The sequence below is a fragment of the Sinohyriopsis cumingii genome, unplaced genomic scaffold (genome assembly GCF_028554795.1).
Source record: "Sinohyriopsis cumingii isolate HCF-2022 unplaced genomic scaffold, ASM2855479v2 utg002132l, whole genome shotgun sequence".
NCBI lineage: Eukaryota > Metazoa > Mollusca > Bivalvia > Unionida > Unionidae > Sinohyriopsis > Sinohyriopsis cumingii.
This window is the reverse complement of record NW_028316136.1, coordinates 423,469-567,647: the sequence shown is the minus strand read 5'-3', so window position 1 is coordinate 567,647 and position 144,179 is coordinate 423,469. Positions and strand designations below refer to the sequence as shown.

General features: G+C 38.5%; 2 protein-coding genes across 3 annotated transcripts; one reads left to right on the top strand and one right to left on the bottom strand.

Moving 5' to 3' along the window:
- Positions 1-54,175: 54,175 nt before the first annotated feature.
- LOC149771072 (uncharacterized) lies at positions 54,176-56,895 on the bottom strand. 2 transcript variants are annotated; one of them, XM_089948869.1, is made up of 2 exons: positions 56,608-56,895; positions 54,176-55,758 (listed from the first exon to the last, which is right to left on the bottom strand). In XM_089948869.1, the coding sequence occupies exon 2, from the start codon at positions 55,739-55,741 to the stop codon at positions 54,380-54,382; it is 1,362 nt and encodes a 453-aa protein (XP_089804995.1). In that variant the 5' UTR covers positions 55,742-55,758; positions 56,608-56,895; the 3' UTR covers positions 54,176-54,379. The 2 variants fall into 2 exon arrangements, with proteins under 2 accessions (XP_089804995.1, XP_089804994.1); XM_089948868.1 differs by having other exon boundaries at positions 56,264-56,894.
- A 4,366-nt stretch (positions 56,896-61,261) lies between these two features.
- LOC149771071 (uncharacterized) lies at positions 61,262-142,095 on the top strand. The gene is made up of 5 exons (XM_089948866.1): positions 61,262-61,416; positions 62,566-62,768; positions 69,475-69,634; positions 72,560-72,630; positions 142,009-142,095. The coding sequence occupies exons 2-5, from the start codon at positions 62,584-62,586 to the stop codon at positions 142,019-142,021; spliced, it is 429 nt and encodes a 142-aa protein (XP_089804992.1). The 5' UTR covers positions 61,262-61,416; positions 62,566-62,583; the 3' UTR covers positions 142,022-142,095.
- The last annotated feature ends 2,084 nt before the right edge of the window (positions 142,096-144,179 follow it).

Sequence of the window (144,179 nt, the reverse complement as noted above, 5' to 3'; positions counted from 1 at the left end):
AGGTCATGAAGTCGTAGGCCTACATGCACATTGTCCATGTCCTTATATCCATCTGTAAGAGGTCATGAAGTCATAGGCCTACATGCACATTGTCCATGTCCTTATATCCATCTGTAAGAGGTCATGAAGTCATAGGCCTACATGCACATTGTCCATGTCCTTATATCCATCTGTAAGAGGTCATGAAGTCATAGGCCTACATGCACATTGTCCATGTCCTTATATCCATCTGTAAGAGGTCATGAAGTCGTAGGCCTACATGCACATTGTCCATGTCCTTATATCCATCTGTAAGAGGTCATGAAGTCGTAGGCCTACATGCACATTGTCCAAGTCCTTATATCCATCTGTAAGAGGTCATAAAGTCGTAGGCCTACATGCACATTGTCCATGTCCTTATATCCATCTGTAAGAGGTCATGAAGTCATAGGCCTACATGCACATTGTCCATGTCCTTATATCCATCTGTAAGAGGTCATGAAGTCATAGGCCTACATGCACATTGTCCATGTCCTTATATCCATCTGTAAGAGGTCATGAAGTCATAGGCCTACATGCACATTGTCCATGTCCTTATATCCATCTGTAAGAGGTCATGAAGTCATAGGCCTACATGCACATTGTCCATGTCCTTATATCCATCTGTAAGAGGTCATGAAGTCGTAGGCCTACATGCACATTGTCCAAGTCCTTATATCCATCTGTAAGAGGTCATGAAGTCATAGGCCTACATGCACATTGTCCAAGTCCTTATATCCATCTGTAAGAGGTCATGAAGTCGTAGGCCTACATGCACATTGTCCAAGTCCTTATATCCATCTGTAAGAGGTCATAAAGTCGTAGGCCTACATGCACATTGTCCATGTCCTTATATCCATCTGTAAGAGGTCATGAAGTCATAGGCCTACATGCACATTGTCCATGTCCTTATATCCATCTGTAAGAGGTCATGAAGTCATAGGCCTACATGCACATTGTCCATGTCCTTATATCCATCTGTAAGAGGTCATGAAGTCATAGGCCTACATGCACATTGTCCATGTCCTTATATCCATCTGTAAGAGGTCATGAAGTCATAGGCCTACATGCACATTGTCCATGTCCTTATATCCATCTGTAAGAGGTCATGAAGTCATAGGCCTACATGCACATTGTCCATGTCCTTATATCCATCTGTAAGAGGTCATGAAGTCATAGGCCTACATGCACATTGTCCATGTCCTTATATCCATCTGTAAGAGGTCATGAAGTCATAGGCCTACATGCACATTGTCCATGTCCTTATATCCATCTGTAAGAGGTCATGAAGTCATAGGCCTACATGCACATTGTCCATGTCCTTATATCCATCTGTAAGAGGTCATGAAGTCGTAGGCCTACATGCACATTGTCCAAGTCCTTATATCCATCTGTAAGAGGTCATGAAGTCATAGGCCTACATGCACATTGTCCATGTCCTTATATCCATCTGTAAGAGGTCAAGTCGTAGGCCTACATGCACATTGTCCATGTCCTTATATCCATCTGTAAGAGGTCAAGTCGTAGGCCTACATGCACATTGTCCAAGTCCTTATATCCATCTGTAAGAGGTCATAAAGTCGTAGGCCTACATGCACATTGTCCATGTCCTTATATCCATCTGTAAGAGGTCATAAAGTCATAGGCCTACATGCACATTGTCCATGTCCTTATATCCATCTGTAAGAGGTCATGAAGTCATAGGCCTACATGCACATTGTCCATGTCCTTATATCCATCTGTAAGAGGTCATGAAGTCGTAGGCCTACATGCACATTGTCCATGTCCTTATATCCATCTGTAAGAGGTCATGAAGTCATAGGCCTACATGCACATTGTCCAAGTCCTTATATCCATCTCTAAGAGGTCATGAAGTCGTAGGCCTACATGCACATTGTCCATGTCCTTATATCCATCTGTAAGAGGTCATAAAGTCATAGGCCTACATGCACATTGTCCAAGTCCTTATATCCATCTGTAAGAGGTCATGAAGTCGTAGGCCTACATGCACATTGTCCATGTCCTTATATCCATCTGTAAGAGGTCATGAAGTCATAGGCCTACATGCACATTGTCCATGTCCTTATATCCATCTGTAAGAGGTCATGAAGTCATAGGCCTACATGCACATTGTCCAAGTCCTTATATCCATCTGTAAGAGGTCATGAAGTCATAGGCCTACATGCACATTGTCCATGTCCTTATATCCATCTGTAAGAGGTCATGAAGTCATAGGCCTACATGCACATTGTCCATGTCCTTATATCCATCTGTAAGAGGTCATGAAGTCGTAGGCCTACATGCACATTGTCCAAGTCCTTATATCCATCTGTAAGAGGTCATAAAGTCATAGGCCTACATGCACATTGTCCATGTCCTTATATCCATCTGTAAGAGGTCATGAAGTCGTAGGCCTACATGCACATTGTCCATGTCCTTATATCCATCTGTAAGAGGTCATGAAGTCATAGGCCTACATGCACATTGTCCATGTCCTTATATCCATCTGTAAGAGGTCATGAAGTCGTAGGCCTACATGCACATTGTCCATGTCCTTATATCCATCTGTAAGAGGTCATGAAGTCATAGGCCTACATGCACATTGTCCATGTCCTTATATCCATCTGTAAGAGGTCATGAAGTCGTAGGCCTACATGCACATTGTCCATGTCCTTATATCCATCTGTAAGAGGTCATAAAGTCATAGGCCTACATGCACATTGTCCATGTCCTTATATCCATCTGTAAGAGGTCATAAAGTCATAGGCCTACATGCACATTGTCCATGTCCTTATATCCATCTGTAAGAGGTCATGAAGTCGTAGGCCTACATGCACATTGTCCATGTCCTTATATCCATCTGTAAGAGGTCATAAAGTCATAGGCCTACATGCACATTGTCCATGTCCTTATATCCATCTGTAAGAGGTCATGAAGTCGTAGGCCTACATGCACATTGTCCATGTCCTTATATCCATCTGTAAGAGGTCATAAAGTCATAGGCCTACATGCACATTGTCCATGTCCTTATATCCATCTGTAAGAGGTCATGAAGTCATAGGCCTACATGCACATTGTCCATGTCCTTATATCCATCTGTAAGAGGTCATAAAGTCATAGGCCTACATGCACATTGTCCATGTCCTTATATCCATCTGTAAGAGGTCATGAAGTCATAGGCCTACATGCACATTGTCCAAGTCCTTATATCCATCTGTAAGAGGTCATAAAGTCATAGGCCTACATGCACATTGTCCATGTCCTTATATCCATCTGTAAGAGGTCATGAAGTCATAGGCCTACATGCACATTGTCCAAGTCCTTATATCCATCTGTAAGAGGTCATAAAGTCATAGGCCTACATGCACATTGTCCATGTCCTTATATCCATCTGTAAGAGGTCATGAAGTCGTAGGCCTACATGCACATTGTCCATGTCCTTATATCCATCTGTAAGAGGTCATGAAGTCATAGGCCTACATGCACATTGTCCATGTCCTTATATCCATCTGTAAGAGGTCATGAAGTCGTAGGCCTACATGCACATTGTCCATGTCCTTATATCCATCTGTAAGAGGTCATAAAGTCATAGGCCTACATGCACATTGTCCATGTCCTTATATCCATCTGTAAGAGGTCATGAAGTCATAGGCCTACATGCACATTGTCCATGTCCTTATATCCATCTGTAAGAGGTCATGAAGTCATAGGCCTACATGCACAGTGTCCATGTCCTTATATCCATCTGTAAGAGGTCATAAAGTCGTAGGCCTACATGCACATTGTCCATGTCCTTATATCCATCTGTAAGAGGTCATGAAGTCATAGGCCTACATGCACATTGTCCATGTCCTTATATCCATCTGTAAGAGGTCATGAAGTCATAGGCCTACATGCACATTGTCCATGTCCTTATATCCATCTGTAAGAGGTCATGAAGTCATAGGCCTACATGCACATTGTCCATGTCCTTATATCCATCTGTAAGAGGTCATAAAGTCGTAGGCCTACATGCACATTGTCCATGTCCTTATATCCATCTGTAAGAGGTCATAAAGTCGTAGGCCTACATGCACATTGTCCATGTCCTTATATCCATCTGTAAGAGGTCATGAAGTCGTAGGCCTACATGCACATTGTCCATGTCCTTATATCCATCTGTAAGAGGTCATAAAGTCATAGGCCTACATGCACATTGTCCATGTCCTTATATCCATCTGTAAGAGGTCATGAAGTCGTAGGCCTACATGCACATTGTCCAAGTCCTTATATCCATCTGTAAGAGGTCATGAAGTCATAGGCCTACATGCACATTGTCCATGTCCTTATATCCATCTGTAAGAGGTCATAAAGTCGTAGGCCTACATGCACATTGTCCATGTCCTTATATCCATCTGTAAGAGGTCATGAAGTCATAGGCCTACATGCACATTGTCCATGTCCTTATATCCATCTGTAAGAGGTCATGAAGTCATAGGCCTACATGCACATTGTCCATGTCCTTATATCCATCTGTAAGAGGTCATGAAGTCGTAGGCCTACATGCACATTGTCCAAGTCCTTATATCCATCTGTAAGAGGTCATGAAGTCATAGGCCTACATGCACATTGTCCATGTCCTTATATCCATCTGTAAGAGGTCATGAAGTCATAGGCCTACATGCACATTGTCCATGTCCTTATATCCATCTGTAAGAGGTCATAAAGTCGTAGGCCTACATGCACATTGTCCATGTCCTTATATCCATCTGTAAGAGGTCATGAAGTCATAGGCCTAGATGCACATTGTCCATGTCCTTATATCCATCTGTAAGAGGTCATGAAGTCGTAGGCCTACATGCACATTGTCCAAGTCCTTATATCCATCTGTAAGAGGTCATGAAGTCATAGGCCTACATGCACATTGTCCATGTCCTTATATCCATCTGTAAGAGGTCATGAAGTCATAGGCCTACATGCACATTGTCCATGTCCTTATATCCATCTGTAAGAGGTCATAAAGTCGTAGGCCTACATGCACATTGTCCATGTCCTTATATCCATCTGTAAGAGGTCATGAAGTCATAGGCCTACATGCACATTGTCCATGTCCTTATATCCATCTGTAAGAGGTCATGAAGTCATAGGCCTACATGCACATTGTCCATGTCCTTATATCCATCTGTAAGAGGTCATGAAGTCGTAGGCCTACATGCACATTGTCCATGTCCTTATATCCATCTGTAAGAGGTCATGAAGTCATAGGCCTACATGCACATTGTCCATGTCCTTATATCCATCTGTAAGAGGTCATGAAGTCGTAGGCCTACATGCACATTGTCCATGTCCTTATATCCATCTGTAAGAGGTCATGAAGTCGTAGGCCTACATGCACATTGTCCATGTCCTTATATCCATCTGTAAGAGGTCATAAAGTCGTAGGCCTACATGCACATTGTCCATGTCCTTATATCCATCTGTAAGAGGTCATAAAGTCGTAGGCCTACATGCACATTGTCCATGTCCTTATATCCATCTGTAAGAGGTCATGAAGTCGTAGGCCTACATGCACATTGTCCAAGTCCTTATATCCATCTGTAAGAGGTCAAGTCGTAGGCCTACATGCACATTGTCCATGTCCTTATATCCGTCTGTAAGAGGTCATAAAGTCGTAGGCCTACATGCACATTGTCCATGTCCTTATATCCATCTGTAAGAGGTCATGAAGTCGTAGGCCTACATGCACATTGTCCATGTCCTTATATCCATCTGTAAGAGGTCATGAAGTCATAGGCCTACATGCACATTGTCCATGTCCTTATATCCATCTGTAAGAGGTCATGAAGTCATAGGCCTACATGCACATTGTCCATGTCCTTATATCCATCTGTAAGAGGTCATGAAGTCATAGGCCTACATGCACATTGTCCATGTCCTTATATCCATCTGTAAGAGGTCATGAAGTCATAGGCCTACATGCACATTGTCCATGTCCTTATATCCATCTGTAAGAGGTCATGAAGTCATAGGCCTACATGCACATTGTCCATGTCCTTATATCCATCTGTAAGAGGTCATGAAGTCATAGGCCTACATGCACATTGTCCATGTCCTTATATCCATCTGTAAGAGGTCATGAAGTCATAGGCCTACATGCACATTGTCCATGTCCTTGTATCCATCTGTAAGAGGTCATGAAGTCATAGGCCTACATGCACATTGTCCATGTCCTTATATCCATCTGTAAGAGGTCATGAAGTCATAGGCCTACATGCACATTGTCCATGTCCTTATATCCATCTGTAAGAGGTCATGAAGTCATAGGCCTACATGCACATTGTCCATGTCCTTATATCCATCTGTAAGAGGTCATGAAGTCATAGGCCTACATGCACATTGTCCAAGTCTTTATATCGATCTGTAAGAGGTCATAAAGTCGTAGGCCTACATGCACATTGTCCATGTCCTTATATCCATCTGTAAGAGGTCATGAAGTCATAGGCCTACATGCACATTGTCCAAGTCCTTATATCCATCTGTAAGAGGTCATGAAGTCGTAGGCCTACATGCACATTGTCCAAGTCCTTATATCCATCTGTAAGAGGTCATAAAGTCATAGGCCTACATGCACATTGTCCATGTCCTTATATCCATCTGTAAGAGGTCATGAAGTCATAGGCCTACATGCACATTGTCCATGTCCTTGTATCCATCTGTAAGAGGTCATGAAGTCATAGGCCTACATGCACATTGTCCATGTCCTTATATCCATCTGTAAGAGGTCATGAAGTCATAGGCCTACATGCACATTGTCCAAGTCTTTATATCGATCTGTAAGAGGTCATGAAGTCATAGGCCTACATGCACATTGTCCAAGTCCTTATATCCATCTGTAAGAGGTCATGAAGTCATAGGCCTACATGCACATTGTCCATGTCCTTGTATCCATCTGTAAGAGGTCATAAAGTCATAGGCCTACATGCACATTGTCCATGTCCTTATATCCATCTGTAAGAGGTCATGAAGTCATAGGCCTACATGCACATTGTCCAAGTCCTTGTATCCATCTGTAAGAGGTCATAAAGTCATAGGCCTACATGCACATTGTCCATGTCCTTATATCCATCTGTAAGAGGTCATGAAGTCATAGGCCTACATGCACATTGTCCATGTCCTTATATCCATCTGTAAGAGGTCATGAAGTCGTAGGCCTACATGCACATTGTCCAAGTCCTTATATCCATCTGTAAGAGGTCATGAAGTCATAGGCCTACATGCACATTGTCCAAGTCCTTATATCCATCTGTAAGAGGTCATGAAGTCATAGGCCTACATGCACATTGTCCATGTCCTTATATCCATCTGTAAGAGGTCATGAAGTCGTAGGCCTACATGCACATTGTCCAAGTCCTTATATCCATCTGTAAGAGGTCATGAAGTCATAGGCCTACATGCACATTGTCCATGTCCTTGTATCCATCTGTAAGAGGTCATGAAGTCATAGGCCTACATGCACATTGTCCATGTCCTTATATCCATCTGTAAGAGGTCATGAAGTCGTAGGCCTACATGCACATTGTCCAAGTCCTTATATCCATCTGTAAGAGGTCATAAAGTCATAGGCCTACGTGCACATTGTCCATGTCCTTATATCCATCTGTAAGAGGTCATGAAGTCGTAGGCCTACATGCACATTGTCCAAGTCCTTATATCCATCTGTAAGAGGTCATGAAGTCATAGGCCTACATGCACATTGTCCATGTCCTTATATCCATCTGTAAGAGGTCATGAAGTCGTAGGCCTACATGCACATTGTCCAAGTCCTTATATCCATCTGTAAGAGGTCATGAAGTCGTAGGCCTACATGCACATTGTCCATGTCCTTATATCCATCTGTAAGAGGTCAAGTCATAGGCCTACATGCACATTGTCCATGTCCTTATATCCATCTGTAAGAGGTCATGAAGTCATAGGCCTACATGCACATTGTCCATGTCCTTATATCCATCTGTAAGAGGTCATGAAGTCATAGGCCTACATGCACATTGTCCATGTCCTTATATCCATCTGTAAGAGGTCATGAAGTCATAGGCCTACATGCACATTGTCCATGTCCTTATATCCATCTGTAAGAGGTCATGAAGTCGTAGGCCTACATGCACATTGTCCATGTCCTTATATCCATCTGTAAGAGGTCATGAAGTCGTAGGCCTACATGCACATTGTCCATGTCCTTATATCCATCTGTAAGAGGTCAAGTCGTAGGCCTACATGCACATTGTCCATGTCCTTATATCCATCTGTAAGAGGTCATGAAGTCATAGGCCTACATGCACATTGTCCAAGTCTTTATATCCATCTGTAAGAGGTCATGAAGTCATAGGCCTACATGCACATTGTCCATGTCCTTATATCCATCTGTAAGACGTCATGAAGTCATAGGCCTACATGCACATTGTCCATGTCCTTATATCCATCTGTAAGAGGTCATGAAGTCATAGGCCTACATGCACATTGTCCAAGTCCTTATATCCATCAATGCTACCACTACAGTCATTTCTCCTGCGTTAAAAATGGCCTGTACCCTGGAATGATTTTATCACCAAATATTATGTATTGAAAAAACCACTAAATAAGCCCCATATAATTTGACTAACTTAGATAGCAAGTTTTCTAGAATTGTGGCTTCGACAAATGATGTGCCATCAAATATGGATGAAGACAAAAGTAGTAGAGAAACTTTGAAATAGTTATTTTTATTACATATGCAATTAACAGCATACAGAAAGCATCTGTCTGACATAGATTTCATTGCATTAGGCTGATATGCATACATTAGCCAGGTGAGTGATATCAAACCCACCTGGAATCTAGATAAGATAAGATAAGAATTCTTTATTTCAGACTACAAAGTCCATACCTCTAAAATAAAATGTAAATATAAATTAAAACATTGTAAATATAAAAGAACATATATATCATACATACAAGTATACAGATACATCTACAACTATTAATTGTGCCATGCATTGTTAAGAATGAAATTAAATGACACAATTAAATAGTAATTTGTTCCATCTACTAATAATATGAGAATTTAAATGAATGTCATAGTTCCAAAGAGATTTCAGTATACAGTTCTTACTATTAGATATTCTTGTCATCATTGAGAATACATACTTTCTCATTATTTCATCAAAACTGAATACATTATAATTTACAAACATGTTGGAGGCACTGTTCCACCTAGGAAGACCTATTAGAAAATGAAGACTATTATTATAACCAATAACTACTTTTTGTTTCATACATTCACTAAAGTTTGTCCACAGAGAGGCACAATACATAGTGCAGCAATAAGATTTGAATAATCTAATTTTGATATTCAATGAATAATTCTTGAATTTACGTAGAAGCATGTTTGTTCGAGTACACAAAAATCTGTAATGTCTCATCATATCTTCATTATCTGACCGATTGGATTTCAAAATATGACCCAAATACGTATAACTGTTGACATAGGTAAGAGCATTGCCGTTAAGATGTACAGGGAGAGGAGATGGTAATTTGAAAAAAGTTGGCTGAAAGACCATGCATACTGATTTTTTTGTGTTATAGATTATATCATTCTCAAATGCGTATTGTTCACATATCTTTAATAATTTCCTTAAACCTCTCATAGAAGGACTTATCAATGACATATCATGAGCAAAACTAAAATTGTTAAGAAACAACACATTTGGTTGCAGACGTAACCCCACATAACACTGACCGAGCTTACAATTTAACTATATATATATATATATATATATATATATATATATATATATATATATATATATATATATATATATATATATATATATGTATTAAATAACAAAGGGGACAGAATACCCCCTCCCTCACCCCATTGGTTACATGGAAAGCGCGGGATACTACACTTCCCCATCGCACACAATACAACTGTTTTCCATACCAGTTAACTAAAGTATGAACTATGTAGACAGGTATTTTAATGTCAATCAACTTTTTAAAGAGTGTCCAGTGATTGACCCTATCAAATGCCTTGCTAGCGTCTAAAAAACATGCAAACACTGGGCTGCCAGGTTCTACATAATAGCTGACAGTTTCCTTAAAAGCATATATGCATAAAATCTGTTGAATGCTGCTTTTTAAAACCGAACTGATTATCAGAGATTGTGACTTCACATCTTTGCAGTATGATGCATTCAAATATTTTTGAAATAATAGTCGCAAGACCTATAGGTCTTTAGTTATTTTTGTCTGCCAGGTTACCCATTTTGCTTTTTAATAGCAGTATAATGGTAACTTGTGAAATCATCTTGTACAAAGTTATGCACAAACATACAGTTAAATAAAATCATCAAAAGCACATGAAGTCTAGTATCTGAAAATTTAAAATGTTCCACATATAAAAAATCTGATCCTGGCATTCTTATTAATCAAGATTGAGATCCCACATTGTGTTGCGATCTGTAACGACCACCTCTTAGTAATATGACCATCCCACATTGTGTTGCGATCTGTAACGACCACCTCTTAGTAATATGACCATCCCACATTGTGTTGCGATCTGTAACGACCACCTCTTAGTAATATGACCATCCCACATTGTGTTGCGATCTGTAATGACCACCTCTTAGTAATATGACCATCCCACATTGTGTTGCGATCTGTAACGACCAGCTCTTAGTAATATGACCATCCACTCAGCTGATGTAGCAAAATTTTCAGGATGGCCACTGTAGTATCCATACTTACTGGCCCATGGAACATATTATGGTCATAATCTGATGTTGCACATATTGTCAAATCTTTTGGCTCACATGATTTCATAAGAGTTATTGCCCATTTTTACTTACAGCTGCTGTATATGACAATTTTATGAATGCTGATAGTCTTGCAATTTTTATTGGATTGCTTGAAAGCATATTTTGGTCATCATCAGAAGATATGCATACTGATGATTACTTTAAGGTATGCATACTGACCAGTAAGTACTTCAAGGTATGCATACTGACCAGTACTTTATGGTATGCATATTGACCAGTTTTTTAAGGTATACATATTGACCAGTACTTTAAGATATGCATATTGACCAGTACTTCAAGGTATGCATACTGACCAGTACTTTATGGTATGCATATTGACCAGTACTTTAAGATATGCATATTGACCAGTACTTCAAGGTATGCATACTGACCAGTACTTTATGGTATGCATATTGACCAGTACTTCAAGGTATGCATACTGACCAGTACTTTATGGTATGCATATTGACCAGTACTTTAAGGTATGCATACTGACCAGTACTTCACAGTATGCATACAGACATGTACTTTAAGGTATGCATATTGACCAATACTTCAAAATGTTTTTAGAAGAGTTATAAGCTCTACTGGTGACACAGATGAACATCTTCTGTGATGGTCTGTTGTACATTGTCCAATGTCCATTATCACAAGTTTGTTATCATTATTCTTCCTTAGCTTCAAGGAAGATTGGCATGAAACTTTTCAAATGCATTTATCCCATGATTAAGTTTGTCATTAGTGAAAACGGTGCTGCTTACACATGGGATACAGTTGCCAAAGCAGCCATCTTGAAAATCTTGTTATAGCCACACATCCTGAATGTCATATCAACGTTAAATTTTCACTACAATAGTTGCTCCTAAATGAAAATGGCGTTGATCGTGGCAGCCATATTGAAAATCTTGTAGCTTCTACTCCTGAAAGTCCTATCGATATTGGGTTTTCACCAGGAGACTTTCATCATTGGTTATGAAGGAAAATGGTTCCATGGGCCTAAAGGAAAATGGGCTTAAAGGAAGATGGTTCCATGGGCCTGAAGGAAAATGGTTCCATGGGCCTAAAGGAAAATGGTTCCATGGGCCTAGAGGAAAATGGTTCCATGGGCCTAAAGAAAAATGGTTCCATGGGCCTGAAGGAAAATGGTTCCATGGGCTTAAAGGAAAATGGTTCCATGGGCCTAAAGGAAAATGGTTCCATAGTCCTAAAGGAAAATGGTTTGATAGTCCTAAAGGAAAATGGTTCCATGGGCCTGAAGGAAAATGGTTCCCTGTGCCTGAAGGAAAATTGTTCCATGGGCCTAAAGAAAAATGGTTCCATGGGCCGAAATGGAAATGGTTCCATGGGCCTAAAGAAAAATGGTCCCGTGGGTTTAAAGGAAAATGGTTCCATGGACCTAAATAAAAATGGTTCCATGGGCCTAAAGGAAAATGGTTTCACTATGACAGTAAGTATGGATACTACAGTGGCCATCCTAAAAATCTTGCTACATCAGCTGAGTGGTTGGTCATATTACTAAGAGGGATTCATTAAAAGACTTATAATTAAGTCTAGAGGGTCCTAAATGAAAATAGTGTCAATTTGACACTTAACATGGGATTTTTGCTTCAAGACTTCAAGACATCATTAACATCGAGTTAGTTTTAAATGAAAATGGTGCCAATCTGACATCCAAAATGTCTACCAAAGTAGCCATCTTGAAAATATTATTGCTGCTCCTCATTGATGGAAAGTCGTAAATATTTGGCTTTAACTTTAAAAACAACCCAGCTTCTTATGTGTTCTAGTTGGTACTAAATATGACATCTAGTATGACCACCATGGCAGCCATCTTTGTGGTACTAAATGAAGGATGCCAATATGACATCTAGTACGACCACTATGGCAGCCATCTTTGTAGTACTAAATGAAGGGTGCCAATATGAAACCTAGTATGACCACTATGGAAGCCATCTTGAAAATCTTTAATTGTTACTCCTACACCATGTAGATGGAAAGTCATATCAACACAGGGTTTTCACCAGAAGATTAATTATGATATCTAGTTGGTCCTAAATGTAAATTATGCCAATATGGCTGCCACAATGAATGCATTAAAAACCTTGTCACTAATTCTCCAGAATGGATTGTCATATCAATATGTGGTTTCACCAAAAGCCTTTTTGATGGCATCCAGTTAATCCTATATGAAAATGGTGTCAGTCTTGCATTCAGTATGGCTGCATCAGTAGATAATTTCAATCTTTTATCGCTAATAATATTAAAGTTTGATTTCAGCAAGCAGCAGTTAAAAATATGAAAATGTCTTATCTTTAATTCTTGGAAATTCTTTTTGGAGAGTCAGTTTTCCTTAGAGGAATGCCTGCTTACTTACAGCTGGATATTGGACATAATTTTGTGAATGCAAACTTTGTACATATTATATTCATCATCAGAAGATATGCATGTTGTCCAATCATTGTACTCTGGTGTCCAATCATTGTACTCATGTGTCCAATCATTGTATTTATGTGTCCTATCACAGTATTTGGGTGTCTGATCATTGTACTCAGGTGTCCAATCATTGTATTCATGTGTCCTATCACTGTATTTGGGTGTCTGATCATGGTAATATGGTGTCCAGTCATTGTACTCAGGTTTCCAATCATTGTACTCATGTGTCCTATCACTGTATTTGGGTGTCTGATCATGGTAATTTGGTGTCCAATCATTGTACTCAGGTGTCCAATCATTGTACTCATGTGTCCTGTCACTGTATTTGGGTGTCTGATCATTGTACTTGGATGTCCTGTCACAGTATTTGGGTATCTGATCATTGTACTCTGGTGTCCAATCATTGTACTTAGGTGTCCTATTACAGTATTTGGGTGTCTGATCATTGTCCTCAGGTGTCCAATCATTGTACTTGGGAGGTGATTCTTCCATGGGATAGACACACCCTTAGCCTTTCTTGAAGATTTTGTTTACTCTAGCACTGTTAGACAACAAATGATTTGCAATCCAGTCATATTGCCATTGACTTTTTTCTAGTAGCTTTTAAGTTACTAGTTGTGCTCAACCACCTTCAGTTTTCATGTAATTTGCGTTATTATAAAATGTTCTATTACGACTTTAATAAATGTCCAAAATTAACTTGATTTTACTCAATACAATCATTTGTCTTTACTTGAAATTCCCCCCATATGTGGTTGCCATATTCAGGTAATATCATTTTTACAGATTTTAAATTCATTTATTTTCATTAAATATTAGTTTTGATCTTGCAGTTGCAGAAAGTTCTGAATTTTAATGCCAAAAGAATAGTGATTTATATGTGAAGACATTCATTCCAACATTCCCATCAGAGACATTCATTCCAACATTCCCATCAGAGATATTCATTCCAACATTCCCATCAGAGACATTCATTCCAACATTCCCATCAGAGACATAGCTATTGTCTTTTTGTTAAAAACTTTTGATACCAATCACAGTTTCATGGTATGAAGATAAACATTTTGTTCTAGAAAAAAGCCAAAGAATAAATCATTTTTATTCTACTGGTCAGCTACCAAAAGAACTTACATAATGCTTTTGCCTGCTTTGTCTGTCCCTCATCTATCATCTGCTGTCTGGTATACATTAGAAATTGTTTATGATCACAACTCTTCCAAAAATAGTTGGAAAGGAAGTCATGAAATTTGGCACAATTTCATCCTGAGGCCTAATTGGTCAAATATTAAATGGTGCCCCTTGGACATTAAAGATGGCTACCATGGAGGCCATCTCAATGTTCTTATACTCACTCTTCCTGAATGAATGGTCATATCAGCATGGGGTTGTCATACAAAAAAGCACTATTTATAGTTTGTAGCTGGTCCTATTTGAAAATGGTGCTGATCTGACTTCCATAATGGCTGCCATGGTGATGAACTTGAAAATTGTGTTAGTACATCTTATCTAGAACAGGTGTATTGACATTGCATTTTCATAATAACACTTCTTCACACAGGTATGAAAATGCTGCTTATCTAGCATGACATCTATGGGGGCCATTTTGAAAATCTTGTCATCACCATTTCTTTTGAACACCTGGTTATATTTACTTTTTATATCTACTGAAACACTTTTTGTAATATTTAGTTGATCTAAGGTGACAGTATTGCCAATCTGGCCATCAATATGACCACTCATCATCGGGTTCAAGGTTAAAGGTAATCATTAAGATTCCTGTAACGCACTTGTCTTTCAAACTTGTTAACTTAATATGTGTATAAGAAAATATGTTTTAACTAGTAGTTTGGAGTGTCAGAGTTTCATGGCAGTGGTTTCAATGATCAGCAGTTAAAAAGAATAAAAGAAACGAATTCCTACCAATTCTGTTGGGGTTATTTTCTGGCCAGTAGAACACCAGTCTTTTTAAAGGACATTTGTTTTTATGAATGTTTATTTAGCAGTAGCATTTGTCTCTCTCTCTCTCTCTCTCTCTCTCTCTCTCTCTATATATATATATATATATATATATATATATATATATATATATAGATAGATAGGTGTGTATGTGCACATAAACAAAGTGCACAAAGAGTCGATGAACATTTGGTTAAACCATGCAAGATTCTGTGAATGAAGGCTGAAAGATCACACAAATTAAACTTTTATTAGTTGAATAACACTGTGGCAAGGAAGATATTCACTTGCACTGTGTAAAATCAATTTGTATTGAAGAATTAGTTGAATAAATCTTTTTAATAACATATACCAACTAATTAGTAATGTATCTCTTATTGCAATAGAGTCCATGTAAACATTAGAAAGGGATGTCCTGCAGAAGCATTGGTATTTTGTAAGAAGTAGTGTACATGGAATATTTTATTAATGACACTCAGTCTGTAGTGTACATGAAAAAAATAAATCTGTTAATGACACTCAGTCTGTAGTGTACATGAAAAAAATAAATCTGTTAATGACACTCACTCTGTAGTGTACATGAAAAAAATAAATCTGTTAATGACACTCACTCTGTAGTGTACATGAAAAAAATAAATCTGTTAATGACACTCACTCTGTAGTGTACATGAAAAAAATAAATCTGTTAATGACACTCACTCTGTAGTGTACATGAAAAAAATAAATCTGTTAATGACACTCACTCTGTAGTGTACATGAAAAAAATGTTAATGGCACTAACTCTTTTTGTGTAGATAAATAAAATCTGTTAATTATACTCACTTTGTTTTCTATATAAAGTGATTTCCACTGCTATTCATTCTTCCTGTACATCAATATAACTTTGTGTACTTCAACTTTCATCCTTCAAAATCATTTTGGTTTTAAAATTAGCATGCCGTATTATGATGGATGTGTATGTTCCTCTAAATCCACATGAATTTGTTTGCCTTGTCACAAAATGTTGACTGTCTGTACATGTAGACTGCAAATTCTTCTTTCGTCAGAGCATACACGCTGTCAGTGACTTTATTGCAATGATTCCAACAGGCTTTTATCACTTAGACTATGGATGACTGAATTCATTACACTGGTAACAAGAATTTGTTCCTTTTCAAGATGTCTGCAAGTGCACATGTTCCATTACATTCCAGCCAAGTAGAGATCCTCTAATTTGTTATAAATTGTCACTTAGTTATGCTATCAAAATTGCATATATCTTTGCCATTGACTTGTAGCATCTGACCTTATAAAACAATATGCCCCCCAGCTGTAATATACATGAGGTGATGATACAAGGAAGAAATATGTCCCCCTAGCTGTTCTTGATTTGAAGTAATGATATAATGGAAATATATGCATATAATCAGCACATGTGATTATAGACTGCATAATCTGCTTAACTGTCAGAAGCAGCAGGGGGGGCGAATCGGACATTTTGTCCAATCGTTATTTTGCTTAATTATTACTTCTGCACTTAGCGGATCCGGTGTAGTCAGCGCTGGTAAAAAAAAAACGACGACGGTCCATCCTACACGACGGTGACGTCATTTGGTTTAATTAATACGTTCTGCACTCAGCGATCCCCAGCGTCGTCAGCGTCCGGTAAACACAGCGACGACCGCGTCGATGTCATTCCCCCCCTGCTGCTTACAATGATCTTACAAACAGAGTAACCACTAACTCCTCCTCTTGTAGATCAATTAGGTTATTTGACTGATCGGTAAGTCTAAAATTAATTCTCGTTAAAAACCGATTATGGCATCGCATATAGACCGGATTAATCGGGCTCTCAACGATTAAGAATCCGGGAGGGGCTGTTGGTGAAAATGAATAAAGGATATACCCCTGTTGAGCTTGATTTGATTGCTTGGTATCTACCTGGTAACTCCCTTCGATAACATCACACACTAGATTGATTGCTATCACCGATGCGATATTTACGTTGTATGGAGCAATATGCCTACCACCATCTCCGTTATCGTGTCTGAGGATAGTTGATGGACCAAGAAAATCATTAAGAGACTTTCTTAGTTTTGGCGCGTTGTATCCTGGAAACTTGAAATCGGGTAAATCGGCTTCTGTGATATTATACTCGGTTAGGAATTTTTGTTTATTACCATCGCTGCTATCGGATATTATTTTAACGATTCGTTCATTGATATATTCCATGTCTGATATAAGTTGATTTAACACCTCAACGTGTTTTCGTGCTTTTGTTTGCCGTAGCTGTTCTAGTTGCAATTGGTAATTATGATTAATCTCGGCAAACACACTAGCGATATCATCTAAACGAACTGTGACCACTGCGGACGATTCAGGAGTTTTCTTATACGGAAAAAACCATTGCATGGTATTCCTGTCTTGAAATATAAACTCGCTGGGTAATAACGTGTTTCTTATAATAGACAATTCATCTTGATAACTGGGATTAATCTCATGATACGATTGCACATTTGTGTGCAAATACGCGGGGATTTCATTAGGTGGATTCTCGGGCCAACCTAGTATGGTTCTTATTGAACTGTTATAAATATCAACCATATACCCCGGTGTGCTTATTTCAATCGTCGACGATAACGTCGGTTCATGAACCGTAATAGCGATTTTTGATTCTTTTCCTGTGATCGATTTTATCCTGCGTTGAAATTCTTTATTGATTTGTTCTACTTGGTATGACCCAGTTGGTATTGTAACCTCATTCCAGTCTGGGGTCCCATCGGGTTTATTTGTCCATGCAAAAACCAGCGAGTTATTAGGTTGTTGTCCGTTAAATGCTTCCGCTCGGATATTAGGCCAACTGTGATATATTCGCAATTTTGCCAGCGCTATTTCATTTACTGGAATCGGAGAAGGGAAGTTTACATTGAATTCTGGCTTCGTTGACGTTATCGATATCATACTTGTTTGTACCGGAGTGGTGTTCTCCGCGATCCGTTGAAGCAATTGAAACCCTTCGGGGTTCAGCGACATTATTATTATTCGTCGTTTCTAGTGTTTAATTTCAACACCGAATATTAACAACCTGCTTGTTTTAAGCCCATTGAAGTTGTTTCAGCGACGTGGTTTCCAGCTTCCAGTTGAAAAATCCTCGATTTTTGACATCGCGGAGTCATACAACTGGACCATCGTGGAGAATTCAGCATCGGATATAAACGAATTATCTATTGCCAACGAGATCAACCCGGATAATTTCGAGTACGCGTCGGATACTATTTGATGTTTTACTGTATACTCGTTGAGTTTTTTCTGAGCACACGATGATATCTTTCTAGTGATTGCGTTGGCGACTCCAGCAATTGTTGTCGCCGCGGAGATAGCGATTGGAACAGCGATCGGGGCTATCATAGTCACCGTGGATAAAATAACACCGGTACCGGCTACTATACCTGACACCGAGTACACGACCGCGTCGATGACGGTTATTTTTCGACGGTATTTTATTTTTACACGGTATTGTTCGGAAAGCGTTTTCAAATTCGCGGAGAATTCTTTTACGGTATTGAATCGATATTGATGTGACGTCGGTGATACCTCTGATTCAATTACCTTGGTGGTCATTTTTATTTTAAAAGAGCTAGTGTTTTTAATTACTTAGATCCGCTACAAATTCCACATACCATGTAATGTTTGACAGGGTTAAATTTCTATCAACGGCTCTAATTGTAAACTGTTCAGTTGCGTCCTTGTTTATAATTGTTGATATTATATTGTTAACCCCGGATGAACTCGACGATAATATATTAAACTGCATCATTGAAACCAGTGTCAATCGATAAATGCCCTTAACAGTTGCGGTGATATTTACTGTATTATTCGTAGGAGTCCAGATAAATGTTTCATGCCGAATTGTGTATACCGAGTTGATGATGTTTTCATGAGGGATTTTTATTTTTGTCACCTCCGGTAGTCTGTCTTTAATCGCTGTAACATCAGTTTTGATTGTTTCTATTTCCTGTGTATGCGTGTCTACACTCTTTTTGATCTCTATATTATTAACGCTGAATGCTTTTATGAGAGCTTCATGCGCGTTTACAGCAAGTTTGTTCTCTTCAATATCATCTTTGATTGTTTCTATTTCCTGTGTATGCGTTTCTATACCCCCTTTGTTCGCTTCAACATTAACGCTGAATGCTTTTATGAGAACTTCATGCGCGTCTACACTCTTTTTGTTCGCTTCAATATCAGTTTTGATTGTTTCTATTTCCTGTGTATGCGTTTCTATATCCCTTTTGTTCGCTGCAACATTAGTTTTGATTGTTCCTATTTCCTGTATATGAACGTATAACCCCGCTTTGTTCGTTGCAACATCAGTTTTGATTGTTCCTATTTCCTGTCCATACGTAGTGATATCATTTGTAGTTATTGTAATTTCTTCCGGTTTGGTATTTTTTTTACCAAAGAATTTATTAATGGTGTTATCAGCCCTGTTAAATTTTTTTCGTAACGTGTAAAATTGGCCCGATAGCGTTGTAAACTCCGAAATAGTATTTTTTAACGAATCCGACACGGATATATAATTGTTGTCAAGTGTACTTATTTTTCCATTTATCGTCAAGATGGATTCACCTGATTTAACTCGTCCGTCGCCGGTATACAGCGCGATAGTGTCCTCGGAGGCATCATTATTTCGTATTAAAACGTCATTCAGCGACACATTACTGGATTTCAGTTTACCCTGACGATCTTGAAATACAACTATTTCGCCCGGGTCAACACTGGTTAAATTTAACGTATCAGCGATTTCATCCTCAATTAGTTTTTTTATGTCATCGGTGGCGAGCGTTTCCGTGGGCTTTTTCAGCGCCGAAACCGGTCGTCCCCAGATATCAATCATTATTATTGTAAAAAAAACAGCGTTTCTAATTAACCCGCCGGGCCTCTACGACCCCACTAGTGTATTCGTTTACAACCACATGAGGTGGTTTCCGCGATGATGAAATCTCCGCGAGTACGTTCAATACCTCACGGCCGCATATCGGTGGGTCACTTAATTGTTGTGTTGGCAGCGTGGAATAAAAAACCCGGGTTGAACACGCCCGGGCTGAACACGCCCGGATATACCGCATGAACTCGTTTGGCGGGGCTAACCCGTATGAATCAAAATAGACGATCGCACGCGGATCAATTGCGTATGCAACCCAATGAGTTCCCGCTCCGGAGGATTTATCGAGGTTAATTATACCGGTCTCAATATTCCTTGGTTTTGTCGGTAATTGATCCCTCATGAAAACACCTCTGAAGTTTTTTATCGCTAACGCATTTGCGGCATCTATTAAATCAAAATTAGACATTGGAGTCATTGACTCTTGAGTTAATAAACGGTTCCCGGTAGTCTTAGACCCTTCCCCGAGTACCATGAATACGGGGTTCCCGGTAGTCTTAGACCCTTTCCGGCTACGGGTCGTTTTTTTTTATAGCCTTTCCCGGTTGCCTTCTTCAATGCCATTCCCGCCGCGGTACCAACGGCTCCTAACGCCGCCGCCTTCGCCACTGCTGGGGCCGCCGCGGCAATCAACGCTGGAATCGCAGCTAACAGCGGAAATATCCCACCGGTCTTTTCCATGTTTTTAATCGCTGCGGCCGAAAAATCTATTTGAACACCCTTTTTATTCTTCATCGCATTATTGAAATGTTTTATTTGACGCGCCGTCAACGATATCTTATGATTACCACCTGCCATCTGTGACGGCTTCAGCGTTATTGTGGTTCCACATTGTTTAGAGTTCTCCCTCGATTTCGATAAACGCTTCACACGGCAAAAAATATTTACTGGTATCTTGGACTTGAAGTTCAATTCGCGATCGTAGGTCAGGTTGCGCTGCATAATAAGAATAATATTGATAATCACGGACAGAATCATCCCTGCGCACTGGGGCATCCATATCAAACGCGGGGTCAGCGGTTAGCTCAAACATTTCTATTATTATTCATGTCGGTGTTTTCAATTGAAATCCATCAACGTCGTTTTCGTCGTAGACCACTCCCCGCTATCGCGTTAATGATCGCGTTGGTTGACGCATCGGCGGATGGCGAAGTCGCCGCCAACGACTCTAATTTTTCTTCCACGGCGTTATTTATTACTTTACTGACATTCGCAGGCATCACTGTCGTTGATGGCATCTGTTTTCTTTTTCGTGAAAATCCTTTGGATTTTACCAACGACATTAATTTGTTCCGCGCGGCTGAAAGCGCCTTTCCGGCAACATCTCCAATAGCGCTGATTCCCTTATCACGAATAACATCAATAGCCTTCATTCCTAATTGTTTGGCTAACGGCGCTACTTTTGGAGCCATTCTTGTAAATAACCCCGCAATGGTGCTACCGAGACCATCTCCATGGTACGCGCGGTAAACAGGCAATCGCGAGTTTACCACGTAAACGAGTACTGGTTTATCGTGGTTGTAGTGTATGATCATCCTTATTAAAAACACCAGTTTTCCAATTAGTGATTGTGATCACCAGTGATTGACCCCCTTCCCACCGCCGTGTGGAAAACCGGAATAAATTTTATCAAAATTTCCTTGGGTTTTTGCCCTCGATAAAAATCTGGTTTTTTTCTGGCTTTTTCTTGATTTTTAGTCATTTTTGGTTGCCTATAGTCGTTTTTTTCTCGATTTTTCAGAAAAACATCGATTTTCTCTAAATGATTTCCTGGGGTTTTTACCCTCAAAAAATGGCAAAAAACAGTCAAAAATTAACAAAAACGATAATTTTAATCATCCACAAGTTCGTCTATGAGCGTTCGGTATGCATTAATGTCCATGATACCGCCTGCAAATAACCGCTTGCAAATATCAGCGGCCTCATTGATTATTTCCGTAGAGTTATTTCCAGCTCGTTTTCCTCCGATTAGTACTTCCAGCCGTGATATATCACTGAGAACACTACCAGGACAGGTAACGCCGTAGGATTCTTTACCAACAGAGTATCCTTTTCCTTTTTTTGGTGTTCTACTCTTAACTTCCTTGTGGAATGTGTCGTAATCGGGATCACCACGTGGTAATGCATCTTTATATCTACTTGCTAAATACACTATTCTTGTCCAATCCTTTAACGTCTTTATATTTTTCTCGTAACCGCTATTGATATGCTCATTTCGTATGCTCTTAGCAAAATTAGAGACAATAAAATTAACTAATTCGTCATTGCTGTCGAAGGCTCTAATTTTATCTATTGTGCTCTTCTTGAGTATATTACGGGGTATATTCTCCTTTTTCTCTATTTCTTCCGGTATTTCTTCCGGTATTTCTTCTTCTGGTTCTCTTGCGGTGGCGCCTGGTTTTTCCTCGTCGGCCATTGTAACATAAGGTTCTTGTGGGTCCGTTATAGCGAGTGGTGGCGGCCTCCGTGTTGTAGCAGCCGCTATTTTCGCAGGGAGTGTTTCCAGAGACTTTTTTGTTTGTTTTGTCTCTGCCGCTATCTTTTCAAGCGCATCGAGAACGGGTACAGTTGCCGCTGTAACATCCTTAGTCGCTTTAGTTACCGGGGCAAATAACTGTTCACTTCCAACAGCAAAATCAGTTTGCATTTGTTGTCGCGTTTGAAGTTTCTCTCTCACTCTGTCTCGTAACGGTATAAACTTTCTAAGCGCTGCTAGCCGCTCTCTGGCTAGCCGAGTAGTAAGTGATTCACCTACCATTATTGTAAATTGATCCGCAATTTTAAATAAAATTTTCCGCCGGGTCTTTCCATGGTGGCATTGTACATCACATGTATATAATGTTACATTGGTATGCTGACTTCGTCACGCGACGTGGGCACAGGTAACTTCAAGCAGGGGTTTCGTCTATAATCCTCCTAATGTTTTTAATCTTACTAGAGATCTCGCGGCGTTTTTCATAAAGCTGCCCGAGTTTTTTTCGTATTGTTTCAACGGCAGTGAATAACCCAATGAATACGCTTACGTCATTACCATACAGGTGTAATCGTTTTATAAAAGAATACTCGCGGGCTAGCGTAAAACGCCCTCGCTTCGATTGTTCGTTTATAGCCTCATAATCGGATAATATTTCCTCGCTGTTGAGCCTATCAGATAATACAATTCCTTGATTTTTTAATTTTGAAATCTCAGTTAATATATTATTGATGTCTTGGGAATCCATATTCTTATAAACATCTTATTTCTAATATCAAAAATTTTAATAAAATTATTGGGGTCATTTTTGACCCCGTTTTTTGTATGGACAGTACAATGCCGTAAATCTCCACTCGAGTGTTGTGGCAGATTACAGGCATATACATATACTTAATTAAGGACAAACCCCTTGGGTGCCTTCGCATCCATCTGAGCCCAAGGGAACCCCAAAACATACATCTCCGGGAGGGAGGCCTAGGGTGACAAACGTCATCGTAGACCGCCCAGAAGATATGCTTGGGGGGACATCACTACATGTACTTAATTAAGGATAGATATATTTACAATGAAATGATTGATGGATGATGGGACGGCACAAGACAGCACAAACATAAAACGGCGGGACGGAACTCTACGGCCAATTCAACCAATCAAAAGCAACCCAATTAAATTAACCCGGTTGCATGATTGTGAACAAAAGACAACCACACGCACGGGTCAAGAGCGTGGGTTAGTTTTGATTAGTTGAATTGGCTTTCGAAAGCCCCAGGCTTATAACAAGTCATCTTATATATAAGGTGACTAGTACAACCGCGTCAGTCACAAGGTGTGTGTTAATTTGAATTCCCTTGAATCGTTGAATCCTTAAATACTTATTAATGGTGTTTCACAGCGTTTAAATGAAACCAAATACTCAAATAAAACACTAAAAAAAAGAATACAGCTGTTAGATAACAGCGTGTATTTCATTAGTTTTCATCGTAAAATGATTAATTAATCGTAACATTAATTGGACTTCAAGGGACGTAACTCTTGTCATGCGACGCTATCACAAAACGAGTTATCTCCCTTTGATGTTATATATGAAAATCGAATTCTGTGACCCGTCTTTTTTGAGATCGCTGTTTGATATACTCGTTCTGCAACAAATTGTATTGAGGCTCTACAAATATCAAAATATCTACTGGCTTGATTCATCGACTGAAATATTTTTTCCTCGTGAGTTGTTGTATCAAATGACTTTACGCTTTTCGCTTTTTTTGAGCATTTACCAGTTTGGCCTTTTTTACTATTTTCACTCTGAGAGATGGCTTGCAGGTTTATAAGAGAATTATTTTGAGGACATCCATCAATATGATCAATAACGAGACCGTCCTCGATTAATCCGTTGAACGCTTCAAATACCACCCTATGAACATAATACTTCTTCTTTCCGGCACCAAACATCAAGTATCCGTGATTATTTTTCCATCCAACCGGCTTCTTCAGTCTACAATTTCTAACAACGCCGTCGCGAGATGCCTCGTAATTAACGAGCACAGGATGCGGCAGAAATTCTTGGTTCATTTGTATAATAATACTACTTGTTTAATTCATTATTTGGTTTAATTATAAACCTTGCAACATAGTCTTGGGGGGTTTTGATGACGAAGTCTGCGGTGGGGTCAATGACGGCATTTTTTATTCGTTTATCATAATAACGTTTTAGTTCCCTGTATCGCTTTCCGCCACAATTGATACACAACTGCGATTTTCCTCTTACACCAACGTGGCAAACCAAGCACGGGAGGGGGCCAAGAGAACCATTACGAACGCTTTGTAAATGATACCCGCAGAATTCACCTCTACATGATTTATTGCACGGGGTTATCGACCCAATCATCAACCATTTGCATTTATTCATTATACTATATTCTTTCATTTAAATACTTGTTTTAATTATATGGAGGAGTTCGAGAGATTAGCAGCAATTAAGCCCTGGAAAAATATTAGGTTTAATCTCGATAGAGTCCTCAAGGACGCACCAAAAGCGTTAATAAACGATAGAACCCTGTTGAATAAAATACGCGATTGTATTAATGAATTCAAGCGTGATGGTGCATCTCATAGTTGGTCAACATTTCGAATTGATGATGTTGTTGATGCTACCATGAACGACAACCGCGCAGCAATGATAATATCACAACTTGACGGTAAAAGGTATTTCTTCAGAGTAAAATTCATTGTCCGGGTGGAATCAGGTAATTGGATCATACGTGATAAATTTGAACCGGTTCTCAGCGATAAGAAAACAGTCATTGTTAGCCGCGACTCCAAGCCAGGGCTGTTAACCGGAGTTGACAGACCATACTATGAACGAGCGTATCCTGAAACAGCAGTTGTCTATGGAATATACCCGTTAAATAAAAAACCTGATATCGGAAAACTAGCGCCGATGAAACAGTCAACGGGGATAAATTGTGTAGCAGAACGAATAATAGAGCATTTTACAAATGCGTGTCGAGGAAACAAATTGACTGATTTACGACGTAGTAAAATAAACCAATGGGAGAAGACAGTGCGCGAGCGAGGAGCAACCATCAGCGACATAGCGAAATTAGAAACGTCGCTGAGATTTCCAATAACCGTTACAACGATAACCGGTGAAGTATTATATGAATCAAAGTATAAATCAAAGGGAGCCCCAATCAAAATTATTGATCATAACGAACACGCGTGGACGCCCGCGGTCACAATATTTCCACGGGATAGAACAGTAAAGTATATCCCGGGGGAATTTATACAGGATGGTTTTCTCGCGGAGAGGAAACTATTTGATGCTATTGCCTGCTTGTGTAAAAACGACCCTGTATCAGTGTGGTTACTTCGCAGCGCTGAAAACGACATGGATACCTTTGATCAGTTTGTAAGACCAAACGGTGAATTATATCGCACTGAAGCGTTTCACAACAAGATGAAAAAAACCGCCATGGAATTTGAAGAGCATGATGAACAACTGCTAACAAATTGTTTTACGATTCCATCGGTTGCGGCTCATGTTGCAGCAAGGAAAAATGCGTGGAGACCAACGCGCAAGGAATTTCTACCGGATGTACAATCCAGTTGTTTGGAATATTATCACGGTGGACTATGGAACACTGAATACAACCGCGACGCTATGATTTCCGTTGATATGGTTGCCTGTTATCCAGCGAGTTTTCTCGGGTATGGATCCGCCGCTGAGTATTTCAAACAATTTGGACACCCCAGACATGAAATGACTCGTGTTGCTATTAATGGACCACTGCCTGATTTTGATTTAACCGGATTCGCTCGCATAGTATCATTTGAATTCGCGGCAGGACTTCATCGCTGTTGTTATATTTGGATCGGTAGACACATGGCTGAAAAGAGATGGCTTCCAATAGCGCTGCTACGGTTTATGATTGATTGTAGCATGCTAGTTTCGTTGATTGTTAGTGACGCGATTATATCATACCGGGCGCAGACTGAAGTCTGGTTACCAGAACCAGAGCGTCTAGATAGCATAATTGACGAATCCAGAAAACAGATTGATGCCGACGAGGAATATATCATCGAATGGTCCAAAAAGATATTCAACCAACGAAACCGCGAGGCAAAAGATCTCGGTAGAAGAATAATCGGTAAGTTCACAGAAGGTGGAAAAAACCACGACTACAAACGATATTGCTCACGGCTGATTATAGATGACGCAGAATATGATTTCGTAATCAAGGACGCAGTGGCAAAAAATAGATACGTGAACTGCAAAACAGCTTTCTTGTCCAATGGAACAAAGTTGGGTACAGTTGTTACCTACTTTGATGGAGACAACCCCGCGTATCCACATTTGAGGGCGTCTATGTTGGGTTACGCCGCTATCAATTTATTCTCGATGATAAATAGATTTCCCGACACCGCGGTTAGAGTAGCCGTTGATTCATTTTATATAGACGTAAAGTACAAGAAAAACATAGCCAAGTTTACTAGTCCGGACGAGAGTTGGGGTATATGGAGAATTAAAAATGAAATACGACGCGATTATTCCCCGTCGGCAGATGTCACCGTTGAAAATAATTACTTACGCGGTGATAATTTATCAGAATGGTCTAATGCACCACCGTGTTCTGATCCAATTTGTAGATATAAAACAGTTTATTTAAGCGGCTGTGGCGGGTCAGGAAAGACGACTCGGGCAATTGAATTATTTCGAACGCGGGCAAGTATAATCGTGCTTACACCGACCCATAGACTAGCGCGAGAGATAAAACAACGAAATGTTGACGCCGTTACTTATCACAGCTTTTTTCGATACAGCGGCGGTGAGTGGACTCCTGATCGAATGGGTGAAAAATTTATTCCTGAGGTTATCATCTGGGATGAGATATGTACTGTTTCGTTAGATACTTTACAAATGTTTCTTGAGTGGTTGCTGCGCGCGAATACAGCGGTAATCATGTGTGGCGACCATGGCCAACCACCACCATTTGTTGGCGAGGGTCCACATGATTGGTTAAAGGGTTTTGTGGACTATTATGAAGAAACCGATACTGATTACCGAGCACTTGATGAACAACTGCGCGAGGTTAAAAAATTAATCAGATTACAGCCGGATAGAGTTCAATGTGAAATAATCCGCGAGGTGATTCCAGAAACGCCGTTAAATGAATTCTGGGAAACATGGAGACCAAACGATTTGATTGTAGCGAGTAGAAAGATAGTCAGAGACACACTTCAGCGGAAGTTGTTTGCGTTGCATAAGGAAAAGTTTCCAACGCGTCCAGTGCCGTTGTGTTATAGACCCGCGGATACACGGCGGCAGAACATTGAAGTTGAAATCCCGGGCCGGACAGAAAAACAAATACTGGTGCTGAATGATATCGTGCTCGTTGATATCAGCGTCGTCGAGGACGCGCTACGTGCTGATAAATCCCCGTGGACGCTAGGATACGCAACAACAATACATTCCTCGCAGGGATTAACCATCACGGACACAATTGTTTGGATGGTTGATAATCGCATGGAATGGTCAAATCTAGTCTATCTTGCAGTGTCCAGAGTACGGAGAATGAATCAGCTTCGAAGAATTGTTATTGACGAAGCCACCGACGAAGCCGACGACAACGATGACATTATCGATGCAAGCGTCATTGATAGAAAACTCTAGGGTTACCGCCAACAGGATAAAAAAAAACAGCGGCGTTTTGATATTGATGCCGAATTAATAATTGCGTTACGACAACAACAGAATAATCACTGCGCGAGTTGCAATTGTGTAATGCGCTGGCGTTATTCGGATAAAGACGCTCGCCAATTTACCGTGGATAGGATCGATAACAGTCTCGGTCATGTCAAAAACAATGTGAGATTAACCTGTCTTGAGTGCAGTAGACGCAACAGCGCTAGTTAAGACCACGCGGGGGCAATTGAGTATCGTCAGGTATCACTTGTAGTTGCTCGCGAGTAAATCCGCGCTGAGGAGCAGTTGAATCCAGTCTATAGATCGGTGGTCTACCAGTTGATCGTGTTATCATTGATATGTTATGTGTGGTAACACTCCAAATAGGATCAGTAGCTCTTTTTTTACCGCCTTCAAGCTCTCCTGGTTCATATAGATATCTCACGGTAACATCGCCGAGAATCGGCTTGGAAACGCTATCTATTTTTGATCTTCCGGGTATGTACTCGTATTTAATCGCGTCGCTGGGCTTCATGTTGATTGCTCGGGTAATCTCGTTATTTAACGCTGCAATTATGCCTGGCAACCTTTTGACCCATTCACGAGATCGTTTTTCCTGGATGAATTCTTTCGCGTATTGATATCCAAATAACCGTTCAGCAAGAGTTCGATTGAATCGTTCAACAATTGCCTGATCACGATGTAGCGCAGTATGACCTCGTCGTATCGCAACGCTATGATGTTTCAGTGTTGATAGAACAGCGCCGCGAAATTCACTACCAGGATCAACTTGTAATAGATTTGGCCAGCGCAGAGGACCCCTTCGGTAAATCCGCTCAAACGCATCGGCTACTTCAGTTGCTGACTTTGTTTTTAACGGCTCCGCTTGTTTGTATCGACTCGCAACATCAACTACGGTTAGCGCGTATTTGTAACCGTTGTCATGCGGCAGAAATAGTATATCAGCCTGATAAACTTCATTAGGTACGCTGACATCAAAGCGCGAAAAGTTGATTTGTTTAGGCGGTGGTAGATAGATTTGCCATATAGCCTGTTTGGATAACCAATTAGCCGCAACGGCCTTTGTTACCTTTGCAGTGCTTGCGAGTTTACCAATTGCGGCCTTTCCTTTCCAGTATCCTCTCGGAGAATAATAGATGGATTCCATGTTGTTATTATAAACGCTAGCGTATTCAATTACCAGCGCGAGAAGCTCCGCTTCCAATCATTAATTTACCTTTCATAGCCGATTTTACCAACCATGAGGCCAATTTTTCTTTGACGGATTTATCAGGAATAGCATTTAACGCGTGAATTAATTTTACATCCGCGATATGACGCTGTTGCAGATCACCGCTACGATAAGCTATATCATGTATCCGACATGCTTCGTCGATAGCGTTTATTGGATACTCACCGGGTCGCGGCTGATTTTGATCATCGAGTCTGATATCTAATCGTGTTCCGGGGCCACAGTAGCTATATCCTGGGAGGTGCTTTTCTCCTGGATACTTTGCCCACGGGGTTCCGGGGAGTTTTGATAACTTGGCTGCAATATCACCTCCTCGCTTTTTTTTAAAACGTCTCCGGGTCTAGCAGAAATAAATCTAAATTTCTTTGTACCGCATTGTACACACTTACCAGTAAGCACCGATCTGTTATTTCTTGTTATAACGGTTGTCATATCATTTGTGCCAGTACGCACTCTACACTTCACACAATATAGATCCATAATTTATGTATAGATATATGGATATAATTGATTTTTCGGCAACTAAAACGAGAGAACCAGTTAAGCATGTTGCAGCGTTACCAAACTCGATCCGGATGATTATCATCGGACCATCTGGATCCGGCAAGACACAATTGTTACTCAATTTAATAATGAGATGGATGAAGTGGGATAAGTTGTATTTAATCGCCCCTAGCGTGGATGATCAACGATGCTACGAGGTGTTGAAAGATTTTAACGAGAATGCATCAGCGATCGCTGAAAAAAATGTTATTGAGTTTATTACAGATATCAATGATGCACCGGGTATTGATGATATTGATGGCGACGTTAACAATCTAGTCGTGTACGATGATGTTATGTTAGACAATCAAAAAAACCCAGCTAGGATATTTTCCAGAGGCAGGCATAAAAACACCGACGTGATATATGTCACTCAACGATACACTCAGATTCCAAAAGTAATCAGAGACAACTGTAATATTCTTGCTGCATTCAACGGCGTTGATACCCACACGCTACGAAATATTTGGCAGACATGGTGCGGCGGTGACATGGACTTTAATGGTTTTCGAAACTTTTTTAGTCATGCTCAGTCGACCCCACATGGATTTGTAACGATAAATTTACATGATCCTCGGACACGATATCGTATCGGACTTGACCAAATATTCGGTTAGTTGTAAATAACCACTTAGCAGCAGGGGGGAAATGACATCGACGCGGTCGTCGCTGTGTTTACCGGACGCTGACGACGCTGGGGATCGCTGAGTGCAGAACGTATTAATTAAACCAAATGACGTCACCGTCGTGTAGGATGGACCGTCGTCGTTTTTTTTTTACCAGCGCTGACTACACCGGATCCGCTAAGTGCAGAAGTAATAATTAAGCAAAATAACGATTGGACAAAATGTCCGATTCGCCCCCCCGCTTCAGAAGCTTGGATATTACAAATTCAAAATGGAGGTTCCAGATAATATTTTCTTTACGCTTTTCTGGGTTTTGATGTTACTGCAAAATTATTGTTATGATACATTTTTGTTTATTTAAGTTACAAGCTTATGAATTTAACATACAAAGATTTTATGTCCTACCAAAATTATGGAAATGCATGTACCGTAGCTTAAAACTTGTGCATCTTTCCATTCTTGTGCCCATCTCTCCATCCTTCATATTTGTCCATCATACCTTAGTTTCACTTTTATGTTAGTTTATGATGCACAGTTAGCTACAGGGTCTTACGGCTTTGTGGGGGCCCCAGAGTGGCCTAAAGCGTTCACCATTCCGGATCACTGCCATCTCACCTCTGTCTACGTGGGTTCCTGTCTCAGGCTCAGCTAACTTGGGTATGTGAAAAGCTTGCCAGTAGCTTCTTGTGGGTCTTCCTGGGTTTTCCAGGGTTCTTCCTTCACCAGTTATACTGGCTGCTGTGTATAGCCTACCTTGTGCTGAAAAATGGTGTTATACCCTACAACAACTACAGGCTTTGTATGTAGATGCCTATTTTTAAGTATTTCAAACTGAAGCAAATGAAAGGCAAATCAGAATCCACGTTGCTTCCTCGAAATTTTAAGTTTAATTAGCTTGATCTGCCATCATGTGATGTGTGGGCAGATTAGACCCCACTGTTTACATGAAATTATAAGTACATTGACCTGATCTGCCATCATGTGATGTGTGGGCAGATTAGACCCCACTGTTTACATGAAATTATAAGTACATTGACCTGATCTGCCATCATGTGATGTGTGGGCAGATTAGACCCCACTGTTTACATGAAATTATATGTACATTGACCTGATCTGCCATCATGTGATGTGTGGGCAGATTAGACCCCACTGTTTACATGAAATTATATGTACATTGACCTGATCTGCCATCATGTGATGTGTGGGCAGATTAGACCCCACTGTTTACATGAAATTATATGTACATTGACCTGATCTGCCATCATGTGATGTGTGGGCAGATTAGACCCCACTGTTTACATGAAATTATAAGTACATTGACCTGATCTGCCATCATGTGATGTGTGGGCAGATTACACCCCACTGTTTACATCAAATTATAAGTATGTTGACCTGATCTGCCATCATGTGATGTGTGGGCAGATTAGACCCCACTGTTTACATGAAATTATAAGTGCATTGACCTGATCTGATATCCTATTACATGCAATAATATGATCTGTCATTTCATAATGTGTAGTCAGATCAGAGTCCATTATTTAATAGCTTGATTAGGGTCTATGTTTGTTCTACTGATTACTTCTAACAAACTACATAAACCCAGAGGCATTATGCGACAGCAGATCTGGGTCAGTGCAGTTTGCCGTTGGTCTCATATTATGAGAGAGTATACATGGTATTTGGTATTTTGCAATTGATTTTTCGGAGTTGTGTTTGTTTTAATCAGGGAAATATATATTTTTGCTGGGAGCATCAACTATATCAGATCTCACCTCAAATATAAAAACATAATATATATTATCATGGAAAATAAAAAAGATACCTTCCTAGGGCTAAAACCAAATTACAATTTATCACATTATTGCTTTAACCCAGACTTACTTTGAGATGGCATTGAATGATGACATCAAATGAAACATAATGTTATATTAAGATACTGTCAGATTATGATGCACGTCAGTGCATTTTAATAGGTGTAGATGTTTTGTTCAATTGCTAAGGTACGTAATACTTTTGTTTAGTCAGCCCAATACGTCATATTTTTTGTATTAAAATATTTTCTAAAGAGAGATTCATTTATTATTGTGAATTTTTTCAAAGGACGTTTAAAATTAAAAAGTTTACATGCTTAATAATTAAAGCATATATGCAAATTTTTTACAAAAATGGTGGAAACAAATATAATTTTCATGCAAAATGTGTTCTATACTTCACTGATAAATTGCATGGCATATTTATGCTTATTTATTTTGAGCATTTCTCTTGTGCCCAATGAAAACAAATCAAAACCACTAAATACCTTAAAATGACATTGCATTATGAAAATATCTCAAATGATTGATGCTTTTATGTTATTAAAATCATTAAATGTATATGCATCATTTTATTGTACATCATACATTAATTGCCCTCAATCACAAATTATTTTAAATTTATATTTTGTATTTTCAATTTTTAATATTAAAGAAAATCCAAATACACCTTTCTTTGAAATACTTCCAGATTGAATTCCTTCACTAATTCAAACATCCACTCATTACTCAAATGACCACCATATTCCCTAGGTGTGGAAATTGAAAACACATTCTTATGTTACCTGTTTAGCTCTAATAAACAGTAATAAAGAAAGAGTGAAAACAACAAGCTTTAAAAAATTTAACAAATAATTTATTTCCTGGATAAACAATGTAAAAATGAAAAAATAAGAACTCACGGTTTTAAGAAATCAAATCCAGAAATAATCCAAGAATAATCCACGAATTAAATTTTAGAAGTCCTAGTAATGAAATGTTCTAATGAATTCAGGTTCAAGTCCTGACAAAAAACAAACCAAAATGGAAGGCAATGACGTGTACTGTAGCCTTTATAGTACAGATGTGTCGACAGTTCTTTGTTGATTCACAAACAATATTCTGGTGTTTTAATTTCTGAATAAAATTTCAAGAAATGCATTTGTCCAAGAATTCTGTATGAGCACTCATATATTTCCAGGAAGAAGAATAATTCCAAAAAATAAAATTTTAACTCAAAACTGGTCACAAACAAACACTTTCCAGTGTAAAAGCCCAACTGACTAATTTCTCTATAGACAAAGGTTATACAGTCAAGTAATACGCAAAATAGATACACGTACAAGGGTCACATGATTACTTTCCAGAACAGGATAGAAGCTGTTTACCATGTCTAAGGTCACGTATTCCAGTACAACCTCAATCTCACTCTGTGTATCCCACAAAAAAAATAAATTTAAAAAAGTTGTTTACTTGATTCTCAATCAAGGCCAGGAACTAGGTCAGCTTTTAGATACAAAGTTCGGTGCTTGCAACAAAACAATCAGGTCAAACTAATTTTTGGAAAGTATCAAATTCCAGTGAACAAAATTACATAACCTAACAAAAATAAAAAGATTTTAAAACTTACAAACAATTAAATTAAATATAGATTAAATCAAATATACATGACATGTTTAAATAATGTAGATAAAAAAATACAACAGTTCATATGATTTTCTTCACATAATAAGCTTGCATCAGGGGTTGGTCTGCACTCAGCGACACAGATTTGAGCATGAGCATTTTAAAATCAAGTGAATTTTCATATCGTGGTGTTTCTGTAGGAGTTAGTATTTTGAGTACTTTGATGCCTTTGCCTGCTGTTCACTAATCTTGGTTGGTTCAAATTTATATCAAGTTATATCAAACACAATTTATTTAAGTAATTATACAGAGAATACATATCTAATTATTGTATAATAACATGTTGTTGATTAATACTGAAAATTGTCTTTTCAGTTATTCACTTTTGGTAAGAGGAAGATGTCTAAAATAAAATTTCTTTGACAAAGTCAGTGCTCATTTTAGCATGAAAGTGGAAACGCATATTATTAGCTCTACAGTTCATAGGGCCGAATGCTTCTAGGATGGTCTGTTGTCCATCAACCTTATGTCCATTAGCTGTACAGTTCATAGGGCCAAATGCCTTCTAGGATGGTCTGTTGTCCATCATCCTTATGTCCATTAGCTCAGGTGTGTTATCTCTACTTTTCTTGATTGACACACATATTCATCCCTCTGTTGGTATTATTTTGAGATATTTTGATGCAGTCTGAGTTGGACCATGGCTGATTCAGAGCATAATTCTGGATGATTTGGATCATATGATGTGCTGATTTGGACTATGGCTGATTTGGACCAAGACTGATTCAGACCATGGCTGATTCATACCATACATTTGAATGATTTGGATCATATGATGTGCTGATTTGGACCATGGCTGATTCAGACCATACATTTGGATGATTTGGATCATGATGTGCTGATTTGGACCATGGCTGATTCAGACCATACATTTGGATGATTTGGATCATGATGTGCTGATTTGGACTATGGCTGATTTGGACATAGACTGATTTGGACCATGGCTGATTCAGACGATACATTTGGATGATTTGGATCACATGATGTGCTGATTTGGACCATGTGAAATACAAAGTTTCATCTCCAATTTAAATGTGACCATTACAGTTGTTTAAGTTATGATTTTTCTCATTATTTCCCAGATAAGCTGAGCAGTCAAAATTTCATTTAAGGCAAGAAAACCCCAATTTAAATGAGATAATGGTGATGTTCTGTATACAAATCAAATGAAATACTGTAAGACTGTTTATCTTGTGTTGCCTAATAGTAAAATATTTTTAAAGCTGCTCGTTCACCATTGTGCAGAAATGAATTAGTTTATTTTATTGGGAAATAATACAGTCACTGACACTGAAAAGATTGTGAAAGCTGGGCCCATGCAGTATAGTTTTGTTTCATAGATGTTCTTAATGTGTTAATGCTTTTTCTTTATTTATGTAGAATTTTTTTTAATCCTGTATAAGCAACTAAATAACACATATAAATAACTAAATAACACAAATAAATAACTAAATAACATTTATATAATTATAGGTTACTGTATTTGTATAGGAAAATATGAACGAGTTTTTCGGATGGAATACTGCATGACCTTGGGATTTTAGTATGAGAAATCGTTAAAGGTATTGTAAATGGTTAGATAGGGTAGGATGAATGGAAATAACAGAATCAATAGTTACTATTGTCAGGTTTCAAGTTAGCAACAAGTGGGAGGAGAAATTTGGAAAGTATATCAACATCAAGAGCAATTGAAAAGATAAACCTTGTGTGAGTCATGAAATCAATGACAATCTTGGGAATGGGGTCATATTCTTCTAAAATTCTGGGTCACCATTCAGTTATTGAGTGATCTGTAGAGCCTGTCAATCATATTCTGTATGTAAGGGAATACTGCACGACCTTGGGAGTGCAGTATATCCATACCACAAAATGAGTTCATATTTTCCCCAACAAATGCAGTAACTTTTTTATTATATGCTCATTTTTTTATTCTACCTAGGCTTATTGGGGCCCCGAGTGGCCGAATGATCTAAGGTGCTCTCCGTTACGGATCACTGCCATCTCACCTCTGTCTGCGTGGGTTCGAATCTCAGATTTGGCTAATGTGGGTATGTGAGAAAGCTTGCCAGTAGCTTCTCATGGGTCAGTGGTTCTTTCCTGGGTTTTCCCGGATTCTTCCTCCACCATTAATACTGGCCACCATGTATAGCCTATCATGTGCTGAAAAAATGGCGTTAAACCCCACAACAACAACAACCTTAGGCTTATTTATGTAAGCACAAATACACTACAAGAAACAAAGTAATTGAATGTATGCCATATTCCAAACTAAATACACAAGCGCAGATTCATCATTACACAACAACAACATTATAAATACGCACATAACACCCTCCGCCCAGATAAATTTGAACTTAGTCACGTACTAGACATAAGTTTCGAAAGAAAATGGCATTTTTGTCTACTTAAAATTGAAATTTGGAATCATATTGTGAATGAATGCACATTGCAACAACTTTTCCATTTGATCTGGAATGAATAGATTTTGGTATTTATGTCGATTCTACAAAATTTCGTGATTATGGACTGGATTTTTTGTGACAATTCCACATGAAATATATCGGATTGAAGAAGCAAGGGAGAAGCGTGTTGACATCTGCAAATGTGTTTATGTTTCTGTCATTGAATGTTTGAAATCATAATGTGGGAAAAATATGAAGTTTTTCAATTTCAATTATCAAAAAGACGCTATGGAATTTAATGCTTATTTCATTTCGAGTGCAGTAAGGAGGATGTAATTGCAATTATATTCGAAATTGAGTACAATTTCGAAATGTGAAATCAAGATAGAGAACCTAAGACATGACACACGTAATCCAGATTTGCAGAACAATGAAAGTACATTTTGAGGAAATTCAGGATGTAAAACTGTAATTATATTTTTTTTTTGCCATTCTTATTACCAGCTAAAGAAGACAGTTTATGCCTTGTCACTTGTATGTTATTTGTAAAGTCCCTTTCTGGCGTCTACTGTATAGCTAGCCTAAATCCGAAACATTGTATCAAAAAAGTTAATGTGGAATGTGCCAAGCAGCTGGTATGTGGCAGTCCATGAAACATCTGCTTTAGTTCATTCAGAAACAAATTTCATCAACCAAAACGTAAAGCGCCTACTACGTGAATGTACATGATTTGTTTACAAATCATAAGTGCTGGCGTCTGCATCCGTTGTTTGTTCACAATAGAAAGTAGTTCCTTTATGCATGTGAATGCAATATGAAGGTTGCAATATCGTAAAATATGCAATGTTTCTGACAATGTAAAAGTTAACGGAGAAAAAAATGAGCATATAATAATTAACTAAATAACACTAACATATCAAAAAAAGTTTAAAGGGGGTCCAATCCGATTCATAATTTAGTTCAGTATCATATGATACAGCAATATCATACATCAATATTCTGCCAATCTTGCAGACGTCATTTTAATTATAATGTAGAATATGATAATGTAACAAAAATGGTAGTGTTATCTCTATTAAAAGAATTTGAGAGTGATGAAGAAAGAACATATTCCCTATGTCTGAAGGAATGACTATTTGATCAATGACATTACAAATATTTCATCATATTATAGCCATCTGTTGAATACTTTGCCTGATAAGTAAGCCTTAATTTAATTGCAAACAATAACTGAGATCATGTTACAACCAATTTGTAAAACCGGTGTGATCAATGCCACCATAATTAAAACATCTTTGTTGTCATTTGCCAATTTACTGAACTTAATACCTTTCTAGAACACATAATAAAATGCTGACTTGAAGTAACTTAGCTTATATGGAAGTGTTATATTATATATGTTTAAATGTAATCAAATCTCTGTTAAGAAATATTTGAAAAAATTTCAAAGGTTACAATGAATTTATTTTGGCAAGACAAATGTTAATAGGTAATAGTAATGTTGTGATTCATCAATAACTCTTAACACAATATTTTTATAGTAAACATACTGATATGTAAACATGATTTGCGTGAGAAATCAATAAAAGTCTATTCATATTTATTATGTTTGATAGTGTTTGAAGTTTCAGAATATTTGTCAGAAATATCAATTCAAAGAAAAACTATTTTGTTCTGATTTTAGCTAAAAATGTATGAAGAATTATTGTAACTTTTGGTTCAAACTATATTGGAAGATTAGTATTGTACGTCAATATAAACATGGAACATTTATGCTTGTATTAAGGTGAGGAGATAAGCTCTCTATGCTCGCGCAGTAGGCAAAACCAGTTTTCCAGACCATCTCAATGTCAATAAGATATTTATTGGTGTGAAAGTGGCTTTGGTTGTTGATGTATGTACCACATGCTTGTCCTCATTGACGCTATCTTTGTTACGATAATACCACATCACAGCTTCTGTTCGAGCAGTCAGGTGCTTCTTCTCTATGTTGCTGTCAATGGTGGTGTTTGTACCCTGGCATTTAACTGACTCCTTAACTTTAACATTATAACTTATGTCACCAAATACAAGTCCTGGAGTATGTGGCACAATATAATGAAACATGAATATTATTTCTGATATATCATTGGTTAAAAAGGAGTTACAGCTTGATTCAATAGTCAATTTTTGTAGCAATCTGTTGAATGTGTCTGTTATGTTCAGATTGCCATTGTAATCAGACTGCTTGCTTTTTGTGGCTTTGTCATATTGGAGTTTCAATGAGCCATCAGCATGTTCCTTCTGTACATCAAAAATTGCCATGAGTCTTATCCAGTTAGCAAAATCAGGGTCAGTGAACCCAGTTGTACTGTAGTCAAATAGCGGATGACTAAAGTAGATGCTAACATTACTGAAATATTTCTCATTGTCATACTTTTTTTTAAAAAATTGTTTGAGGGGTTCTAAAGTTGATCAATCCATCATGACTCTGTTTTGATTATGTGAAAACAAATACAATAGTAGAGCCAGAAAAAAAAATAATTAGACCTAACCTTATGAAAACACAGTAAGTTGTGTGAAGTACTGACTTAAGATCTTGTTGATGAGCCTCTGTTGTCTTAAACTAAGTAATTGAAAAGAGCAAAAACTGACAAGTTTTGTAATATTCAACAAATTATTTTTTTCTTTCTAGAATACAAAGTGAAAATGTAGAAAGAATTTATGGTACATTGAATTAAATCCCAAATAGTCTTAGAATTTCTAACACAAGTCCTAATGTATAAAGTTCTGAATAAATTTTAGTGGTATTTCAAATAAAGTCCAATGCTGAAAGTGCTGACGTGCCTGTACGTGGCCTATAGTCTAATGGTCTGAAGTGTAATGATGTGCCAACAGTCCTTTGAAGAATCACAATAATACAGTCCAAGAAATCCTTGTTTGAATTCACTATATTTCCAAGGTAATGTTGCTATCCAAGAATATTATAGATACAGTGGTTTAGGGCTAAATAAAGAAGTGAGAGAATGCAATAAAGAAGCATACAGAAGAATGGATATTACTCAGATAAGGGGGGACAATGGCAAGTGCAAAAAGTAACAGAACATGCAGAAAAGTATGGGAACGCTATTCCCACAGCACTACACCCCTGTATAGATGAGCACTTTGTATTTCCAGAGATTAAAGAATTTGAATAAATTCCAGCCCAAAATTAAATACTGAACACAACAAATTATTCTGCTTCAAGATCTTACAGTGCAGAAAAGAATAATTTTTAGATAAGAAAGATTATAAAACACTCTACTTGACCTTGGTCACAATTAACATTTCTTTTTTAAAAAAATATTACTTATTGGAAAAATACATTCTAAAAGATTCTGTTACTAAAATTATAATAAAGAACATGGTAAACATAATGTCCTTGACTCAGAATAAGATAATAATCTTAATATTTAACCTACACTTGCAGAAATATAAACTATGTATTAGTTATTACAGAAATCAATGATCCGAGTCAGGTAGACAGCGAACTTGATTTTGGACAAGGTCAGCTACAACATACAATTTTACATAACCCACAAAATGAATAAAAAAATAACAAAATAATGCAGATGACACATATTTTATCCTTTAAGTAATCTCTCTTGTATATTGAATGTTTCTCAGGAAAGACCAGTTAATGAAGCAACATTTTTCACAGCTTTTGTCAGAAACTGCATGTTCCAAAAGAGAAATTTAAACAGGGGCAAGTCAAAGTTTTGCTTGTGTGATAGGGAAAATCGCTTGAAATTTAAATTGTGTAAAACATTTTCTGCTTAGATTATGATGGTCATGTCATGTTATGTTCATGACAAGTATTTCTTCTAAAAAGTACCACTCCAGTGGCCTAGTGGTTAGAACATCTGCCTTGGGTGCAGGAGGTCATGGGTTCAAATCCCAGCTGAGTCATACATAAAAATGGTATGAGCAGCTGCATTGCTATGTGCTCAGCGTTAAGAAGTTAAGGGCTGGTCGGCCCGGCGGTGTCAGGATAATGTGACTGGGTGGGACATGATGCTACATGCCTGTGGCTTGAAGCCCCATGATGCTACATGTCTGTGGCTTGATGCCCCAGTGCAGGACATCACTATAAACTGCCATACTTCAAACATCGTAGTGACATAACTGAAATTTGTTTAAAGCTACATTAAAAATCCAAATCACAGACACAGATTCTTCTAAAATGAATATGGATTGAGAGCAAGAGTGTCTGTAGATCTCATCTAATTTTATTGAATGTTCTATTTTATATTAGTTTGTATTCATTCTGCTTCATTCTGTATTGTATGTTATGCTTCATTTCCTTGACAACAAGCTAATGAGGTACTTTTGATGAAGAAACTGTAAATGTGATAGAAACACATACTGCTTATTCTGTCCGAGTTTTGTAGTACCATAGAATGTTTTACTCAAAATAGTTTTCTTTGTAGATGTAGATGTCTGACAAGTCCTTGTATCCACAGTTCTATTCTTTTCAAAATTGACTATGCGGTGAATGCAAGTTCTATAAATTCATAAAACAAAACTGGAAATGATAAAGACGTCAAAGAGTTATTTTAAAAAACAGAACCCCAGGGATAAAAAGCCAGTGCATCTCATAACCTGGGACCCACCCCCTCAAGGAAGCAAAGCAAGAAGTGGGGGATATTTATATCCCCAAATTTTTATCTTTTCAAATCCAGTTTTGGGTGACTGGGTGGCCATTTGATTGAAGACACTTGCCTTTACAAATGACTCACATCTTACCAGTGGGTTTGTGTGTTCGAGTCTCAACTTGGCCAATGTGGGTACAGGAGAAAGCTTGCCTGTAGCTTCCTGTGGGTCATCGGTTCTTCCTTGGGTTTTCCCAGGTTCTTCCTTCATGAAGTATACTGGCTGCCATGTGTAGCCTATCATGCACTGAAACATGCCATAAAACCCACAAAACCAAACCACAATGTAGTGATTACAATTTCATTATGCAATGAATACAACAATCTGTCACAACAAAAACTAGTGCAATGAAGTGCCCACCCTTCCAAAGTAGAGCAAGGGCACAGTTCTAATTGTATTTGTTTCAAACTAGCTCTGTGGTGAATCTACTGTTATAAAGTTACGTATGGTATGAAGTGCATAGCTTTATCAATTGGTTTACACTGAGGTTGAAGTTACATTGATTGGTCTGATTTTTATGCTAAAAGTAGATGAGGAGTTACGTCCGACATAAAATGTCAACTAATTTACCACAAAAATGGCAAGCAAACTTGCCAATTCCACAAAAGCTGAAAATTTACATTATTTGAACAATGCTGTCAAAATATATGCTGCAGCATTTCATGGTGATTATATATACATGTTAGGTTACTATTACACCATTGAGCCCCACCCCCACCCCATGTCATAGTGGTCTAAGGCACTTGCCTTTATGGATCACTGACATGTCATCTCTGTCCAGGACTTGTATAGCCAATCATGTGCTGAAAAATGGTGTTAAACCCACAGCAACAACAACTATCACACCAAAGCATTTCTGTGTGTACTTTATTATAGTCTTGATTGACACGGCCATAGTAAATACAGATTAACTTCAATGGGTCATAATTAAAGTGGACCAAATTACAAACATAGTATACATGATATAAATAATTGCACCTGGGCTGAGTTTAAAATGTAAGTGACATTTATTGATCGAGTTGTCTAGGTGATAAAACATGTGGCTTTTACCAATCAATGCATTTATGCTAGAATTTTAAAGATGTCTCTGAGACCTTGACTTATTTACCACAGGATACCAAACATTTATCTACCATAGGTAACAAGACGATAGTTTTGTTTATTAGATGTATTGCAAATACATGTATAGGCTGGTTTTGTCAGGAGATATTGAGAGGCTGTACAGCTTAAGTTGTACACATTGATAGTACATTATGTCTCATTTATAAATACACTGTACTAGTTATTTTATGCAAATTAACTTGACATAGAATCCTAATTGATTATCCAATCGTGATGGATTTATTAGTGTAAGAATTTGGATAGACTGAGATATTTCATGATAGTATGTGCGTACATGTGATTTTCTTGTTGATCCTAAATAAAAATGGGGCCAGCCTGACATCCAATATGTCCACCACGGCAGCTGATTTGAAAATCTTGTTATCACTGAAGAATATCAGAAATCATTGGAACATTCCCTTATAGTCCAGACTAGGTTGCTGGCCTAGGGTCAAGGTTTTTTACGTTAATCTTGAGCTTTGTTATGAGAGAGTTAAAAATGAAGAGTTGCCAGCAGTTGACTAAAATCCACATACATATACTGTACTGTCACATACATATACTGTACTGTCACATACTTTTACTGTACTGTCACATACATATACTGTACTGTCACATACATTTACTGTACTGTCACATACATTTACTGTACTGTCACATACATATACTGTACTGTCACATACATTTACTGTACTGTCACATACATATACTGTACTGTCACATACATTTACTGTACTGTCACATACATATACTGTACTGTCACATACATTTACTGTACTGTCACATACATATACTGTACTGACACTCAAGCTTGCCTCAGAGATGTTTGTCTCATGTTAACTGCACAATTTACACATCTTTTGCAAATTAACAGGAAAAATTTCATTGTTATAGATTTTTATGAAAATCTCAGTAATAGTCACCAAATGATTTCCCAGAATGAGGGGCCCCGAGTGGCCGAGTGGTCTAAAGCACTCTCCGTTACGGATCACTGCCATCTCACCTCTGTCTGCGTGGGTTCGAGTCTAGGATTCGGCCAATGTGGGTATGTGAGAAAGCTTACCAGTAGCTTCTCATGGGTTGGTGGTTCTTTCCGGGGTTTTCCAGGGTTCTTCCTCCACCATTAATACTGGCTGCCATGCATAGCCTATCATGTGCTGAGAAATGGCATTAAACCCCACAACAACAACAACAATTTCCCAGAATGCATTATAGGTATGTCCACACTTGTAATGTGTCAAAATGTTCTCCCATGTGTCATGTCCATGTATCAATGTCATTTCTCCTTGTAACACTACATTGACCTACACTGATGGATTGAGGGTCATAACTTTCGATATTTTGCTTTAGGATAATAAATAGATTGCATGAGACATTTGGTATTTAGAATGCATCCCTTGATAGTGTGTGTGTGTGTGTGTGTGTGTGTGTGTGTGTACTTATATTGATAATGCTTCAAGTCTAGTGTGTTTCCACCCACCCCCACCACCCCAAAATTAATTCAGGGTCCAGGTCTGCCACTGATAGAATCTTTTAAGCTTACCCTTCAACAAAAGTGTGGGTCAGACATTAAGGAACAAAGATAATTTTACACCACCCCTTCTCTTGTAAAGCCGGTCTTATTCTGATAAACGTCTCCTTTGAAATTGTTTCATTTATGTGTGTGTTTGACTTGACAAAAGTATAGGAAGATAAGAATGAGGAATAATAATAATAATAATAATAGCAGCAATAATAATAATAAATGAGGTATAATAATAATACAGCAATATCAGTCTTAAAAGACCACTGTTATGTGAGACCACCTGTCTTGAGAGACTTTATTTTCAGTGCATAAATTTATTGATTATATAGTGTTATGACCTGTTATGAGAGACCACCTGTCTTGAGAGACCATACTTTTTTGGCAAAAGGGGTGGTCTTTCAAGACAGGTTCATCTGTAATAATAACAACAACTTGTTCAGAGAATTCTAGAGGTGGACATTGATTAGGAATAGAAATTCAGACCTCTTTTGTCAAAGAGAATGGGTGCTAATGCTTGACATAGTCCAATATTATTGCCATCAGCCAGTGGACCCCATCTTTTGCATAGAATGGGTACTGACCTTGATATGGTCCAATATTATTGCCATCAACCATTGTCCCCTGCCTTTTGCATAGAATGAGTACTGACTGATATGGTCCAATATTATTGCCATCAGCCTTTGTTCCCTGCCATTTGCATAGAATGGGTACTGACCTTGATATGGTCCAATATTATTGCCATCAACCATTGTCCCATGTCATTTGCATAGAATGGGTACTGACCTTGATATGGTCCAATATTATTGCCATCAACCATTGTCCCTTTTCGTTTGCATAGAATGGGTACTGACCTTGATATTGTCCAATATTATTGCCATCAACCATTGTCCCTTGTCGTTTGCATAGAATGGGTACTGACCTTGATATGGTCCAATATTATTGCCATCAACCATTGTCCCTTGTCGTTTGCATAGAATGGGTACTAACCTTGATATTGTCCAATATTATTGCCATCAACCATTGTCCCTTGTCATTTGCATAGAATGGGTACTGACCTTGATATGGTCCAATATTATTGCCATCAACCATTGTCCCATGTCGTTTGCATAGAATGGGTACTGACCTTGATATGGTCCAATATTATTGCCATCAACCATTGTCCCTTGTCGTTTGCATAGAATGGGTACTGACCTTGATATTGTCCAATATTATTGCCATCAACCATTGTCCCTTGTCGTTTGCATAGAATGGGTACTGACCTTGATATGGTCCAATATTATTGCCATCAACCATTGTCCCTTGTCGTTTGCATAGAATGGGTACTGACCTTGATATGGTCCAATATTGCCATCAACCATTGTCCCTTGTCATTTGCATAGAATGGGTACTGACCTTGATATGGTCCAATATTATTGCCATCAACCATTGTCCCTTGTCGTTTGCATAGAATGGGTACTGACCTTGATATTGTCCAATATTATTGCCATCAACCATTGTCCCTTGTCGTTTGCATAGAATGGGTACTGACCTTGATATGGTCCAATATTATTGCCATCAACCATTGTCCCATGTCGTTTGCATAGAATGGGTACTGACCTTGATATGGTCCAATATTATTGCCATCAACCATTGTCCCTTGTCGTTTGCATAGAATGGGTACTGACCTTGATATGGTCCAATATTATTGCCATCAACCATTGTCCCATGTTGTTTGCATAGAATGGGTACTGACCTTGATATTGTCCAATATTATTGCCATCAACCATTGTCCCTTGTCGTTTGCATAGAATGGGTACTGACCTTGATATGGTCCAATATTATTGCCATCAACCATTGTCCCTTGTCGTTTGCATAGAATGGGTACTGACCTTGATATGGTCCAATAGTATTGCCATCAACCATTGTCCCTTGTCGTTTGCATAGAATGGGTACTGACCTTGATATGGTCCAGTATTATTGCCATCAAATTATTGTCCCCAGTCTTTTCAAAGAAATATGTGGCACATACTATTCACATATACCACCACTTATGTTTCTGCACTAGAAATTTGCTATACATTTACATAATTTTAGAAGGTGTTTGTGTATGACATTGAGAGTCCTGTCTTCAAGGTTGAAGTCATGTCTCAGTATTTTAAGTTTTCTATTTCCTTTTCCCTTCCACTCTTCTATTAAAACCATTTGAGAGTGCAGGATGAAACTTGGTATACTTTGCATCATCACTAAAAGATTTTTTATACTACAAGGTCAAGGTCATGGCTCACTATTTTTACATTTTTCTTTTACTCTTTTCTTTCAAGTCTGTAACTTTCCTTTCCACTTTATAACTTTAAAGGCATTTGAGTTTAATCAATGAAATTTGGTATATTTTTATTCATCACAAAAAACTTCTTTCTCATACCACATGGGGCATCTTACCTTGAAGGTCGTGGGTATGTGAGAAAGCTTGCCAGTAGTTTCACGTGGGTTGGTGGTTCTTCCCGGGGTTTTCCCGGGTTCTTCCTCCACCATTAATACTGGCCGCCATGCATAGCCTATCAAGTGCTGAAAAATGGCATTAAACCCCACAACAACAACAACAACAACCTTGAAGGTCAGGATCATGACTAAATATTTAAAGTTTTCCATCACTCATTACCTTCTGCTCTACAATATTAGATCTGCCTGAGGTTAATGGATATATATATATATATATATATATATATATATATATATATATATATATATATATATATACATAATCATCTTTTGAAGATATTTTGTTACCCACCTTGGGGTTCCTGTCTTCAAGATGAAGGTCACAGCTCAATGTCAATGTTTTAAGTTTTCCATCATTTTATATGTCACACTATGACTTAAAAGTTGTTTGAAATTAAAGGATGCAGCTTCGTATATATGCCATATCTGCCATAGCATAATGGTCTGCAGACCAGGGAATATGTTGTTTGTTATACACATTGCCAAGTGTGCTACATCCATCCTAATTCCAGCTCTTCTGAGAATTGAAACTGTTGATTAGGTAACTTACCAACAGCACTAAGATGTTTAACATTTCTTATTATCACAAAAAAGGTATCTATATTGATCTAAATTTTGTCATTACTTCAAATCAAAAATATCTTACCCAGCAGAGATGATCTATGGTTGCAGTGTCATTTATTGATTTGGTCTCATTGGCTTAAGATGCATCAAAATACTTCTTGCATGGTTGTATAGACTTCTTTATGGCCAGGTTAAAAACTCTGCAGTTATAGCCAGGTTATATACACTATCTTTATAGCCTTGTTGTATACACAATCTTAATAGCGAGGTTGTATACACTATCTTTATAGCCTTGTTGTATACACAATATTAATAGCCAGGTTGTATACACAATCTTAATATCCAGGTTGTATACACTGCCCTTATAGCCAGGTTTTATACACTGCATGTATAGCCTGGCTGTATACACTGCATTTATACACAATCTTTATAGCCAGGTTGTATACACTATCTTTATAGCCTTGTTGTATACACAATCTTAATAGCCAGGTTGTATACACTGCTTTTATAGCCAGGTTGTATACACTGCCCTTATAGCCAGGTTGTATACACTATCTTTATAGCCTTGTTGTATACACAATCTTAATAGCCAGGTTGTATACACTGCTTTTATAGCCAGGTTGTATACACTGCCCTTATAGCCAGGTTGTATACACTGCCCTTATAGCCAGGTTGTATACACTATCTTTATAGCCTTGTTGTATACACAATCTTAATAGCCTTGTTGTATACACAATCTTAATATCCAGGTTGTATACACTGCCCTTATAGCCAGGTTTTATACACTATCTTTATAGCCAGGTTGCACTGCATTTATAGCCTGGCTGTATACACTGCATTTATACACAATCTTTATAGCCAGGTTGTTTGCACTGTCTTTATAGCCAGGTTGTATTCACTATCTTTATAGCCTTGTTGTATACACAATCTTAATAGCCAGGTTGTATACACAATCTTAATAGCCAGATTGTATACACTGCCTTTATAGCCAGGTTGTATGCACTGCCTTTATAGCCAGGTTGTATACACTATCTTTATAGCCTTGTTGTATACACAGTCTTAATAGCCAGGTTGTATACACAATCTTAATAGCCAGGTTGTATACACTGCATTTATAGCCTGGCTGTATACACTGCATTTATAGCCAGGTTGTATACACAATCATTATAGCCAGATTGTTTGCACTGTCTTTATAGCCAGGTTGTATTCACTGCCCTTATAGCCAGGTTGTATTCACTATCTTTATAGCCAGGTTTTATACACTGCTTTTTTAGCCTAGTTATATACACTGCCTTTACAGCCAGGTTGTATACATTGCCTTAATATCCAGGTTGTATACACTGCCTTAATATCCAGGTTGTATGCACTGCCTTTATAGTAAGGTTGTATACACTACCTTTATAGCCAGGTTGTATACACTGCCTTTATAGTAAGGTTGTATGCACTGCCTTAATATCCAGGTTGTATACACTGCCTTTATAGTAAGGTTGTATGCACTGCCTTTATAGCCAGGTTGTATGTACTGCTTTAATATCCAGGTTGTATACACTGCCTTTATAGTAAGGTTGTATGCACTGCCTTTATAGTAAGGTTGTATGCACTTCCTTAATATCCAGGTTGTATGCACTGCCTTAATATCCAGGTTGTATACACTGCCTTTATAGCCAGGTTATATATACTGCCTTTATAGCCAGGTTGCATTCACTATCTTTATATCCAGGTTTTATACACTGCTTTTATAGCCTGTTTATATACACTGCCTTTTCAGCCAGGTTGTATACATTGCCTTAATATCCAGGTTGTATACACTGCCTTAATATCCAGGTTGTATGCACTGCCTTTATAGTAAGGTTGTATACACTGCCTTTATAGCCAGGTTGTATACACTGCCTTTATAGTAAGGTTGTATGCACTACCTTAATATCCAGGTTGTATACACTGCCTTTATAGTAAGGTTGTATGCACTGCCTTTATAGCCAGGTTGTATGCACTGCCTTAATATCCAGGTTGTATACACTGCCTTTATAGTAAGGTTGTATGCACTGCCTTTATAGTAAGGTTGTATGCACTTCCTTAATATCCAGGTTGTATGCACTGCCTTAATATCCAGGTTGTATACACTGCCTTTATAGTAAGGCTGTATGCACTGCCTTTATAGCCAGGTTGTATACACTGCCTTTATAGTAAGGTTGTATGCACTGCCTTAATATCCAGGTTGTATGCACTGCCTTTATAGCCAGGTTGTATACACTGCCTTTATAGTAAGGTTGTATACACTGCCTTTATAGCCAGGTTGTATGCACTGCCTTAATGTCCAGGTTGTATACGCTGCCTTTATAGTAAGGTTGTATACACTGCCTTTATAGTAAGGTTGTATGCACTGCCTTTATAGCCAGGTTGTATGCACTGCCTTAATATCCAGGTTGTATACACTGCCTTTATAGCCAGGTTGTATGCACTGCCTTTATAGTAAGATTGTATACACTGCCTTTATATCCACGTTGTATGCCCTGCCTTAATATCCAGGTTGTATACACTGCCTTTATAGCCAGGTTGTATGCACTGCCTTTATATTAAGGTTGTATGCATTGTCTTCATATCCAGGTTGTATGCACTGTCTTAATATCCAGGTTGTATGCACTGCCTTAATATCCAGGTTGTATACACTGCTTTTATAGCCAGGTTGTATGCACTGCCTTAATATCCAGGTTGTATACACTGCCTTTATAGTAAGGTTGTATGCACTGCCTTTATAGTAAAGTTGTATGCACTGCCTTAATATCCAGGTTGTATGCACTGCCTTAATATCCTGGTTGTTTGCACTGCCTTAATATCCAGGTTGTATACACTGCCTTTATAGCCAGGTTGTATGCACTGCCTTTATAGCCAGGTTGTATGCACTGCCTTTATAGCCAGGTTGTATGCACTGCCTTTATATCCAGGTTGTATGCACTGCCTTTATAGTAAGGTTGTATGCACTGCCTTAATATCCAGGTTGTATGCACTGCCTTAATATCCAGGTTGTATACACTGCCTTTATAGTAAGGTTGTATGCACTGCCTTAATATTCAGGTTGTATGCACTGCCTTAATATCCAGGTTGTATACACTGCCTTAATATCCAGGTTGTATGCACAGCCTTTATATCCAGGTTGTATGCACTGCCTTAATATCCAGATTGTATGCACTGCCTTTATATCCAGGTTGTATGCACTGCTTTTATATCCAGGTTGTATGCACTGCCTTTATATCCAGGTTGTATGCACTGCCTTTATATCCAGGTTGTATGCACTGCCTTAATATCCAGGTTGTATGCACTGCCTTAATATCCAGGTTGTATGCACTGCCTTAATATCCAGGTTGTATGCACTGCCTTTATAGTAAGGTTGTATACACTGCCTTTATAGTAAGGTTGTATGCACTGCCTTAATATCCAGGTTGTATGCACTGCCTTAATATCCAGGTTGTTTGCACTGCCTTAATATCCAGGTTGTATACACTGCCTTTATAGCCAGGTTGTATGCACTGCCTTTATAGCCAAGTTGTATGCACTGCCTTTATATCCAGGTTGTATGCACTGCCTTTATAGTAAGGTTGTATGCACTGCCTTAATATCCAGGTTGTATGCACTGCCTTAATATCCAGGTTGTATACACTGCCTTTATAGTAAGGTTGTATGCACTGCCTTTATATCCAGGTTGTATGCACTGCCTTTATATCCAGGTTGTATACACTGCCTTTATAATAAGGTTGTATGCACTGCCTTAATATTCAGGTTGTATGCACTGCCTTAATATCCAGGTTGTATACACTGCCTTAATATCCAGGTTGTATGCACTGCCTTTATATCCAGGTTGTATGCACTGCCTTAATATCCAGATTGTATGCACTGCCTTTATATCCAGGTTGTATGCACTGCCTTTATATCCAGGTTGTATGCACTGCCTTTATATCCAGGTTGTATGCACTGCCTTAATATCCAGGGTGTATGCACTGCCTTAATATCCAGGTTGTGTGCACTGCCTTAATATCCAGGTTGTATGCACTGCCTTAATATCCAGGTTGTATGCACTGCCTTAATATCCAGGCTGTATACACTGCCTTAATATCCAGGTTGTATACACTGCCTTTATAGTAAGGTTGTATACACTGCCTTTATAGTAAGGTTGTATGCACTGCCTTAATATCCAGGTTGTATTCACTGCCTTAATATCCAGGTTGTATGCACTGCCTTTTATAGTAAGGTTGTATACACTGCCTTTATAGCCAGGTTGTATACACTGCCTTTATAGTAAGGTTGTATGCACTACCTTAATATCCAGGTTGTATACACTGCCTTTATAGTAAGGTTGTATACACTACCTTTATAGCCAGGTTGTATACACTGCCTTTATAGCCAGGTTGTATGCACTGCCTTAATATCCAGGTTGTATGCACTGCCTTTATAGCCAGGTTGTATGCACTGCCTTTATAGTAAGGTTGTATGCGCTGCCTTAATATCCAGGTTGTATGCACTGCCTTAATATCCAGGTTGTATACACTGCCTTTATAGTAAGGTTGTATACACTGCCTTTATATCCAGGTTGTATGCACTGCCTTTATAGCCAGGTTGTATGCACTGCCTTAATATCCAGGTTGTATACACTGCCTTTATAGTAAGGTTGTATACACTGCCTTTATAGTAAGGTTGTATGCACTGCCTTAATATCCAGGTTGTATATGTTGCCTTTATAGCCAGGTTGTATACACTGCCTTAATATCCAGGTTGTATACACTGCCTTTATAGCCAGGTTGTATACACTGCCTTTACAGTAAGGTTGTATGCACTCCCTTTATAGCCAGTTTCAGCCAATTGCTATGTACCTTGTTAGTCATGGTTCAATCTTGCTTTCATGCATAAGCTGTGTTTTACTGGCCTGTTTTAGTAGGGCACTGCTTTCTTCTTTCGCTGGGGTACATCCTAACATCGCAGAATCTGCCCTGTCTTAAATTTCAAGAGATTTCATACCTTGTATCTTCTTTCATTCCACATCGGCATTTTGAACATCAGCTTGGCATTCTGTGGCCATATGTGTTGCTTGCAATACAGATCCTGTCTTCAGAACACCAGTGTGGTACATAAAATTGCTGTCTAGAGAAGAGTGCTATTGTAAGACAGTTTGCTTCACTGCAAGTCCCAGAGAGGCAAGCAACCCTGCCTAACTGGTGGTCTGGCAACAAAACAGCATAGGATGTATTGTTCATATCCATATTCAGTGTGTTTTTTTAAAGTACCCAGGTTTCCTAAACTCAGAAAAAATGAAATTAAATATTTATTCCTATTAAAGTGATGTAATAAATAAGATGATGACTGGAGTGATGTAAACACCAATGATTTCTAAAATGAATGGTTCCAGATGTTTGTAAATTGGGTTTTATTATTTAGATTTTAGTTTGCACCAGACATGAAAGCCTTCTTATGCAGTCGATGTCAAACTGGTAAGAAGATGGATCATTTGGTGTTGCTTGAAATTAATACTACCCAGGGCTGGCCTTAGGCTATTTAGACCGATTTGGCCCAATCGGGCCATGCGCTCACAGGGGATACATGTATTAGTATTTTTAAAAATATATCCATAGAGAGAAACTAATTTCAAAGTGATAGAAGAAAATTTTAAGTTCAATATCATATAAAACTTGTTTAAAAGTTTATTTCCTAATGTCGTGCTCAGGGGGGGCTGTGCTCATAAATCTAAGGGGCCCCGCCAAAATGATCAAAATCGGGCCCTGCATTTACTAAGGCCACTGCTGATACTTCTGACTGAAGTTTTGTTTATACTTTCATTAATTCAGCATTCCTCATAGTCAGCAATGATTCTTGTTATTTAGGGGCCTCAGGGTGGCCAAGCGGCCTAAGCACTTGTCTTTACAGATCACTGCCATCTCACTTCTGTGCACGTTGGTTTGAGTCTTTTGCTTGGCCACTGTAGTTATGTGAGAAAGCTTGCCAGTAGTTTCCCATGTGCAATTCCCAGATTTACAATTGTGTCCCATAGTAGTTTGCCAAAGTGTAATGTTGTTAATGTGTGGCACCATGTACAGTTGCTTACAAATTTTGTTCATCTGCAAACTGCATAGACCCATATCTGATATTGCATAATATTAGTGTTGGCAGATCTGAGTCTATGCAGTTTGTTAGGACTAATCAATAGAACAAATAACATGGACCGTGGGTACTCTTGTGGGCATTATGCAATGGCAGATCTGGGCCTATGCAGTTTGTTAGGACTAATCAATAGAACAAATAACATGGACCGTGGGTACTCTTGTGGGCATTATGCAATGGCAGATCTGGGCCTATGCAGTTTGTTAGGACTAATCAATAGAACAAATAACATGGACCGTGGGTACTCTTGTGGGCATTATGCAATGGCAGATCTGGGCCTATGCAGTTTGTTAGGACTAATCAATAGAACAAATAACATGGACTGTGGGTACTCTTGTGGGCATTATGCAATGGCAGATCTGGGCCTATGCAGTTTGTTAGGACTAATCAATAGAACAAATAACATGGACCCTAGCAGCTCTTGTTTGGCATTATGCAATGGCAAATCCAGGCCTATGCACTTACAGTTTGTGCACATATTCTTTGCACAGTCAAACATGAGTCTTACACGGGCCTGAGATGCAGTCCTGGCTACCTAGATGAGTTCATGTACTGGTCAGTCCAGGCTACCTAGATGAGTTAATATATTGGTCAGTCGAGGCTACCTAGATGAGTTCATGTACTGGTCAGTCCTGGCTACCTAGATGACTTCATGTACATGTACTGGTCAGTCCTGGCTACCTAGATGACTTCATGTACATGTACTGGTCAGTCCTGGCTACCTAGATGACTTCATGCACTGTTCAGTCCTGGCTACCTAGATGAGTTCATGTACTGGTCAGTCCTGGCCACCTAGATGAGTTCATGTACTGGTCAGTCCTGGCTACATAGATGAGTTCATGTACTGGTCAGTCCTGGCTACCTAGATGAGTTCATTTACTGGTATTCTTTGGTGAATAGAAAAGAGGCTCAAGTGACCCTGAATCATCCTTTGCCAATTGGATGAGTTAATATTTTCAATACCTCAAGTGGCCCTGTTATTGATAGCAAATAGACAAATCACAATGTTATCATTGATAGCAACAGACAAGTCACACATTGTTATTGATAGCAAATAGACAAGTCACAATGTTATCATTGATAGCAACAGACAAGTCACACAATATTATCTTTTAATAGCAACAGGCAAGTCACACAATGTTATTGATAGCAAATAGACAAGTCGCACAGTGTTATCATTCATAGCAACAGACAAGTCACACAATGTTATTAGTGAATTGTTTGAAAAGATGCAAACACTTTGTCAGATTAATGATACTTTTGGGGAATTGTTCGGCCATCCAAGTCGTTACTATGCAAACTTCAACATGGGAGAGACATATCCTCATTTAGTCTTGGTCCATATTCTCCCTGACATAAACAGTGAAAAAAACCTGTTTTCCAGATATTCTCCACATCAACTAACAATGGTTGGGTCATGAGCTGTTGGCTTGATAGGTTTGTATCCCCACCAAGCAAAATCACGTGTTCATTGTTAATTATAGTCTCGAGTCTTTTGTAGCGGAGAATGCCCACATGAAGATTATCATCTGTGTCGAAGGAATTTGTGATGTTCATTTTGTAACATTTGTTTTTGTACAGTAATTTTGCATTGAATCTGACATCACCTAACAACAGATGATTCCTTGGTGGCATGTAGACTAACTGAATAATGATTTCTTTTATTTGTTCTTTTGAACCAAAAAAGGATTTGCTACAGTTTATGTCAGATATTTGAGTGTCGTTGGGTAGACTAGTAGCAGAAAAGCACTCCTCAAAATTCTGTTTTGATGCAGTGAATTTCTTGAACATTATTTTGGCGCTAGTTTTGCTTGGGTTGGAGTATGTTATCTTTATTCTTTCTGTCAGACCTTCACTTAGACTGTCTAAGTCCGTAAGTTTTAGCCACAAGCCATCATCCACAGACTTGGGATGTTTGAAATTCAAGTCTCTGTGCAGGAGGTAGATACCAACATTATTAAAATACTTGTCATATATTGGGTTTCCATTGAAGATGTTGAGCTTTGTTTGAAAAAATGTATCCAAGGTAATATTGTGTGTGAAAATCAGTGTGATGCTTGAACTGGCAAAAATGATACACAGACCAACAGAGGACAAGAGTTGACGAATGTACTTGCATTTTGTATTCTTAGAGGGCATTTTAGTTCCAATCATCTTTACTGCTCCTGGCAAAAGGATTCTTGTAAAAATGGAGACGGTTAAAAGAAGAGCCTTGATGATTTGGTATATGCTGATTGGTTCCTCATGACATGATGTAATCACAATACTGATGATGGCCTGTGGGACTTCCTCAAGCCAGATCACAAGGGTGGAGATTAGCTCCAGATGTATTATACCACTTCCTGTACACACATATTTGATTGTATTAATTGCTTCAAAACTGAAGAGAATGGAACCACTACCACTAAATATTAAGGTCGCCATAATAGTTGCATTTTCCACTTTACCATACAGTAGTCCATCCTCCATTACTGTGATGTCATAGTACAACAGCCAGTCACAAACAAGCTCTGTTATATCCAAAGTAACCAGAACCACTACAAGGAGGAATTTAATGTAGCAGTGTTTCTCGAAAATTCTCTGCAGTTTGCCCTTTGGAGGGTCAGAGTTAATGTTATCTATGGGGGAATAACTAAACTTTGGTGGTGAATAACTGCCTGACATCTTTGAACCCAAATTGACTGAAAAAAAGACATGGAGACTGTTAAAATTTTGTGCAGCAAAAATATATTAAGTGCTTTTGGAAAATGTCTTTGATATTTCAGATCATTTTTAAAAAAATAATGAAAAGTACAAAGTAATATACTAGTAGGTACTAATATGGATAGATACTAATATGGATAGACAGACAGACAGATAGATAGATAGACAAATGCAGGATAAAAACAGCAGAATGCAAAAATGACACTGCAACAATAACAAAGTAAAAACTTTTTACATAAGGAAGCAATATATAGTGACCAACATCAGATCAAAGTATAATGACTAATTTCTTCAACTTTCCTAGAAGTAGATGACATGGAATGTGGTGATAAACCTCAAACCAAAGTATAAAAGCTGGTATCTTCCATAAAATAGATAGAATATTCTGACAGATATCAATTCAGAATGTAAATCCGGTTTCCTTTACTTGCCTTGAATAGATATAAAATTTCTTTTAGGGAAAAGTATTTCTTCCTCACTGACCTTTAATTTCCAGCTGTGTGATTATTCATAACTGTAACACTCTACTCAGAGAAGACTGATGTTATATGGAATTAGTTTGTAGAATTTCTGATAAAATTGTATCTTGGCTTTATCCTCTTGTCTGCAGTATTGTACGTATTCATGGCATAAATAAATGTAAAAAATACTGTTGAACAGCTGTAATGACACTCATTGCTTCAATCTTTGTCATGCAATCAATATGCTGTGGTTAGAGGTCCAGTCATACTCAAATCTTCCCATCATTGATTTAGACAACAGCTTGACTCTACACCTTTGAGTCAAAAGATGTAGGATAATGCAAGTCTCCCTTTCTAACTACTAACCATATTTATCATGTGTGTGACATACACATAGACACCAAGAAGTGTAGACCCTGATCTGTCATCATACTCTGTCCATACTGTTTGATTGAAATTATAAGTACATGTGACTGGGTGGGACATGATGCTACATGTCTGCAGCATGATGCCCCAGTGCTAGACATTGCTATAAACTGTCCCACTGGAGACATCGTAGTGATATGACTGAAAAAGTTTTCAAGCTACATTTAAAAATCCAAAACATGCACACACACCTGGTATGCTTGATGATATCTACATGTTTGATGATTAAGTCCATATTTTATGATAAGCCTATTGATATTAAATCCATGCTTGATGACAAGTCCTTGCCTGTTGATAAGCCCATGATGATAAGCTTATACATGTACTTGATAATCCTGTGTTTGATGACAAGTCCATATTTGGTGACAAGTACATGCTTGATAAGTCCATGCTTGATTATAAGCCCATGCCTGAGGATAAACCCTTATTTGATTATAGGCCCATGCTTGATAATATGTCAATGCCCAATAAGCCCAAACTAATGATAGGTCAATACTTGATGATAAGCCCATGCTTATGTTGAGTCCTTATTTTTTGATGATTTGATGACAAATCCATGCTTGATAATAAGTCCATACTTAATGATTAAGCCACTAATGATAGACCAGTGCTGATAAGCCTGTTGATGATAAGCCCATACTGATGAGAAGTCCATGCTTGATGACAAGTCCACACTTGTTGAGAAGTCCATGCTTGATGATAAGTCCATACTTAATGATAAAGCCACTGATGAATGGCCAGTGCTGATAAACCTGGTGATGGTAATCTCATGATGATGAGAAGTCCATGCTTGATGACAAGTCCACACTTGATGATAAGTCCATAATTGATGATAATCCCACCAAAATATTTTACCAAACTGTGGCAAGTAATAGCATTAGAGATCTTTGTCTGATAATAATCCACCACCTCTACACACCCTTTGACAAATTTATCAGACTGCCTCCAGGTCTTATAAAGGGAAGACAACTAGTTTTCACTGTCATTTGGTTTTATATGTTTTGAATGTATAACATCCAGACTCATTAAAGGAATGCAAAATCACACAGAACTTTACAAGTCAGATTCTATGTATAGTATGTGGGTCTATCAGACAGTACTTTACACATCAGATGTATGTATAGTATGTAGGTCTATCAGACACAGAACTTTACACGTCAGATGTATGTATAGTATGTGGGTCTATCAGACACAGAACTTTACACGTCAGATGTGTGTATAGTATGTGGGTCTATCAGACAGTACTTTACACATTAGATGGTATGTATAGCATGTGGGTCTATCAGACACAGAACTTTACACATCAGATGGTATGTATAGCATGTGGGTCTATCAGACACAGAACTTTACACGTCAGATGTATGTATAGTATGTGGGTCTATCAGACACAGAACTTTACACGTCAGATGTATGTATAGTATGTGGGTCTATCAGACACAGAACTTTACACGTCAGATGTATGTATAGTATGTGGGTCTATCAGACACAGAACTTTACACGTCAGATGTATGTCAGATGTATGTATAGTATGTGGGTCTATCAGACACAGTACTTTACACGTCAGATGGTATGTATAGCATGTGGGTCTATCAGACACAGAACTTTACATGTCAGATGTATGTATACTATGTGGGTCTATCAGACACAGAACTTTACACGTCAGATGTATGTATAGTATGTGGGTCTATCAGACACAGTACTTTACACGTCAGATGGTATGTATAGCATGTGGGTCTATCAGACACAGTACTTTACATTAAGTCAGATGGTATGTATCTTATATGGGTCTGCTGTGATCCACAGCTAATTCAGAAGCCCACATTAACTATCAAACATCAAGGAGCCAGAGTGGTTACATGGTTAGCATTCTGGACTTGCAACATCAAGAGTTCAAATTTGAATCCTATCTTCAGATCAGCCGGAGTTGTCTGCCTTTAAAAAGCAAGGTATATTATTAAAGATAAAAAGGGCACCATCCTTAGGCTTGAACCTAGATCCCACTTTATCACAGACAAATGATGTCATCAGTGTATTGCATTGACCAGGGTCATACGTTAGATATTGCACTAGTTATGTATAATATCATGATATCCACTATGATATCCAGATTATAAGCTTCCACTACATGTAAAATCTGCTGAAAATATTAGAGTATTTAAGAAAAGATATCATGAGCATGTATGTGTTTCTAACAGATAATGGAATTTAGTATTTTAACACTAAACATGTTAAAATAAACAGTAATTATTGCCATCTTCATATAATGTGCATTGTTATACTCTCCTTAAGAGGGCCTCAAGGGAGAATAGTCCTTGACTAATGAGTCACCCTCTATAAATAAAGCATTATTATATTATTATTATTATTATTATTATTATCCAACAAGGCATAACATCATAGCATCACACAAGGTAATACTAAACAAGGCATAACATCATGTAAGGTGATATCAAACAAAAAATAGCATCATAGCATCACACTATGTGATACCAAACAAGACATAACATCATATTGTCACAGAAGGTGTTATCAAACAAGGCATAACATCATAGTCACACAAGGTGATATCAGACAAGGCAAAACAAAGTATCACACTAGTTGATATCAAACAAGGCATAACACCACAAAAGGTGATATCAAACAAGGCATAACATCACACAAGGTGATATCAAACAAGGCATAACATCACACAAGGTGATATCAAACAAGGCATAACATCACACAAGATGATATCAAACAAGGCAAAACATAGTATCACCCAAGTTGATATTAAAGAATGCATAACATATCACAATGTGATATCAAACAAGGCATATCATCATAGTGTCACACAAGGTGATAGCAAACAAGGCATAACATCGCACAAAATGATATCAAACAAGGCATAACATCACACAAAATGATATCAAACAAGGCATAACATCACAGTCATGCAAGGTGATATCAGACAAGGCAAAACAAAGTATCACTCGAATTGTTATCAAACAAGGCATAACATCACACAAGGTGACAATAAACAAGGCAAAACATAGTATCACACAAGTTGATATTAAAGAAGGCATAACATATCATACACTGTGATAACAAACAAGGCATATCATTATAGTGTCACACAAGGTGATCTCAGACATAACATCATAGTGTCACACAAGGTGATGCCAAGCAAGGCATAACATGTCACAAAATGTGATATCAGATAAGGCATAACATAATGGTGTCAAACACAGTGATGCCAAACAAGGCATGACATTATAGTGTCACCATGCAAGATGATATAAAAAAAGGCATAACATCATAGTGTCACTCACAGTGATATTAGACAAGGCACCAAATCATAGTGCCACCATGCAAGGTGATATCAAACGAGCCATAACATCATGGCTTCACACAGAATGACGGTATAAAGGTAGAAGTTCCCACCATTTTAAGTTGTTAACTCCTGCACTATTTATTCTAGTTTATAATGCCAAATTTGCATATTTTGTGTACTAATTATAATCTTACATTTTAAGTTCATTTCATATGAAAATTCATAAAAAAATTAAGAATTTGTGATCTTTTGTAAAAGATATACAGTGTGTTATTAAAAAAATGATGACATATATTTAATATCAAATGGATACCAGTACTAACAGCTGCCTCGCTTGGCGCTCAGCATTAAGAGGTTAGTGTTAGGACTGGTCGGCCCGGTGTCAGGATAATGTGACTGGGTGGGACATCATGCTACATGTCTGCGGCATGATGCCCCAGTGCTAGACATCACTATAAACTGCCACATTGCAGACATTGTAGCAATATGACTGAAAAATTGTTAAAGCTATGTTAAAAATCCAAAATCACATCACATCACATCAAATGGATACTTACACAAGATCATTTGTAACTTTGATGGATGATTCTGTAGCGAAGCCATCTATTAGGATTTCAAGACCAGAATTTGTGTGTTTTTGTGTTTTATTTTTTTCTACAGTTTTTAAAGTTATAAGGTGCTGAGGCAAGTAAAGTGTCTTGCCCAGGGACACAGTTTTAAGGTTATGTAGTACTGAGGCAAGTAAAGTGTCTTGCCCAGGGACACAGTTTTAAGGTTATGTAATACTGAGGCAAGTAAAGTAAGGGGATTTGCCCAAACTGCATAGACCCAGGCCTGCCAGTGCATTATGAGATCTGGGTAAATGCAGTTTGCAGTTTGTTCTGACATTTAAGCAAGGATATATGGTTGAAGAATTTAATATTGATCTTTCTTCTTATTTTTATTTTGAGTGTATTTTCCCACATCGGATGATAATTTGTATATGTTTCCATGGGATTTTTAAAAAAATTGTGTGTGATTTGGATTTTTAACATAGCTTTAAATAAATTTCAGTCATATTGCTACTTTTGCTCTAAAAACTAGGCCACCAGAGCGGTGGGTTCTTTAAAAAATTTGTTATTTACTCCATTATTACTGAAAAGGGTCTTGGGGAATAATCACACTATCTGTGTTACCCTCAACTAAAATAATAATAGTAATAATAATAATAATAATTAATTATTACTATTATTATTATTGCAATGAAAATGTTTTATACTGTTGTATGTACATCAGTCAGTCTGCTCACTTCTGTAAAGGTGTATCAGCATTGGCTCTGTGAAAGTCATATGTGTCAGATTTCATGACGGTGACAGGATCAGATTTTTATTAAAATTGCTTTCTACATTTCAGATGAAGAGCTCAGCAAAAAAGCACAACAGATATATAACGAAGCCAAGGTTTGTTATTTTAACATTGGTGATTCAATAGCACCCCGAAACATGTTTTTATTTTTCGTTGGAGTATTTTGGTTCCTTGCCCATTGAAGTCTGAAAGTAAAGTGTATTTTATCATCCCTAAATGGATTTGACTTTGAGATTCATGCTGATCGATTTAGTTTCTAATTCTAGTCTAAATGGTTTCCCATTTATACATGTTCTGCTCCATTACATAATTATGATCTGAAAGCTAATTATCTTGCTATTGTAACATGACATGATTGCACTTTGAATCTGGTCATAATTGATGTTTTGTCTCACAAAACAGGTTTTTCAAGGCAGACTTAACATTACAAACTTCCTCACTTTAATTATGTTAATTGGAGCCATAACAGTGGGCAGACTTAACATGACAGGACTTCCTCACCTTAATTATGTTAATTGGAGCCATAACAGTGGGCAGACTTAACATGACAGGACTTCCTCACTTTAATTCTGTTAATTGGTGCCATAACAATGGACAGACTTAACATGACAGGACTTCCTTACTAGAATCTGTTAATGAGAGCCATAACAGTGGACACACTTAACATGACAGGACTTCCTTACTAATATATGTGAATAGGAGCCATAACAGTGGACACACTTAACATGACAAGACTTCCTTACTAATATCTGTTAATGGGAGCCATAACAGTGGACACACTTAACATGACAGGACTTCCTTACTAATATCTGTTAATGGGAACCTTAACAGTGGACACACTTAACATGACAGGACTTCCCAATATCTGTTAATGGGAGCCATAACAGTGGACACACTTTACATGACAGGACTTACTAATATCTGTTAATGGGAGCCATAACATTGGATAGGGTCTGTGTTGCTTGCAGTCAGATTCAACTTGTAAATGAGTACATGTGGTATTTGCAAAATCCCTTGGCTTGATGTAATTATGTATACTAGCAATACATTGATTTTCTTTTATCACAACAGCATTGTAGCACTTTTATTTATAATCATTTTTTTAATAACACAATTATCCCTTTAGGTTGAAATGGTATGTTGGTTCATTCAGAGGACCATTCAGACTGTTACTCAGTGAAGAAAAAAATTCTCATCAGCTTGTGTTTTGGTCCGATATTTACAGGCTCACTCTATTTTTGTAGGGGCCATATCCAGAGAGAATGGTTTCTGGTTCAGATGACTTTACATTATATCTGTGGGAGCCTGAACAAGACAAAAAACCAGTCTGCCGAATGACAGGACACCAGCAGTTAATCAATGATGTCAAATTTTCTCCAGATACACGACTGATTGCCAGTGCATCTTTTGACAAGTCTATCAAATTATGGGATGGTAAAACTGGGAAGTAAGCAGTAATTATCAATTAGGAAATTTTTTAAATAAAACTGAATATCATGTTTCATCAGTTTTATATTGTTTTGAGTCATATATGCTTACAAATGATATGAATTCACTTGTATAAATTATGCAAGAACAAAACTAAAAGAAATATTAATCAGTTTCCAAAAATGATGCATGGCATGGTCTTGGTGAAAAGGACTATATTGAATAAGGGTCATTTTCTGCCCTCGGTTTTTATGGGGGAAAAAAATTCTTGAAAATATCACAAACCTGTGCCTCAATGTATTATTTGATGTATAAATCACCCTATTCTGCATTAAATATGCACATAAATATCTTTTTCATACCAAAACATGACCTTTGAACATGGTCTTGTATGGGAAATTTAAGAGAAAATGCTACATTTGAGCAACTTGAGCTAGAAATAAGCGCAGGCTTGATCAGACAAGGTATTTATACTGATTGATTAATTTTTATTAAAAATTTTAGGTTATCGTATTAACTTATGTGTTCACATTTGCGCTAATCACTAAAAATTAAAAAAATTATGAATTTTGCTACATATCATTGTCGTTGTTTTCCCTGTTGCACCGTAGCTGCTGACATATCGCTACATGTGAGCAATTATACCCACATTTCTAGAGTGCGCTATATTATTTTCTTCAGTACTATATTAGAAAAATTACGGGAATAATAACGATTCAGATATTTTAAAAACAATGTTATCCATTCATTTTTCTCTTTCTTCATTCTACCTAAATTGCCTTGGGAACAAGATTTTTCGAAGGCACTGAAGGGGCATTTGGAACTACATATATAAACAAATACTAAGTGGAGTAAACATTAAATGAAATTGTATTTTTACGTTGCCAATTTTTGGCAAAAGGATGCTTTAAATAATAGGGTAAGTACATATATATTATTTATTTTCTACATTAGTAACGGGTTTTTCTTCAGTTCCATCACGATACCGTTTGCTGTTTAATTCACTATTACAGTGCAGTTCTGTACATGTGATCTAAGTGAAACTGTAAATTTTATGCTGGAAATAATGTTTACAACCTGCATACTTTTTCATTAAATTTTGTTAACTGTGTCTTTCTTCATATTAACAACATTAATTCTTTAAAATTCAATTATTAACTGTGCAAACAACAAGTAATAGTCTGCAGTGGTATAAATCAGCAGTGGTATAATAGTCTGCAGTGGTATAATAGTCTGCAGTGGTATAAATCAGCAGTGGTATAATAGTCTGCAGTGGTATAAATCAGCTTGGAAAAAATGTCATGTGCCTGATATACATCAGTAACAGCGATTGATTCAATAGCTCAAACGGTAGAACATTTATTCTGCAAACTTGTCGCACCAAGCTCAAATCTCCCTTAACTCATTTTTTCTCTTCTTTTTCTTTCTTTTTCGTTTTAAGAATTAATATCCATAATATCAACAGCTGTGAATTTACAGTTTGAAATAAAATTAGTAACTGCTCAGTTTTCAAAAACAAAAAATAATGCACAATTTGAAAATAACTTTATTTTTATTTCAAGCAAGGTAACATTTTTATCAATATGTTATTCATCTAAAATCGAACATTACAAGGGTGGCATGTCTGCATCAGAAAATAATGGTAGTGGAACCTGTGTTGTGAAGCGGTTATTCTTCCATAATTAGATAGTATAACTTTCATACAAGTATATTAATATTCATTTTTTTCATATTGAATTTTTTTCACATTTCCGGTGCACTCGTATCAAGAATAATAATAGTTTAAAGAATAACGTACATTTTTTTGGGAACAATGGCCACAGTAGCAATGGAAGCCTAGTAATCATGATTTTGTAATTGAAAATAATATGTGCATTACTTCTACGCCAAAAACCTATTAGTTCAATCTACTTATCTCCAATACCATTACTTCTAAAACATATTTCACATTTTTCAGAAGTACATTAAACATTCTGAAACAATAGTTTATTTGTTTTTCTTTCTTATTAATGTCCACATTATATCTTTACAGATAGTTTATAAATAGATTAAGTTTGACTATAGACTACCTTAAGGGGTGTGGAAGACAAATTATTTATTTTTTCTTCTAAAGAGAGAAACAGAGTAGTGTATGTGTTATATAGCCATGAAAATATAAGGATAAAAGTACATAAATACATAAAGAACACTTGTCATTTTCATTGAAGGTAAGAAACCCATGCATAAGGCGAAGAAGTGAACATACAGGCCCCTGTTAATGCCTCCTTTACCATCATATTCAATAATATCAAACAATCATTTAAATAATTCAATAATATTAAACATTATTTTATTGATGAACAATTTTGTATTGTATGATTAAGTACCTTTTTGTCAACGTATTTTAGAAACAGTTTTCTTTGACGTATAAGTTCGATATTCTATTTTTGTCTACGATGGACCATTTTGGAACAGTTTTAGAAACTAAACTTTATATATGGAGCTTTATAATCCCTAAAATAATACAGATGCATATTGCAAATTTGAAACTGAGTGATAAGCTCATGGAAAAGCAGTATATATGAGAAGTAAATGGAAAAGATGACCGCTTTTCATGTCTTTTCTGATAGTGTTTTGACACCCTGTAACCATGGCAGTGGACACATGAACACAAAACTGATGTCAGAAATAAATGTTAACCACCTCATATGTACATTATACATAATGTAAGGACATTTGGAGAGGGGGCAGAAAATAACCCTTATTCAGTATAGTCCTTTAATAGCATTGAGATAACAAATACCTCTTGATTGGCGGTCACCAGTCTTATCACATTCCAGAACCAGGATTCAATCCCTGGACTGTAGTGGTGCAAAGGCAAATGTTTGGCTGTATCTGTGATTTAGTGAGGAGACATCTCACAGATGTTTTGACCTTTTCACAGTCTTACTCCACAAGTTCCATTTTTAGCAAAATACATTTCTTATGGTGTTTTAGCTAGTGATATGTTGAACTGAAAGACCATACCTTGCAGTATTTTCATAAAATGTTACATGTTCAAATAAACCTATAGATGGCATGTAACAATGATCAATAGAGTCATTATTAATCTACCTGAGTGACAATCTGTTAACATTAGAGTCCTTATTAATCTACCTGAGTAACAATTTATTAACATGGAATGCAACGAAGATCATTAGAGTCATTATTAATGTACCTGAGTAACAATTTCTAAACAGTATACTCATTATTAATCTGCCTGAGTAAGAACTTCATAATATGGAATGTAACAAAAATCAGTAGAGTCCTTATTAATCTACCTGAGTAACAACTTATTAACATGGAATGCAACAAAGATCATTAGTCATTATTAATCTACCTGAGTAAGAATTTATTAACATGGAATGCAACAAAGTTCATTAGAGTCATTATTAATCTACCTGAGTAACAACTTATTAACATGGAATGCAACAAAGATCATTAGTCATTATTAATCTACCTGAGTAACAACTTATTAACATGAAATGCAACAAAGATCATTAGAGTCATTATTAATCTGCCCGAGTGACAACTTATTAACATGGAATGCAACAAAGATCATTAGAGTCATTATTAATCTACCTGAGTAACAACTTATTAACATGGAATGCAACAAAGCTCATTGGAGTCATTATTAATCTACCTGAGTAACAACTTATTAACATGGAATGCAACAAAGATCATTAGTCATTATTAATCTACCTGAGTAACAACTTATTAGCATTAGAGTCCTTATTAATCTACCTGAGTAAAAGATTTCTTAACAGTAGACTCATTATTAATCTGCCTGAGTAAGAACTTATTAACATGGAATGCAACAAAGTTCATTAGAGTCATTATTAATCTACCTGAGTAACAACTTATTAACATGGAATGCAACAAAGCTCATTGGAGTCATTATTAATCTACCTGAGTAACAACTTATTAACATGGAATGCAACAAAGCTCATTGGAGTCATTATTAATCTACCTGAGTAACAACTTATTAACATGGAATGCAACAAAGCTCATTGGAGTCATTATTAATCTGTGTGAGTGAGAACTTATTAACAGTTGTAAAAAGTGAATCAGAAGGACAAATTTTGGTATTTTGTGTCAGTTCACAAAAATGTTTGACCCATAAGACTTATCTGAAATCTCTCAGAATATTTTGTCATATTTCAAAGTCTGGTCATCATGTATATATGAATGATGTTATAACAACTACAAAGATACCCAGGCTGGTTATCATGTATATGAATGATATTATAACAACTACATAGATATCTATGCTGGTTATCATGTATATGAATGACATTATAACAACTACATAGATATCCAGGCTGTTTATTATGTACATCTGTATATGACTGATGTTATAATAACTACAGAGTTATCCAGGCTGGCTATCATGTATATGAATGATGTTACACAACTACAGAGATATCCAGGCTGGCTATCATGTATATGAATGATGCTACACCAACTACAGAGATATCCAGACTGGCTGTTATGTATATGAATGATGTTACACCAACTACAGAGATATTCAGGCTGGCTATTATGTATATGAATAATGTTATAATAACTACAGAGATATCCAGGCTGGCTGTCATGTATATGAATGATGCTATAACAACAACAGAGGTATCCAGGCTGGTTATCACAAATATATGAATGATGTTATAACACCTACAGAGATATCCAGGCTGGCTATCATGTATATGAATGATGTTATAACAAAGAGATATCTAAGGTTGGTTACCATGTAGATATGAATGATGTTATAATAACTACAGAGATATCCAGGCTTGTTATCATATATATGAATGATGTTATTAATGGCAAATACATGACATCTCAAACATCCCTTTACACCTACCTATGAACTACAATGCAGTGTAATAAAATATAATGGCTAGAGACCATCATGAGGTAGAAATGAAACTACTACACATTGTAATAAAATAATAGCAACCATCATGAGGTATAAATAAAAACACCACATTGTAATAAAATATAATGGATAGAGACCATCATGAGGTACAAATAAAACCACACCACATTGTAATAAAATATAATGGATAGAGACCATCATCAGGTACAAATAAAACCACACCACATTGTAATAAAATATAATGGATAGCAACCATCATGAGGTACAAATAAAACACACCACATTGTAATAAAATATAATGGATCAAGACCATTATGAGGTACAAATAAAACCACACCACATTGTAATAAAATATAATGGATAGTGACCATCATCAGGTACAAATAAAACCACACCACATTGTAATAAAATATAATGGATAGCAACCATCATCAGGTACAAATAAAACCACACCACATTGTAATAAAATGTAATGGATAGCGACCATTATGAGGTACAAATAAGACCACACCACATTGTAATAAAATATAATGGATAGAGACCATCATGAGGTTGAAATGAAACTACAGCAGAGTAATAAAATATATTAATTAGCAACCGTCATGAGGTATGAATGAAACATCACCACAGAGCAATAAAATATAATAGTGACCATCATGAGGTATGAATTAAACTACACCAGTTTAATAAAATATAATAATTAGCAACCATCATGAGGTTCAAATGAAACTACACTGCATTGAAATCAAATATAATGGACGGAGACCATCATGATGTATGAATAAAACTACACCACAGAGCAACAACATATAAAATTTAGTGACCATTGTGAGGTATGAATGAAACTATACCACAGTGTAATAAAATATAATGGATAGAGATCATCATGAGGTATGGATGAAATTACACCACAGAGCAATAAGATATAATAGTAACCATCATGATGTACAAATAAAACTACACCAGTGTAATAAAATATAATTAGCAACCATCATGAATGAAACACCACATTGTAATAAAATATAATGGATAGAGACTATCATGAAGTTCTATTGAAACTACACTACAGTGTGGTAAAATATGATGGATAGAGAACACACTGAGGTACAAATTAAAATAGATCAGAGTGTAATAAAATATAATGGATAGGGGCCATCATGAGGTACAAACAAAACTATACTGCAGTGTAATAAAATACAATGGATAGGGACCTTCATGAGGTACAAATGAAACTACTGCAATGTTATAAAATACAATGGATAGGGACTATCATGAGGTACAAATGAAACTATACTGCAATGTAATAAAATACAATGGATAGGGACCATCATGAGGTACAAATGAAACTATACTGCACTGTAATAAAATACAAAGGATAGGGAATATCATGAGGTACAAATGAAATTATACTGCAATGTAATAAAATATAATGGATAGGGACCATCATAAGGTACAAATGAAACGCTACTACTAATGTTATAAAATACAATGGATATGGACCTTCATGAGGTACAAATGAAACTACTGCAATGTAATAAAATATAATGGATAGGGACCATCATAAGGTACAAATGAAACTATACTGCAATGTTATAAAATACAATGGATAGGGACCTTCATGAGGTACAAATAATGTTACTTTTGTGATTATTTCATTCAAAACTTACAAAAAACGGTTGCTTGTTAAATCTTGGTAAATGGCAAACTATTAAATCAAAAATTTAATATGAAATGGACTTGTTCAGAAAATGCTCTGATTATTATATGATACAAATAAAAATGACAAACAGAAATCATACATGGTAAACATTGTTTCTTTTCTGCAACCCAGGTTTTTGTTCACATTAAGAGGACATGTTCAGCGAGTATACCAAGTCTCCTGGTCTGCCGACAGTCGTTTGATATGCAGTGGCAGTGCAGACTCTACACTGAAAGTGTGGAACATCAAAACAAAGAAACTTCTCTTTGACCTTCCAGGGCATGCAGATGAGGTTAGTGTGAAATTTGATTTTAAAAAAATAGTATTTTTGCTTAAGTAAATTTGTTCGCTTTTAAAATCAGTATATTTAGTACACCTGGCCAAATAGTCAGGTGAACTTATGGTATGTTGTGCATCCAGAGTGCAGCATCCATCAACATTGGCAATTTTCATACAAATTTACCATAGCTTCAGCTGCCATTACTAAATACAAAAAAAATCAGACATGTCTTCTCAGAACCACTCATAAGAATCTGACCAAATTTATCCAAACTCATCCTGTCATGAATGGCTTTCAAGCTTTCATAAAGTATGCTTATACAACATCAATTATCGAACAGACTTTTTCTCAAAATCTGCTCAACAGAATTGGCCTAATTTTGACAGAGGCATTAATTTATAACGGTTTTATTCAGATGTTGATCTGCCATCAAATATGCCTTAAATGGCTTTTCAAGTTTGTAAGTATTATTGTTGTTGTTGGAAGTATTTTTAGTCAGTCATTGCACCATTGTATTGACTGAGTTATTTTCTCCCTAATCTTTTTATTATTTGAGAATTTTCTTGTGATTTTAGTTTTATTTTAGAGATTTTTGTGACTTGCAAAGTGAAGAAGCTTCTCTTAATTTGTTTCCCTTCATTGCATTAGTCCCTTAAGTCTTGAGAAGGAGGAGTCACTATTTCCATTAGTGCTTCAGTACTTACTGGAAGATACACCCGAGACATGCAGGCGTGCATTTTCCATGTCAGTGGTGCTGTCTCTTGCTTCGCTTCCATCAAGATGCAGCATTGGAGACATCTAAGGTCTTGCAGGATCATGGCAAAAACCTGTTGATGAAGGTGGAAACACTCACCAGCAGACTTCTTAGGGACCAGTCCCACCAGTCCCTGGCCACTGCCCCAGGGCATCAAAACCAGCCATAAATTGCAGCCATCCTCATCACAATATGGGACCTCCTTCCAAATTTTGTTAAACAGAGGGAAGCTTCAACGGCTTCCAAACAGGCCCAGATCAAAACTTCCACCCTCTGATATTTTGCTAGATTATTGAGTTGTTAAGTCCAGGGTAGAAAACCATAAGGATCCTCCCCTACATGCCAACCCCCAAGAGAGGTATTGTTGTTGTTGTTGTTGTTGGGTTTAACGCCATTTTTCAGCACACGATAGGCTATACATGGCGGCCAGTATTAATGGTGGAGGAAGAACCCGGGAAAAGCCCGGAAAGAACCACCGACCCTCGAGAAGCTACTGGCAAGCTTTCTCACATATCCACATTGGCCAAATCCGAGACTTGAACCTACGCAGACAGAGGTGAGATGGCAGTGATCCGTAACGGAGAGCGCATTAGACCACTCGGCCACTCGGGGCCCCTAGAGGTATAGTTATTACCAATATAAATGGCAAAACATTGTAATTTGAGCATAAAAATAGCTATATATATAGCCATAATTACAGAAAACTGTCAAAAGCATACGTTTAATTTTTGCAGCTTACCCGGATCTGCAGTTAAAAATATTGACACAATATTAACAAAATCCTTTTCCTCTAAGAATTTTCAGTCACATAACATCCATGAGTCACATATCTTAATATGTGGTGCCATTTCTTTTCAGTTCAGACTGGTCCACTATGTATGTGTGTATCAAAATATAGTGAATCTGTGACATGTGGTTTCACATTCAAGAAATCTGTTTTCTTAGAACTATTTCATGCACAGCTACTATAAATAGAAAATAAGGAAATTAGGCGGAGGTCTAATGATAGATGAATGCACAGTACTGAATAGTCACACTACATGAGCTTCAAACTGTAATTGTTATTGTGTGTCTCATTCAATCCTAATTTCTTTAATCTGTTTCATACAAAAAATGCGTTGTTACGACTAGAACTGGAATACATGTACTGCATGCAGCAAAATGTCCTTTTTGAGAGGTAATCCAATCCTCAAAATTTTGTTAGGATTAAAAAATCCAGATGTGTTCATCAATTATAAGACAAAATAAATAAAGAAATAAATAATTAAAACAAAATTTAAAAATCTCACCTTAAAGTTAACTCACACTGCTCAACATGAAAACAATATTCCTGAATCAAATATATTACCATCTTCCTCCCAACCACCATTTAAATTAAAAGGGAAAGGTTTTTTTTTAAAATGCAAAACAAACAACAATGATTTGAACATAGTCAAGCCATCAAGCTTTTTGAAAATGTAATACTTATGGTGGAAATTAATTGAGTATGATGGGCAACTGCATAAATTACATTTTGCAAGGGAGACAACTTATGTATCACTCATTCCATGGCTGTAAAATTTAATTGTTTCCCTTTGATTAAATTTAAACCTCTCTCTGGCAAGAAGGAAAAGAAAGCTTCAGTTTGGTTTGGTTTTCCAAAGGCACAGCAACACACATAGGTTATTTAGAGTCAAGACAGTTGTAGTATAATGCTTTGCCCTATGACACACCACTGTAGCCAATCAGAGCTGGTCTGATCATAGGATGCAAACCTGCACCTGTTCAACTTCAAGTCTGGCATACTAATCACTGAGTCACCATGGCAACTGCCTCTATTTGTCACCTCGTACGATATGGAGGAGAGCGTGTCAGGTCTGTTCCTCAAGTCCAAAGCGGGTAGAAGAGATAAAGAATTATAGCTTCATATTTATTTTATCATACTGTCAAAAATCAGTTGTTGCATCAGCTAGTTTTCATGTTATGGTTGCAGTATTACTTTGCATGGTTTTTCTTCCTCCAAAAATATGGAATTTATTTTTAAAATAAGGTGACATTTTGTCAGTTATGTCTCAATTTTCTTGAAAGTTGGCAACAAAAAGCCATTTGCACTGTAAGCATGAGAATTTGCAATTTGAGCAAGTGTTGTCAGCTTTATTTTATATTTAATTTCACACATCTACTTCCATGTGTTTGTGTTACAGGTATATGCAGTTGACTGGAGTCCAGATGGAGAGAGGGTTGCCTCTGGAGGAAAGGACAAAGTTCTAAAAATGTGAGTTTACAGTGTTCTTTTTAAATTTGAAGTTGCTTTTTTTTTAAGCCACAAATCCCCCTTGTTTTACATTAGTTGTACAAGTTCTTGCATGCTTTTACAGGCCTTCTGTATGCCTTTAGCTTAATTTCTACAAAAGTTGGAAAAATCCTTGAATTGGCGGAGTTGCCTTGAAAACTTCTAAATTTATGAAGTTTTAAATACTGTTTATTCCCTAACTTGTGCCCCCCAATCTACCATTTCTTCTCTTTTTAAGAACAGAAAATTTAAAAGACGCAGTGTAAGACCTGTGCTTTTCAATACCTGTCTGCTTCAGATCCATGATTGCAACAAAAAGTTGCAGCTGTCTCAGTTTTTCACACTGTTACAATGTATGTATCAATGTATAAGTTACTAAACTCACAGGTACTTGTGTCAAACATGATGCAATAGCTGGGTGGAAAGTTCAAAGACTGAGCAGTCATACTTCAACCAGCTGCTGAGTGGGAAATATTGATAGATTGATAATTTTTGAGCTTATAAATGCCCCACATTTGGAAAATATAATGCTCCTGGGGGTGTTAATTAGGGAATATATAGTATTTCAAAAATATACTATATTAGGAAATTTATTATGCCCTGCCATGAGTTGTCAAGGCTTATAGTCTTATCCTTCCCTCCTCCTCCCCCATCCCTCCTCCTCCCCCATCCCATTTTATCTTGTTTAGGTTTTGTATTTAGGTCACTTTTCAGGCACAGTATTGGGGCATACGTGTTCCAGTTTTTAGATACTGAGGACTAAAATCTTGATCTCACTGCACAGAAGCATCCTTTGTGTTGAGAAAACAACATAAGCCATGGCATTACATGTGCTTGGAACTTACTTATTCTGCAGCTGGAGTTAAACATGGCTGCTTTCATTATGGGGTTCTTAATCCAAGCTAGTAAAAACAAATTACATTGCATGAGTAGAACCTTTTTCTCCATCTTATTTCAGTTAATGATAGGCTTTTGAAGGATTCTTTTTACTTCTCAATATGAACCAGTCATGCCTCCCAACCAGTGTGTCCTCTATCTCAGACATGTGCAATGTCCTCCAAAAACACAAGTCAGTTTAGCAATTTATTTTTAAACCACACCCTATGATGTGGATGAACCGATAAAATGACAGTGCAGCTGGATCTGGCCTGCATGCTGTAGGTTGCACATGCCTGCTCTATTTTATTTTCACCTATTTCGAAACTGCATATTCCTCAGAGTGGGTAACCTTCCTTGGTGAGGATAATACCACTGCCATAACAGTGTAAATTTAGTGAGGTGTGTGCCTATGAATAATGAGGAGTGTGCCTAAGACTCGTGAGGAGTGTGCCTGTGAATTGTGAGAAGTGTGCCTATGAAAAGTGAGGAGTGTGCCTAAGAATAGTGAGGAACATACCTATGAACTGTGAGGAGCGTGCCTACGACCTGTACTGTGGGGAGTGTGGCTATGAACTGTGATGAGTGAGCCAATGACATGTGTGGCTATGAACTGTGATGAGTGTGCCTATGACATGTACTGTGATGAGTGTGGCTATGAATAGTGATGAGTGTGCCTATGACATGTACTTGATGAATGTGGCTATGAACTGTGACTAATGTGCCTATGACATGTACTGTGATGAGTGTGGCTATGAATAGTGACGAGTGTGCCTATGACATGTACTTGATGAATGTGGCTATGAACTGTGACTAGTGTGCCTATGACCTGTACTATGATGATTGTGGCTATGAATAGTGACGAGTGTACCTATGACATGTACTTGATGAGTATGGATATGAACTGTGACGAGTGTGCCTATGACATGTAATGTGATGAGTGTGCCTATGAACTGTTATGAGTGTGCCAATGACATGTACTTGATGAGTGTGCCTTTGAACTGTGTTGAGTGTGCGTATGACATATACTGTGATGAGTGTGACTATGAATAGTGACGAGTGTGCCAATGACATGTACTTGATGAGTGGGCTATGAACTGTGATGAGTGTGCCTATGACCTGTACTGTGAGGAGTGTGCCAATGACCTTTACAGTGAGGAGTGTGCCTATGACCTGTACTGTGAGGAGTGTGCCTATGACCTTTACGGTGAGGAATGTGCCTATGAATAGTGAGGAGTGTGCCTATGACATGTACTGTGATGAGTGTGGCTATGAACTGTACTATGATGATTGTGGCTATGAACTGTTATGAGTGTGCCAATGACATGTACTTGATGAGTGTGCCTTTGAACTGTGTTGAGTGTGCGTATGACATGTACTGTGATGAGTGTGACTATGAATAGTGATGAGTGTGCCAATGACATGTACTTAATGAGTGTGGCTATGAACTGTGATGAGTGTGACAATGACATGTACTTGATGAGTGTGGCTATGAACTGTGATGAGTGTGCCTGTGACCTGTACTGTGAGGAGTGTGCTTATGACCTGTACTGTGAGGAGTGTGCCTATGACCTTTACGGTGAGGAATGTGCCTATGAATAGTGAGGAGTGTGCCTATGAACTGTGAGGAGTGTGCTTATGACATGTACTGTGAGGAGTGTGGCTATGAATAGTGATGAGTGAGCCAATGACATGTGTGGCTATGAACTGTGAGGAGTGTGCCTATGACATGTACTGTGATGAGTGTGACTATGAATAGTGATGAGTGAGCCAATGACATGTGTGGCTATGAACTGTGAGGAGTGTGCCAATGATATGTACTGTGAGGAGTGTGGCTATGAACTGTGATGAGTGTGCCTATGACATGTACTGTGATGACTGTGGCTATGACCTGTACTGTGATGAGTGTGCCTGTGACCTGTACTGTGAGGAGTGTGCCTATGACCTTTACGGTGAGGAGTGTGTCTATGAGCTGTGAGGAGTGTGTTTAGGTGGCACTATACAGTTTCGCATTTTGCATAGGTTAGGATTTTAAAGAAAAAGAATTTCCCCGGCTTTCCTCACTGGTTATACTGGCTATTTAAAAAAGACCTTGTATATCTTAGGTATAATGCAAAGAACCTTTAATTCCCTTTATTTTGGTGTATGATTGATGGATGTACTATGGGTTATAGAGTATACAGCTTGGCCTTACTTCAAATGTGCACCTTTCAAAAAAGTGCTAGCTCTACTTGGTCATTTTCACTTCGTGAACTTCAGAGGTAAATTGTATAAAAAAGAGCCGATAACTTTTTTTACATTTTATATATTTGGTAATTCATTCATTGCACTTTCAGAAGCTGGTATTGTCTAGTCTGGCAAAATTCATTTTCCCTATTTTAATAGCTGCTATGTATAGTGTACTTTAGACTAATTCAGACTGATTTTTTAACACAAGGGAGCAGTCATTTTAGTTAGCAGTGTGCTTAAATCATGTAAAATTTCCAAAAGTACAATATCCAAAAGAAATATCATCCACATTACATTAATGTAGCATAGAGGTATGCAAACATTCTCTCCACTGTGCATGTTTTAAATGCGAACTACTTCACCTTACATACATCACTCTCTCAAAAGTACATATTATCTGGTGAGCGCCACCATAAAGAAGATATAGGTATTATTTTTGTATGATTTCATTATGTTTATATGGCTGAAACATTTAAGTTGCAAGCATCAAAACAATCCTTTTGAATAATTCTCCTGCCTTTCCCCCCACAGAACAGTATTTATGAGTGTCAGAGTCTCTAACAAGCTATTTTAAGAATGCACATTACATTTTGTAAACATAGCAACCAATGTTATGCTGAATGACAGGAACATGAAACTAACCAGAATTATTTTTGAGATATCAACAATGAATTTTACAATTAAAAAAAGGGAGGTAACTCATCAGGTTCATAAAGGTCAAAGGTCAAAGTGTAAAATATTTGCCTGTGGTTTAATATGGAAGAAGCGAATTCACTTTCTCTTCATTTATTTTTTATTTCATTGCAAATAAATGAAATGAAACATTTTCACCATAAATTTCTGTCACTTATTGCAACAGTTTTAAATTTAAGTTGACTCTGTTCCTATATTCTAAGACTTCTAATTTCCCCATAATTAAGGTCACTACTCACACAAACATACCCCATGGCAAATTATGTAAGCAAGAGAAAAATGATCATAATTAGCTTATTTCCATGCTTAACATCAATATGAATGTACCATTTTATTCAGAACATTATACATAATTATATGAAAATAAAAAAAAATGATTGCAAACATTTTTATATTTTCTTTAAGGTGGCGCTATACAGTTTTGCATTTTGCATAGGGTTAGGATTTTAAAGAAAAAGAATTTCCCCGGCTTTCCTCACTGGTTATACTGGCTATTTAAAAAAGACCTTGTATATCTTAGGTATAATGCAAAGAACCTTTAATTCCCTTTATTTTGGTGTATGATTGATGGATGTACTATGGGTTATAGTGTATACAGCTTGGCCTTACTTCAAATGTGCACCTTTCAAAAAAGTGCTAGCTCTACTTGGTCATTTTCACTTCCTGAACTTCAGAGGTAAATTGTATAAAAAAGAGCTGATAACTTTTTTTACATTTTATATATTTGGTAATTCATTCATTGCACTTTCAGAAGCTGGTATTGTCTAGTCTGGCAAAATTCATTTTCCCTATTTTAATAGCTGCTATGTATAGTGTACTTTAGACTAATTCAGACTGATTTTTTAACACAAGGGAGCAGTCATTTTAGTTAGCAGTGTGCTTAAATCATGTAAAATTTCCAAAAGTACAATATCCAAAAGAAATATCATCCACATTACATTAATGTAGCATAGAGGTATGCAAACATTCTCTCCACTGTGCATGTTTTAAATGCGAACTACTTCACCTTACATACGTCATTCTCTCAAAAGTACATATTATCTGGTGAGCGCCACCTTATGTTGATGGTATCACAGTACCAATTGTTTTTCTGTAGACAGCAATGCTAACATTTGGTGAAATAAATATACTTTTATCCGACTTCATTATGCATAACACACTGTCATAGAGAGCAATGTTAGATTGTCATTTTGACAATGACAGAACCAGTTACTCGATTGCATTTAAGAGAGATAACTGTTGGAACTAAATTGGGGTAAGAGTTATCTAGTCACAACAGATAACATTTTCAGTGATGTGTATCAGATTTTTTAAATAATTCAAATACAAAATATGATCTAAATATGAAACTAACACGATATCACATGTTGCCAAGAGACTCAACTTTCTTTTAAGTCTAACAGAAACTACAATTCTTACATAATGCACTGAGCTCCAGGTGGTCAAGTGGTCTAAAGTGCTCACACATAATGCACTGGGCTCCAGGTGGTCAAGTGGTCCAAAGTGCTCACACATAATGCACTGGGCTTCAGGTGGTCAAGTGGTCTAAAGTGCTCACCACTAAGGATCACTGCCATCTAACCTCTGTTAGCTTGGGTTCAAGTCTCAGGCTCAGCCAGTGTGGGTACATGAGAAATCTTCAGCTGCTTCCTTTGGGTCAGTGGTTTTTCCCAGGTTTTGTCACAGGCTCTTCCTCCACCAGTTATACTAGCCGATTTGAATAGCTTATCATGTGTTGAACAGTGGTGTTAAACACAACAGCAACAACATAATGCACCAGTCTCAGCTAGTTTTGTTTTTTATTTTTGAATACAATATTCCATACTAAGCTCTGCCCCTGGGGGTCGTACAGTTGGTACCATTATACCTGACTTCACTTGCTGTTGTGAGGTTATACTAAATGGCAGTTCAGGTCAAAGAATCTGGAATGTCAATGTTGACTTCAAAATTAGGAATTATATACGTATGGCTTGGAGGGATTTCATGGCATTGTCATGGCATCATCTGCTGTCTGTTACTGAGAACAGTGTCTTTCAAATAATAAGACTTGCCGTGTTGTTGGTATTTTCACCTTAAAAGGACTGTCATGATATGTAAAGGGAATAAACCTAAATCCTAATCTTGTGAGGAAAGGAGTACTTAGAGTAGTTACCTCCCTTACATAGTTTGGCAACTTCTGTGTAGCGCTTTAGACAGAATCGCTTCAATACAAAATCTCATCAGAGGTAACTGCGTAAATATTTTTCAAAATTGTTGAATAGAATTTGACCAGACTTAATGGAATTCATCCTGTAAATGCCTTTTAATATAGTCTGGGCAATTTGATTGATCTGTTGCATATTTGGCCTCCACACAGTAACTTTACTTGTCCACCATCTGCAGTGACTAAACTCGGTGGATGGTATGCTCCTGTGGTAAGGAAGAACTCTATCGATTTCAGGGGGAACAGGCCAAAGATCAAAGTTACTGTAACTGAAAGAAGAAAAATGGTTTCTGCACTATAGCCCTCCGCCATCTACAGTTAGGAAATTGTGTATAGTTAACCATGTTTGTAGATTGCTTGCACACTAGCTCTTCATCGTCTACAGTTAGGAAATTGTGTATAGTTAACCATGTTTGTAGATTGCTTGCACACTAGCTTTTCATCGTCTGCAGTTACACAACTTCGTGGATGCCTAATATAATTCGCATGAGGAAGAAAATGATTTTTTAAAAAACTGGTTTCTGCATAATCATATTAGCTCCTAGACCAAATTTTGTGGATGGCTTAAACTTGGAGTAAAGAAGAAGGCTATTGATTTTGGGGTCAAAGGTCAGGGTCATTGACTGAAAAAATAAAAATTGTTTCTGTATAATAACATTAGTCTCCATCACAGGCCTTGCCCATACTTTGTGGCTGGCTTGCACTTAAGGTAAGAAAGAAGAGCCTTTTTATTTCAGGTTCTAAACTAAACGGCATGACTAAAAGAACAGACTGAAACCATTCAGTACAAAAAATTTCAGTTATCTTCATAGAGGACAAATAAAGATGGGGTGAGTTTTTACTGTACCATTCATGTACTCTTGATTGCAACAATCAATTTATAACCAAAAAGAAATTGATATGGTTCGTATATGATGTGTTCGCAGAAAACATTGTCAAGATCTTGAATAACTTCATTCATTTGCTCATCATCACAAATCTACGCCTTCTATATATTTCCATATTTAATATTGTACATTGTTTAGTCTCCCCTACACACCACTGATACCTTTCCATGACTGATGGGGCTGTAACCCGAAAGCCATTACATACGTTTTGCGTCTTCCTTTTAACAATGCTTACATAAGCTTAACGTATTTTAAATCTTCGCATATTTGAAAGTCTAATGAAAACAAACAATATTTCAGAATGTTATTTTATTTCAAATGCTATTTCATTAATCCAACCCAATAACGCCAGCAAAGGGAGCAACACATACTATTCTTTTTGCACATGCGATGTACCACCATATGGACAAAAAAAAAATCCAATTTATATTAATTTCTACTGAATCGGAAGGAATACGAGTTTCCGCCGAAGAGGACGGACGAAGGACAAACTTGCAATATCTCAGTATTTCTACAGCTTCAAACAAAGAACACGTCTTAAATCTCTTTTTTTCACACTAATTTTAAACAGAATTTTAAAAAATGGTGTAGACATTGACTAATTGTTTTTATTACTGTTGACTCTATGAAATGACTATTCAATTTATTCAAGCTTAGTAACAATACCGATTCTTGAAGGAAACAGTCAGAAGTGTTTGCTTTTGTTTTTTTCAAGGTCCAAAAACTTTTATGTAATTAACAATTTTCCAAGCTAATAGCGTTTCTATGACTATTCATTGTGCTTGACCAAAGTCCATTTTTCAGCTGGACAAGAATAAGTGATCATTCAGCATACCATGGTCAGTCAGGACATTAAGGAAACCATCCATTTTATGACACTGTCACCAGGAAATAAAAGAATCTTTATAGTATGGGATTTATATTCTTCCTTGGTAGCTGCTCTTGAGTGTCTAAGTGGTCATTTGACACCATTTGATAAATTTCAGCTGTCAGTTTTAAATCCTACACAATGGATTCTTAACTCCACTTGGCCTCTCACATCTCCAATCTGTTTGAATTATCATTTCCTGAATTTCATGGTCTTCTCACATTGATCAGATGGCTTTCTAATAGATGCTTGGGCCCTCAAAACACCTGCACGATCCTGCTGATGTTCTGAGTTAAGTTTCCAGTGCAAGGGTTAATTGTGACTATTTCTTTCTGGAAAGCAATGTCGTGTTATTCCCACACGGCATTGCTTTCCAGGCCCCGAATTCATGAAACTTTTTAAGTAAGAAACTTAATGAGAAACTCAAGGTCAAGGTCAAGACAAATTTCAGCCTATAACTTTAATTAGAATATAGCTAAAATTCATAACTTGGGTCCCTGTAAGAGACTGCCAGATTTCCATGACAGTTAAACCTAAGTATCATACATAATTTTGAGGTTTTTAGCTTGAACTTCCGTTTCTTGATTAAAACGTTTCGAGAAAACTTGCCCAAACTTTTAATGAAACGATGACTTTGTCAAGACAGTCTAATACTTAAATAGACTATACAGATGAGAGCAGATAGTGTAGATGATAGTAGATAATATATATCAGGGGTCTCAAAGAAGCGGGCCGCATTCGGCTCGCCAAGCCGTTTCCTGTGGCCCGCAAAATGATTGGCGTCACAAGGTGTCGTGAGAGATAACAAAGGTGGTGCGGCCCGCGGGCCATCGAAAACGCCCTCATGCGGCTTTCAGGGTGTTTGAGTTTGAGACCCCTGATATAGATATTTGATAATACAGATGGTAATAGATGATATAGATGATAGTACGTAATGTTGATGGCAGAACATAATATAGATGTAAATTTTATAAGATAGATGATATATTTGATAGTATATATAGATGACAGTAGATAATATAGATGACATGATTTTCATGATAGTATATGTGGATGATAGTAGATGATATAGATAATAGTAGATAATATAGATGCAGGAGGAGAATGTCATTTCATTACTCCATGTGAGTAAGCAATTTAGATAAGTGATGTTCAGACCCTGGTTTTAGAAATTTATCAGAATTTCTCCTCAGATGAAAATTTGAATTACTTTTGAAAATGTTTGACTTTGTCCAGAGGAAGAAACTCTTTGAGTTTATAAATTTAACTCTAAGAATTTGGGAAAGTTACTCTTTGAGTTTATAAATTTAACACTGGGAATCTTGGAATTTTTTTACGTTTCAAGTAACATATCTATGTTTAGAGATAACTGAAATCCAGACTACCAGAAGGGATCAGTGTCTTTCATTAAAAAGCATATGTGCTTCAAATTAAATATTACGATATTTAATGTCATTGTGTCATGGACATGTACCTTATTTCATGGCGCCAAACTATTTTCAACAATTAAAAAACGTTTGGTTATCAAGAATCAGATTCTGATGTAATAAAACTATTTCAGTTATGAAATATTGCTTGCTTTCTTTGAGAAATTTCAATCATACCTGTGTTTAACGAACTCAGAAGATGAGATTCATTACAAGCAGGGGTCTAACCTTTAAAACTTAGTCTTTATACACAGGTAAATTTGTATTTATTGATGTATATATGGGACGTTTGGAATTAGGTCTTTATGGACAGGGTGTCATTGTAAAAAGTTGTCGCTAAGACTAGTTTGACTATTTTCTTAATCGAGAAATTCATGTATAATTTGATTAGTTTGTTTTTTTTACAAAGAATTTGTACAGAATGGTAGTAAAGATTATTATAAAACAAATTACAACGTCTCTGTGTTCTTACAAACTACCTACATACATAATGAATACTCCGTGTTTTCACGAACTACCTACATACAATATGAATAAGTTACGCAGATACTACTTTTTTTCTTTCTTTTGATATGTATATACTGACACGTGAAAATAAAAGTGTTTCTGTTAATATGTTCGTTGCAGTTTAAATTTCCACCTGGCAGTTTACAACAGCTAGTATCGAAGGTGACAAAACCTAAAGCATTTACAATATATAAGGAGTCTGGCAACGTATATTTAAGTGGGGGCCTTATTATTGCTTTGAAGTGTTAGAATCCCAAAAACATGTCCAACTCAAGGCTAGACTTGTTGCATTTTAGAGGTCTTTAAAGCCACGGATATTGATATATAATATGGTCCTACAACCACCGGCGAATTTACTTACTTTATTTTGGATGCTTTGATGATTGCCAGTTGTCGCATTCTCTCTACAGGTAATTGAGGCCTCCTTGATTGTTCTGGATTGGATTTCGAATTAATATAAAGGTGAATCAAATACTTTCTTTGCTCTATTCCTTAATCGAATCTCGGATGCAGTCAGTGTGTTCACTCTCCACAGACGGGCTTGATGTTAAGGAAATATCAAAACTTGGTCACCATGACCTGCGCTTCCAGATTTAATAAAGGTTGCTTGTAGTGTCACAATGTGTATCAATACGAGACATAGACATAGTGTCGCAATGTGTATCAATACGAGACATAGGCATTTAGTGTCGCAATGTGTATCAATACGAGACATAGGCATTTAGTGTCGCAATGTGTATCAATACGAGACATAGACATAGTGTCGCAATGTGTATCAATACGAGACATAGGCATATAGTGTCGCAATGTATATCAATACGAGACATAGGCATTTAGTGTCGCAATGTATATCAATACGAGACATAGGCATTTAGTGTCGCAATGTGTATCATCAATACGAGATATAAACAAAGTATCGCAGTGTGTATCAATACGAGATATATATATGTTGTTGTTGTTGTTGTGGGGTTTAACGCCATTTTTCAGCACACGATAGGCTATACATGGCGGCAGGGGCGTATTAACCATTAAGCAGACTAAGCACGTGCTTAGGGCACCAGGGCCAAAGGGGGCACCACAAAGTTGAGAAAAGGGTGAAAATCAGAAAAAAACGAATGAAGATTTGTATAAAAAATTGATAAAACTAGTGCAAATTGATCATAATGTTCTGTTTCTTGATCATGGTGCACCCTAGGGTTATCTTCGCAGGTGTACGTGGAAAGGAGGGGGGCACCAAGATTTGTCATTGCTTAGGGCACCAGTGAGCCTTAATCCGCCCCTGCATGGCGGCCATTATTAACGGTGGAGGAAGAGCCCGGGAAAACCCCGGAAAGAACCACCGACCTACGAGAAGCTACTGGCAAGCTTTCTTACATACCCACATTGGCTGAATCCGAGACTGGAACCGAGATATAGACATAGTGTCGCAATGTATATCAATACGAGACATAGGCACATAGTTTTAACCCTGGTAAACTTGTATCCCTAAAAAAATAAAAGAAAATGATGTTAAAATTATTTAAAAGGTATATCAAATTAAATATAAAGGTAAAAAATCTACAAAATCATTTTAAAGTATATGGTCAAAATTTGTTATATACACTGCATACTTTAGAAAGTTATGGTACAGCATTAAAGTTTATCAGATGAGTTCAGATTATAAAAAATTCTTACGTCGATCCCCGTGACAAAGACGTGTTCCACGTTCAGTATGTATATGTGTGTGTTTTTTTTCTGAATCCCAGCAATATGGAGTGGTATGCATACATTATCATTTAACGGCACATTGTCGTACATCTAGCGCTTGGTCGCTATTTATCTACTTTTTGGGGTTTCGTTCAAACACATTTTTAGAAGTAATTAATGTCTTTTATTTATAATGTTGGTGCCCGAGGGCACCATATTGCGATCTTGGGCTGATTATGTGTTATGCACTAAAACTGGGCCACTGAGACCTGCTTTTGCTGTTGGCATTACATCAAACGGTGAAATGAGGGAGTGCTTATTCAATTCTGTAGACCAAGTGATATTTAGAGCACATACTCTGGTGACAGTAAACTCTAGTTTAGTCTGGTAAAACTACTTACAATACTTTAAGTATCAAAATTGATAACGTCACAGTATCTGTCACATTCTTATGTGTTCACAATCTCAACCGTCTCGATGTACCACTTCTGTGTATGTATATAACAATCATCAAGATAGTAATACTGTTGGGAGAGATTTACCTTGACCGCAATCTGCCAGCCCTTCTATCTCAGTCATGTCATTCGCTACCTTGAGGTCAGTCCAATGGATCATATCTCGAATGTATGCCGATAGCTGCCTTCGGAGAAGCTAGAAAAGCAAGGAACTTCTATTTTTTTTATTTGTAACTTCTCCAGTTTTAGAAATAACCGAGAAGTCCAATAGATTGTAACTGCTATTTTGTGCCGAGAAATTTCCGGTAACAAAATGTTTGGGGTTTTTTCTTTATATTACTGCGCCGACATACATCTGAGGCATATTTTTGTTTCATAGAAATAGCCGAGGATGTTCCTTTTGGAAGCTATGTGCGTCCATGCGTGCGTTCACGCGTGCGCGCTCGTGTGTATGTGTCTCCATCGAAAACTAAAAAGATAGCTGTATACCCCTGGACATCAGTAACATACACCATCGAGACCAGCACGCATATTAATATCTTGTTTGGGGATTATGTTGACGTCGTGATGTATTTTAAAGGACAATTGGCCTGGGTAGGAAAATTTATTCTAATGCTAAAATATGTCCTTTTATTGAATAAAAAAAAGGTTAATCAGTTTAATGTGCCTAGTAGGAAATAGACCATTGAGCCACTCAGATGTTTCAGGAAAACTGACGGGTTAATAACAAGCTGGGCAGCATGGAAACGTATTTTTTATCATGTTTTGGTGATACTGTTTCAGTTTACGTACATATTAGCGTGCCAGAACAACTGAAGTAGTTGTGATCAAAGCGTTAATTTCAACTTTGAAGTAATATTAAATTAATTTCCAGTTGTATTATTTTAGGCACTTCTGAAGAGACTACAGAGTATAATAAACAGCTTATAACACGCAGTTTGATATTACACATGCGGTTTATTATTGATAGTACCCGTGTTTTATTATTGATATTACAAATGCGTTTGATTATTCATATACAAATGCGTTTGATTAGTGGCGCTTTAGTTGGACTTAATTGCTTTTTGGTGCTTCGTTCTTGACAAGGTAGCTCAGTCTTTGTCTTGCCTGGTCAGAAACATGTACTTCACTTTGTCAAAAACGCCGTTGTTTGGGTCCACTCTTATCTTTGCGTCAGACTCTGGAAAATAGCGAAAATATCCGTCATTGTTACAAGTAGTGAAAGGGGTCACCCTAGCGACAATGGGAATTAGCATTACAGAGACCCCTGGGTCACTCTAGCGACAATGGAAATTTAACATGGAGAAAAATCGTGGGTCACTCTAGCGACAAGGGGAATTAACATGGGAAAAAACCTTGGGTCACTCTAGCGACAAGGGGAATTAACATGGGAAAAAAACCCTGGGTCACTCTAGCGACAAGGGAAATTGAACATGGGATTTTTTTTTTTTTAAATTTTTTTTAAAAAAATTTTTTTTTAAAAAAGGGGTAGGCAATTCAAAGACTATCTCTTTTCGAGAAATATGGCTGGCCCTGAAAAGGGCCTTTGGGTTTTCTTCTTCTTCTAATTTCTTCTTTTCCTCCACCAACTTCTTATTTTATCTCCAACACTCTTTCTCTTCTTTTTTTTCTCCTTCTCTTCTTTCTTCTCTTCCTCCTCTTCTTTCTTCCTCTTTTCATTTTCTTCTTCTTTTTCAATTTTTTCATTCCATTCTCTCATCCTTATCCTTTCCTCTTCATCCTCCTTTTCCTCCTTTATTTCTTTCAACAGATCACTAATGATTACCTTCATTTTTCGTAAATTGTTTATCTCCATCTTCACTCTATGGGGACTATATGAGTAGTGATCCTCGTTTAGGTTAACCAACATTTGCTCAAACATTCCTAAATTGTCCATGACGTTTTGCAATTTTTCCATTTTGTTAAGGTGGTTTGACGCCATCTTCTTTGTATTCTTTGCAGAATGGTTTGAACAACGAATACTGTGGGTTCTTATACGAAAAGCGCGAACGTGAAGGAAAACATCCCCCTAAAACATGAAATGGATCTTACCTAGATGATGACCCAACATCGCGCGGACGTGAAGGAAAACATCCCCCTACTTTTTCATATAATATAACCCTAACTATACTCTTCACATACTCTAAGAAACCCATAATTTACTATTCACACAAACTTACTTCACCATTTACAAACACAAACACACAAACACACACTTCCACTATTAATAAAGAGTTAGTGTTTATATTCACACTACTCTACCTACACACATTGGGCAAATTAATAGTTATTTCTTTTCTAGAGTATTGGGTAGCCCTGAAAAGGGCTGTTTTGTTTGGAACTTCATGGACACCTGGTTAATGGTGGCACCTTCCAGGCCTGGCGCCACATACACATCTTATCCCCCAGTTACTTTTTACCTTTTGGGGGGAGAGAGCAGAGGCAGGATATGTCGCTTCAGAATCCCAATTTTCACTCTCTGGGATTTTGAAATTTCTTCTCTCCTTTTCCTCCTCCTCTTCTTTGTTTCTTCTTTCCTCTTTATATCTTCTTTCTTCTTCTTCTTTGTTTCTTCTTTCCTCCTCTCTTATCCTTCCCTCCTCGACAATGGCTTCCGCGGCCAGTTCATTTAATATGCGCCTGGCATATTCCAGATGCACATGAAGCTCCAACAGTTTCTCAAGTCTCGTGTTCATTTTTGGTGTTGATCAATCAACAAGGGTAGCTCGACTGCCGAACGAGTTTCAATTTATAGTGAAAGCGCGGACGTGATGGAAAACATCCCCCTAAAAACATAAAATTCATCTTACCTAGATCATGACCAAAAACAACAACAACGCGCGGACCTAAAAGAAACACTCGCTCACTTTTTTATGCTACCCATCACTTCAATAGACTATCCACATACGCAAAGCAATCCAATCTAACCCCTAATATACACCTCAAACAACCCCAAAAACAAACATCATTTTAATCTACTATCCACACCAACCTACTTTATCACTTACAAACACAATCACACAAACTCATACGCTCACATTTTTAAAAGCTAGAGTTAGTGTTTATTTTCACACTACTCTACCTATACAAATTGGCAAATCGATCGTTATTTCTTTTCTAGAGTATTGGGTAGCCCTGAAAAGGGCTGTTTTTTGTTTTTTTTTGCTATGGCATTCTTTTTTCAGTTTCTAAGAATGCGATGTCCTCTGAGGATAGACTTTCTGGCGATTGGTCTGCTTCTTCGGAAAGAGAAGAAGAATTCTTTGGTGTCGATACGACAATCCACAAAGCCTCTGTCAGCTTCAGGTTGCTGCTGCTGTTGCTGTTGTTGCTGCTGCTGTTGCTGCTGTTGCTGCTGTCTCTGAAGTCTGTACTTCTCTGTCCATTCTTCTTTCTCCCTGTTCATTTCTTCTCTGAAGAGCTCTTCTATCAGGTCTTCAGTAATTTTTAACATTCTCACATTCTCTATTTCTTCTGGCTTCGGTATCAGACTGTGTCTGACCCTATGCAAATTCACGTAGGCTTCGTTGAGCTTAGCTAGTTTGGAGCACATCTTCTTAGGAGGATGAGTCGACAATGGATGGCTAGACTGGGAACAACCCGGTTCTTAAAGTGAAAGCGCGGACGTGAAGGAAAACATCCCCCACACGATTTTCGATTCGCAACGTTCAGTGATTGTCATGAGAGGGATAGTAAGAAATGAAAGAGCATCAATTCAACATTCTTATAGCTAAACAAAAGACAAAAGCATTTTTTCAAAACACAACATTTTTTATTCAAAATCACTTAACACTAAACAACAACTCTAACATTTTTAACAATAATCCAACACTATAACATCAAACAATTTTTTTTCAAATCTCAAACATTTTTTTTCTTAATCTACTTTAAACAGGGCTGACAACGTTGTGAATGAAATTGTGATTTCCACTGTTGGAAATCATTAGGCCATTGATTGACACTACGTTTCCTAGCTTGAGACAAAAGATAAGCATAATGGTCACAAAACCATCGATCTACTTTCACATCGTTTCTAGCAGAAGAACGAGGATCAAAATGAGTCACTAAATGTTCTAAGGAATAGCCCAGGCTGCGATGATGCAGAAAATACACACAATATTGTCCACACACCAAGGAATCTGTGCCTTGTAATTTCACGTTATTGAATCGGGTGGTTTGAGCATTTCTTCTCATAAAGTCAATGATATCGTCTTCCAAAGGGGGCAATCCGTACGAATCGAAATATTCCACACATCCTTCTTGAGGAAAGTAAACGGCTACCCAGTGGGTTCCTGGGAGATGACTATCGTCCGTGTTGATCACGTAAGCTTGATGGTCTTTAGGTTTGCGATGAGGGAGTTCATCTTTAGCACAGACGACGGGATTCCAAGAAGACGTATACGAACTGTGGTTCAAAAGGTAATAAAGTTCCCAGGTATCCATTGTTTTGTGTTGTTTGTTTTCTTCTTCACAGGTAATAATAAGTCGTCAATTCGATCCTGACTTTTTGCTTGAAAATGTCTGACGAATAAACGGTTATTCGTTCTGTTTCCTCACTCTGATTCAGGAGAGCTTCGATACGATGGATCTCTTGAGTGGTTAATGGTGGACAAGAATGTTCACGCAAGTCTTTATACCACTGGTGCAACACGTCTTCGTTCGAGATGAGACTCCAAGCTTCGTCCAGATACTCGTCCAATTTTTCTTCTTGACTCAACATCAGGCATTTATCGTGTTGAATTTGACTGGGATGATCGTTTTGACATCCATAACAATTTTTCTTGATCAATTCCGTCATTTTGTCGACCAAGTGTTTGGCAAAACAGGAGACTAAATGGGCTTCTTGTTCTGGCCATCTCGACTTCATCATGATATCTTCTTCGTCTTGAGATTCTTCTCCTTCCACGGTCTCCTTACATTCCATCTCCGAAGTTTCTCCACTAGGTAAAGAGGGATAACAGTCTTCCATAGCTTCTAATAATCTAGAATGACTTCTCTCAAACTGTTGATTTCTATGGTATTGTCGAATTCTGCATACAGGATGACGTTCACCGTCTCTGTTAGTTTATTTGCAAACTGAAGTTCCACACGAATCTGGCCAGATTTTATAGGGTGGAAATGTCCCTCGTCGCTGCCTTGGTCTGGAGTGAAATCGAAAGCCCACAAAGCATAGCCTCCTGCATAATCGTCATACTCAATGCCGTGACTGGTGTTGGTTCCTAACTGACCGGTGGCTTCGTACAGGGACAAGTACGATCTCAAGTAATTTTTGTTCTTGTCACTAAAGTCAGGTTCGAAAGGTCGGGTACACAAGGTCTTGCCATCACGACTGACTTCGACTTTCTTTACGTTGAAGTGTTGAAAGTTGAAAGGATTTTGATTGAAGGTTCCGTTGAAGGCTGAATTCCAGACCATACCAAGGATCAAACGTTTGGGTAACTGTCCTTGGAACAGATGATCTTCGGTTATGGATTGCAGGTTAGCGGGAATGGTGAACGTTTTCACTTCCACACGTCGTATGGGATACTTGGCAGTCGTTCTGCTCAACGTTTGACTGATCTCGTTTGCCACTTTGGGTAACACTTCTACGCGTCGTACGTACAGTTTGGCCTCTAAAATTGTGCTTTTAGGAGGCTTAGTAAGATCAGCAGCCATCAAATGGAAAGCGGTACTGCTGCGATTCAGTCTCAAGCGGACATTCACCCCGTTCAGCAAATATTTCTCTTGCAACCACATGTCCAAATGCAAACGATCCATCAGTTCTAAACTCCTCTTGTTTATGATTTTGTCTGCTCTTGCCTCAAAGCTGGAATTGGATGTATCTGTTGTGTCTAACTTACCCGCTTCGTCAGCTACCCACAGCACACAGGCATTGAGATGACTATCCTTGGCATCTATTCCGTACGTCAAGAGATTTTCCAGGTAGGCACGGTAAGGGTATGTATCCATGCTGCTGCTGACTAGTTTGTTATTCAAGTACAAATCCACTGAGCTGAACAAGGAATGCATGAAATTGTTGACGGGACCTATTTCGTCATCGTCTTTTACTCCATCACCATTCTTATCTAGAACTTGGACTTTCAAGTACAAGTAACTGCTATTCAGATCGATGTAATCTTCGGGCTGTGCCTTGATTTCAAACTCGATGGGAGCGGAATCGGTCAGTGAGGAGACGGGATTAAATTCCACCCATTGGGATTCTTGCATCGTCATCATGGTGGGGGGCATGGCAAATAGATCCAGTTCCGTCTTGGAACAGGCGCAAGACTCTCGGTGCATCATTTTTTGTTTTGTGTCTCAATAATCGAAAACGTCTAAGTCTCGAACGGTTCTTCTTTTCTTGGCCTTTCTCGCTTGAAGTCTGGTGAAAGGGTGTTTTCTTCTTCGTCGTCTCTTTCTGCCTTGTCCTTGCTGAATGTCTGACTCGGTAGCGTGCAGGGCATTTATAGGTGTGTCTCGTCGGCCCAAAATGTCTTTGCCCGTTTGTAGCAAGACATTTTTACCTGCCCTCATGAAGGCTTCTTTAGGGTTTTGTTTGTCAATGATGACATTTTGGAGAAATTCTTTGCCTTGTGTCAGTGCCGCATCTTTCAAGGCGTGCAATCCGCGTGTCACCATCGGTTTCAACACTGGGGCCACCGAACGAAAGGCCGATTTTAACATGTCTCCTAAACCGTGTCCTCGCTGTCGAGCCACCCCTTGGTACACTGGATACATGACTTACTTACTTACTTACTTACTTACGAGTCGTGAGAGAACCGTTTTCGGAAATGGAGTTTCACCGTGACTTTTCCTTTGTTGGTGAATGGAATATCTTGTCCCAGATCTCCTTTTATAGTAATGTTGACCGTGTCCAAATACGACTTGCTGACCGGCAAATAGTGAGGATGGACAAATTCGCGGTGAACGTGGTAAGTGTTTCCACCTTCCTCGTCAGCGTTCGTGGCAGAATCCACTTTGAAAGGAATGACACGCAGTAACGGTACGGAGGTGTGTCCCACCACGTTATATTCCACCACATCGGAGTACACGAACATCAAATTCAGTCCTTGGTTCAGTTCTACCGGGGCACGAAATAACTTGCTAAAAGACTCGTTGTCGTAAACGCTGGGTGATTCGTTGTTCTTGAGCATAGCCTTTCTCATGTTCATGTCTCCGCCCAACATGTCAAACAATTCAGGACAAAATAAAATGGACATGATTTTACTCCGTTCAAATTTTATTAAGAAGCGACGAGCTACTTTGTGGTACTCCAGGGTGACACTTTTGTTGACACTTTCCAAAGCTTTCATAAACACACCATTAAACCTGGAGGCTATGGCGCTGACCAAATGATGACCACTGAAATAATAGCCTGGGAGAATGAACAACTGGTAGGTCCACGTTTTAGTTCTCTCATTATAGGTTTTTTTAACGTCAGATGTTATGGATCTCTTATCCAATTCCACTTGCAATGGCACGTCAAGAACTTCCACATTAAAAGTATTTTGATTGGGAAGGACATTGTGGACTTGGGTTGGGTGAATCATTTCCACTAAAGCCACTTCCCAATGGGCTTCGTGATCTAAGGGGATGGCTTGAGGTAATTTGGCCGTGTAACAGCACAACTTGTTGTTGGGAAACACCTCCATGGAACTGTCACTGGGTAAAGTTAAGTAAAATTGGTTTTGGTGACTCATAATTCCAGAGTTCTGTGGCTGTCCGAGGGAATATTAGTGGATGTCAGAGGTGTGTCTCCGCCCAAAATGGGGTTCTGGTTGTGGTTGTTGTTGGAGTGGTGACTGGCACTGACACTGGCACTGGACACAACGTTCCCGTTCGAGGAGAATTTCAGGGAGGGATTGGGAAGTAGGTAACCGATGCAACTGCTCAATAAAATGGTCCACAATTGTTTGTCTCCTTGTTGCAAACTCAAATTGGCGATGGCTGCCCCGATGACACAATACACCACGAAGATTTGGCAGAAAAAGACGATTTGCGTTTTAGGCACACGTTCTCCACACCACACCCACAAGGGTTGTTTTTGTAAATCTTGCACAGAAGAACTAGGGGAAGAAGGACTGGTCGACGTAGCTGCGTCTGATGTGTGAAAGGGCATGATGGTCACTTCTTCTTTTTATAGTCGATGACTTGCGAAGCGTCGATCCAAGAATCGAAACTGGGTGGATATCCTTTCCAACGTACTTTGACTTCTTTGACACGTCGTTTGCCCACTTTACGGGTTCTGCGTTCGAGAATGCTTTCGATGTCGTACACGTCGTCTTCTTTTTTGGTGACACGTTGTAACTCGGGCAAATAAAACGTTCCTTTGAGTACTTCTCCGTTCATGTCTTCCAATTTATAGACGGCAGGATGACGGCCATGCACTCGTCCAGTGACGCGAAACAGTTCGGTCGTCCAGTTAGGTAAGTAACCTTTGTCGAAAGTGCGTTTGGTTTTGCCAATGCGCACCCAATCTCCTACGGCCAACTCTCCACTTTTCTTGGGGACAGCCCTCGTCGGGGACGTACCAAACAGGCGCTCAAACACCAACACTTCGTTGTCGGGAGTCACGTCTTGCGGGGCACGTCCGATGCTTCGATGGTAAGATTGGTTGTACGCTTGCACCAGGTGCGGTAAGATGTCGATGTACTTCAGAGTGTGGTGATGCGTAAAATATTTCCACATGCGTTCTTTCAAAGTGCGTTGAAAACGTTCCACGATGCTGGCTTTGGTTTCGGGATTCTCGGTGGTAAAAAAATGAATGTCACGTTTCTTTAATTCTTTTTGGAAAGCTTGGTTCAGAAATTCGGTGCCTTTGTCCGTTTGCCATCGAAGAGGGCGACGACCGCTTTGTTTCAACACCCGTTGCAGGGCTCGCACTAACTCGCTGCTCGATTTGGAAGTCAAAGGCACGACCCAGGCAAATTTGGAAAAGACGTCGATGACACAAAACAAATATTTGTAACCACGATTGTAGCTGGCCAAATGAGAGACATCGGCTAAATCGGCTTGCCATTGATGATCGATGCCTTCCACTCGGGTGCGACTTCTGGCAAACTTGCGTCGAATGGGTTTGTGTAAAGTGTAGGTAGCTTGTTCTTGTAACCATCGTTGCACTTGAGGTAAACGGAGACTTTTCAGTCGCGTTTTGGCAGCACGATACAATTTTTGAACTCCTGCGTAACCTGCAGGATGCGAGGGATCGTAGTAAATGCTAGCTAAGACTTTTTCCATTTTTTTGTGTTGATTGGTGTCTTAATAAGGCACCCACTCTTGGAAGAGGCTACTCTTTTTCTCTTGGGGTATTTTCTTGGATTGCAAGGCTTTGCGTGTGCGGCCAGCAATAGGTGTCGAAGAGGAGAAGGATGTCTGAGCAGGGGATATCGGTTCTTGTTTCACTTCTGTCTTCACTTCTGTCTTCACTTTCTTTTTCTCTTGTGAGGAAGAAGGGGTGGCCATCATCTTTTTAATCCATCCAATTCTGGAGGTAGGTGGTGTTGTTAACTTGCGTACTTTTTCTGGTGGAGTTTGAAACCCTTCTTCTTCTTCTTCTTTTCCTTTTTCTGTCTTGACCACTGGTACCGGTACCGGTACTGGTACTGGTGATGGTGCTGGACTTTTCATCAAGGTCTTAAAATCTTTCAAAGTGGGTAGAGCTGTTTCGTCTAAAGCTTTCTGGTGAAAGAGTTGCAGTCGTTGCAAGAGTTGACCGTACTTTTGCGATTTTTCTGTTTCGGACAAATCTTGGCGATCCATCAAGGATTGCAATTCGTGTTGTAACTGGGACATCTCGCTCAAATTGGGATTGGGAGGTAAATGCGGGGTGCGTTGTTCTTGCCACCGATGGTATTCCATCCATCGTTTGTAAGGCACTAAAGCTAGTTTTCGTCCTTCCATGGGGTTGTCAGGGGTCGATTCTGAGATCTTGGAACTTCCGAGGCCTTTTTATCTTGCTCCCACCAGTCCTCCCAACATGGTTCCCAAGACTCCTTTCAGTATGGGGCCTAACAAGAGAGGTAAAATGCCTCCACGTTGGACCAACATCTTCTTTTTTTGACGAATGGGAATTTTCTTTTGAACCATTTTCCGAAGAACGTGACGATGTTTGCCTAAGCATTGTTTCTGGTGTTTGGACAAAGGGATCGTGCCTTTCAAAACGTTCAAACAACATTCGCACACAGTATCGATGACCTCTTTGGAGGCCGTTTGAATGAGTTTTTTTCGTAGGGGTGGAGAAGCTTTGGACAGGACAGATAACAGGTCCCCATGTTTGGCTAAACGTGGTGGTAGTCCTTTCCTTTTCTTTCCTTGGGGTTTTCTGGAGGGTGACATCTTTGAGTCTTTAGGAGCACCTAAAAACACTGATACCCTACTCGGTCACAGGCCTTTTTTATACTGGAACGCGTCGCCACTGATTGTCTTTACGTTTTATCAGTTTGAGGACAGGCATGACACGTCGTGCAGGGGTACGTAACGGACTAAATCGAGCCAGTTCTTGTTTGGACAAATCCAGTAAACTTTGTAACATGCCCGATCTTTCTTGGACTTTGATTTTGGGAGAAGGTACTTTGTGAGCAGCAGCCACTGCCGCTAAATGGGAAGGTCCTGCCACTGGGGAAGTTCTTTTGGGGGTCATCAACGGAGAAGTTCTTGGTGTGATCAACGTCTCCAAGTACTCTTCAGTTCCTGGTGACATCAACGGAGAAGTGGACAAACGTGAGGCTGCCGGAGACGCAGTCACCGCTGTGGCAGGTCGTGGCTTGCGAGTGTAAGGTTGCGTCCTGGCCGAAGTGCCTCTCTTGCGACTAGTTTTCTTCTTCTGTGGACTTTTCTTTTTCTGAGGACTTTTTCTCTGTTTCTTTTTCTGGGGGCTTCTTTTCTTTTTCCGGGGTGATGGTGGTGGTGGTGTTTGGTAAGAGGAGGGTCCTGCCACTGGAGAAGTTATTCTTCTTGGGGACTTGGTCTTTTTCTTTTTCTTCTTGGGGCTTCGTTGAACTTTTGTCTTGGGGATAACTTTGGGGGCATTAGGATCCCATCTTAAGAGTGAGCGAATGATGACCCCTCCTAGAGTACCGCTCCCTCCAGGTTTCAAAATGATTTGTTTTTTGGTTTGAGTGTCGATGCGGGGATCGGCCAGTTGGACCAAAGCGACTTTGTTTCGATCGAAAAAGCGTTGGGTTTGATGAGGAATCTGAATGATTCCTTGGAGTAATTGACGTGCCGTCACCGTGAACCATCGTAAGACTTCTTTGAGACTAGCTTCTAAGACACGGGCTCGTGTTTGTGGATCTTTTTCTCGGCTGATGCCATACAAGGCACGAATCAATTTGACGGGAAGATGTGACTGAAGGGACGTCATGTTCACACTGTGTGAGACAGACGAAAAAGGGTCTGAGGTTTTTATAGATTTTTTTCATGGGAGGAGTGAAATGAAGTCGAGGACGGAGACGTGTACAGGACAGGTCCTCCGTCTTGGCACCAGTGGTGAAACAAGTGGGTACGAAATCGCAAATCCTCGGGGGTCGTAGGTTTCAAATCGACGAGTAAATAGGCGTGTGGCGTTTGAGTGGCATCGTCGTACGCCTGAGTCAGCCAAGGCGTTCCTAACTGTTTGGCTAAGACTTGCACTTGCGATTTATCTCGAGGGCTTTTAAACAAGACCACGTAATGCGCATTGAGACTGATGGTGCGATGGGCTTTACTTTGTTGAAACAAATTTTGGGTGATGTAAACGACACTGGCATTACGGTGATGCCCTTTGCGCGTAAACCACAATTTAATTTCTTCTTCGTCTTCTCCTAACATGTCGTCGAAAATGACCAAATGGGTTAGACGGGAGTCAGAGACGATGCCGTCGTCTTCTTTAGGAATGCCTTCCACAAACACGATGGAATCGCCTTGACTTTCTCGCAAGAGGCTGTACGCCGATTGCCACTCTTTGTAACACCACACGATCCGTTGAGGGGGCCGATCGATCAAATGATGTTTATGTTCGATCAAACGTTTGACGAATTCGGTTTTGCCTGAACCGCTAGGTCCAGCAATGAGCATGTTAAAGGGATGGCGAAGATACAAAGCCTCCCAACTGGCACGATCTAAGTGTTCGTCGATGACTTTGACAGTAGAGGAAGAGGGAGCAGAGACAGCAGAGGTAGCCATGGTATGAGAAATGTCACTTGTGACACGAAAAAACAAACAAGACAAGAGTTTATATACTTTTTCAGAACACGTTTATTGAATGTTTCAAATATGAACACGAAAGACAAAAATACATACAACCCAAATAGTGATGTACAGGAATATAAAACACAGCAAAGCGATCAAAGTGGAATATAAACAAGTGTCTGTACAACATGTTTTGGTTAACCAAGATGTCCTAGGGACAGTGTGTAATGTTCTTACAGTCTCTACATGAGGTATTGTCACACAAGTGTCCTCCCGGAATGACCTTTCAGGCATGTCCATGACAGTCCTGTCCTGAAGCGAGTGGTTGTTCTCGGTGACGGGTTCTTCTGGCACCGTCACTAACACAGGTTGAAAAGTAACTTTTTTCCTTGAACAACTCTTGTGCATACTGGGCCACTTCTTGGGTCCAAGCCTCAAAACCCCCCTTTTTCCAATCACGAACATCTGTCCAATGAGGGTGTAAGTCACAAGCTACACACACATCGTCATACACGTCTTGGGTCGCTAAAAGTTGACGAATCTTTTTTTCCTGTTGAGGTCGAGAAGTATCCAGATGAAAACGCAAGGCTTTGAGCAAAAGGAGTTTTTCGTGACCATTTAAAGCCATGGAGGTGGTAAGTACTGATCGTAAAGAGTCCACAAAGAATCGGCTGGTAAACGAAATCCCAGAAAACAAGTCACTAAGACACACACCACTTGTCGTCCAAAATTGAATGGATACAGTTCTTGTAATAATTGATGGTAATGATCCACGGTTTGAATATGGTCATTGAGTTCCTTCCACGGAATCTGTTGGATGACATGTGACATAAACCGTGGCATGGCAGCCTCTTTTTATATTCTCTTTTTTTCGGATGCAATAGACGTACTTTCTAGCCAGAGATCTTCGTTCTCCAGTAGGGAATCTAAATCTTGCATACTGTAACCGAAACGTCAGAGTTCGTTTAGGTGTTTCATCTTCCTCTAAGTAGATTCCACGTAAAATATGTTGGTAATCCTTTAACTTGTCTTCCTCAATGTATTGCTGTAGGTGAATCTCGAAGTAACCATAATCATGAACATGTCGATCATTAGCGACCTCAAAGTTTTGAACAATGTCTGACCATTGAAAGAATTTCTGACGAATCAGTTCTTTTATACCATTCAAGTACCAGTGGTTAAAGATCTGGTGACGTATCGGATGCAATTGTTCTTTACGTTTCACTTGTATTTTCACCAGCTCTCGGTAAATGCGTTCTCTCAACTCCACAGGCAAAGCACGAATGTTCTCTTGTAAAGTATCCATGAATAGGTCATACTAAATCCTCTTTGGTCTGACACAAGAAATGTACTCTTTGCACAAACATGGTTTCACTTCAGTGTCGAATTTAAATCGTTGAGTCACTAATCTACACATTACAATTCGTTCAGAAGTTTCCTCTTTCACCAAGTTGACATTGTGTGAAAGATGTTGGTAATTCGTTAACTCTTCCTCTGGAATTCGATGCAATACGTTTACAATGTAGTAGATAGAATCGTCAATACCAAACCATTCCTTTTTATAACCAGGAGGTCGTTGATCAATGTCTGTCCAATGGAACACTTTCAATTGAATCAGTCCTTGTATAGCCTTCAGGTACCAGTGGTTCAAACACCGGTGACGTATCGGATGCAATTGTTCTTTACGTTTCACTTGTATTTTGACCAGCTCTCGGTAAATGCGTTCTCTCAACTCCACAGGCAAAGCACAAATGTTCTCTTGTAAAGTATCCATGAACAGATGATTATGGTAAGAAGTTACTTCAATGTCTCGGTCCCACTAAAGGTAAGTAATGACAATTCGGTGACCATCGAGCATGTTCTACGTAGGCCGAATCTTGCGGTTCCCAGTGGTGAAGTGACACACCGCAACTGAAGCACTTGACTTTATCTCCTTCGCCCAAGTAGAAAAATCCGGCTCTGGCTAATTCTTCGGGGGTCGGTCCTCCCAGATACTTTGGCCATTTTCCTTTGAACGATTGAAGACGATTTTCAAAGTCGCAGTATTCCGACAAACGCACAGGAAACGAATATTCGTTTTTCACAGGTTCGTTTCGATGAGGGTTGAGTGAAATGGGTAGGAGTTTGCTCAGGGCTGGATGACATCCGTAGGGAGGTAAACGTGAAGGTCGACATTCCCCTTTAAAACGAAACCCAGTAAAATGTCCAAGAGGACGAGCAGCATCGCTTTCGCATCCCACAGGTTTGACACGCACAGCATCACTTTCCATGACAGGGGTAGGGGCACTAAAGTTCCCATGATGCTTTACGGCATCGCTCAGGTCACAAGGTACAGCATCGGTCCCATCGCAAGGCTCACAATCGCACTCGTCTGCAAACTCCGTGACGCAATTACAATGGTAACCACATGGACAATCGCAGTTTCCTTCCGGACATTTTCCGTCGCAATGCATGGGTCTTATCCATCCAATCTTTTTCAAAGTATTCATCTTGTTCGCTCGGTCTTGGTAGTCACAATGAACTATCGATCTTGCCTAGGGTTCCTTTTTTATATACAGACCAATACCGACGTGACCGTACGGTAAGGTGAAATGATTGGGAAGTCGAACTCGCTTCTGGTATACAATTTGATAGACTTTTTCCAAGGGCCGACTGACGATGTGGTGAGTGGGTAAACGTACAATTTTGTTCGGTTGGTAGGTGGTCACTTTAAAGTTTCCATCCTCTCCCGATTGCAAGGCTTCTTTCAATACCCCAAAGTTGACCACTCGACTGGTACGATAATTCAGAGTCAGTCCTTTCACTTTGCACGTCGTGTGCACTTCTCCTTGTTTGTCACGGTATTCGTAGCCGTAATTTTTGGGACCGCCACTGACGAAACTTAGAATCTTGTCGTCGGGATGTTCGTCTGTCCAGGCTCCTAAACGGTCTCCTTCGATGTTAGGGTGATGTTGAATAGGGTGATGGATGTAAATGCAACTGTCCGTGTCAAAGTACAGGACGCGTTCCCCTAACAGTTCTAAAGCTTCGTACAATTTTAAGCGAGCATGGGCTGTCACGTAAGCCGCAATGATGACATTTCCAAAAGGGTCGTCTTGTACAAAGTCCAGATCTTCTTCGTAATTGACCAAGATTAAATTCTCTCGAACGACGTCCACGTGTTTCATGTATTTGGTTTTGTCGTGAATCATCTGGAAGTAGCGGGAAGGTTCTGTCAAATATTCCGTCTTGGGTAAACACGGTCGTTGTGCCATTTTACCCCACAAGCAATTTAACATCACTTTGGCAAACGATCGCCTGCCTTCGTTTTTCTCGATGTGGTCTAAAGTGATGCCTTCTTGTTCCCGGTATTTCTCTTTGAATTGTATTTGGTCTTCGGGAGTGTGACACCAGGAAGGATAGCCGCTGGCTTCTTGCTTCAGTTTCAAAAAGGCATCCACGTAGTCGGCGAAAATGCCTTTCTGAGTAGGGTCACCCTTGTGGTATTGTTGTGTCTTGGGAAAGTGGCAAATTTCGTACACTTCTAACAGTTGGTATCCCATGTCCAGAGCTTTGAACAATTCTACGCTGACCCAGGTTCCCGTCAAGGCACGTTCTTCCTGGGTGTGCTGACAAGGTTGGTCTTGGTTGCACGTTTCGGCACAAGTACGGCACAAGGGAAACATCAGTTTGCCTTGACAATGGTGAGGTAAGACGGGATGGTATAGGTTCGTGGGAGGCAAAACTTTACACTTGATCAAGCCTTCGTATTGTCGAATGTTTTTCAGGTCGATGTGTTCCGTTAACAATTGCGGGTGCCCTACAGGAAAGCGACAATATTTGCACACGTAGGGATACAGTGAACACACGTCCAAGTATTTGATTTCTTCTCCTTTCTCTTCGTCGGCTTGGTACAGCAAACAGGTGGCATTGGTCCTTCCTCCGTACAAACTATCCCTCGGGTTCAGCGGGTCCATGAACTGGTAACTTTCCACGAGGCGTTTAAACTCGGGATCGGTTTTCATACGGTGATCGTACTCGTGTTCCCACATTTCCACCACTTGGTATCCTTCCTGTTCCAACTTTAGGCGTCGCTGACAAGTGTCCTGGTACAAGTCTTCCATGGTTCGTTGTAAAAACTGATTTTTAGTGCTACGATCAGGGTAACAGACGGGACATCCGTGAAATAAGCAACCGTTAAACTCGTACACGATCTTGGGGTTTTCTAAGTCCCAGCCATCGACCGAATACGTTCCGATGGTCTTTTCGCCTCCTCCGTTGCGGGCATGCTGAATCCACTTGTCTTCCTTGTCGCACAAGTAATGTAACCAACGTAGGGCTTTGACCGAGTATTGACGTTTGACAAAGTGGGTCGTTTGAGGACTGATGACAGCCACGGTCTTTTCAGGCATGAATCGTTGGCGGTACACTAAGGAACACGCTTTGGCAATGGTGCAAGCTTCTTTCAAAGGATCGACCCCTCCGTGTTCCATGAACAGTTCTCGAAATTTTCCACAGCAACGCCGTAAAATGTCCACGTCGGAACGACAATACTTCAGCATTTCTTCCTGAAAGTCGAAAGGGTCCGAGGCGTGAATCTGGTACCAAGCGTAGAAAGCTTCTCGTTGTTCGGTACGCATGTTGTCGGGGTCGTAATAGTGAGCCTCGGGCAAATGGGGTAGAACGGCGTGTTGATTGGCTTCCGTATTGAAAAAGTGTGGAAAGTACCCTTTAGCCATTTCTGTCATTCCAAACGTTTTAGGCATTCGACTCAAAGGCATGGCCAAATAGCTCATCGAATCTTTAAACTGCACTTGTCCCACTTGCATGAAAATGATTTTGGCTCCGTTCAAAGTCACTTTAGGACGCTCGGTGCCTTGTTCCGTATAGTACCTCAAAAGAAACTGTCCATCGTATCCGGAGAAATTGTGAGCCATCACCGTGGCATGGCGATGACAATCTCCGTAACGTTCGATGTCCTCTTGGCTCCACGTCTTGTCGACGGGGTCTAAGACCCATTGGGCAAAATCGGCTAACGTGTTTGGTCCCCGAAAGATTTTTTCACGCCCTCCGGGAATCTTGCTGCAGTGAGGGCAATGACTGAAGATAGGTTCTTGAATGCACTTCTCGCACGCTCGATGAGCCACGCAGAAATTAGGAATGTGAATGCCGGTTTCTTGCATGCATTCGAAATCGAAAAAGATGAAATTGCCTTTCTTCTTGTGACCGTCCTCTTTCTCTGGTGGGGGTTGGTATTTCTGCACGTAACATTCGTGTTCCAAGTCCACGATGTGGTGACAAATGTGACATTTTTTCTTTCCTGAACATACGTGTGCCTTGGTATTATTGGTACGTATGCCTTGTCCACACGTAGGGCACAATCTCAGCAGTTGACAAGCGCATTTCTTCTGTGAACCTTGCGTCTTCAAATGTTGTTGGTAACAGGTAGGGCTGACAAACGTGCGCAGACAAGTGGAACAAGGCACTGGTTCTTCGCTCAGACAGGGTGGAGAGGCCAAACATCCTGAGCATTTCCATCCACAATGTTTGTGTTGCTCTCGATTATTATAACCATAGTCACATTTCTCACAATAATAAACATATCGCAGGAATCCAGTGATACTGGTAATGGTATCGAAATGTTCATCGTGATAATAGACATGAATGTATTTTCCGTCCTTAAAGTCTTGGCCTCGAAACAACAGAGGTCCGCGCACTTCTTGAGGGTGCACTTTCAAGGTGTAGCGTGGAGCTAGGGCATCTTGCAATTTTTGCATCTCGGGAATGCCGCAGGGTGTGTCTTTGGACAGTCCGACTTGTTGTAACAGGAGTTCTGCTTCATTTCGTTGTTTGGCTCGGTCGGAACGTTGAATAGTTTTCCAGGTTCTTTTCCATTCTACCGTGTCGTTCTTGTTGGCATAGGTTCGTCCCACCACGATGGCACGGGCTAAACACATCTGGTCATGAGGGTTGTGAATTAGGACGAGACTTGTTTTGGTGTTGCGAAGGTCGTCCACCAATAACATCTTTTTGCGTCCTGTCCCTTGAGGAGGAGAGACGTGGGTCATGTCCAGTGTGGCTTTACCATCGGTGATGTCAAACTGATCATTAGATTGTTGTACGTGTTGAACCTTGTCCATAACTTTGGAAGCAGTCAATTCTGCAGGGGTGCTAAACTCGATCCAAACAGGGGATTTCAAACCGTCGTGTTGTATGGAAAGTCTCAAGCGATCGTCTTCTTTGGGTTGACATTGTCGCTTGAGTGCAGTGAGCAAAGAATCCCACACCTCAGTGATGAACACCTCTGCTTTCTCTAACGGCACTTCAGCCTTGAAATCTTTAAACTTCACCGTGTATTTGTAAGCCGTAGTTCTAAATTTTCTAGAGGAGCGCTTTTCCGTCTCTCGAATGGAATAGTAATTTTCAGGGTTAACTAAGGGTGATGAACTTGGTTTAGAGGGTTCGGATTCTGGTTCACTCATGTCCTCTTCAAAATCACTGGCATGAATTTGTGCCAAGATTTCAGCCCTGGTACGAGGCGATAGATCACGTTTCTGCCTCTTACTTTCTTCTTCTTCTTTCTTCTCGAATGAATGGGATCGTTTCATCTTGAAAGCAAAAAGTCAAATGACTCAAGTTCAAACACCATAAACTACTTTATAGTCATGGCAGACCAGCGTATATAAAAAGGGTGTGTGTCTTGTCCTTTCACTATTCATTTCACTCTCAAGCCGAGCACAACGATGGAAGAGACTAACCAGATGGAACGTTTCGTCAGAGCTTTGCGAGGGGTCATTAGAAAATTCTCTTCAGACCAGCCTACGGACTACTCTCCTTCCTTTAGAGATAAAAGTCAAGATACTTGCTATATCTGTCAGAAGAAAGGGCATTGGTCTTCAGAGTGTCCAGACCGTCAAAAAAGAAAAAAAACAAGGGATAAAAGTCAAGATACCTGTTATTATTGTAAAGAAAAAGGACATTGGTCTCCAGATTGCCCCAAAAAGAAACAAGAGGAGTCAGAAGAAAAGAGGAATTCTTCAGAAGAAGAGAGGGATTCTTCAGAGGAAGAGAGGGATTCTTCTGAGGAAGAAAGAAGACAGGTGAAGAAAAAGAAACAGGAGAAAAAAAGAAGAAGGGAAGAAAGCGAGGAGGAAGAAGAGGAAAAGAGTGTAACGGTGAAGAAATTCAAAAAACCGAGAGACTAAACAAGGAGAAAGAAGAAATTAATGAACTTTTCTTCATTAAAGTGTTGTGTTATAAATTGTGAATTGGATTGTAAAAAATGGAGAAAAGAATAAATGAATGATATAAGGTAAGTGTCTTTGAGTTGTGATTTTAAAATAAGAAGCTACACTCACGCACTCATACACAGACACGTACTAAAAGGGTAACATGGGTGAGTTTTTTTGAGTTATTGGCAAATTGAAATTGTATTTCTTTTCGAGAAATGTGGGTGGCCCTGAAAAGGGCCTTTTTTCTTCATGGTGTAGGGGTGAGTTTAAGCAATCAATTTTAACTGCCTTAAGCCTTTGCCACGGCCAAGGCCTACTTCTGGACTGCGTAATGTTGATGATGATAATGATTGGGTTGAAATCACTAAGGGTGGTACGGTAGGCTTAGTCACAGGGTTGACATGTTTGGCTCGGGAAGGTCGTATTCTCTTCGGTCGTGATAAAGAAGTCTGATACATTTGTTTCAGACTTCTTAACTCCGCTAAAATGTCCAACAGTACCGTGACCGTTTGATTTTCACCCTCTTGTTTCTTTGCTGCTACTTCTTCTTGCTGTTGCTGCTGTTGTTTTTTTCTTACCTCTTCTTCTTGTTGCTGTTGCTGTAGGAGAAAAGCTTGTTCCGCTTCCTTTTGTCGTTGTATAAATTTCTCCAATTCTTCTTTCTGTCTCTGTCTAAAATTTTCCACTTGCGGTAATGAAGAAGGTAACGCAGGTTCCGGAACAAATTCTTGCGAAGAGAGAAAATCCACAAAATCCCAATTCACCTCTTCTGAAAGTAAGTCCGAGTTCCCTTGGGCAGTCTCCCCTGCTGGTGCACCCCAATGGATCGTTTTCTGAGTTTCCGTCATGTTGAATGACTGTCGCATAGATTGACTGCACACAAGCGCTAGCAGATCTATATTGACTAGGTGACGTCACAGACTGCTCTCTTCGGATTGGATGCGGCTGGCTGAATTTTGTAACGCGTGTTTGGATTGGTGAATGAACTCAATCCGTTTCAATCCTACCTGTACCTATAAATAAGCGCCGTTGACTGCATTGATTCACCTGTTCTCGTCGCTTCAAGATGTGGACCACAGTTGAGTCATCCACCCTTGTGTCTTCCATGATGTTTCGGACAGACTTGCTCATGTATGTCCGATCGAAGTGGACCGTTGTCCACAAGACAAACACCAGCCTGTGGATACGTAGGATCTACGTTGAAAGACAAGGATGCCTAAAAAGAGTGCTGATGTACGGACCAACAGTGAGACGTAGCCTAAGAACAAGAAGAAGACCAATGCGGTGCCATTTATGTTAATGAATACATTAACATAAAACCCAAAGGCCCTTTTCAGGGCCAGCCATATTTCTCGAAAAGAGATAGTCTTTGAATTGCCTACCCCTTTTTTAAAAAAAAATTTTTTTAAAAAAAATTTAAAAAAAAAAAATCCCATGTTCAATTTCCCTTGTCGCTAGAGTGACCCAGGGTTTTTTTCCCATGTTAATTCCCCTTGTCGCTAGAGTGACCCAAGGTTTTTTCCCATGTTAATTCCCCTTGTCGCTAGAGTGACCCACGATTTTTCTCCATGTTAAATTTCCATTGTCGCTAGAGTGACCCAGGGGTCTCTGTAATGCTAATTCCCATTGTCGCTAGGGTGACCCCTTTCACTACTGTTACAAAAGATTGCGTCTTCAAGTAGTATTAATGTTCGAAGATGTTCATTTTCTTCGCTTGTATAATTGATTTGGTTGCTGTTTTTTTATTGGCATGTAAGAAAGATTACATTAGAACCATTGTAAATGATAAAATATAAACCACTCTACGTATAGGGGCTATGTATGAAAGCTAACATTACATTGTCACAGCGAGCCATCATCTGTGTTGTTTCTGTTCCCATCTAAAATGCGTTTTCACCGTATAGGTATCACGGTACTAATTGTTTTACTCATGGCCTCAGTACTAACGGGTAGTTGGGTATACTTTCTGCTCTACTTAGCAGGTGCATCCATCCTTAACTGTCAAACTGATATCAAGGAAGCACGGTACTCAGCAGTACTTAAAAGAGATCTGTCCATTCTTAACTGTCAAACTGATACCGAGGAAGCACGGTACTCAACAGTACTTAAAGTAGATCTGTCAATTCTACTGAAACCGAGGAATATCTGTTACCGTTTTGTTGTACTGGTCTTTTCTTATGTGCCATCCAGTGACTGCCGTTAGCTCCTTTTTTAAGTAAGACATAATCTGCTTCTCAGTATGCTTTCAGTCCTAACTTGGTGCTTTTGTTTTTAATTGCCTGTTTGTTTCTCGATCACTCTTTGATCTCAGCAACTTACCATGCGTTGACTCTAGCTCACCTTACGATCTCTCCAGCCCACCCTACTATTTCTCCGGATAACCCTACGATCTCTCCAGCCCACCCTACTATTTCTCTGGATAACCCTACGATCTCTGCAGCACACCCTACGATGTCAGCAGCTCACCCTGGATTACTCCAGGTCACCCTACGATGTCTACAGTACACTCTACGATGTCTACAGTGCATCTGCAATGTCTGCAGTACACCCTACACTGTCTGCAGCGTACCCTTCAGTGTCTGCAATACAGTCTACGATGTCTGCAGTACACCCTACAATGTCTGCTGTACACCCTACGATGTCTGCAGCTCACCCTACAATGTCTGCTGTACACACTACGATGTCTGCAGTACACCCTACAATGTCTGCTGTACACCCTACGATGTCTGCAGCGTACCCTTCAGTGTCTGCAATACAGCCTACGATGTCTGCAGTACACCCTACAATGTCTGCTGTACACCCTACGATGTCTGCAGCTCACCCTACAATGTCTGCTGTACACCCTACGATGTCTGCAGCTCACCCTACGATGTCTGAAGTACACCTTACGATTACTCCCGGTCACATTACAATCGTTCCAGCTTATCCATTTTGAACGATTTGACGTGCCATACCCTATTATTTCAACGTCTTCGCGTTTAATGAACTTCAACACTTACAAAACGTCCATATCTGCGTAATTAGTATATGTTGTCCACACAACAGAAGTGATGTAGTTCATAGGGTTTTTTAAGTTCCGGATAATTCCATAAATTTCCGTAACGTTGAGATGTAAGGGCATATCCCCCCTTTTGTAATTTTTGGGAAATGTTAACATCAGACATTTATATTAAACCGGTAATATTATTGCAGTTGCTGCATTCAAACAAGTGCCTGCGTTCGTGCGTATGTGTGTGGTCTACATAGATCTCGATATTTTGGAACACACAAAAAGCTGTGTTAAACTAGATAGAGCAACCAACGAAAACTTGGCCTGAAGAAATTACAATGGTTTATCACTTTTGACCATTCCATGAAAATATTTTGACATTAAATCCAAAGAATTGTGAATTGAGGTTGCATACTGCGGTTTTTAAAACATATTTTTGAAATTTTATTTTGCTCTTAAATTATTTTAAAATGCTGGATTTTCTTCGTTGATAGCTCGACCTTGAAAAGTTGCCCTTAATAAATGTATCCACACCCAAAATAAGGGTTGTCATTTTCTGAGCCACGTGACTTTCACAAAATGATAATAATTGGTGGTTTTACATAAGAATAATACTTTTCCTTGAAGATTGAAAAATGTTTAACAAATTGATTCACTAGATTATCGACAATATTATGGGAAATTTTCAAAATATAGTTTGAAATATATATCAGACAGTAAAGTGATATATCAAGGTAAAGGATACGGAACATTTGGGAAAATGCAGATTCTGTTGGAAATGATGAAGTTAATGATTAAAATAGGAAGTTAACTTTATGCAGAAAGACATGTATTGGGTTGACTTAATTTACCCTGACATTACTTGGCCTTGATAAGTTCAGCTTTGCCATACAAACATTATTAGGAACATGTCATGTACAGATATTTAGCAGTATTCTTGATATGAAGAGGTCATATTAATATTGTGTCTGTTTAAGACAGGTTGCTTTACAGTAACTTGCCTCATAAGGAAAGGAAAAATGGTACGAAACTACAGTTCGATTACTGGTTCTGCAGGCAATCGAAATAATCGTCACGCCCTGTCTCACATTATCAAAATATTTTAGGTGGATTAATAATACTGCACTCACTCTAGACTAGCCCAGTTTCATGTTAACAAAATAGTGTAAGTTAATTAATAATACGGCCAAGTTTTATTTAACGCCCAAAGAGTAGCTTTAGACCACGTTTCCACCATGAACTACATAAAGCCGCGGTAGCCTATGTTTTCTGTGATGATGCATATTCGTTTCATGTTTTTGCAATAAAAAGTGAAAGGGAAGATACAGTGGGTGTGTCAGATTATCACATGCCAAAGTTCTGGTGAAACCATTCACACTAAGAGTCACACTACAAACTTTGTTGATGGATTTTAACATTTTATTACATTATTGGCTATAACATGCCAATGAAAAGAGCCATTCCCAAGAGCAAACTGTTTCTCCTTGATGTGTATCGAGCACGAGACCCCTGGATTACAAGTCATATGCTCTACCAAATGCAAACAGATCTTGGAATCTTAAGCCTATGTAATTACAGCTTTTGTTTGCATATTTCCAAAGTGAAACCGATGATAATTAGTTATTCCTTCACACGTCATTGTTTATGTCCCTCATAACAGCACCAATAGACTTGGACTGACTGTAACCTAGTGCTTGAGCTAGCCAGTCGGAGTGGACCTGGCTGGACATCATGCTGATCTATCCTTGTCTTAAAGGGGTTGTGTCCATGTCGTTTTCGATTGAATTTAAAGTTTTCAGTATTGAAATTATGTGTACCCACATTTGATAAGATATGGTACCCATTGCAGCATGTTATTTTGTTTACCTGTTGGTGCAGCTCGCTCGGAAAAACACCGACCGCGATCAAAGTATTTCCTTGGTATGCCTTTTCAAGTCTCTTTACAAAAAAGATCAAAGACTACGGAATATTCATCAAGAGAATTTTCTTTACTCAAGGTCAAGTGGTGTTCTCATGTAACGATCCTCCACATCCCCACAATCAAAAAAGGATAGTCCCGTTAAATTGCTGGTTCTTGTTACCTCAACAAACAGCTGTCATATTACATCCCACTTGCAGAGCATTGAGTACAGCGAGAGATAAGTGTGATCAAACACGCCTCAGAAGTCCAGATTTTTAATGACATGATGCTTGCTTAGTGCTACAACCAGGTATTTCTGTTGCAAATGTAGGCTACATACTTGATGGGGCATGGCCAAAACAGGGAAATCCTCAGTTAAATGAAACCCCTTTTGTATCTGCTTGACTTATTCCTGCCCTGAGTAATTGAGTACATCCAAATGTGATTTGATTTTTTAATAAAATCGTTTTATTGGGTCAAATACAAACCACTTTTACTGTTTATTTTTATTGTTTTTCGATATCATGCCAAGGAGTTGATTGTCATTCCCAAGGACACTGAAGCAGCCGACCTGAACTGGCTTGAGGGGGTATCGAACACGAGACCCTTGGTTTACGCGTTCGACGTTCTGCTTGGCTACCTCAGCTCCCTTATTTTCATTGTACACGTGTATAAATATTCTTTGCATTTCTTTTGGGGCCTCCGTGTTGATTCGCATTTATTGTTAAAGGAAATCTGAAAAAATGTTCCGTTACTGAAGGGGGGTAGGGGATGATAATTTATCGCATTAAAACAACCAGGAGTAACTTAATCGCACCGTAAATCCTCGAATAAAAGAGCACCCATAGGCCCATTCAAATAAGTCGAAACGCAAATATTAGCCATGTTCTGTTCCTCTGGAAACGATCACGCCACTACCACACACGTACACTCACCATATTGCAAATATTGCTAACAATATGAAAATCCAATAAGATCGTCTTCATACACACAAAAATCAACATATTAAATTTTATCGCGGGCATGTCCGGCCATTTCTATGCAACCCTATGAAGATTATGACCATGGGGTGGGGTGGGGGTGAAGAAAAATAGTATGGTTATAAATAGCTCCAACAACTTTCTTGCTTTGATTTGTAGATAAAATATTTAAAAACTATTATATCCATTGTATTAGTTGAAAAATATGATCATACAGTAAAAGAGAAAAAAAATATCCTGCCCCGAAAGAAAATCCCAGTTACCAACACCACCACCACCCCAAATAAATTAAATGGTCGGTCAATAACGAGATAGTGTTGTGCACACGAATCGTGTGTAGAGAACTCTAGAATTCAATATATGTCTCTGTATAATAAAGGACCAACCTCGAAATCGACTATCGCGCCCGTGGGGAAGGGGAGCTACAACACTGCTTTCTGGCAAATTGTTCCATTCTTTCATGGCCCTTGGGTAAAGTGAATGTCTATAAACGTCAGTGTTACAGTACAGTTTTTAGTTCCTGAGGGCTGTTGCGACGGGTTCAGATTTGATTATTTAAAATGTATTCATGGTCGGGCGCTGCTATCAGACTTTGGACTATTTTGCACGTAAGGAGCAGTATCATTTGTCTTCTTCGACACTGCAGGGCATCCCATCCCATCTTCTTCATTGGATGGTATCCCATCCCATCTTCGGCACTGGAGGGCATCCCATTTCAACTTCGTAATTGGAGGACATCTCATCCCATCTTCGTCATTGAAGGGCATCTCATCTCATCTTTGTCATTGGAGGGCATCCCATCCCATCTTCGTCATTGGAGAGCATCCCATCCCATCTTTGTCAATGGAGGGCATCTCATCCCATCTTCGTCATTGGAGGGCATCCCATCCCATCTTCGTCATTGGAGGGCATCTCATCCCATCTTCGTCATTGGAGGGCATCTCATCCTATCTTTGTCATTGAATGGCATCTCATCCCATCTTCGTCATTGGAGGGCATCTCATCCCATCTTCGTCATTGAAGGGCATCTCATCCCATCTTCGTCATTGGAGGGAATCCCATCCCATCTTCGTCATTGGAGGACATCTCATCCCATCTTCGTCATTGAAGGGCATCCCATCCCATCTTCGTCATTTGAGAGCATCCCATCCCATCTTCGTCATTGGAGGACATCTCATCCCATCTTCGTCATTGGAGGACATCTCATCCCATCTTCGTCATTGAAGGGCATCCCATCCCGTCTTGTCATTGAAGGGCATCCCATCCCATCTTCGTCATTGGAGGGCATCTCATCCCATCTTCGTCATTGGAGGGCATCTCATCCCATCTTTGTCATTGGAGGACATCTCATCCCATCTTCGTCATTGGAGGACATCTCATCCCATCTTCGTCATTGAAGGGCATCCCATCCCATCTTCGTCATTGGAGGACATCTCATCCCATCTTTGTCATTGGAGGACATCTCATCCCATCTTCGTCATTGGAGGACATCTCATCCCATCTTCGTCATTGAAGGGCATCCCATCCCATCTTTGTCATTGAAGGGCATCCCATCCCATCTTCGTGATTGGAGGGCATCTCATCCCATCTTCGTCATTGGAGGGCATCCCATCCCATCTTTGTCATTGGAGGGCATCCCATCCCATCTTCGTCATTGGAGAGCATCCCATCCCATCTTCGTCACTGGAGGACATCTCATCCCATCTTCGTCATTGGAGGACATCTCATCCCATCTTCGTCATTGAAGGGCATCCCAGCCCATCTTTGTCATTGAAGGGCATCCCATCCCATCTTCGTCACTGGAGGGCATCTCATCCCATCTTCGTCATTGGAGGGCATCTCATCCTATCTTTGTCATTGGAGGGCATCCCATCCCATCTTCGTCATTGGAGAGCATCCCATCCCATCTTCGTCATTGGAGGGCATCTCATCCCATCTTCGTCATTGGAGGGCATCTCATCCCATCTTCGTCATTGGAGGGCATCCCATCCCAATGTCTTCATCATATTTTCACGATGCTTCTCCTTTCTGTAGTATCTGCACGTGAATCTTGCAGCTTGGCGCTGAAGAGTTACCACTTGTTTAGAGTTAGTGCTGTTACTCTTCTGACCGAAGACCCAAATGATTGAGCTAACTTCCGGGACTGCGTGTAATAGGGATTTTGTAATGCGGTGACTCTGAGATCAGGTGGGCAGGACTTAAAGTTTCTCTTGAGGAAATACAGTATGATGTTGGCTTTGTTTGCATTCCTAGTCTAACATGAACTTTGTCTTGAGATGCTTTTAGCCGATGATATAGCGTTTGGCTGTATTATATTCCATTACCCAGTTTTCAGCCCATTGATCGATTAAAGTCAGATGATGTTCGAGTTGAATGAACTCACGCATGCTGTTGAGAAATAATAAAGGACCCAGCACGGTTCCTTGTGGAAAACCTTTGTAAATGGAAAGGACTCTGGCGATGACAACTCTTTGGTATCATATTTAAATGGAAACAGTTAATCCAGAGTTGTATGTCCCCAGTTGGCAGTGCGCGTGCAGATTTTTCTCGAGTCTTGTCGTTCCTTTCAATAGTTTTAAAATATTCTTCTCCTGGCCGGCCATCAAGGCAGAAATGAAATAATTAAGTACGGATAATATTTATAGGTTTAATATGTGACCAGTTTCTAGCTTACCAGTCTGTATGGCCAAGTATGGTCCTGCGTCCTTTGTACATAGTGCATCCGTCCGTTAACAATTGCTTGTTTTTAACTCTGGAGTCCATAGTTCTGTTCTGATTTCAATCAAACTTGGAATGTGGGTTTATATCATCCAAATTTAAAACGAGTTTGATAATAAACGTAATGTATACATATGCATCAGGTGTTCTTGTACCCGATTCCTTTGTTACAACTCTGGAATCCATATCTCTGATCGATTCTGATAATACATGGAATAAGTCCTATATCATTATGATATCAGACGAGTACAATAATGAGAGAGATCCGCAAATATTGATGAGCTGAACATGTATCCGACTGGATGAGCTTGTAGCCGATTGGCTGAGCTTGTACCACTCTACGAGCCTTATTTCTAAACAGACTTTGATCAGACTTGAAATATTGGCTTATTCATGGAATATCTTTCATAAGTTTGATAGTCAGCCAGATCCACGGATATTAATGAATGAGATCGATGCATATTAATGATGTAATATTGCACGTGATTGGGCATGGTTAACACACTGGAAGCCATATTTGTGATTCGATTTTTATCAGACTTGGAACATATTATTATATCACCAAGATCTTAGAACAGTGGAGGCGCTAGGGTTCTAAGTGCCTGGGGACAATGTTCTTTAGTCGCAACCCCACTTTGCCACAGAGAACAGTTTATATGATGTCAGTTGCCATCCTCCATCCCCTCCCCCCATCTAAATATAAGTTTTGTGAAGAATTGCCCACGTTACACTAAGATGAGTTGAAACATTATGGGCATTCCAGTTGCAGAAAAGCTCCCGACGGTGCTCCATTTTGTTCGCCTGGCACCCGGGGCAATTGCCTTCCACCGACTACCCCCTTCCCCCCAGAGATCAATGTATGGTAATTACATGAAGTCATGTTTTTTATATGTTGGGTTTATTATCATTAAGCTCTTGGATGACTTCGATTAAGAACAAGAGACTGCATAGTAATTATGTCTTTGTCTTTAAATTTTTTAAAATTTATTAGGATGTAGCAAACAAAATAAAAATCTTAATGATATGAAGTTTATGAGATGTTTACATATATTTTGTTCTTACACTAAAACATAGACCTGCTTAGTGAACTGGTTAGCTGTTAAGTTGCGTAGCCTTATGAGCGCTATATTAGACCCACGTGGGCCTCTTTTTATAATGCAAATTAATATTTAAAAAGTTTCAGAAATTCTTACAGACTCTTTAATTCAAAACTATTGCATATTTTTTTTTTTTTTTTTTTTACACCAATACCTTTGTTGTTCCTTAACGTCTTGAAAGAATATGCATTTCTAGGCACTAGCTGGAACCTTTAGGCTACATAATACGTCACAAATAAAAGCTGATAAATGATCCGTACTTATTTTATCACATCGCTGAGCATGCTGACTTGTTACAAAGCCAGACAGCATACAAGAAAGGTTGATACGGGATGCTTTTTTTTAAAAATAAAAAAGCAAGAAAAAAGAAAATGAAACAAAAATAGGTTCCTTGGTACACTTGTGTTTTCTTGTAGAGTTCTGAGTATTAAAAAAAGCGATGTACTGTACGATGCAGGCTCAACGCACGCTCAAAAACTGTAAGCAAGAGTACACAAATTCTGAAGATACGTTTATAGTATAGCAAGACTTTAAAGTAATTATTTTCAATATTTATGGATAATTGCTGTCCATACATTAACCTTCAGACGGAAAACCTTCATGGAGCTCAGCAATAATGAATACACAAGGATCTTTGTCTCTTTCTCATATCGATATAATATCATATCACCTGGATGGAATTAATATGACAGTAGATAGTTCACCTGGCCATAGATCAAGTGAAGTTATGATGCAACTGTGTGTCCATCGTGCTTCGTCCGTTTTGCGTCATACGGTGTGCTTGTGCTGCGTGCGTCGTCGAATTGTCAATTGCTTGTTTCCACTCTGGAGTCCATATTACCCAGTTTCAAGCAAACGTGGAATTTGGGTTTTTATTAGAAGAATCTCAGATGAGTTAAATTATGAGCGATATACATATACATTCAGGAAGTGATCTTGCATCTGATTGGTTACTTTGTTGCACTCTGGGGGCCATTTTTCCGATCCGAACTTACTCAGACCTGGAATATATGCTTCTGTCATTAAAGGTTCGAACAAATTTGAAATAGAACTAGATACATGCATACTAATGAGGTGACCATACAACCAATTTTTGATTAGACTTGAAATATGGCTTTATGTCATCAAGCTCTGGTTCGATAATTAGTGAGACCCGTATGTTTTAATGAGGTAATCTTGCATATGGTTGGATGGACATGATTTCACTATGGAGGTCAAAATAGCTGTTGGTATATCAAAGCAAGGGAAGTAACCTATTATTATATCTGTTGATAATCTTAGACTTGGGGTTGTGATCTTCTCGCCCTAGAAAAAACATTGAACAGTTTTGGAATACAAGATTCAACAAATTCAGCTGAACCAGTTATATTGTTACGACTCTTGGTTTTAAACTATGGAACAGAAAGAAGCGAAACCAACAAGTTTAATAAAATCAACGAATAGTTTATTTATCAAAATTACAAATTGACAATTTAAGAAACACTTATAGTATTGTGAACTACTAAATCCAAATAATCCTAAATGTCCAATCAAAAGTAAAAAACTTTAGAATATTCCGAATGAATTCCAATAATCTTGAATATACTGGTGTACCACAATTATACAATCCAGAATGTTTTTGAATGAGTTCTCAATAGTCACAAATTATTGTTTTAATCCAAAAAGTTAATGAACACCTTGTAATTCCAATGAAAAATTTAAATAATTCCGCAGATTATATCTGAAAACAACTACAAACTCAGATCATAGATCCCAAAACAATAATTCGAAACGGTAATGAAGATTTGTTTACCAAACATCTATATATGCAAATACCCACTTGACCTACGATGCAATAGATTTCCAACGGAAAAAAAAAACTAGTTTAGTTGTAAACATGACTGACCCCGAACTCTAATATGGGTAAACATCTTGTTTACTACTTAGAATCATGACAAATGTCGCTTAGGCAACAACTCCACAACCCGTAATCACGGACAAAAATGAAGTGCACGGTATAGATATACATAACAATGTAAATGATCAAATAATACCCCTCAGAGACTAAATTGAATAATCTGTAATTTTAAACTGAAGAAAATATATAAATAACGTTTTAAAAATAGCATCATCTTTTAAAGATCTTTTTAAGTATATAAACTATTCTAGATTCATTGTTACGAATGAAGGTGCTGCTTTTGCTTTTAAAAGTAAGGTAGCCATTTCTTATGCGTTTCAGAAGGGAAAAAAATTGAGTGCATCTCAGTAAGGTGGTATGTAGTGGGGATTTTGAACGAAAATTAGTGGGGCTTTTCCGTTCAAAGCAGGTATTGATTGCGTGTCTCTGATATTCATCCGTAATCGTGTTAGCCAGCAGAGCTTGACACCAGTTAACATTTTACAGTTGTATTGCTATATTTAATGCCAAAAAATACTTGTTGTTTTCTGTGTTATCACACGCATATACATTATTTAATGGCATTTAATATATTACATGTTATTAGTTACACATAATTCTTCTATTTATATTTGGTACTTTTGACCTATAAATCAAAAGAACAAGTAGTACCTCAATATATGTTTAGCCTTAACCACTTACAAATGTAATTACCGTCAATAACTAAATATACAGACTTTCCTATTTTCCAAACTCCTTCTCTAGACATTTTTCTGTCCATAAAACAATTCTCCGTTACGAATCACTGCCATCTCACCTCTGTCTGCGTAGGTTCGAGTCTCGGATTCGGCTAATGTGGGTATGTGAGAAAGCTTGCCAGTTGCTTCTCTTGGGTCGGTGGTTCTTTCTGGGGTTTTCCCGGGTTCTTCCTCCGCCATTAATACTGGCCGCCATGTATAGCCTATCGTGTGCTGAAAAATGGCGTTAAACCCTACGACAACAACAACAACCATAAAACAATTAAAAACCCAAAACAATAAAAATTAAATATTTTCTAATTGTTTTGACCAGACACATTTCGTTTTCTTCGTAGGTAACCGGACTGGACATCACGCTCGTTTGGACGCTTACTGCTTCTCTCAAACTTTTCTTAGCATCTACTGGCAATAGACTGGAAACTATGGTTCAGTCAAGGCTTCCTTTGCATGCTGTTTGATAACTGTGGCCGGTTCAGATTTACGGGAAGTTATATGAGACAAGCGCAAATTATATAAGTAATTATGCAGATCGTGTTGTTGAATACTTTTTCTTTCACTGGAATACAATTAAGTTATGCTGTCGTGTTTCACTTTTGGTAAATGTAGAGGGAAAAAGACTTATTCCGACCAACCAATCCTTTTTTTTTTTTTTTTTTTATTTTTGGCGCTTCTGGACATATAGCTGAAATGTTTACGGAATGGTCTGCTGACTGTCGTCCGTCATCTGTCGTCCATCAATCCGTTAGCACAAGTTTTTTTTATCGCAATTCGTCCTAAATGAACATGGTTCTGCTCAAAAATTCAATATGGCCGTCATAGCAGCCATCTTGAAAATATTGTTATCGCTACTCGTTCCGAATGGATGGTCGTGTCAACAACTTCTTGCAATGTCTAGTTGGTCCTAAATAAAATGATGCCACCAGACAACTAATATGGCCGCCACAGTGGCCATCTTGAAAAGTTTTGTTATCAGTACTCCTTTAGAATGAATTTTCATATCAGTATGGGGGTTTCACTGATAGACATCTATTGACGCTTATTTGAGCCCAAATGAAACTAGTATCGATCTGACTTTCAGTACAGCCACTACGGCATCTAACTTGCAAAACGTCTGGTATCTATTCCAGTTGAATGGAAAGTCATATCGACATGGGGTGTTTACCAGAAGACATTTAATGCCTGGTTGGTCCTAGCATAAATGAGTTCGATTGGGCATCCAAAATGGCCACCACAGAGCTATTGTGAAAAAATAGTTGTTGCCACTCCTTCTGAATATGTTGTCAGATCAAGATAGGGTTTCCATTGAAAGATTTTTATTATGACGTCTGCTTGGTTCTGAATGAAAATTGTATCTATACTACGTCTAGTATGGCGTCACTGCAGCCAGCGTGAAACTTTTTATCGCTGCTTCTGAACGGAAAGTCTTGATCAGCATTTGGTTTTCACCGAAATACTTCTTAAGACTTTTGCTTCCTTCTAGATGAAAATGGTACTGATTTCACACCCAGCATGGCCACCATGGCTTCCATCTTGAAAATCTTGCTTTTGCTAATAGTGCTGAGCAGACCTCCATTATGGCTGCTACAAGGGGTTTTCGCCAAAGATCTTCTATTGTTGTCCGGTTCATCCTAAATGAAAATGGCGCGGATCTTACAGCCAGTATGGTTTCCACAATGGCCAAATTGAAAATCGTATCGCTTAAGATGATCAGGGATTACCCCAGCGCTTGGCAGTTAAGAAGAAGAAATTATTTTATCTTGTAAACCAGGACATTTCATTTCGGCCAGTAGAGCGTCTGCCCCTTCCAATGATTCTTGTTTTGGAATACTCCCAGAACCACTCATGATTTGTTAGGCCTAATAGACAATCTTGCAATGAAGTGTTCCAAACATTTCTTTCCACTCCATAGTTTCGCAAAATGTATGAGTTAACTTTCACAACCTTTCAGTTGTCAATTGCGATATCAGACCTACTAGGGCCTTTTCTTCTCAGTATTGTATTTGAAAATTATTGCATTAGCTCATCTGGCCCTGAGGTCAAGTGAATTTATGGTGTGTCCATGTGTCTGTCGTTGATCTTACTTCGTGAATTGCGCGTCCGTCCTGTAACAGTTTGCTTGTTGCCACTCTAGATTATACATTTCTGATCCTATTTAAATCAATCTTGGAATATAGATTTATATATTATGAAAATTCCGGACGACTTCGATAATAAGCGAGATCCATGCATATTAGTGAGATTATCTTGCATCTGATTGGCTGAGCTTGTTTCCACTCTGGAGGCCATATTTCTTACCTGACTTTGATCATCCTTGGAATATTTGCTTCTATCATTGAGGTCTCGAAAGAATTCAATAATGAACGAGATCCGCGCATATTAATGAGGCGATCGTGCACCTGATTTTCTGTGCTTGTTGCTACTGTAGAAGTCACATTTCTGAATGGATTTTGTTAAAACTTACAATATATGCTTATAGTATTAAGATTTCTAACGCGTTTGTGGTGATGCTGTATTTAACATGCTGAGTTTGTTACGCCTCTGGAAGCCATATTTCTGATTTTGATGAAACGTTAAATTTGGGTTTATATCTTAAATGGTTTCGATGATGATTATAATCCACACATAGTAACGATGTAACATTGTCTCGGATTGGCTGGACTTGTTACCTTTTTGAAAACCAAAATTCGTATCCGATTATGATAAGAACTGGAATATTGGATTATGTCATCAAGCTCTTGATCCGTTTCGAAAGTAAACGGGGTCCGTGCATGTAAATGTCGGGTTTATTGTCATACAAAATCTGAAGGACTTGGAGTATGAAGACGACATATTGCATTTTATTATGCCTTTATCCTTTGAAAGAGAAAATGTCATATATTAAATATATTTTACATAGCAAAATTATTATGTAGCAAAATATGTCAAATCGACTTGATATAAAGTTGGGGAGATAGTTGACATGGAATGTGTTCTTGCAGTATTATATTAGCCCGTTTATTGAAATAGTCGACAGTATATTTATGTAAGCCATGTTAGCGACATCTGGCGCATTTTTGACCTCTTATTTTCCGACAACACTAAGGCAGTATTTATGTATACTTTAATCCAGAAATCCAAACTCCCTACAACACCCAAACTCCGTACAAAACGCAATCTCGTTGCAACACCCAAACTCCGTACAAGACGCAACTCCGTACAACACGCGTAGAAAACTGTATGGTTCTATACTCTACTCTGGGGAGGGGAAGTTATTCACTAGACGTTCATATTTATATAATGCAAAAACTAACGCAGTTTGAATGAGTTATGACCTTTCTATCTCACAGCTCCATTAATAATGTACGATGCAGACATCAGTTTGCAATTTGCGTAGGTTATTTAGAGTTGAGTTTATCAACGGTTTCTGTCAGCAGCATTGCAATATGAGCTAGGTTCCGTTGTAAGGAATTCGATTAGGTGAACAAGTATGTTGGCGCCGTATGAACTCGCAGGAATCGCACTGTTTTTGTTATTATCTACCGACGTCCACTCTCCACTCCCGAGGAGTCATCCTCCAAAGCCGGTGATTACGGATATTAAAATGCCCACAGTGCTGCTTCACAAGGAAACATTGGAAGTGTCCGCAGTGCTGCTTCGTACGAACGCTTGAGTTTTCTAGTTATGGAAGTGTCCGCAGTGCTGCTTCGTACGAACACTTGAGTTTTCTAGTTATGGAAGTGTCCGCAGTGCTGCTTCGTACGAACGCTTGAGTTTTCTAGTTATGGAAGTGTTTGCAGTGCTGCTTCGTACGAACACTTGAGTTTTCTAGTTATGGAAGTGTCCGCAGTGCTGCTTCGTACGAACACTTGAGTTTTCTAGTTATGGAAGTGTTTGCAGTGCTGCTTCGTACGAACGCTTGGGTTTTCTACTATGCAAGTGTCAGCAGTGCTGCTTTGTACGAACACTTGAGTTTTCTAGTTATGGCACTTTGTAAACAAATTGTATATGCATTCTCTGAATTCTAAATCATTGCCACTGAAAGTTTTATCCGAGAGCTACTCCAGATTGACATAATATCAGGATCTTAGTAACGTTATGCCTCCGACGAATGTGAACGCAAAGTAGATGAAAAGCTTAGCTTCAGTGCAAAATTTTGTGCTTAGATTGCTATGGATCACAGCTGTTAGCCTCTTCTTGCCTTCTCCCAGGGGAACTGTTTTCCTTCAGTAGTGATTGATGTCTATTAGTGCTCACGCTGTCGGTTTGGATACTATACACCCAATCAACTAACTTGAGGAGAACAGTCCCGCAGAAGTATTTCGTATGACGTTATATGCATCGGCTCAATGAATCAAGGCCAACTGGAAGTATCCCGAAATCGTGGATAATTGAGTTCTGTCCTAAAATAATGTCTTATCTTTAGCCAATCGGATTTTTTTGATGTACTAAGGACAAAGGACAATTTAACTACCTTAATCCAACTAATTTTTGTAAAACACTCCCCAGTTCATTATTATTATTATTATTATTATTATTATTATCCCACAGCGAGAACGTGGCCACGTGCAGCAAAGCTAACAATTATTGCTAAAGATTTTGAGTGGCCCATACCATCACTGTTTGCTGTCGGGAACTTCCACTGAACCTTTGTCTAGAATCGGTCTTACCCGCGATCCGGAACATAAAGTTGTTTAATTTGGTACACTTTTAATTGCTGACTATTGTAAACACGGAATAATGCCTAAGGTCACAGACTATATTATGGGATGCATAAGTTACAGAGTAATCAAAAGTGGAAACATTGTGAAGTTGTCTTTATATGTGCGGGTAGATGTGGTTTCGTGCGGTGTACGGGAAATTATCCGGTCGGCGATTTTCATTGACTGTCATGAGGAGGCGACCTGAGTCGCTGTTTTAAAAGCTTATGTCATAATTATCTTTGAGTTGCGTGTCGGCGTCATAACTAAACAATGGGACAAACTAAAATAAAAATGATATTCAATCAGATCTTAAATTTGCATCCATTCTAATGATTTTGAGTTCTATATTTATTATCTGTTTTGTTTTATTTAGACATTTGACAGCTACTTTAGGATAAATCTAGTTCTTGGGGGCTGTGACTTCGTCGTGGCAATGAGCATACTTCAAACATACACAGTTCCGGGTTCGATCTTCCGTAATCCGATTTTATGCACGTTTGCGGTTTCTTTTTTATGTAGAACGTTATACGTATTCATTTCTCATAAGAAAGAAGAAAAACAGTTTTAATGGGTTTTCCTATTCTGTTCAAGAATTTATGTTTCCTGTTTGTCATCAAGGGTTTTCATCGGGTATATGTAGTTCTTTCAAGTCAGTATATTCCACTTGGAGAGCAGATGAGTCAAAGCTTTTAGGCATGTATTATCAAATAACTTTTTGCTACGTTTAATGCAGCTTTTCTATTTGTCCCGTACTTAAAACGGAAAAGATATATTACAATGCACTGGACCTGGCTTGGGATCAAGAGAGAGGCTTTGAAGGTTTAATTTCCGTCCGCAAGATGAAACACGTTTTGTCAAATGTATAGACGAAAGTTCATTCCCTGTAAGGCATTTATGTAAGCCCAAGTGCACCCACTATGTGTTCTCCGTGCTTTTTAATTTGTTTCTATCCCAGTCACCATGCAATAGTAGGAGAAACATCTTGTTCAGGTTGCATCTCGTCCGTTCGTAAATCCTAAGATTTTTCAAGCGCTATCGCACAAAGAGACTCTGTATATATATTAAAGAAACTGTATTTTTCCATATGCATGTTGTAGTGATATACTGAAATTTCTTTGTCAGTAATGAAGTTATTACGCTCTCTAAACAAAAATTTAGAGTTCTTACCAAGCAGTATAAACAATAATCACATTTTTAGTAAATTTGTAATTCTGCACACTTGCCTAAATATGCTACATCCATGTGCTGTAATGGAGCATTTTGTTCATAGTCAGCTAGTGAAGTTCCTCAAAGGTAAAAACTTATTTCTGTCAGGCACGGCTTTCAAAATATGCAGCCCACAAAAAGTTAACTGATGATCACCACCCAGGGCATATTATCTGAGCTGAACAACTAGTTACAGATATAACCTTTTGAACAAGTCCCGCGCGAAAACCATGCAGTCAGACTACATTATTAGTATGGTGTCCGTGGCGTTAGAACGGAGCAAAATAATTTACCTGGGGAAAAACAGATGGTTCGTGGTGATAAGACTTCTTCATCTGTCCAGTCCCATAAGGTACGGTTACAATCCGCTGTTGTTACTTGATTACATTAGCGACCGACCCTTGAGAGGTAATTCTGCAGTGCTACTATTTGCTGGTGACTGTGTGATATTATATCGAGTAGTAAACTCCAATACAGATGCAGATTCTTTAGAAGATGCTGTAAATCGATTACAGGAGTGGGAGAATGAGTGACTTGCTGACGTACTTTACTCCTGATAAATCCACATAATAAATAAGAGAAGAGACATAACAGCCAGCTGTAATGTCCTTGATCTAGCAGTAATATTAATGCCCTTACTTCGTGGACGGGGTACTAAAACGAACCTATATGCATTATAATGGAATAACCGAATGTAATTCACACCGGGCGCTTTTTTTCAGATAAAAAGTTTGAAGATGTTCCATACATATACTGAAAGAAATGTAATACTCCTTTTATTTAATACCAGAATTTTTAGATTGATTGTAGAAATACGTGTAAAATAGCGTTTACCTTCTTCGTACATATTTTCTTTTGGATCGTCCGCCATATTAGTTCACCCAATAACTGCTTCCGTTTTCAGCCTCATTTATTGTGTATCAAATAAGGACATTGCATCCTTATTTAGAAAGGTAAACAGGTGTTGTAAATGGCATGCAAGGAACAACGTATCATGGAATATCCAAAATATGATAATGCAGGCCATAATTTGAGAAGAAAATAAAGAGTTACCGCGAGAATCTCGCGTTATCTGTCATGGCCGACAAGATACGGTTAATGTAATCATACCAATATATTTTATCTCAACTTACTTCAAAATAGGACTACATAAGGAGCATTATTTTTCCCTATTATTCTTTTTGACTCGAACGATACTTTTATATGCTCGATTATATGATAGGGAATCAGTTCGCGGTCTCGTCGTTATAATGTCGTAGCTATCCATGATCAAGTACTACGGATGGCAACAAAGACCAGATATGCAAGGGTCATAGGATATGCAGTGAGCTATTCTGGAATATTCATATTGATTCCATAGCAAACCAGGCCAACTGCGCCACTGTTTTTCTATGCGGAAACCTCCTACCTGCCATAAATAGGAATGTTAACTCTATATGGTATAAGTAACAAAGTTCCTGGTTCATCGATAGTTGCAATATGGGTGAACGGTCCGAGATCCATTGCCCAAGTCTAACATCTCCAAGCTGAAAGCGATACAAAGAAGGGCAGTTCTTATTGTTTCAGGAAACCTCCGCCGGAAAAGAACGTTAGAGCATGCTGCAAGATTTTGGATGGAAAGACCTGCAGACCCGCAGGCAGCAAAACGTAGAAATTGGTACACGAATTCGTGGACATCCCAGCCTATGTATACTTACATCCAGCGGGTGTACACATCAGAGGCAGAGGTTATGCAACAAAGTTTCTGCTTTCTTTCAGCAATATTAACACTACAAAAGCTTCTTCCTTCCACCAAGAATCCACTGTCCAGTCTATTTTAGGACCAGTACCTTAAAGCATCAAAGGCTATGTTCGATAGCTCCGTTTTTTGTCTTCGCTGGCCAAGGTTTCGATGTGTTAATCCTGTATAAACCTTGGCGGATCGAGCAGATATTTTAGTACTTTGTCCTAGCGGCATCTATTGAATTTCATGAGTTGCCTCCCTTAGTATATAATGACAACTGGCCATAGAACACAATTAATTTTACTATATGTTCTCTACATTTATTTCTCAGTGCTCACCTTTCCACTGTGTGACAATCAATACAAATCATATGTTAATCAAAAATACCTTCAAAGATGACTTCACGGTGAAGTTCTTGTCAAAGGTTGACCTGCTGTTTTTTTAGATGCTGAGCTGTCAACAGAGCAGCATGTAAACAGAACACAGATTTCAGTTCCGGATCATCACCAAGGCCTTATTACTCACTGTGCACTGTCGCCGAAATACATACGGACAACCATACCCTGAGCTCATATTCTCAGGAATAAACGATTACCTTTAAATCCCTTCCAAACATGCATAAATAAAACTCTAATATCACCACCAAAATTAGAGAGGAAAAAATGTTCTAAAAATAGACAAGAACTACATTCGTGGGTACTGAACTAATAATTGTGACCCGATTCCAACTAACCAATAAGCCTGTAACAGCGGTACATTGTACATCGGCCGAGAATTATGGCGGCAATTGACTTCAGAAGGATACTTTGTAAGTTTAACATCGTAAGTATGATTACGTACCAGAGAAGCCATTACTGGCCTGTTTAAGTGAAAGGTGTGTGTCCAGACACGGACGGGTAGTGGAAAATAGTTTATTGATGTATTCCATGTCTCGATCATGCAGGAACAATGTTCACATTTGAACAACTTAATTCTGACTGGATGCGGTAGCTTGCCGCTGCATCCAATGAAATTCACAGACCCAAATTACAGAAATATATGCTCGATATGCCAAGGTTTAGAGGGGGCTAACATATTGGAACCCTAGCTAACGAAGATGGAGGTTTCTGTCCTGATTTTAACACGGACTTCTTACTTACAAAATAACTTTTGTGCGAATATGCTCTTATAGGAACCCAACACATTACTGGTTGAGGAAGAAATTTGCATGAGCCTGTTGACTATGGATTCATTATATACATGATTGTCCTGTGGCCGCATTTTGTGAATGTTACTGTGTACTCTGCAAGAGTCCAAATGTTTTTCTCTGACGTGGATTCTGAAAATTGCTACCCAGATATCACCAACCCTTAAATTTGATCATTCAAGAAGCTTAACGTTATTTCAATCAAAAGACGAGGTGCCAAATCAGTAGAAGATTTTTAAATGGTTAAAGTTTTCAAATGTTAGGTAATTCATAGAAATAATCCGTCAGACTATTTTGAGTTACCCTCTTAAAAGAAATTATCATTATTATTATTATTATTATCGCTACAATCATCATTACCACTATTGTAGTCATACTCTAACCCCATCTTTTCCCCAGTTGTACTGATAACACTTAAAACTCTTGTGATCGAGTCGCAGGACTGAACCCTAAACCCCCACCCCCACCCCGGGCTTACGATAAATGTTGTGATCGAGTCGCACGACTGTCTCAACGAGTCCTAACCCCACTGTGGGCTCCGGGATATATAGTCCCATTGCTACCTCCAACATGTTGCAATACGAGACAAACGTAGATGGAGGCACAGTGTTTCAGTTGTTATCATGCCGGAATCACGACTAAAGAATGCAGGTTCGAATCCTACTATCGGATCAGCCCAGATCGGCTACTGTGGTGAATCTTTGGCAGGATACTGTACTCCGTTTGCCTCAGCACTAAGTAACATTTGATGCCATAAACACTAAACGCCCCCACGAGTCCGTGTTTCGATAGTATAAGAGCAACCTAGCAAAATTTGCTGGCCTGTTTGATTATGTTCCCAAGCCAATCCTATAGTTTCACTACTCGGTATGTATGAATCTTCAGCTCAAGTTATCTTTGAAGTTTCATTTGATGTTAGGGAGCGTGGACTGGTCCATTAATCAAGCCTTGATTTATAGAACTAGTCGAGCAGCAGCTTCTTAAACGTCAGACGAGGGCGCAGTCTGTTATACTGCGGCAGAAGATAAGTCCTGCTGCATTTCATTTCCCCCAAAAATTAAAGACAATTTTTACAAATTTGTTTTTCCTGCTCGTGTAAAGTGTGATTTATGGGGATTGTTATCTAATTTTGCATCACAATCAACTTTCTCAATGCGTGTTATGGCTTTCATGTGGCAGATAAATTGTTTAGCTATAGTGATAAGCACCTTGTGAAAAGGAAGTTCTAATTTTATAATCGTGAGAAAAGACATTCATAATACAGTATAGGAACAGAATGGTATAATAGCTAAAGTCTGGTAAATCACATTTATGTTTTGAAACAGCATGAGTATTTTTAAGATTGTGCGTATTAACACTTCAAAAATCATTGTTGATATCAATGAAAACATATGGGCATCGAACACAAATTAAGATTTCTGTATCGTCATGACCGTATATCTTTATGAATAGGTCTTGACGCTGTTTGCGCCTGTGCGTGTCTATAAATACGTCTTGATGCGGTATGCATCTGTATTTTAATATGAATACTTCTTGACATACACTTGACGTTGTATGTGTCTATGTGTGCATTAATACATTTGGCTATATATGTGTATATGAATACGTCTTGAAGCTTTATGTGTATGTGTGTATGAATACGTCTTGATGCTGTATGCGTCTGTATGTGTGTATGAATACGTCTTGACACTAGGTATGTATGAATACGTTTTGATTCTTATATGTATGGAGGTCTAGTGGTTTGAGCATCTGCCTCGGATGCGGGAGGTCGTGGGTTCGATCCCCGGCCGAGTCATACTAAAAACTGATAAAAATGGTACTAGCAGCTGCCTTGCTTGGCGCTCAGCATTAAGTGGTTTGTGCTGGGACTAGTCGGCCTGGTGTTAGGATAATGTGACTTGGTGAGACATGATGCCCCAGTGCTAGACATCACTATAAACGGTCACACTGCAGAAGTGGTAGCAGTATGACTGAACAATTGTTAAAGTTACGTTAAAAATCCTAGTCACACACAAACTTATGTATACGAGTTTGAATGAATAATTATATATATATATATATATAATCACCAATCCGAAAAACATACCAATAGTTTAGATGGTTAGGATAATTTTAAATACGAATATGTATGAGCACATTAGATAAAAAACGGTTTTATTTAGGAATCTAAATTTGATTTCTCAAGAGTAAAATCCGCCCTCTTCGCCCCCCGCCCCAAACAGCCATTGCTGATACTTCAGCAAATATTGAATGTCTCGTATTTTCTGTGATTGGCACTTAGTCAGCCACAAAAAGTTTCGATAAGCAGACTTATAATCTAGATTTAAGGACTAATTGTTGACCTTCAGAGCCTATAAACAGTGAATTACTCGTCATAAACCCTATCAATGAGGTTATTTATTGTTATGAGGAGGTGGAACGAGATTAATTCAAAAGAGGTTATATTTGATTTTGAGAAAGAAAAATACTTCAAGAGCCTATAATTGTAGTATTAAATTTCACTATCTTGCATTACCCATCCCAGGTATAATAGAAGTTACGTTATGTCCTCGATACAGAATCGAAGGTTAATGTAAACTTCTAGTCAACCCGCAGAACAAACATTGATTTTATTCCGCTCACTACAGTACCTCACATGCATAGAAGCGCTTTTTTGTCGTCTTTCTTTGCAAACACTTCATTTATAACAACTCTATCATGATATTGTGATTTTGTTCATGTCTTAGATAACTCGGGATGTTCTTGTTGATGCCACGTCAGCATGTTCTTGTTATGGATCCTCTACTTCAACGTTTAGCTCTTCTGTTCGAATGCCAGAGAAGCTTATGCGAAAACCACGCGACCGTCGTCGGTTGTCCGTCTCCAGCGTTTGTTAGTAATTCTTTGTTTTTGCTATTCCTCTCAGACTTTCTCGTAGTAAAGTCACGAAACTCGGCAAACTACATCTTCAGCTAGGCCAATGTGAGAAAGCTTGCCAGTAGCTTCTCGAGGGTCGGTGGTTCTTTCTGGGGTTTTCCCGGGTTCTTCCTCCACCATTAATACTGGCCGCCATACATAGTCTATCGTGTGCTGAAAAATGGCGTTAAACCCTACAACAACTACAACGATGTCTTTAGCTCTAGTTGGGCCTAAAGGAAATCGTATGTAGGATATACGGTACTAATTGTATGGAAAAATGGGAACCATCCTGGATATGGGTGAACATAAAATAGAATATATATGGGTTCTTTTTCTCTAAACAGAAGCTGACATGCAGGTTTCATTTATATTGATAAATATAGGTTTGATTATGAGCACTCAAAAATTTAAAGTTATTGAATTTTTAATATGGTGTTTGTAAAGTTTACTATGGGAACCGAATTAGTACTGTGGGTCCTTTAGCTAAGATACACAGTATGGCTGCTACTAGAACCCTCGTGTAAATCGTGTTATCGCTATTCCTGCAGAAAAGAGAGAACTCTCCAAACTTTCTTGTGACTGGCCATGGTCTAAAGATGTAGAATACGAAATAGTTGAGACTGATCCCATGTAAGGGATGAATATTAAAAACATGTACCAAATGTGGATTGACGTAGAAGAATTTGACGGCTAAAACTTTAAAAATGTAAAATGGTCATGCATGCAATGTCAGAGATGCTAACTGTACTTACTGTTCTGTAATAATGGCCTCGTTATCTCAGTAAAATGCAAGCACATTACATGTTGAAATTGCCGTTTTCTTTCCATTTTATGTTATTTTATCATCGTTTTACAGACTTTTATCATCCTTATGTTTTATGTCTATCTTTTTTACTTAACTTGTTTTCATTGTTTGGAAGGGTTTATCTTCCAAATTTTTTGTGCTGTTATTTTTTTACTTTTTTGGACTTGAACTGTAATTGGCGCTACATAGCCACTTTTCTGCTGAGGCGCCGTTAAACATTTCTACATTCATACGCACACACACACACACACATACATACATACATACATACATACAGGGGCCCCGAGTGGCCGAGTGGTCTAAAGCGTTCGCCGTTACGGATCACTGCCATCTCACCTCTGTCTGCGCCGGTTCGAGTCTCAGATTCAGCCAATGTAGATATGTGAGAAAGCATGCCAGTAGCTTCTCGTGGGTCGGTGGTTCTTTCCGGGGTTTTCCCGGGTTCTTCCTCCACCATTAATACTGGCCGCCATATATGGCCTATCGTGTGCTGAAAAATGGCGTTAAACCCCACAACAACAACAACAACAACATACATACATACATACATACATACAGTTTATGATGTAATCTCTGTTTGTATCTTTCCATGTAGATGGCAAAATTCTTATTTTCGTTCATATTGTTTGAAAATGAGGGCTCTCATATTTTAACATGCGATTCAGATAAAAACTTGTATAATTAGAAAGCTATAGTCAATCAAACTATAAGGGGGTAAAAGTTTGACAGATAAATAGTTTTTTTTATACTTTGACATAAACTATAGGCATTGTCACCAATTATTTCTATATATTCTATAGCTTTCAGTTTTATTGTATACATTGTTATGAATGTTGGGTATAATCTAGAGTGCGACTAGATGACTATTTATACTCTAGAGTGGTACTAGATGACCATTTATACTCTAGAGTGCGACTAGATGATCATTTATACTCAAGAAAGCGGCTAGATGATCATTTATACTCTAGAGTGCGTCTAGATGACCATTTATACTCTACAGTACGGCTAGATGACCATTTATACTTTAGAATGCGACTAGATGATCATTTATACTCTAGAGTGGTACTAGATGACCATTTATACTCTACAGTACGGCTAGATGACCATTTATACTTTGGAGTACGACTAGATGATCATTTATACTCAAGACAGCGGCTAGATGATCATTTATACTCTAGAGTGTGGTTAGATGACTATTTATACTCTAGAGTGGTACTAACTGACTACATATACTCTAGAGTGCGACTAGATGACCATTTATACTCTAGAGTGTGACTAGATGACTATACTCTTGAGTGCGGCTAGATGATCATTTATACTCCAGAGTGCGACTAGATGACCATTTATACTCTAGAGTGCGACTAGATGACTATTTATACTCTAGAGTGCGACTAGATGACTTTATACTCTAAAGTGCGACTATATCAATATTTATACTCTGAGTGCGGCTAGATGACTACTCTAGAGTGCGACTAGATGACCATTTATACTCTAGAATGCGACTAGATGACCATTTATACTCTAGAGTGGTACTAGATGACCATTTACACTCTAGAGTGCGACTAGATGACCATTTATACTCTAGAGTGCGGCTAGATGACCATTTATAATCAAGAAAGTGGCTAGATGACTAGTTATACTTTAGAGTGTGGTTAGATGACTATTTATACTCAAGAGTGGTACTAGCTGACCACATATACTCTAGAGTGCGACTAGATGACCATTTATACTCTAGAGTGTGACTAGATGACTATACTCTAGAGTGCGACTAGATGACCATTTATACTCTAGAGTGCGGCTAGATGACCATTTATACTCAAGAAAGCGGCTAGATGACTATTTATACTCTAGAGTGTGGTTAGATGACTATTTATACTCTAGAGTGTGGTTAGATGACTATACTCTAGAGTGGTACTAGCTGGCCACATATACTCTAGAGTGCGACTAGATGACCATTTATACTCTAGAGTACGACTAGATGACCATTTATACTCTAAAGTGCGACTAGATGACTATTTATACTCTAGAGTGCGACTAGATGACTTTATACTCTAGAGTGCGACTATATCAATATTTATACTCTGAGTGCAGCTAGATGACTACTTTAGAGTGGTACTAGATGACCATTTATACTCTAGAGTGCGACTAGATGACCATTTACACTCTAGAGTGCGGTTAGATGACCTTTTATACTCTAGAGTGCGGCTAGATTACCATTTATACTCTAGAGTGGTACTAGATGACCATTTATACTCTAGAGTGCGGCTAGATAAATGTACTCTAGAGTGGTACTAGATGACCATTTATACTCTAGAGTGCGACTAGATGACCATATATACTCTAGAGTGTCTAGAGAGCGACTAGAAGACCAATTATACTCTATAGAGTGCCACTAGATGATCATATATACTCAAGAGTGTCTAGAGTGTGACTATAAGACCATTTATATTCTAGAGTGCGACTAGATGACTATTTATACTCTAGAGTATAACTTGATGACCTTTCAGCAATACGTTGGTTCATAATTGTGCAGATATGACGTCCAGAAAGGCCACTACGGCGCCCATCTTTCATAACTTGTTATCGCAACTTGAACGTATGGTTTGCATCGACATTAGGTCTACATTAAAACACTTGTTGATAGTCCTAGATGAAGCTAGTGAAATTCTGACCTTAAACTTCGTCGCCATGTTGACCAACTTGAAAATATTGTTGCTAATCATTCGGAACAGATGTCATATCGTCATAAAATCATGCTGAAGAACTTCCAATAAAATGGAGTTGGGCCTAATTAAAAAGGACTGTGATCAGACCTGCAACATTGGCGCCATATTGACCATCTTGAAAATTTTGTTATCGCTACTCCTCCTCCCGAGAGGTGGTTTTATTGATAAGAGATTATCATCGAAGCAATTCTAACGCTGTGTAGTCAGTCCTAAATGAAAATGGCGCTGGCCCAAAACGCCCGACCTGATTGCAACAGAGGTTATGCAGAAACAAATATGTTGACCCAAACTCTTGAAAGTATGCTATCGTCACTGAAGTACTTTTTAGGTAGTTGGTCCTAATTAGTCTCAACGCTAGTGCATTTAAATGCCATCACTTCAACGTTGATAGATTTTATGAAACTTAGTCATTTTTTATATCTTGGGGCACAACTCTATAGGTGTCATGAACCTGCCTTACTAAACCTTTGGGGTGAAGGTCAGAAATCACTTCTTAGATTTTTGCACGTGAGTAAGTTTATGAACACGATGTCTTGCATACACATACAGACGGATTTTAACCAAAACATTAAATTTAGTTGCATTGTATCAGGTAAGAGGACAGTATTCTTACATTATTTTAAGATCACACATATATAATTTTTTTTGTAGTGGCTTATGCGAATAATAACATAAACAAGTATGAATGTATGTTTATTCGACCAAGCCATGTAACGAATGATAACATAAACAACTATGAATGTATGTTTATTCGACCAGGCCATGTAATGAATGATAACATAAACAAGTATGAATGTATGTTTATTCGACCAGGCCATGTAACGAATGATAACATAAACAAGTATGAAAGTATGTTTATTCGACCAGGCCATGTAATGAATGATAACATAAACAAGTATGAATGTATGTTTATTCGACCAAGCCATGTAATGAATGATAACATAAACAAGTATGAAAGTATGTTTATTCGACCAAGCCATGTAATGAATGATAACATAAACAAGTATGAAAGTATGTTTATTCGACCAGGCCATGTAATGAATGATAACATAAACAAGTATGAAAGTATGTTTATTCGACCAGGCCATGTAATGAATGATAACATAAACAAGTATGAATGTATGTTTATTCGACCAAGCCATGTAATGAATGATAACATAAACAAGTACGAATGTATGTTTATTCGACCAAGCCATGTAACGAATGATAACATAAACAAGTACGAATGTATGTTTATTCGACCAGGCCATGTAATGAATGATAACATAAACAAGTATGAAAGTATGTTTATTCGACCAAGCCATGTAATGAATGATAACATAAACAAGTATGAAAGTATGTTTATTCGACCAAGCCATGTAATGAATGTATGTTTATTCGACCAAGCCATGTAATGAATGATAACATAAACAAGTATGAAAGTATGTTTATTCGACCAGGCCATGTAATGAATGATAACATAAACAAGTATGAATGTATGTTTATTCGACCAAGCCATGTAATGAATGATAACATAAACAAGTACGAATGTATGTTTATTCGACCAAGCCATGTAACGAATGATAACATAAACAAGTACGAATGTATGTTTATTCGACCAGGCCATGTAATGAATGATAACATAAACAAGTATGAAAGTATGTTTATTCGACCAAGCCATGTAATGAATGATAACATAAACAAGTATGAAGGTATGTTTATTCGACCAGGCCATGTAACGAAGGATAACATAAACAAGTACGAATGTATGTTTATTCGACCAAGCCATGTAATTTGGCTTTTGACCTAATTTGAGGCGACGCTTGAACATGAAGACAACTCAGAACTACGGAGGAAGAATTTATTTGATTGAGCCAACTTGTTAGGTCAGAATAATAAGTTTGGGTTTAAATCGAATCGGAATTCTGACAGTAGCATCAGATTTTAGACATTTTGAAATAAGTCATAAAATGAGAACATACATTATTGGCGAAGAATACCGCATCTTTAGATAGCTTAGAATGTGTTGGCATATGTCATCTAGGGCCCAGATTTAAAAGGAAATTGCATGATGGTAGTTGCCTGTGAACTTTCCCACACGGCAGTTAAAAAGAAGAAATGGTCTTTTGTTGAATACCTGGAATTTTTTTCGGCCAGTTGAACGTCAGTCCCTTCAAGCGATTCATGTTTATGGATTTTGCTGACGTGGCATCAAATAATATCCCCATTACTACGACTGAAAATCATTAAATGACTTCTCAAAAGTCGCTCTCAGCAAAATTTGACCAAATTTGAAAGAAAGCATCCTGCCATGAAGTTCTCTCCAATCCGTATGGCCAACTCGCCATCACATATGGCAGCTGTTGCTACAACTAGTTAAAACTTAACACGCGTTCGTTTAAAACCACTGTTCTGAAACAAAAATTTCTCCATAAAGCGTTTTAGTTTTGTACGAATTATATCGAAATATAGCTGCCGTTACTAAAAGTAGATAAAGGTTCCCACGACTTCTTCAGAAGAAAAACAAGCTGTTAAAAATTAACCAAGTCAGATAGCACGAATGGATCGAATGAAAGGTCTTTTTTTTAAATTTTTAAATGATGATGATCCACTGTCAAATGTCGCCGCTGTTTTCTAAAGAGAGAAAAACCTTTAAAACTACTCAAAGACCAGCTTTGACAAAACATTCTGACAAGAAGATATTTTGTATTCTGAATAGAAGACCTCTGTGTTTTGCATAAAATATGCATATCATTATTCCGTATGGCCGCTGTAACTAAGCGCAGAAAACCCTTTAAATTACGTCTCAAAACCGTCCGAGAGAAGTTAACCGAATTTAACAAACAGCATCCTAGCGTAAGGTCTTTAAAGTTTGAACAAATGATGCTTGTCCGTAAATTAATATGGCTGCCATTACTAGAAAGCAGAATCACTGTTAAGAGTCAGAAATGACTTCCAATTTCCAAGGTCGAACTGCCCTTGAATATGGATTTATGGTAGATGTTAGACAGATAAATTAAATCGGGCTCATATATGCCGCTTTTTTTAAGATAAATTTTAAAAGTTTGAAAATGAAAGAAACATGGATACCGCTGTATATCCGAAACGAAATAACGTTACTTACAATTTTCTATAAGGTAGGAGAGACTCCTACAATATTAAAATTAATACACACTTTAGGAAACAGTCGGTATAGTGATGTTTTAGTAAGTTTGATTTAGTCCATTCTATTACACCCTATAGTCTTAATCAAACGTAAAACTGTTTTTTGTCTGCCCACGATTTCTTCAATTTCACTCCACCTGGTGGTATCTTGTTTGTAGGCAGAATTGTTTTTCTTCTAAATGAACTTAGACTACACTGTTGATACAAAGTTTGGGTTGCTAGCACTTCGTAAGTTTTATGTTTCTTAAAAGTTTGTTTTTAGTTTCTGTTTTTTATCTCAGTAGCATTCAGTGGCATCTGGTAACATTCAATTTCATTTCCCAAATAAAAAAAGGATGAAAAGTGTTTGTTAGGCAGAAGGCGTGTATTGAAAGTAATTATCATTCGCATGTTTCGCAATTAATTGCTGTGTACGTATGTTTGAACCTGACGTTATAATGTTGGCAAATTAATTTTGACATCCTTAACCAAGAAAAGTTGTTAACGATTTTTACAGACTTCGCATACTAAGAACATGCACTTAACTGTACAGCTGACACAATTTACAGGCTTTGCGTATGAAGAATATTCACTTAACTTTACAGCTGACACACAATTAACAAGCTTGTATGAAGAACACACGCTTAAGTGTGCAGCTGACTCAATTTACAGGCTTTGCGTATGAAGAATATTCACTTAGCTTTACAGCTAACACACAATTAACAAGCTTGTATGAAGAACACAGCTTAAGTGTGCAGCTGACACAATTTACAGGCTTTGCGCATGAAGAACATTCATTTAACTTTACAGCTGACTCGGTTTACAGGCCTGGCGTATGAAAAACATGCTAAACTGTACAGCTGACACAATTTACAGGCTTTGCGCATGAAGAATATTCACTTAACTTTACAGCTGACTCGGTTTACAGGCCTGGCGTATGAAAAACATATGCTAAACTGTACAGCTGACACAATTTACAGGCTTTGCGCATGAAGAATATTCACTTAACTTTACAGCTGACACACAATTAACAAGCTTGTATGAAGAACACACATTGTACTGTACAGCTGACACAACTTACAGGTTTTGCGTATGAAGAATATTCACATAACTTTACAGCTGACACGATTAACAAGCTTGTATGAAGAACACACACTTAACTGTACAGCTGACACAATTTACAGGCTTTGCGCATGAAGAACATTCACTTAACTTTACAGCTGACTCGGTTTACAGGCCTGGCGTATGAAAAACATATGCTAAACTGTACAGCTGACACAATTTACAGGCTTTGCGCATGAAGAATATTCACTTAACTTTACAGCTGACACACAATTAACAAGCTTGTATGAAGAACACACATTGTACTGTACAGCTGACACAATTTACAGGTTTTGCGTATGAAGAATATTCACATAACTTTACAGCTGACACGATTAACAAGCTTGTATGAAGAACACACACTTAACTGTACAGCTGACACAATTTACAGGCTTTGCGCATGAAGAACATTCACTTAACTTTACAGCTGACTCGGTTTACAGGCCTGGCGTATGAAAAACTTATGCTAAACTGTACAGTTGACACAATGTAATGACTTGTATAGATTCTCTGAATATGTCTTTCCGTTAAGCTCAGGATGCTGGTGAACATTTCCGGGTAATATGTTCATTTTGGCAGTAGTCAGTGTTTTTAAAACAACGGTGAATATACTATTGAAAACAGTTCACGGTGTAGCTACCACGACTATCCCAATGTGGACCTACATGGTAGATTTGCTTGCAACATCTTTTATATGTATTTGCTGACGACTGCGTCGCACATAAATTGATTGTGAGTCCGCAGTGAACTGTCGTTCGCAATCTTAGTGAAAGTAAAGAATAGCCATGCATGGTGACCGAGTGAGTGGTCTAAGGCGCTCGCCGGGTGGCCGATTGAGTGGTTTAAAGCGTTCGCAGGGTGGTCGAGTAAGTGGTCAAAGGCGCTCGTCGTTACAGATTATTCTCATCTCACCGCAGTCCGTATGGGTTCGAGACTTGACTCGACCAACGTTGGCATGCGAGAAAGCCTGTCAGTAGCTACCCGTGGGTCAGTAGTTCTTTCCAGGTTCTACCTCCACCAAACAAACTGGCCGTCATGACAGTGAATATTCTTCATACGCAAAGCCTGTAAATTGAGTCAGCTGCACACTTAAGCGTGTGTTCTTCATACAAGCTTGTTAATTGTGTTTCAGCTGTAAAGTTAAGTGAATATTCTTCATACGCAAAGCCTGTAAATTGTGTCAGCTGTACAGTTAAGTGTGTGTTCTTCATACAAGCTTGTTAATTGTCATGTGCTGAAAAGTGACGTTAAACCCGACAAAAAAGACTAATATGAAGCTACCAACCAATCACTACATTTCAGGGGAAATTTCCAATCTATCATTTAGGAGAATGACCAGTCCAAACATACTCGGCCTTTACCATCAAGTGCAAAAACTCAGATGTAATTCGCCGCCATTGAGAACTTTATTTTTTACTTCTTTTGGTCACATGGTACAATATGGTGGCGGAAGGAGACAAAATCACAATCTAAACATTGGCCTTTGTAGTCGCGTAATGTCCACTCCGCTTGAGTCGAATTACCAAATACATTAAACTGATGTGTATTTCTACAGCTACTTTCGATGATATTCCTCGACTGGACGGAAATCTCCGATCAAAGTTCTGATAGTGGGAATGACATCACAGCTGTGCGAATGACGTCAGTGACCAACGAGAGAGAGAGAGAGAGGTTTCACTTGTTAACGGTCTATAATATGGGCTTTCCAATTTAGGCTGGTTGCCAGCGAATTAGGTGTTCGTTTTAGGGACTGTGTTTTTAAATCACACTAGAAAGTAGGTTGCAGCGCGATATAACTAAACTCTTCAAATGCATTCTTTAACATTTTTAGGCGATATGTTTTATTTACAGTATACCATTGACAAAGTTCGCTTAGGACAACTACCGCCACTTTCCAAAAGGTCACGTTTCAATACAACGTATATGTATGATGTCGTTGTTATTGTTGTTGTTGTTGTTGTAGGGTTTAACGCCATTTTTCAGCACAAGATAGGCTATACGTGGCGGCCAGTATTAATGGTGGAGGAAGAACCCGGGAAAACCCCAGAAAGAACCACCGACCCACGAGAAACTACTGGCAAGCTTTCTCACATACACAAATTGGCCGAATCCGAGACTCGAACCCACTCAGACAGAGGTGAATGTATGATGTCACTGATCAAATAACAAGTGTTTGTAAATTGACATTTTCGCATAAGTCCATAATCTTGTCTAATTCCAATATAGTTTGAATACATTAATATACATTATCCATAATTCGCCTAAACATCATCCGCATGGAATGCATTGTTTGATCATTATTTATCAATCCAGAGAACTCGTTCGTTTTAACCTGTCTTTGTAGCAGTATAACTCAGTTTATATTCAGATTGTAAATATTACTTTGAGAAAAAAAAGATGTTTGTGTTTTGCAATAGTTTTCGAATAAATCTGTATTCCTCTATAAAGGTCCCACTCAGACTTTGTCAAGGAACGCAAACGTCACGGTGATATTCCAACGGATAACGCCTTGCCATGTGCTTGTCTTTGCTATATTGTTGTGAGTAATGTAATTCAATAGAAAAAACGTTAATATATCATTTTCATCCGTGACTTAGTTGATGCGCATGGTTTACGGGTTTATTTGTGATGCAGAAAAAATCAAAATGTGTAAAACGTATCAGATCATTTCCGAACGTTTCCGTGTTGTTATGATATGACCTTTATGAAAAGTTAGTGGTATTTATCCTGAACATATTTTGTCACTGGCGATATCGCTGTGTTTTCATTTGGTTAAATACGACCGTGGTGCTGTCGGTGACAGATGTCTCCAAGCGTGAATGTTTGTGTCAGTTCATCTTTCAAGAATTATTTACATTCCGCTGGATGTCCATTCTAAACAGATTACTAGTTCTTTTTGTTCCTGATCTTATGAAGTCATCTTTGATGTTGTATAACAGAGATGGTATTCGGCACACATAAGCCTTCTTTCCCTTCCCCATAGATTGACTCTCTCTCTCTCTCTCTCTCTCTCTCTCTCTCTCTGGCCCTGGCCTATTTGTTAGAGCGTCCGCCTCGGATGCGGGAGGTCGCGTCGCGTGTTCAAACCCCGGCCGAGTCATACCAACGACTTATTTTTAAAAATGGTACTAACAAGATGCCTCGCTAGGCAGTCAGCATTAAGAGGTTAATTTTAGGACTGCTCGGCCTGTTGTCAGGATAATAAGACTAGATGGGACATCATGCTACAAGTCTGCGGCATGATGCCCCAGTGCTAGACATCACTCTAAACTGCCACACTGCAGACATTGTAGCGATATGACTGATAAATTGTTAAAGCTACGTTAAAAATCCATCTCTCTCTCACACACACACACGCGCACATACACACACACAGATATATATATATATATATATATATATATATATATATATATATATATATATATATATATATATATATATATATATATATATATATACACAATTATGTGTGTGTGTGTGTGTGTGTGTGTAAAAACCCTGGGTATGTGCTAGCTCTATTCACGTCTTCGTGTATGGCTTTGTTCGATTTTAGTGATTGTTTGCTGATTATTTGGAGTCGCTGTTTGGAAGATATTTCTCAGCCCAAGTAATTAGTCAATTTCTAGGAGCAAACGTCATAATGTTCAGTATTCGCGAGACTTATGACAGCATGAATTAGTTTCGTAAAATGGTCCCTCCCTCTTTCTTCATCATAGAGATTGTCTGGGCATTTTTAGGGATACGTGTTAAATAATTTGGGAATGGAATAATTATATGCATTAGGTGTTTCGATCGTCTTTTGTATTGCATGACTTAAAGTACTACGATTCGACTTGGAAAAGCTTACTAATAAATCATACAAACGTAAAACAAGAAAACCCCTGGAAGTGTGAAATTAGAGTTTCGTAATGTGTAGTCATTAACTGATAAGAGGAACTATTATTTGTAGTATTTGCGCGTTTTGTAACCCTTCAGTTGACAACAACTGTTCTTCTTGAGGTCCTTAGAAATAAGAGGAAATGGCCCTCAAGTCAGACTCACGCAGATGTTTGATTCGCTCTGTAGTGAGACCACCGTGTACTACTTTCTTCGCAAAATATATTATTCTGAAAATATTGTTATGTATAATTCTACAAATGTGAGTTTTCTACAAGTTTTGAGATTTTTCACGGTCAGCATATCTCTCTATCTCTCTCTCTCTCTCTCTCTCTCTCTCTCTCTCACAGATACACACACACACGCACACTGTGAGTCATGGGATATTGTTTCTTGCGATGCCCCCTCCTGTATGTCGTGATTAATGGAGGAAAGAGCTGAGGTGGTTCAGTGGTTAGCGTGCCGGACACGCGACCGAAAAGGGCCGGTTCGAAGCTTACCATTGGATCAGCTCGGGTTGGCTCCCCTGTTGTGTATTTTGGCAAAGCGCTCTACTCCAACTGCACTAAAATGAATAGTTTCGTTTCTGTGCCGTAAAGCACCAAATCAAACCAAAGTCGTGCATATTAACGTCGTCATCTACACGCGCACATCATAAGCTCTTCGGTATCAGTTAGGAACACGATTTTACACGATTCGGAAGGCAACAGAATAATTCGCATGAATATGTGTTACTTTTAATAATATTTTCTTTCAAATGTAGCTGTCTTACCACACATTTCATCTTGAACTTTTCATGCAGTAAATGTACCATTCAAAGTAAACTTTAATTAACGCTTTTATTGAATAACCGAATGTGATTAAGAGAATAACTGAACCCAACTTGCCCTTTGTCTTTTATCTCAACACCTTCATACGCGCTGTAGATTGTTGCTTTATGATAGAATGTCTGTTACAAATCAACCCCACAAACTAGAGACAAGAAAGAAGAAAAAAAATAGCCCATTCTGGAGACGGTTTACTCTCTCTCTCTCTCTCTCTCTCTGTCATTAGAGACTTTAAGTTCAATATCTAGTACTGTACCTTCGTCAGGCATCCTTTTGGTGTCTTATTAGCCTACATAGTACAGTGGTAATAACTTTTGTTTTGGGTTCGATCCCATGCGCATATATTTACGAAGCAGAGTGTTGGCCCTGTCAACGTCGTTGGTTCCATTTATTTCACGTATTAATCCACTTAATGTTGTAAAGAGTAATTCAATTACTTTGGCACGCCATAACCTTTCTAGTGTTGACATGCCTTGAACTAGCAACTAATTAATAAGCTAATACCTGCTTTCGAAAATCAAAAGTAATGGATGTGTACATCTCTGAAACTCAGGATATGTGTAAAGATGAAACAGATAGGAGACTAGTTCGATAGTACTTAATGGTAACTTCATTGTCAGAACTATTTAGCTGAAAGGCAATGTTGTGTCTTTTTTCTGACGATGAGAAACGAAACCGTATTCAAAACTTAACATTATTGTTCAACGAAACACCAATATATATTGTATTTATAGTGATAGACCTGAGGATTTACGCTGACTGTTTCCTGTTACATTCGGGTACCGGGGGAAAGGGAACTGGACTGCCGAAATTGCCACAGTATGGGTGACCGCTCCGGTGCCGTTGTGGTTAGAGCGTCCGCCTCAAATGCGGGAGGTAGTGGGGTCGAACGCCGGCCGAGTCATAACAGAGACTTATAAAAATGGTGCTAATAGCTGCCTCGCTAGGCGCTCAACATTAACAGGTCAGTGTTAGGACTGGTCGTCCTGGTATCAGGATAATATGGGTGGGTAGGACATGATGTTACATGTCTGCGGTATGATGCCCCCGTGCTAGACATCACTATAAACTGACACACTGCAGACATCGTAGCTATATGACTGAAAAACTGTTAAAGCTACGTTCAAAATCGAAATCGTACACACACACACACACACACGTGCGCGCACGCAGAGAAAGGGTGCAGGTTCGAATCCTGTTTATACCACGTTGAGTCGACCACCATAGTTTATCTTGACACCATATGACATTTCATGCGTTCATGTACCGTTAAATGACAGCAATCATTAGTCAGTCATTTAAGGACAGTATTTGTAGATTAATGTGTGTGTGTGTGTGTGTGTGTATATATATATATATATATATATATATATATATATATATATATATATATATATATATATATATATATATATGACACGCATATCGATATAGGTCAGTTTAAATTTCTGCTTCGTTCATTCAGCATCAGGTTAAAATTTTTGTCGGACACTAAACTCAATACCTATAACCTATTGTCTCCAAAGTTAATATAGGAAGACATTTTTGGAATGAACGTGCTAGTCGTGGTCAGCGCCATAGAAGCTGGGATATCATCTGACCCCGTACATGCTAAGAACTGTTGTTTGTTTTTCTAGATTTATGAAATATTTCCATAGATTTCCTTTTCCCTCATGCGTCATTGTTCCTTTTTGTTTCAGATGGCGACGATGAGAAACGAAGATAGTGAACTTTGTCCGAACTCTGTGATTACCAACAATAAATGGTCTGTTTTAGGTCGATGATGATTAGTGTCTTTCTTTTTTCTGTAACATCAGGAACAAATCGAGCAAGGTAGTCATTGTAACTTAGATGGTAGATCATTGGACTCAAAATCCCGAGTCACTGGTTCGATTCTCGCCCAGGCCAGTTTGGGTCGGCTGCCTGACTGGGAAAGGCTCTTAACTCCCATTTCCAAGTCATGATAAACCAGTGCTGTCATGAGCATCTCTCTCTCTCTCTCTCTCTCTCTCTCTCTCACACACACACACACACACACACAAACGTTTCTTCTTCATAAAAATATGTATTGTTTCAAAAGATCATCAAAAGTTTCTTCTCTTTCAAACTGCCAAAGATACGGTAGATACAATGAAATTACTGCAACTTTTGATATCATCATTGAACCTAATTATTCATATAAAAAAGAAATATACAGGAAAGCACCAGGACTTTTGGATTACTAACTTTCATACGAGAAGATAATGGGAGTTATAAAAAATATCAAAGAAAAAAAGTCTTGTTCGGTTTGTAATGGATATGTGTAGTCGGTTTGTAATGGATGTGTGTAGTCGCTTTGTAATGGATGTGTCTAGTCGCATTGTAATGAATGTGTGTAGTCGGTTTGTAATGAACGTGTGTAGTCGCTTTGTAATGGATGTGTCTAGTCGGTTTATAATGGATGTGTGTAGTCGCTTTGTAATGGATGTGTGTAATCGCTTTTTACGGCACCGTAGTGTTATTTCTTTGCCAACGAAAGGCAACGTTCGAAAAATGTAAAAATAAATAGCACAGTGTAAAAGATAAACCCTTCAAAATAATTGTCATATCATAAAAGGAAAGAGAGAGTAAAAAATTATCGTATAGAAATCTCGAAAGTAGAGACATACACGATTGATAGTTTGAGCATACCAGTTAATCTACGAACCTAAAGTCACAGATATTAACAAGTTTCCATAAATTTCACAGATGAATATCTGCAACGAAGTCTTCAATGACACATCACATGCAACCAGTCCATCGGAAGCAATTATAGGATTTTTCTTTCAGGATTCATATCTTTGCTGTTTTTTATGCACACTAGAAAACGGCCGAAGTAAACTGACCTTACTGTACTTATGTCCATTCTGTATTGTCTCTGTAAACTGGGTCCTGCTATTGGGTACAGCACGTAAATTAATAAATGAACATAAATATTTTACAAGATTCATTATATCAGGAAGCTTGAAAATCGATTACACACTGCACGTACGGTCTTCGCGAGCCGTTCGTGCAGTGTTGATTCGATTATTTTTTAGGCATCATGACTTGATGAAACCTGTAAAATATGCGTGAAGGCCGTCCATCTAGTGTGTAATCGATGTTCTTGCTTCACGATTTAATGAATGTTGTAACCATTTAATTTTAATTCTTGAAATTTTAATTAGTTTTAAAAAATTATAAGAAATCTAAAAATTTCAAGAACTTTGTTGTAACCATTGTTTACCAATATTGTCAAATCACATAAATAGGGCGCACGAATAAGAAAGTAGTTACTTTCTTATGTTATGAACTAATAACTTTCCTGTACCTTACATGATGCGATTTTAACCACTCTAAATAATTGTTGTAAAGGCATGGGGAAGCATTTATAATTATACTCACCTGATAACGGTAGTGATAACTATGATAAGACATACCTTCTGGCTAGTAGTAAATACGGAAAAGAAGTAACTTGATTAAATATAATGTCCTGCATAAGTAACAATTGAGACCAATAAGTATCGCGCAGAGTGAAAAAATATGCGCAATACAATTTGTAATACCTTATTACAAAGTAAGGAAATATGGCATCGTATAAAAAGTAACTTCCCTATCTGCGCACACAACCTGTTTGATTTCGTTCATACCCGTCACCTCAAACTTTGGGCACTCCTATTCAAGTCACAACCGATCCTTTTATAGTTGCCACTTGTCTCACCAAAACACTTCAACAATACAGGTCCTTCCCCAAGCAAGCTCATCCCCAACTCCGTACAGTCAACAGTGTAAAGGAAATGGATAAAACGACTACACCAAAAAGATTGTTTTCAATGTCAACTATCGCTTAGTTGTGGATAAAATTACAATCAGA

Coding starts and splice junctions, on each gene's coding strand:
- LOC149771072 (XM_089948869.1), bottom strand. CDS start 55,741: ATGTCAGGCAGTTATTCACCACCAAAGTTTAGTTATTCCCCCATAGAT.
- LOC149771071 (XM_089948866.1), top strand. CDS start 62,584: ATGGTTTCTGGTTCAGATGACTTTACATTATATCTGTGGGAGCCTGAA. Junction 62,769..69,474: donor TGGGATGGTAAAACTGGGAA/GTAAGCAGTAAT, acceptor TCTGCAACCCAG/GTTTTTGTTCACATTAAGAG. Junction 69,635..72,559: donor TTCCAGGGCATGCAGATGAG/GTTAGTGTGAAA, acceptor TTTGTGTTACAG/GTATATGCAGTTGACTGGAG.